The sequence below is a fragment of the Hemibagrus wyckioides genome, linkage group LG27 (assembly GCF_019097595.1).
Source record: "Hemibagrus wyckioides isolate EC202008001 linkage group LG27, SWU_Hwy_1.0, whole genome shotgun sequence".
In the NCBI taxonomy this organism is placed as follows: domain Eukaryota; kingdom Metazoa; phylum Chordata; class Actinopteri; order Siluriformes; family Bagridae; genus Hemibagrus; species Hemibagrus wyckioides.
The window spans coordinates 6,090,970-6,235,148 of record NC_080736.1 but is presented as its reverse complement, the minus strand read 5'-3'; the positions used below and the strand labels follow the sequence as shown (position 1 = coordinate 6,235,148).

At 40.4% G+C, this 144,179-nt stretch overlaps 6 protein-coding genes across 13 annotated transcripts in view; 4 read left to right on the top strand and 2 right to left on the bottom strand.

Annotated features, from left to right (window-relative positions):
• The first annotated feature begins 27,917 nt into the window (after positions 1-27,917).
• On the top strand, positions 27,918-87,557 carry plekhg4 (pleckstrin homology domain containing, family G (with RhoGef domain) member 4). 2 transcript variants are annotated; one of them, XM_058381634.1, is made up of 24 exons: positions 27,918-28,078; positions 40,929-41,126; positions 44,083-46,312; positions 49,547-49,729; positions 50,434-50,557; positions 51,056-51,149; positions 54,995-55,081; positions 55,525-55,641; positions 55,808-55,906; positions 58,873-59,021; positions 62,632-62,770; positions 63,880-64,002; positions 64,745-64,936; positions 78,245-79,107; positions 80,282-80,531; positions 81,228-81,317; positions 82,139-82,363; positions 82,527-82,697; positions 83,051-83,231; positions 83,678-83,794; positions 83,940-84,176; positions 85,241-85,422; positions 86,329-86,394; positions 86,528-87,557. In XM_058381634.1, exons 1-23 carry the CDS (start codon positions 28,076-28,078, stop codon positions 86,365-86,367), a joined length of 6,093 nt encoding a protein of 2,030 aa, XP_058237617.1. In that variant the 5' UTR covers positions 27,918-28,075; the 3' UTR covers positions 86,368-86,394; positions 86,528-87,557. The 2 variants fall into 2 exon arrangements, with proteins under 2 accessions (XP_058237617.1, XP_058237618.1); XM_058381635.1 differs by lacking the exon at positions 86,329-86,394.
• LOC131347366 (BTB/POZ domain-containing protein KCTD19-like) lies at positions 87,118-97,815 on the bottom strand. The gene is made up of 18 exons (XM_058381375.1): positions 97,484-97,815; positions 96,928-97,003; positions 94,752-94,940; positions 94,113-94,235; positions 93,796-93,994; positions 93,304-93,446; positions 93,049-93,167; positions 92,693-92,835; positions 92,387-92,470; positions 92,178-92,259; positions 90,026-90,626; positions 89,815-89,946; positions 89,058-89,102; positions 88,496-88,638; positions 88,242-88,349; positions 88,001-88,123; positions 87,427-87,434; positions 87,118-87,235 (listed from the first exon to the last, which is right to left on the bottom strand). The coding sequence occupies exons 1-18, from the start codon at positions 97,754-97,756 to the stop codon at positions 87,118-87,120; spliced, it is 2,709 nt and encodes a 902-aa protein (XP_058237358.1). The 5' UTR covers positions 97,757-97,815.
• Positions 97,816-99,398: 1,583 nt separating this feature from the next.
• Positions 99,399-102,447, top strand: si:dkey-148a17.5 (uncharacterized protein LOC100535037 homolog). The gene has a single exon (XM_058381464.1). It carries the CDS (start codon positions 99,506-99,508, stop codon positions 100,490-100,492), a length of 987 nt encoding a protein of 328 aa, XP_058237447.1. The 5' UTR covers positions 99,399-99,505; the 3' UTR covers positions 100,493-102,447.
• Positions 102,448-103,320: 873 nt separating this feature from the next.
• si:dkey-148a17.6 (uncharacterized protein LOC108190685 homolog) lies at positions 103,321-104,824 on the top strand. The gene has a single exon (XM_058381444.1). The coding sequence runs from the start codon at positions 103,450-103,452 to the stop codon at positions 104,488-104,490; it is 1,041 nt and encodes a 346-aa protein (XP_058237427.1). The 5' UTR covers positions 103,321-103,449; the 3' UTR covers positions 104,491-104,824.
• A 4,516-nt stretch (positions 104,825-109,340) lies between these two features.
• esrp2 (epithelial splicing regulatory protein 2) lies at positions 109,341-130,615 on the top strand. Of its 6 annotated transcripts, none has more exons than XM_058381642.1 (17): positions 109,341-109,485; positions 109,689-109,841; positions 110,394-110,522; positions 119,097-119,210; positions 119,631-119,745; positions 119,832-119,927; positions 120,709-120,763; positions 120,972-121,082; positions 121,232-121,364; positions 121,796-121,838; positions 122,840-123,141; positions 123,252-123,485; positions 124,029-124,227; positions 125,476-125,680; positions 125,932-126,100; positions 129,066-129,167; positions 129,839-130,615. In XM_058381642.1, exons 2-16 carry the CDS (start codon positions 109,710-109,712, stop codon positions 129,150-129,152), a joined length of 2,124 nt encoding a protein of 707 aa, XP_058237625.1. In that variant the 5' UTR covers positions 109,341-109,485; positions 109,689-109,709; the 3' UTR covers positions 129,153-129,167; positions 129,839-130,615. The 6 variants fall into 6 exon arrangements, 2 of the variants coding, with proteins under 2 accessions (XP_058237625.1, XP_058237624.1); XR_009203789.1 differs by lacking the exon at positions 109,341-109,485 and adding an exon at positions 127,775-127,793 and having other exon boundaries at positions 109,492-109,841; XR_009203791.1 differs by lacking the exon at positions 109,341-109,485 and adding an exon at positions 127,772-127,793 and having other exon boundaries at positions 109,492-109,841.
• A 2,195-nt stretch (positions 130,616-132,810) lies between these two features.
• Positions 132,811-144,179, bottom strand: part of nfatc3a (nuclear factor of activated T cells 3a) — a 79,304-nt gene continuing 67,935 nt past the window's right edge. For both annotated transcript variants that reach the window (XM_058381645.1, XM_058381646.1), the window contains exon 10: positions 132,811-136,455. In XM_058381645.1, coding sequence (XP_058237628.1) covers positions 136,379-136,455 — 77 coding nt within the window. In that variant the 3' untranslated portion in view covers positions 132,811-136,378. The remainder of the gene's footprint in view (positions 136,456-144,179) is intronic.

Here is a 144,179-nt window from a genome sequence, read left to right as displayed (position 1 = left end):
ATGTTGGATGAGAATGCCTGGCTCGCAGTCTCTGTTCTAATTCATCACAAAGAGATCAGGCCAGTCATCCCCAAAGTGTTCCCACAAAGTTGGGAGCGTGAAATTATATGCTGAAGCATCAGGAGTTCCTTTCGGTGGAACAAATTGGAACTGGAACCAACACCTGAATCCAATAATTTGGAGGGGTGTCCCAAAACTTTTGGCAATATAGTGCGAGACACACCTGTGCTTCAAAGCAGTTAGAAACGATTACAGGTTTCTACTGTTTCATGGCTCATGTCACAAAGTGACCTTTTCTGATGGTTACAGTGCACCACCACTGGAGACTCCTTCCATAAATGCTATTGTAAACATCTCTGTATAGAAGACTTCACCATATCAGTGAGTAGGCATTAGGAATTCTTGTAGGTTGAATTCTCGAATCTGATTGGTCAGAAAGTGTGCTTTATTTTTGTATAACAACAAGACATCCGACTGGAACTCGAGTGACCATGAGTGTTGATGTTAATTTGCTCCTTGTTGTTTCTGTAGTAGCAGCTTATATACAGGGACTTGAATGGTGGATGCAACATATAATTAAATAATAAACCTGGAAGGATGAATGGTTTCATTATCAGTATTGCTAATGAAGCGGCATTGTGTCGTCTTTATAGTTTCAAAAGTGCGAAAGAACTAAGAATCTGATAGCGACAGGCATTTCTGCAGGGTTAAGTGCTCAGAGTCATCAGGACGCCGGTAACCTTTGGTACCAAATTCCGGTACCTGGTCTGAGTGACTCCAGTTGAATGTTGTAAGCCTGAAGTAAGTCAGCTCTTGATAGCATTCCTCTGTTATCTTGACTGACTGATGAGCTTTCCTGAAGGCTAATGCATGTTATGACTCTGTTAAAGTGTGTGTCATTCTACACATTTGCCCTCGGGTGCATCCGTTATGTAACCGAATGAACAGAATTTCTGTGGGCATGTTTTTGAGTACCGTTTTGGAAGTGCTTTTGGAGGCTCTGTTTGTGTGTAGAAAGAATGCATGAACCTGTTATCGAAGCAATATATATAGACATCAAGTGTATAACATATTTTAAACTATATGTACCATAGCACTTCTCAAATCTGATTGGTGTGTGTGTGTGTGTGTGTGTTGATAAATTTCCCATAAAATTAGTATCAGAGAGTGTTGATTAACAGCTGCTCTGACAGTACTTTCTAATATGTTATCGTTTCTATAGTAACAGCTCATTCACAGGGATGTGTGATGGATGCTCCACATAATCTAAGACTGTTATAACGTGTTATTGTTTAGGATTTATAGACCGAGTCTCCAGTGTCTTGGAAAGGGCTCTGCACTTTCTTGGTAACATGACAAGCTGTTTTTTTCTCTTTAAGTAAAAATAATTTACTTACTTGTTAACTTACAGAGAAAGAAAGAAGGCTTGTGATGAGGGTCCAGCTGGTTGGAGCTGCTATAACGTAAGTAAATGCCACAACATTACATTTAACTATAAAAGGTTAAAAGTATGATTTGTCATTCATTAATAAAAATAAATTGCAGTAATTGGTGCATGTCTGTGGTATAAGTGGAATAAAACGTAGCAGGACATACACCAACCAGGCATTATGACCACCTGCCTGATATTGTGTTGGTCCCGCTTTTGCTGCCAAAACAGCCCTGACCTGTCATGCACTGTGTATTCTGACAGCTTTCTATCAGAACCAGCATTGAACAATTTAGTAGCTCGTCTGTTGGATTGGACCACACGGGCCAGCCTTCATTCCCCACGTGCATCAATGAGCCTTGGATGTCCATGACCCTGTCGCCGGTTCACCACTGTTCCTTCTTCGGACCACTTTTGATAGACACTGACCACTGCAGACTGGGAACACCCCACAAGAGCTGCAGTTTTGGAGATGCTCTGATCCAGTCGTCTATCCATTAATTCGTCACACTCGCTCAAATCCTTACACTTGTCCATTTTTCCTGCTTCTAACTCATCCACTTTGAGGACAAAATGTTCACCTTCTGCCTCATATATCCCATTTATCACTTCTCCTCTCACTGCTCATAATGTTATGCCTGGTTTTTACACACTTCCTGACGCAACCCTCCCATTTTATCTGGGATTAGGATGCACTGATGGTTAACCCCTATATGTCTGGGTTGGTTGCCTGCCCGGAAATCAGACCCGGCCCATATATTATACATATGTGCTGGTAAATGGGGGAAAAAATCCATGTTTGGGTGTTTACAATAACTGTGCTTCATGGCTGTTGCTGTATCATGCTAAAACGTGGATTGTTTTTCTATAACGGCATATTCTGTTAGGGTTTATTCCTTCCTATATTGAACTCTAAAACCACTTCTTTTTTTGGAAAATGCTTGTATGGAAATTGCTGACTGTTCAGTATGACCTCCAGCTGTGCAGGGTTTGCTCCGTAGGTCATTTTACTCTTTTCCTGGTGCTCTGCTTCACCTTTGCACTGCAGTGCTAATTAACCACATACTGAATATAACTTTACAGCCAAGCACTTCATCTGGGAGCAGTCTAAATCAGTACAGCCAGTAATCAGTACAGTGCACTGGCCTTGGTCTCAGGAAGCGTCCGTGTGCTATATCCGGCGACTGCATTGTAGCTGGTCAGAAAACAGCTACGACCGACCTGAACGAAGGTAAAAACATGGTGAGATTTAAATCACAGAAATGACCAAGCTAGTTGTACTGCATTATAGATTATAGCCTTACTGTGAGTTTGTTTCTATTTGTTTGTGATCGTAGCAAAAGCTTTATGTTTCAGTTTTTCTCAATAATCTTTTTAATCTTATCAGTATCCAGGGACTGATCAGTCATACACTGTAGCTACAGATTCCATCCATGGTCATGTTGATTTTTTATATCATTACATATCACATAACATTGATTTTTAATAAATCCTGTATATACATCTATTAATAAGACTGCCACTACAGTTCAGTTTCCATCACTGGCATTCATCTACTCTACTTTTTAAAAAATGTTTATTCATGAAGAAATAAGCTTTTGTTCAAGTTAAATGCGTATTAAATGAAGGACAGGTTCTCTCACGTGTATTGATTGACATGTAGCTTGACAGACTGATGGATTTACTGGTCTGTAGTTTATAATTCAGTATATCCTCACTTCAGTCCACTCAGCAACGAATGTAACGTAATCTCAGACAAGATCTTGTCAAAATGGTATAGAGTGTAGTTTGCTGTAGCATTTTATGTTCCCTTCAGTGGAATTAAGAAACTTAAACCTGTTCCAGCTTGACATTACCCCTGTGCACAAAGCTATGAAAAAAGCTAAGATCTATCAAGACATGGTTTATAAAGTTTGGAGCTGAAGAACTCGAGTGTCCAGCACAGAGCCCACTGAACCCTTTTAAGATGAACTGGAACACCGACTGGACCCCAGACCTCCTCACCCAACATCATAGCCTGATCTCACTAATGCTCTTATGGATGAATGAGCTCAAATCCCCACAGCCACGCTCCAACATCTAGTGGAAAGCCTTGTGGAGGTTATTATAACAGAAATTGGGACTGAATCTGATATTACATGCTCAACATGTGTATGATGGGCAGGTTTTCACATACAGTTGGCTGTATAATGTTCTTCAGGTTGCAAAATATGAACAGTCAGGGCCTGTCATCCCTGATATTCTCCAATCCTCCATGAATGAGCCCATTCTTTAGAGTATAATTGTAGACCAACCCCCCCTCTTCACATTCTCCCCTTCCATATTGGTTTGATGGAAAAGCTGTCCACATTCTTACTGGATAGTTTGTATTGTCAGTGCTCAGTGAGTTGGGAGATCTGTGCCTGTTCTCCTGCAGACTGACAAACAGGAATATTTCCATTTCACACCAGTGTGGCAGTAATGGCATTATAATGAAGATTAGAAATAGAGAGCTTCATCTGGTCTGGATGCAGATCCAGCAAAGTATATCAGGAGGTTATACAGACGGGATAATTACTAATGATTAGCCATTATCGCTAAGTTAGAACATATTCATATGTTTGTAAGCATGAACTTTTTATGAAGCTGGATCTTCAAACCTAGAGCACCCCCAGTTTAGACTGGTGTATACTTTTTATTTTTATTATTATTGTACCCCATATTTCTTTGCCGGTGAGCTGTAAAGCATCTCTTATTGTAATCCCTTCTGTTTGCGCTCACCCCTAATCGAGTTGAGACTTCATGTCTCTGTGGATTAACGTGGGTGGTGTCAGCCATGTCTTGGTGAGAACATTGTTTTGATGACTGTGGGAAATAAAAATATTTGCGAAGGAAAACACCCTGCTATTACACTTGTCAGTAGTATGTGTGTTATAAAAATGCTGCCCCTATGTTCTAGGCTCCTCCGTTTAGATAATTACCAGTTCAGATTTTCACCTGGGAACATTGTATGTGCGTGTGTCTGCATGCTGGAGGCAAGGCATTACTCGATATTGCGCAACATCACCAAGAATTTCGAAAATGGTAAAGAAGTGCACAATCCACATAATGTAGGAGAAACCCTGTTGTTTTTGTTAGGATTTTTTTAGATTAAAATCTAATCTAAATTTAATCGATTAAAATTATGCTTGAGCCCACCACTGATCTCATATAATGACGAGTGCTAGCTTGTGTATCCCAATACAGATGATTTCAGTAAGGGAACATAGTTTTAAGTGCACATCTAGTCATGGTATGCACCATTGCAGTGGGATGGAGCTAGCCCAGGGGATGTTCAGATTATGAGCATGAACTTACTTACTATAACATGTTGTGTTTTTAAATTGCTGAGGGTCTGTGTGCTCCCAGTCTGGTGTAAAAGACCATTTTGATTAAAATAAGAGCATGGTGGTGTTGCAGATATGCAAATAAGAGTTTGTGGAAATCTGACCATCACACCCAAATACGGGTCTTCCCCGATCACACTATTTTATGGAATGTCTTTGTGATCTGAAGCATTACAGTTCCCCTTCACTGGAGACCTAGACCAAACCTGTTCGAGAAGGACCGTTCACAATGCAAATGAAGGTTGGAGTGGAAGAACTCAAGTGTCCTGCACAGAATGCTGACCTCAACCCCTCTGCACACCTTTTGGATGAGCTGGAATGCTGACTCTACCCCACCTGACCTTACTAATGCTCTTGTGGCTGAATGAACACAAACCCTGTGCTCAGCCTTGCTCCAAAATCTACTGGCCTAGACTAAAGCCTTCTCACACTTATTATAACAACAAAAAGGGAATAAATGCGTAATGGGATGTTCACCCAGCACATATACGGGTGTGATGGTCAGGTGTGTGCATACTTTTGGCCATATAGTGTCCAACCCCATCCACATTGCCTACCGGTGGTCAAATGGATAATAGGAGAGGTCAAGGGGTTATTAATTCAGTTCTTTGAAACACACACCCACACACAAGGGACTATACTTTCTTATATTAATGTGCATCTGAAAGAGGCTACCATGACAATGCTGTGGGGTTTTAACATTTCACTTAAAACAGCTTTTTAGATGCTCCCTGGTCGGGTGCTCACATGTGGTCTTGGGTTTTGGTAGACTGGAGATTTTAAATGCGGTCTTGACTGATGTCAACGTCCAAGCCAAAAGAAAAGACTTAAAAGAATTAAAATTTTCCACATTTTGAACAGTTAGTAGATCTCCCTCAAGGTTATCGTGCCTGTGGTTACGTTCCTCTGCCAGCTTTTACAATCCATTTACAAAACCGTCATGCAAACTTGGAAATGTCTGTGAAGGTGATTAATATTCTTGATAATCTTGGAATAAGATGTGTCTTTAAAGGGCAGGCTGCTTTTATCCCATCACTCAGTTTGTGTTGAATTTGGAATAATATACCAGTTGCACCTCTGTTTTGTGAAATCTTTTGTCGAGCCAAGTTCATTAATCATTTAATACCGAATTCAACACAGCAGTGAAGGGATTTAATGGCAGTAGAGTTGTTCCAGCCATGAGGAAAATCTGGTTGCCAAAACTAATTTTATTGTCATGGTATTTGTTTTCTTTTCCTTCTTTGCTCTAGTGTCTATACCGATCCTTCAGACAGTTTGGTTTGCCTTAAAATTGTTATTACTGTGTCTTCTCTAGGTGTTTACACTCTGTTTATCTTCTTGTATTTTTTCAGATAAATGAGGGAACTGGTTAGGAGCATTCACTGACATGCTGCTTCCTATATTAGGTGAGTAAACTCAAAATCATGAACAGATAGATGATCAAAATAGATACAGCACTTACTGTGTAAAGACTGTACAGCATTCCGGAACCATTCAGTCTAGAACCGAATTAATTTTTTATTCAGCACTAAATAATGGACACGGACTTTTAAAAAAAGCTGTAATATTCATCTACATTTAATGATCCAGTAGTGTTTTTTTCCCTCTGGCTGTCACTGATTGGCTGTCCCTAAGGGGACACCTCATTGTGTATGTTGTCAAGGCCAGTGTTGTGAGGTTAAAGGGTCTCCACGCTCCAGGGGCTGGCTGGTTCTGACTGTAACAGAAGTCGGGTTGGTGCTGGCATCTGTGTGTGTTAATTAGCTTAGGTTTGTTGAACGACAAGTGCTAGTTAGACATGACGAGTGACAGTTTGGGCAAAACCTGTATTAGAATAGCAGTATGGCTACGGCTTGTCCAGATCAGTTATTATAATCCGCATTGTCAAGTATTATAATTAACATGAGATTACAAGATGAGGAACACAGTTACAGTTTCATGCAATGGTTTTACAGCTGTAGACAATCAAGGATATAAAGATATACACTATATATACATATATATTAATCTTATCAGTTTTGAGAATGATGATTTTTGCTCATATTTGTGAGTAATCTGAACTTACACACAGTTAAAGCTGTTTATTGTGTTGTGTCTAATCACAGAGTTCTCAAAACATAAAAAGTTCCTGACTCTGCATATCATTGTTGAAGTTTTTCTGAGAGGTTTTTGATTGTAATTCCCATTAAACATTTCTGTAAAGATTATATTTTGTGTCCACATTTATAGGAAGGTATATTTTCAATAATATTTTAATCAGAAGGTGCTCACTAAGGTGTGAAATTAATTGAAATTAAATGTACCTGACAGGAAAAAATATTTACTTAAATAAATCATAAACATATCTCATTTTAGACAGAAATATTAACTGTTCCAGATTCTGCACCAATCATTTTTTGGAGCTATGTTACTAGTAAATAAATCAATAAATTATTCCAATAAATAATTTCACATGACTGTATTTTTATCAGAACTTGGGGTTCACAGTCCAGTGACTTCTGTGCCAGTCCCAAGCCCAGATAAATAGAGAGGGCTGCATCAGGAAGGGCATCCGGTGTAAAACATGGCCACATTTAATCATGCGAATCGTCAGTACTGTGTGATAGAAAAATATCGGCGAGAATCAAGGGGAGGGTGTACAGGACAGTGGTGAGACCGGTCATGCTGTATGGTTTAGAGACAGTGTCACTGAGGAAGAGACAGGAGTCAGAGCTGGAGGTAGCAGAGCTGAAGATGTTGAGGTTCTCTTTAGGATTAGGAACGAGTACATCAGAGGGACAGCTCATGTTGGACGTTTGGGGGACAAAGTTAGGGAGACCAGATGGTTTGGACATGTTCAGAGGAGGGAGAGTGAGTATATTGGTAGGAGAATGTTGGACATGGAGCTGCCAGGCAGGAGGCAAAGAGGAAGGCCAAAGAGGAGGTATATGGATGTAATAAATGAGGATATGATGCTAGTGGGTGCAAGTATTGAGGATGCAGAAGATAGGAATAGGTGGAGAGAGATGATTCGCTGTGGTGACCCCTGATGGGAAAATCCGAAAGAAGAAGAAGACTGTATTTTATCAAAAAACTATTTCCATAAAGAACTTCTTTTCTAAAGAAGAGAAGAATCAGCTTGATTTGTATTAAAATTAAGTCAGTTCTCTGCTATCACTACACACATGAGTTCAGACTCTCCTAATAAGTCAGTCAGATGGGATGGAGGTGTGTTTTGCCATCCCGTGTTGAAAAATTAAAAATGTTTTTTTAGCACATTTTCCATACATTAGATTTAAATTCCTACTACAACTACAATTAATCCGTATCATGCTATTGATATTTTATTATTGTCCAAACTTGACCTGAGCCATATCATTTTAGATTTATTCTCCTTTCAGCTCTTCATTGCTTTAACATTGGCACAGTGACCGTTTTAATGGATGTCATAAGAGCCCCTGGACTTGTAACTAATACTGTATGTAGTGTTTGCTCTACTCCTGAGAGTCTATAGAGACCCAGACAGGAAGCCTTACTCTGTCAGCTCTAAATCTTCACATTTCACCTAATGAGAATAGCAGCGTACTGACTGAGTAATTATGTCAGAGCTAATATAAGGAGAAAAGCAGGCCTCGAGCGTGCTGTGTCGGACCCCCCGTATCCATTCATACAGGCCAACTGTCAACACCGCAGCCCAGCAGCTGCCGAGTACCTCAAACCTACACGCTTTTTAGAGGATTAAACAGGAGGAGCCGACAGGATATATTTACTGTGTTGACTTAACACGCGCTCTTGATTGAATACATGTAGGAGGGCTGTTGCACCAGGATTTGATGCCGCAGTTTAAAAGAATTACTTCGCTACTATAATTCATATTAAGTGCTTATTAATATGAAGTGGAATAATATATCTATTGCTCAAAGTCTCTATTTAAACTCATCACTTATTCACCATCAGCACCTGATTTATTATGTTTAAGGATGTGGTGGATCCAATCCAGGGCTTACATACACCCATCTTCACAATCATTCACACCCAAGGGCAATTAAGTGTTGCCTGTGCACACAATACTACGGTGACTTGCGAGGAAATCAGAGAAACCCACTCAAAGAACATGAAAGTCAGATAAAAAACTGTGGATTCCTGAGCTGTGAGCTGGCAACCTGACCCGTCTCTTTCACTAAAGTATGGAATTAAGATGAATTAATGCCAGTGAGGTCAATATTGAAACATCAGAGCTAGTGTCATAGCTCTTCTTTGTCTTTCTCTTTTTCTTATTATTCATAGTAATGTGACTTTAAGCTACTATAAGACTTAAGCCAGTTTTGCATCACTCTTTTAAGATTATTACCTGTCACACTATGCGCGATGATCTCAGCCAAATGTCCATCAAGCTAGATAATAGACTCTGGGATAACGTGTTCTCCAAGTCAGATTATGTGATGAAGATCCTCTAACAATAGACCTGGGATTAAAGATAATATCTACTAATGGGCTCGCTTAAACAGAAACATTCTTCAAAATGAGCTTGGTAATAAGGATAGTTTTAGTTCATTATGCTGGAGAACTAACTTGGCAGACAGATCTCATCTCATCTCAGGACCATAAAATAGGATCCATCTCAGGATCATAATTCTATTATGATGAGTGCTATTTTCTTTTCTTTTTGTGCTTATTTGCACTTCTATAAGAGATCTTTGTCATCCAATTGGTTTACTTTCTAACCACATGACCACCAGGGAAGACCGATTTAATCTTCATTCGTTTTATAGCTGTAAATATTCGGTAGATTTTGTCTAAATATGCATCGCTAGTTATCAGCTTTTGCTCTACAGCCCAGTATTTATTAGTTGTAAAGTCTACCAGCTATGAGGCAGCAGCCGTAACAGGAGTCTGAACAATTCTTTGGCCAAAATACACCGGTTGATTCTAGTGTCTTTTCTGATGGGACATGGGTGTTTGTGTGTGTGAAAGAGAGGGTCTGATCTGAGTGCGGTGCTCACATGCTCCAGCAGGCCAGTGGGAGGAGAGCAGGGGCGATTCTGCCCTCGCAGGAGGAGAGCGAGAGAGATTTGGCAGGGTAGTTGGTTAGAGAGAAGTGGGAGGAGCTTGTTCAGGATGACCTAACAGACTTGCTGACATTCCCAGTGTGAAGTTAGAAGTGTGTGTGTGTGTGTGTGTGTGTAGATCCTCTTGGTACAGCCTCTCACACACTGTGTTGCTGACTGTGGAGGAAAGTGTGGGCATTTACTGCGAGTGCTGCTCTGCTCCTGGGATTTGTTCATGGTTTAGGAGTGAAGAGTTTATTGAAAGTGGTAGACTTTTGTGGCTGCTGAGGGATCTACTGAGGGTAAGTGTGTGTGTATGTGTCTCTCTCTCTCTCTCTCTCTCTCTCTGTTTCTTTCTCACTCTCTCCACCTGTTTTTGGAATTCACTCCGTCCTCTTATAGCTCTTAATCATATCTCTCCATGCTTGAGCAAAACACTCTGTCAGCAGTCAGAAGTGTAACTAACTCACTCTCTCTCTCTCTCTCTCTCTATGCACCTTTTTCCACAAAATGTACTCTGAGGTTTTAGGTAAAGTGAGACGTGCTGGCAGTGTATGTTCAATTATTCTTTTCCCTGTTTATTCTTTTGCCTCACAGTTTATGAAGTTAGCATAAATCCCTGTCGGTTTCCCCCCCCTGCATAATAATGTTTCAGTGCCACATTGTTATTGTATGAAGCTCTTAAAGTGCTTTTCATGCACTTGTAATGTTTTATGTAGGAATGCTTTAGAGATGAATTTTGTAAAGACATACCTAGCTGATGTCTTCTTGACAGAAAACAGTGCCATTCTATATTCTCTCCCGTGCTGTAGTGACTAAAATATCAACATGTTTTAAACAGTCAGAGGCCAGTGAGAAGTCAGACAGAGGAGAAGAGCAGAGTGAATCGGTTGTAAAAAATAATGGGTTGAAATGAACGCCTACTGAGCTTTTGTCCTTGACAGTGGAAAAAAATAAATCTTGTCATTGCTTTCAACTGACTGCCACCCTTGATTTCACACCTCCCTCCCTGTTATTTTGTCTTTGTTTCCCTCCGTCTCCTTCTCTGTCTGTCTGTCTGATTGAGACCTTTTCTGGACCGTCCATTCCCACTTGGCAGGGTGAAAAAGTCAAACACGGGCATTTAAAAATCCTGTGTTATAATTTGATATTAAAGTTTTCTGCTGGATGCAAGGTCGCCCTCTTTGGTAGAAAGATGCAATTGCAAGCTGCTTGCAGGAGAACAGTTTGTAACATGGGTTGTGCTGCACCACCCTTTTAAATTATTTAATTAACTTAAATGTACAGAATTTACGGCTGTGTCGCAAACAGCTTTCTGCTTCAGGCTCCTTTGTTTTCATGTCTTATAAGTTAAAAAACTCGATGCACATCAAGAGCAGATCTTATTGGTTGGTTGTGCTTTACAATGATCTTTGCCGAGCTAAGGTATAAGGTACAGAGCTGACCGGGTCAGCCTGAGCTGCTCTCTGTCCCGTCCCTCCTGTTCACTCAACATGCACACTACATAGAAAAATATGAATTTATTCAGTTTCCATTTCCTGCCTCAAGTGATAAGGGTCAATTAGTCAAAAAGTTTATGACGAATAACTAAAATTAACACACGAGGTCAAGAAGACAACAGTTATGAGGGAAGTTGTCTGTGGTGCTAGTAAGTGTAGATCCACCATATCTCTGTTTTCGTGTGTGTGAGGAGATGTAAGGTAGAGCTTTTGGCCCTGGTGATTTATCAAGGTCTACAGCTGGATTTGAAGATACGGCCTCTGATCCAGACCACACGAGGCGCTGAGAGTGTGGGAATGTGAACATTGCCTTTTTCACTCACTCTTTCTCTCTCTCAGAGTCAGTCAGTTTTTCCCACTCACTCCCTGATTAACTCTTGAGAAAGGAGAGGAATGGGATAAAAGCCCAGGCCCACTGCAGAGCGAGAGAAAAAGAGAGGAAGGAGGGAGAGACTAGGGCTTTACAGGATATTACTGCTCATCCATACAGAATGATGGAGTGATGGAGTGTTAGTGCCGCTCGCTGACTTTCACTTCCCATGCAGGAACTCCTGTCCGTTCCTTCCTCCTGCTCCTCTTTCCTCTGCTGCGTCTTTACTCGATGTGGGAAATGTTCCAGTGTTGACACCACTGCTCTCAAGCAGATGTTGCCTCACGGGGAAAATATCCTAACTTGAGGTTAAAACCCTCATTTTTCATGGAATGTGTCTCTTTTTTATTTTTTTTTTATTGCTCACTCTGTCTCGCTCTTTCTGCTCAGAGCTGTTGGATTCTGCCGTGTTTTCACATTTTGATCTAATCTAGATCTGTTTATGTAACAGGCTGTAGACAATCCTTCTTGTCAGCACTGAACCCAAACCTGTTCAGATTATTCAGCAGTCAGATTCTGATCCAATACCAGTAACAAGATCAGTCCTGGGTCCTTTGTGGACCTACTCAGGGCTGGATAAAATCATAAATTTATTAGCTGGTGATATCACAGAAAAACGAGATAATGTATCATAATATTTGTGTCCTGTGAAAGAAAACTGGAACCTCAGAAATTCCTTAGTGACAAAACGTGTTAAATAAAAAAATCCAGGTTAAGTTTATAAAAATCCAGGTGAAGAGTCTTATCAGGCTCAAGCCACTTCTACTACAGATACACTGTATGGCTAAAAGTTTGTGGACGCCTGACCACAGCGCTCGTATGTGCTAGTTGAACATTCTGTTCCAGATTTATTTCCCCCTTTTTCTGTTATAATAACCTCCTTCTAGACATTTAACTAGAAATTAAAATGTTGCTGTGGTGATTTGTGTTCATTCAGCATTTGTGAGGTCAGTGTGTTAGGTGAGGAGGTCTGGGGTGCACTCTGTGTTCCAGTTCATTCCAAAGGTGTTCAGTGAGGTTGAGGTCAGGGCTCTGTGCAGGACACTCGAATTCTTTCACTGCAGACATAGAATACCATGTCTTCATGGAGCTTGCTTTTCACACACTGGTTTGGCAAACCTCTTGCTTCCAGTGAAGGAAATTGTAATGCTCCGTCTAAAAGGACGTTGTACATCACGTTTCTGGCATTCGCTCTTATCCAAAGCCACCTATGCAACTGGACAATTGAGGGTTAAGGGCCCAGCAGTTGACCTGGGATTTGAACTGATAACCTTCCGATTAGTACACCAACAGCTTATCCGCTAATCTACCATATCCCCACATCAGATGTAGGCTAAAGGTAAAAATCTGACATTTCCTTTGATCTATAGCAGGGGTGTCCAATGTTATCCAGAAAGGGCCGGTGTGGGTGCAGGTTTTCAGAAACAGAAACAGCCTTTATTTGTCACATATACATTACAGCACAGTGAAATTCTTTCTTCGCATATCCCATCCTTGGAGGTTGGGGTCAGAGCGCAGGGTCAGCCATGATACGGCGCCCCTGGAGCAGAGAGGGTTAAGGGCCTTGCTCAAGGGCCCAACAGTGGCAACTTGAACCCCTGATCTTCTGGTCAACGACCCAGAGCCTTAATCACCTGAGCCACCACTGCCCCGCAATCAACCAAGCAGAAGCTACACTTGATTCCAACGGGCTAATCAACTGATCTTGGCTTTCAGTAGACTCAGGTGTGGCTTCTGCTTGGTTGGAGTGAAAACCTGCACCCACACCAACCCTTTGTGGATAAGATTGGACACCCCTGATCTATAGTAATAACGAATCTGGATATTTCCAGGATGCAGAATCTCAGACAGAATTCATGCATGTTTTTACTCCAGTTAGAGCTGGTGAAAGAGTGTTAAACCTGAAACATATTGCTCTGGGGCAAAGAGTACAAGACAAAAATGTTATCTGTTTGAATTTCTTTGAATTTATGAGGAATGCCTGGATTTATTGACTCACTGTTATTGTAAGTAAATGACAAGCAGGCATAGAAGTGGAAATAGTCGAAGTAGTAGAAGTGGACAGTTTCTGAAAGTATTTTACACTCGGTCAAGGATGAATTTGTTTTTTTCCACTGACTTTGCAACACCGACTTTATCTCTCTTCTTCCTTGATTTCTCTCAGACCGTCACAGGCTCTCTCTTCTCTTCCTGTAGCTTGTCTCTAACCTCATCTCTTCACTCGTTTCATTCTCCGACGTATGTTTTGCGAGTGCATTGTACCATAGCAAGTTCACAGTCACATGTTTGTCTTGCAGTACAATCAGAAGTGTGGTTCGAGTTTTCCTCGCGTGAGTCAGGCAGTCATTTTAGCATTAGCGTTCAGTCAGATCATGCTGATTGGAACAAAATAGATGTTAACAGTATCCCTGGCTCTGTTTTGATTTGGTTTGTCATCTGTCAGTTTATATTTGACTAGATTACATGCACTTCTATTTAGCCGTTCCTTTCAGAGCCTAGCTACACAATGAAACCAAATATTTACAAATGGTACAAGTGATCATAAATAAAGAGCTTTATTCAGATTTTAAGTTGACCTCATGAGGTCACAGTGTTGGCCCAGTCTTGCCAACTCCTTTGGCAGTGCAAGTTCAGAAAGTGGGTGGAAATTGCCAGGTGGCTCCATAGACTAGTTTGCATCTTAATCAGGATTATTTGCCTATCAAAATGTGTTACATGAAGAAGGACCTTTTTTTGGAAACACTTGGAATAGGAATAGAATATGTGCTTTAAGTATTCAAAAAAAATATTGTGATTGCCTGTTTGAGAACAATGGGAACTATTACTGGTTACTGTGAAACAATAGTGATCAACACTTTGTCACTGAGAAAATGGTAAACAGTGATTGGCCTTTTGGAACAATGATGATCAGTAATTGGTTGTTGGGCATCACTGTGATTAGTGATTGGTTGTTGGGCATCATTGGTCAGTGATTGGTTGTTAGGCATCACTGTGATCAGTGATTGGTTGTTGGGCATCACTGGTCAGTGATTAATCATTGGGTATCACTGGTAAGTTATTGGTTGTTGGGTATCACTGGTAAGTGATTGGTTGTTGGGCATTACTGTGATCAGTGATTGGTTGTTGGCCATCACTGGTCAGTGATTGGTTGTTGGACATCACTGTGATCAGTGACTGGTTGTTGCGAAACAATGGTGAATAGTATTTGGGAACATCAGTGATTAGTTATTGGGAAATTCAGCAATCACTGCCTGGTTGTTGGAAACAATGTTGTGTAGTACCTGGTTGTTGAAAACAATGGTGAACACTGCATAATCATTGGGAACATTGGTGATCAGTACCTGGTTGTTGTGAACAATGGTTATCCGTGATTATTTTTTAGAGACTATAGAGATCAGTGATTAGTCATTGGAAACAGTGGAGATCAGTGATTGGGATTAGGGGAACAGTGGAGATCAGTGATTGTGCTTTGGGAACAGTGGAGATCAGTGATTGTGCTTTGGGAACAGTGGAGATCAGTGATTGTGCTTTGGGAACAGTGGAGATCAGTGATTGTGCTTTGGGAACAGTGGAGATCAGTGATTGTGCTTTGGGAACAGTGGAGATCAGTGATTGGGATTAGGGGAACAGTGGAGATCAGTGATTGTGCTTTGGGAACAGTGGAGATCAGTGATTATGCTTTGGGAACAGTGGAGATCAGTGATTGTGCTTTGGGAACAGTGGAGATCAGTGATTATGCTTTGGGAACAGTGGAGATCAGTGATTGTGCTTTGGGAACATTGGAGATCAGTGATTGTGCTTTGGGAACAGTGGAGATCAGTGATTGTGCTTTGGGACCAATTTTGGTCAGTTTTTAGTTAGGAACAATGGAGATCACTGGTTATGAAACAATAGTAATCACTGATTGGTTATTGTGAAACAATGGTGGTCAGTATTAGTTGTTGGTAATGTGGTCGTGTAAGCACAACCCAGTCAGCTTTTACACACTGCTGATAGGTCAGGGAATCTTGCCCTCTCTCCTCTTGGATATCCAGTGCTGCGACGTGACCTGGAGAGCTGTACTGAGTGCAGGACTGTCACTTACGTCTTCACACAAGTTGTGTCCCAGACAATATCACTAACAAAATCAAAAAGGGTTTGGTCAGTCCTAAATTAAGCTGTAGATTTCACTGTAAAGAAACAAAATACAGTATCTGTGTCAGTATGAAAATAATAATATTCTATTCCAGTCAGTCGGATTAAAATGATTGGCAGTCCCATTTAGTCTCCATGTAAAACCGAGGCAGTAACAACGCCCTTGCCTTGCAGCATTCCCTCAAGCTTGAATACACATTGTGTTCTGTTAATCTTCCCTCTCATGCAACTCACCAGTGTAGGTAGGTGAGTCTATTTATATCTCTAACTCTGTCTCTCCTAAGCATGACCTCTGACAGGAGTTCACAGTTCTTGCACGTTATCAGTAAACCACAGATCTATTGTTTAGTATCAGAATTGGCATGTATAGTGGAGCTTTAAACTTTATTAAAACATTAAACTTGCATTAAACTTGAGTGGTTTCTGTGTGGCTTCACTTTTTATAAGGTCTTCTGATGCACTCTGTTTGAAATAAAGATTACATTACAATCCCACTAAAACCACCAGACACGTATACGCACTCATGTCGGAAGGCAGTCGAGGTTTTTCATTAGATATTTATGAAAGACAAAGAGTGAGGTTCTTTGTAAAGCCTGAGACTCATTTCTCAAATGTTTGTCAGTTTGGAAATAGAGATCAGAGGTTAACGATTGTGTATTTTTAATCCTCAATGCTAGCACCTCATTTGTCCTCTATGCGCAGAGGGAAAATAAAGCCTCATGCAGTGTGTGTGTGTTAGACGCATTAGCTGCATGATGGGTTTCGCTGTGCTGCATGCTGCGACACATCTATCAGAGTTCGGCATGCGGCTGTTTCCAGCCCTGTGCCCTGAAATCCAATGAAGCTGATTCTAAAGATATCTAACACAAAACAAACAGAAATAATGCTGTTTTATTATTTGGTAGTTGATGTTGTGTCTATCATTGTATAATGTAACGCATTGTGTAGTGACAATATTAATTTGCAGTTTTTCGTTTTTTTGCCTTTTCATACTTGCTTGTTAATGTCATGGTAATTAAATAAGGTATATAGTATGCTATATATAATATGGTAGTTGAATAATCGCAGCTAGTATCCTGTCTATGGTTTATTGAACCTGTCTGTTAATTACTATAATCAGCATGTAGAATATTGTTATCAATGTTTTTTTTTTTGTTTGTTTGTTTTGCTCGCTCAGATTTTATTGTGGCACGTCGTATACTTTATTTGATAGCCGAAAGCCAAATTAAATTAAAATCTAAACACTGTTTTCCAACACATTTACAGAATACAGAGCACCACTATTCCTGCTTAGTCACTGTGAACAATGAATACAGACATACACAATGATTCTAGATGCACCTGAGGCTCAGGAAACAAAAAGAGAGAAACAACAGTACAAAAAAAAATGTTTTTAGAGAGAAGGAACCAATGTATCCTAAATATAGGTTTAGAAACAAATGACAACTCCATAGATGGATGAATAAATGAATGAATTACGGCTTTACGTGCTGTATTTCTTAAAACTTTAAAATTGTTTATCAATTTTTATTCACTCTCACTTATGGTCATGAGCTTTGGGTCATGACCAAAAGGACAAGATCCCGGATACAGGCGGCCGAAATGAGTTTCCTTTGTAAGGTGGCGGGGCGTTCTCTTAGAGATAGGTTAAGGAGCTCTGTCACCCGGGAGGAGCTCGGAGTAGAGCCGCTGCTCCTCCACATCGAAAGGGGCCAGTTGAGGTGGCTTGGGCATCTGTTTCGGATGCCTCCTGGATGTCTCCCAGGGGAGGTGTTCTGGGCATGCCCCACCGGGAAGAGACCCCGGGGAAGACCCAGGACACGCTGGAGGGACTATATCTCTCGGCTGACCTGGGAACACCTTGGAATTCCCCTGGAAGAGTTGGAGGAAGCGGCTAGGGAGAGGGATGTCTGGGCATCTCTGCATAGACTGCTGCCCCCATGACCCAGCTACGGATAAGCGGGAGACAATGACATTCACTGTGTCAAACTTTCTGTCTAATAATTTCACCAGGCTAGAAGGAAGCAGTTGAAATTCAGTACACAATGGATGGGTGGCAGCAGAAAGGACTAACTAGCCCTTATTTTTGTAAATTTGTGTAACAGTCCTTAATTCAGACCCCACTATCTTGCTGCACATCTTAACTATATTGTTCAACTTACCCCTATTCCTTATATTCAGGTTTCCATACCAACAAATAATGGAAAAAACTTCAATCTTCATAAAAGAAGCATCCATATGAAAAGTTTGAAGTTTCCTCATACATTGACGAGCCTTTTATAATATCAGTGTTTGTCTCAAATTTTAATTTATCATCAAATACAGTTCCTAAACATTTGTACTCCTTGACCAGTTCCTACCTGATTTCCCTTAATGACAGCATCCAAAACATTAATGTTTAAAAATGAAGCATCACACCAATAAATAAAATTATAGCCTACATATTGCTTCCTACAAAACAGGAAGAAGAATTAGAAGAAGAAAGCCAAAAAAACAAACATGACTAAATTTGACTATTTCATCAAGAATCACACAGCACAACCTCAAGCCATCAAATGTATGGTGCACATGATTATACATAGTGAAATCCTCCATCAGTAGCTCCATTTAAATGTTTTCGGTCATGCTCTGTAAACAGTCTCTCCTCATGTGGCTCCGGCTAATGAAAGAGCATGTGCTGAAGAACATCTGCGTTTATTCACCAAACAAAAAAACACTATTTACTCTGGTGTGTATGATTTATAACGAAACCACAAGCAAGCGAACATATTTAATCGTTCCATTTACCTTTTTAATAACGCACATCTGCCTGACTACTGACTATCCTTGAGGACTTTATTTTAACTGTGCCATGTGTTTTTAGGTTACAGGTGTGTATACACAGTGACAAACTTTAATGAAAGAGTTTAGTTTTTTCCTGCTTTACAGTTTGTGTGTCATAGTTTTAATTATCCAGTCATGCTTTCTAAAAGATATGTTATGTTAAAATGCATCTTCTGTCTGCTACCCTGAGATAGGGACTGGCATGTACCCTTTCGGTATGGCAACTGTTAAAGAACTCTGATCCGAGTCTGACGCTCGCCGGATGAGGAAATTGCACTTCTTTTATCGCAATGTTCAAACCGTCTCTTTATCCAAAGTAATCTTCGTTGAAAGATTGAAAAGACAAGATTTGAAAGGAAATAAGAAATATTTCCAGGTCATTGTGGTGAATAACGTTGAAGGTTTCTTCAATCTAAAGGGATTATATAATGTGAAAGGCAGTAAAACACAACTTCGGCCTTTATTTTGACTTTCAGCCACAGCGACATCTGATGGCTTTCCAGGCCACCACTTGTTTATTAATTATAACACAATGGAAAGTCTTCACCTGTCATTAGTTTGACACATCAAACTTTCCTCATTCATCTTCACTAAAGCCCTGCGTGTGAGGTAGAAATACTCCATGCTTGGATCTCCAGGCCATTACAAGGCACTATCCATGGACGGTTCATCTCCTGACGGGTTTTTAAAGAGGTGGAGGAAACCAGAATGCCCAGAGAAACTCCACACAAACAGTAACCAAAGCTTAGATTTGAACCAGGGACCCTGCTGAACTTAACTGTGCTGCCCCAAAATGAATACAGTGTACTGTATGAAATATTCCAAACTTCAAAAACCCAGGAACACACTGAGGAGCAGAATATAATTGTTTTCTGTTAATGGATTTCTAATGTAAACAGAAACGTAAAACCCCCCCAATTATTTACAGAATTTATAGCAATTGTCAGCTCAACATGTTCGCCCTTCTCACTCGTCCTTGCTGGGTTCTTCACTGGGCTCTTCTTCGAAGGTTTGTTGAAAGCATCTTTCTGATTAGAAAACATTCAGATCGTTTAAGGAGTGCCTCAGAGAGCCATCAAAAGAACTACTTCAGGTTCTACACTGTATTTTTTTTTTCTTTTTGAAGAGCGTGTGCTTTTCTTACAGAAGCGTTATAAAGAACACTCGAGCAAGCCTTTTCCTCGTACTGTTTTAATTCTACTGTCTCACCCGTGATGCTGTACAGAGCAGGTTAATTGTCCTTAATAACCCTCTGTGACCCTTACGCTGTAACTCACTCTTCATGTGACAGTGGAGTAGTACTTTTTTAATCTGTGTTTAGTGGAGATCAGGGAGCGAGGGTAGGCAGACATCATCAGTAATTGTTTGAACTATAGTCAATAGTCCCGGCTGCTTTGACTAACTGCCTTACGGCACTAACGATTTTATCAGTGGGAATTCCTTCGGTATAGTAGGATCTGTGAGCTTCCCTTAAGCTTTTATATAGCGCTATTGGAAATATTTGTCAACTTCTATGATAGAGGATGATCCAGAATCGGAGTTAATACAGCATTTAAATGCCTTGTAAATGAGATATGCGTTTTGCTCATTTGCAAAAGATTGGATTAATGATAGGAAAGGATCTTTCCCACCCACTGTTTGATCTCCTTCCCTCGGGTTTTAAAGCTGATGTGGTAATACGTCGATTTAACATCCCGTCTATGTAGCTTAGCCAAATCAATAACTTTCTGAATCATAGAAGCCTACAGTACTTGTCCCCAGTCTCACAAGAAACATTGTCATGGAAATACCTTTTATTTCCAAGAACAAAGACCGGATTTCATTTGCATAATAACCTACATGGAATTTCATGGCATAATCGGTGTATTATATAGCCCCTGTATGACTGTCAGGTTTTAGGCGTAACACATCCCGTGTCGTAAATTTGTTTTGTAAATCACATCCTGTCACTTGCTGATTTTCTGTACATGCTTGAGCATGTGGCCAATTTTCCCCTCTTTGTCCTTCAATCTGTAGTTCTGTCTCAGGCCTGTGTTTTCGTCTGAACGTCAGGCATCAGATATGAGACACTGTCCATCACAAAGCTCCATCACTGCGTGTATAAGAAAGGGATTTGTGTAGGTATGAAACAGTGACAGATCTTCATCATCAAAAGCTTGAAAAAAGTAAAACAGCCCCCATGCTCATCATTCCCTCATCATGTCGGTGCAGGTCTCAGATGTGTGTGGATCAGGACCTGGTTCAAGGCTTACATAAGGCTACCATTGTACATCTCCTCAATCACCATAGACATAGTTATTTTTGTAACATAACATCATTTGTAATAACAGCAAAAATAGCTTTTCTATCACATTTGTGTGTGTGTGTGTTTACTTAATGAATTCCTTTTTAGCCCAGGGTTATATGTTATATAAATTACAGATAGCACTGCCATATACTGGTTTAAACAGAGCCTCAGGTTGCTAATAACAGCTGTGTGCATCAGACACAAGCATGAATAAGCACAATTATTACAGGAACATATGGTAGTGTTTACACTAGAGCATGCCTGGATAAACCACTCTCTCTTTGTGTCTGAGCAGAGGTCAGCCCAGTTTGTTTTGAAGCTTTTTCTCTCTCCATATTACATTAAAAGACGGTCCTGTCATGCTTTTGATTAGCTGTTGCCCCCTCATGACCCTTTTAAGCAGCTTGTGTAACAAGATTTGATTTTGACCCCAATTCAGGCTCTCTGATGTAGAGCTGAGGCTTGACATTTACATAGACACACACACACACACACTGTGCTCTAACACAGGTTGTCCCAAAAGTCACTAGGGACATTGTATGCCAGCACAACGTCTGCTGTGCCTTCTCGGTTTGTCTGCAGCACTTTCACTCATTTAGTTAATAAGTTTGTTGCGTGTGATGTGTCTGTCATGTTTTATTTTAAAGTCCTTCACGGGCCAAGCCTGAGAATGATTTCAGTACATTTTTCTTTTGTCAACGGCACTCCTTTGTCAACGACACTCAATCAGCCTTCTTTTGTCAAAGGCTGGGAAAATGTATATACATTCAATTCACTTTATTATTATTATTATTATTATTATTATCATTATCATTATTGTACGCTGCTTTTAATAGTTGAGCCCTATTCTATTAGACCATCTTGGTTAACGGTGGTCTAGTAGTAGAAACTAAAAATAAAAAAAGGGTGTTCTTGAAAAAGTTCCATCCAAACCTACACTAGTTTTTTAACTGAAGGTACCCTAAGCCACAGCTCACTTTTTTGCCCTAAGGAAGTAGCAATACTACAATCTGTAAGAAGCATCTTGTCCTGGACCTTGGATTTTTTATTTTTATTTATTTATTTTTTCTCTCGATTTTTACTTGTTGCTTATCACATTTTTAAACAAACCCTTGACCATTTCACTTACTATCTAGATCCAGTATTTTCTCTGTCGTTCTAATAACAATAGAATTACAAAACAGTTGTTGTTTGTCGGCTGTTGCACTAGTTACAGTATTTCGGATGTCTTGTGCACTGTTATGATGCTCAGTCTGGGATATACTCTAGGCAGAAGCAGCATACTATTCCTGTAGACTATAGAGTGCGCTGTGGGATCTTCACCATCCATGTGATTGTAGTGTTAAGCAGGAATATGTTCAACGTATTTTGGGGAGAGAGAGGGAGAGGGACAGTTTGTCATAGTGCCTCAAGCAATAAGTGTGTCTCTCTGCTCACTATCTTACTGTTCACATGTCTGAGCACAGCCAGAGGTCAGTGCTTGAAGCCTGGACCTGTTACTGTATTATTTATAAACAGAAACACACGCTGATTACGATCTCTGTCTGAGTATGTGCTCCATGATCATCATCTTCTGCCCCTCTGGTTTCTAAAGGCAAAAAATAGGCCCATGTCTGGAAACTCTTTAGATGATAATCTAGCCCTCTTTATGTCCATTAGGAGGGACGCTTTATCACCCTATACTCGTCCTGAAACAACTTTAAGTCACATGCTGTTAGTGTGGCACGCTTCTCTGATGAAACATAATTATCACTCAAGCTCTTGATTCTCACTCAAAGCAATACGGACATATGCGTAGAAGCCACGCTGTGGTACAGATGTTTGCGAGCGACCACACGTCTGCATACTGATAATACCGTACTTTTGTAGTGTCATAGCCAAAATCCTCAACAACAATAACTGCTATTTAGTATAAACCTTTAATCATGGTAGTGAGTCACCTACTTATAGGTTGCTCATAAGCTCGTAAGTGCCTGTTTTAAACAGTTGCACTTTTTCACTACACAGTTATAGAAGGGAAATGATTTATCGTCACACTATCCGGTATCCCCCAGATGAAGATGGCTTCCCTTTTGAGTCTGGTTCCTCTGGTGCCACCTTCGAGATATAGAAATTTATATCTATATATGTCTAGTATGTAACTCTGCGGTATTCTACCTCAAGAGCACGGGCAGATCCAGGGTGAGACTGTGTGACCGCTTTTTGTTTTGGCCTTGTGGCTTAACATAGCAGTCATTCATTCATGTAACACTAAACTCTTTTTTTTCCCAAAACAAATAATGTTGCAGCTTTACAATTCACAGTCTACTTTCTGTTTGGGTTTTTCTTTTCGGTTTACACACACACACACACACACACACACAAAGATGCGACAGAAAGCAAACAGGGCTCAGGTGTGTCACTGTCATTACTTCTTTAGCGTCTCCCCAAACACCATTTTTCCCCAGTTCAGATCTATGCTAAACCACAGCCTCTCCTGCAGAAATGAATCATGATTGCTAATTAAATATACATTTTTTTGTGCAGTCCTACATGCTGTCTAGGGTAACAATGTCCATTCCAGCTTGAGAATGATCTGGCATGAATAACTCAGCTGTTTCTTTTCTTCAGACTCTTTGATATGGGCCTGTATGGCCCTGTAGACGAGTGTCGACAGTGTATACACACACACACACGCTAACGTGCGCAGGGCTTCTTCTTTCCTCCTGTTGGCAGTTAAACTGAAATACTGGATAATATAACATGTCATCTATTGAGCCAAGAGAACAATGGCAGCGCCGCGAGTTGCCTCATGGCAAATCTTTCCACTTTTCTGTCACAATAGCTAGAGACGCAAATGAATTCACTGAGTTTCCTGCCCCGGTCATGGCTGTTTTCCCTGCAACAATGTGCGTTTACAGATGGAAGAGCTCGGTAGCTTTCAGTAGCGTAAATCACAGTGCACAGCTAGCAAGTGCCAGATAAGGTTACAGTTCAGAGACCTAAGAAATTAAGAAACACTTCAGACATGAGTTTTTTAGCATTCATCTTTTGTTTTTATCTTGAATGTGTAATCACTCTTCGGCACTTCTGCTACTATATATGCATTTCTAGGATGCCTATAAGGCTCCAGGAGTCAACAGAGGTTTGCCAAACTTCTCTACAGACTTTAGTATTGCAGCCAGTTGTGCTTAGTTAGAGTTAGCTAGCTACCATCGTAAATATTTTGGCACTGATTATGTGCAACATAACGGCAATGCGATGCAGTGATCATTGTGGAGTGTACTAATAGCAGACGGCACTGACAGGAGTGTGTCTAAACAAAACGCAAAACAGACAGGCCATCTTGGAATTGCTCCAGGCCCAGGGTACTCATCTGCCCCCCTGCTCTGATAACCAGGCTTCTAGCAGTTTCTAGAAAGTCTGGTATGTTTTGCCTATAAACATCACCAAGAACTGCTACTTTCACAGAATGAGGGAATGTGACAGACAGCAGACGTCCAGCAGACATTCGTCTGTAGCCCAGTGACGAGCACAAAAGGGCATCTCATTTATGCAGAACAAACAAGCAAAACAAATCTCTGCACTGTGGCCGAACCTGTTTTAAATAACCTCGGACCGCAGTGAATAATACTGAATATCAGGTCCTATTAAGCAGAACTTTTATGTACAGCTAATGAAGTACTATTTCCTATTAAAAGTCATAAAATCGAAAATCATACACCCATTTTCACACTATTTGAGAGAATATTTTGCTAATTTTAAGACTTACTTTCTAGAAATAATCTAGAAAAAATGATCTGCTGATAGAATAAAAGAATGTGAAGCTTCAGAATAATAGAATATGCCTAGCTTTCTAGCCTTCACTTGCCAAGATGTCATTTTTTGCAGAGCCAGACATTTGAAACGAATGAATTTTTCATTTTTTTTGGATTACCTCCTCAACTCACTGTCCCAAACCTCACTCTTTTTAATAACTTTTAAAGACACGAGTTCCATGACCTGTCGGCCGTCCAGTGATTATTATCTTGTTCTGAAATGCTTGTGTGTGTTTATGGAAGTGTAGTGAGCCAATCAGATTTCAGCCTTCAAGATCCTGAGGCTTGATGCCAGAAAAGTGTACATGCTTTAACAAACACCTCCCAAACCTCTCCTATTTTAGATATTTTAGATATTTATTTGTTGTCTGTATTCAAAAGAGATTGACTAAGCTGTTTTGGTGAAAGTCGGGTATCTTTATTTTTTATTATTATTATTATTATTTTATGCATATGGCATAGATAGGGATCAATGAATCGTGCTTCATGTGATCGTGATTCCGAAGCTGACAAAAACTATTAAAGCCTTCCGGCTTGTTTCAGTCGGGTTTGACATCGTGAGATTATACTGTTTGTTTATTCACCCTTCGGCTGTAAACAGTTGCCAAACGATCTGGCTCCTGTCCTGAGGCTTTCAGCCACGTTGCACACGGAAAATGCAGCCCTGCTTGAGATTACCCATCATGCTTCGCTCTTAAATCAAGTCATATCAGATTAAATTTGAGAGTAATGAACCCGTTAGAACAGCGATGTCAAGGATAAAGCCGAACTGAAGGGTGATTGACCCTCACTCAGGTGATGTTGATTGTTGTTCTTTAAGTGGAGCTGCTACTCTAATGTCCTCGTCCGTACCATAGTCCATAAACTCCTCCAAGCGATTATGGATTCATTTATTGTAAAATTAGTTATAAATATAGGTTATAGTCACTCTTCACTTCTCACCAATGCAGTTTGGGTTATATCGATGTTCAGATATCTTTCATTGATGGCCGTGTTTGAGTGGGATTACTTTAACATGGGGAGCTGGGGTAATGTAATAATTACCAGTGTAGTTTAGTCCAGTCTGGATTCGCCTTGCTGCTAATTGTTTAAACTAAACCAAAACACTATCAACATGACTGCCTTTAAAACAGCATCGGTTTCCTCACATACACTGCTGTAATGTTTTGCAAGGAAAAGGGTTTGTAGGCTTTTCCCAAGTGTCTCTGGAAAACCGGCCACAAATCTGTGGCTGAACACACTCAGGAAAGTGCTGTCTGCCCTCTTCCTCATACATAAACTTACAGAAGACCATGATTAACATAGCGGCTATTCCTCGCACCTCAGGCCAGGGATGAGTATGATGTCATCGGGGTATGAATGATAGTGAGCGTTTTTCTGTTGCAGCTGCTTACATGCCTCTGTTTCCATTTATAGATGATGTTTTTAACACAGAAGTAGTTCTCTATTGCCTAATGTTACACTGTATAACTACATACAAATTACATGCCTTTCTTTCTTTCTTTTTGGGGGGAGTGAATGTTTGGAAACTATATAATGTAGCCCTTTATTTACGAGTGTAATAAAATGAGCTTTTGAGGGATTTTTATGGATTTTAGTACAGCAAAATTATTATATATTGTTTTGAAGACAGGAAGATTCATGATTCTTGTACCCCTGAACATATAATTTAAACCATTAAATTTATGGCAGAAAAACGTAGGTTGATAAATTCATTTAATATGCTATTTTAAATGCTGTATGAATATATGATTTTAATAGCCAGTTAACTATCTGCTAGTAAATTAGCCTGCCTTAAACATGAAGAGGATTTCAGTATCTGACTTGAGGTGCTTCATGGCTGTGAAGTGAGCACTACTGCTGTCGTTTGTGAGAAAGGGTTGTTGATAAAACATAGAAACCACAGCACACCATTTAATACTGTATATATTATAAATATTTATTAAATATTTATGAAATTTAAAAAATTGCTTATGTGGCATGCCAGCAGCACAAGCTAATCATACTAGCTCCATACACTCATATACCCACCACCATATACACCAGCCAGGCATAACATTATGATCACCTGCCTAATATTGTGTTGGTCCCCCTTTTGCTGCCACAACAGCCCTGACCCATGCACTGTGTATCCTGACACCTTTCTATCAGAACCAGCATTAACTTCTTCAGCAATTTGAGCAACGGGCCAGCCTTCGCTCCCCACGTGCATCAATGAGCCTTGACCGCCCATGACCCTGTCACCGGTTCACCACTGTTCCTTCCTTGGACCACTTTTGATAGCTACTGACCACTGCAGACCGGGAACACCCCACAAGAGCTGCAGTTTTGGAGATGCTCTGATCCAGTCGTCTACCCATCACAATTTGGCCCTTCGTCAAACTCGCTCAAATCCTTACGCTTGCCCATTTTTCCTGCTTCTAACACATCAACTCTGAGGACAAAATGTTCACTTGCTGCCTAATATATCCCACCCACTAACAGGTGCCATGATGAGGAGATAATCACTTCAGCCACTTCACCTGTCAGTGCTCATAATGTTATGCCTGATCGTTTTTTTTCTTCTTCTTACTAATTAATCTAAATTAAATGGTGCACAATTCCATGTGAAAACTGGTTGTTTGAACTATATTTTACCTGCCTGCAAGTGTTCTCATTAGCTATTAGCAGCACAAGCTAACAGTACTAGCAGGGTCTCGCATGTAAGAGAGTGGAAGATTTAACCCATTAAAACATACCATATAATCAAAACTATTTTGTTCTGTACCATGTCGTCCTCTAGTCATGAATGTGATTTATATGAAGTTGTGGAGGTTATATTGTTGCTACTAGGAAACTAGCTTGGACTTGGTTAAGAGAGGATTTGAAAGAAATCTTGTAGATGTAAAAGGAGCGGATGTTCCTTCTGTCATCACTTTAAGTTTTTGTTTATTCTTCTGAAATCCTATCATTTTATATCTGAAGGCTGTTTTCATAACCCTTTATTTAAACACCTCCCTTCTCATTTACAGTAGTTTCTAGTTTAATTTGACCCTCTCAGGTTTCCCGGCACATAAGCACCACACATGCAGGTTTTCCCCCTCGTGGGCGGTCTGTAGAGAGTGACTGACAGACAGAGACAAGTGGGAGGGCCGGGTTTAAGAGTGGGCGGTCCCCACCTCGTGAAAGTTGCTGCAGTGTGTGGAGTGTGTCAGTGTGTCGGAGACCTGCCGTGTAGAGAGCTGGTGTGTGTGCACATACATACATACACACATACACACATGCAGAAAAGTATTGGAACTACAGGACTAGCAGGACAATGAAGCAAGAGAGCCGAAGTTTAGGAAGGACACATTTCTTACAGCATGGTGAGTCGGGGGTTTAACACTGCTGTGATTTGGGGGGTTGAGCTGAGCTGTGCTGAGCTGTTAATGACTTTACCTTATGGGTAAAGGGGGTTTAAGGGGGAGGTGTGTGTGTGTGTGTGTGTGTGTACTGTTACTGAAAAACTGAAAAGTTGACCTTAGCTGAGCTTGTGTTATTCATTAAGAATGAGGCCAAGAATACCTGCTGAGATGTTTGTTAGGTGTGTGTGTACATGTGTGTATGTGTGTGTGTGCGTGTGTGTATGAGAGAGATAGAGAGTGTTTATTAAAGTAAGAGCCGGTGTTGTATTAATTGTAACTGTGTGTGCAGAAGGCAAAAGCTTCATCTTTGCTTGCTAATTAAAGTGTGTGTGTGTGAGAGAGAGAGAGAGAGAGAGAGAGAGAGAGAGAGAGATAGAGAGTGTTTATTAAAGTAAGAGCCGGTGTTGTTTTAATTGTAACTGTGTGTGCAGAAGGCAAAAGCTTTGCTTGCTAATTAAAGTGTGTGTGTGTGTGTGTGAGAGAGAGAGAGAGAGAGAGAGAGAGAGAGAGAGAGAGAGAAAGGTAGATAGACTGAATCAGTGTGAGGCCATGTGTTCACATTGGCTTCTATGTCCTTGGTGCAGGTAGCAGCAAAAATCTCGTGGCTAAACTGAAGACTCGGCATAGAGGTGTGTGTGTGTGTGTGTGTGTTACTGCAGCTGTTCTCTGCTGTTCTGGTGTGCCTTTCTCTTTTCTCTAGACACTGGCATGTCAGCAGAGGAGTCACTCATGCAGAGGAACATGTGTGTGTAAGTGTGTGTGTGTGTGTAATGTACCATGTTACAGTGATCATTTCAGCTTCTCCTCTCTGGCTCCCCACTTGCCCTCTAATCATTTCCTAGGTCTGTTCAGGACAAGTGTGAAGAAGAAAAGACAGAGAGGAGTTTAAGATCTTCCTCACCTGACAGCACAGTAGCCTACTGTATTGTGCAACGACAAATATTTTATCTTCATTTCCATCACTAAGTGACCCAAAGAGTAGCTGAGGTGCTTTAACCTGGCAGCTAAATTTGATCGACCGGTGCCGAACATGGACATGTGGGTGGGGCTAACTGTAGTGCAGAACAACGATTGATCAATCAGTTCATTTATACTGGACAATACAGTGCAGCATATCGTCTTCAATATTATCGTCTGTGTACATTCACCTGAAGTACACTCCAAGATCAGCTTCATATCATAGACTGTAAAGCTCATCTAGTGATAAGTGACAGGAAGTGATGACATCACCGTACAACCTCCACAAGCTCCTCCCACTTCCAAGTCTAGTACCTGAAAAATAGTGTATCTGCTTTTCTCTCTATCAGTTTCTGTTGTGAAAGAAAGCGTGTGGATTTCATTTAGTCTCCTCTGTTTTCGAGAACGATGTTAGTGGACGTTGAACTAGAGCCCGGAAAAAAGCCTGTATGTACTCGTGGTGGTATTAATGCAATGATGAGTGCATTAATCAGTGTAACTCAGGGTAATAGACCCGTAAGCCCGCAGAGAGCCAGAGGAAACGCTGCAGTCTTGGCTCTCTATACCACTCTTCTTGTCGGCGGAAAAGGAACTAAACAGAAACAAATGCTTCTATAAAGTCACGTCTGAGCTTCATTCAGGCCCGAGCTGTTTCTCATGAAGTCACTGCCTTTAAATAGGCTTCTTTTGTTCGGCGCTGCTTTTGATTTGTGCTCTTTTTTTAGACGGATTTTGTACGTGATTTTGGCGCAGTCTCCGACTCATAACCCAGTCCAAATTGCATTCGGTCGAGGTGGTCCAGGGGCCAATGGGTTATCGAGTGACTGTTTGAAGAGTTGGTGTTTTGAGCACTGTGTGTGTGCGTGTGTGTGTTTGCTCAGAGGACAGAGATAAGCGGCCTGACTCTGATCTCAACATGGAGGTCGTGTGCTCAGTGTTACTGGTTAACTCATCACAGAAAACTCTATGAATGGGAATATTTTTACTTCAGTGATGAAGAAATTGCTAGTTGGAAACGAACTCACAATCAGAAGGAAAAAATGATGTGATGGCAAGCACCGTATCAGCGCTGTTCAGAGCACAGGCATGTTTTTGTCAGCACAGGCCTGAGTGATTGAGTGTATATATATGTGTGTGTATGTTTGTGTGTGGGAGTATAGCAGAAACCTAACAGAGCAGGTTTCGTGAGTTTTGGAATTTGTGAAACGTGTGTGTGTGTGTGTGTAGCAGTATAGTCGTGTGATGGGCTGCTGTTTATTTTGCTGTACAAGAGGAATGTTCTCGATCAGGGCTGCTCAGTACAGCGTGTAAAGTGTGATTATGTTTCCCTCTCGGTTTCCTCTCAAACATCTACCATTCATAGTGAACTGGAGAGGTGAAGGGGTGAACAGATACGGTCACACAAGCAGCCATTCATTTTGACGCAGAACCTCGGATTAGTTGTAAGTTACATGTGCTCAGTCATTCTTTCATAGCTTTAGTTTACATTATTATGTTATTTTGATGTCATGTACAACCTCTCACTAATTGTAGAGACTTTTTTGGGGCAGTGGTGGCTCAGTGGTTAAGGCTCTGGGTTATTGAGCAGAAGGTCAAGCCCCAACACTGCCAATCTGCCACACTCGGGCCCTTGAGCAAGGCCCTTAACCCTTGCTATATCACAGCTGACCCTGTGCTCTGACCCTTGCCTTCTAACAAGCTGGGATATGTGAAGACTTTGGGATATGTGAAGAACAGAATTGCACTGAGCGGTAATGTACAAAATGTGACAAGAATTTATCAATAAATGGATAGCAATGATGATTCTTTGAGTGTATTACAGTTAGCTTTCTGAAAAAGATGCTCATACGAAGCCTAGCACATAACATTTTAATCACACTTTTAAAGAAAAGTAGTTTGTATAACGGAGCTTAGGCTGTACATTTGTTATGATACACATTGACATGTGATTACAGCACCTTGTGACACAGCGCTCTATGTTGACCACTGCAATGCAGATGACCTTTAACATTGTACTATATTAAAACAAGGCATACTACAGATACAGTATAGGATAGGCGCTATTTTTGAATATATCCTGTAATTCCTGATCTGTGTGTAATCCTGGAGCATGATGTACATGCCTGGTGGAGGAAGAGACGATGTGGTAACATTGATGGAAATGTCAAGAAGTTATGCAGCGAATAAAACCAAAGAAAGCTCCCTGTCCACTCAGAAACCATACCTATCAGTCTTTTCAGGATGGTCTTCTCTTCTCGACCCTGAGTTCAACCTGTCACTGAAAATAAATGGCTGCTGAAAGCATGAACTATAAATAAAGTAGCTCTATTTAGCTTTAAATGAGTTATCATCTATATTTTTGTTGTAGATCAGTCAATATATAGACACACATTGTTAAATCTATAATAATTAAATTAATTAAATTTAATTAAATCTTTTGTCCCCACTTTGTCGAAAATGATATAATTTAAAGTTCTGATTTCTCATTTCACAAATAAATCACATGCAGTATTAATTTCTGACTAAAAAGCAGCAGCTCTGAGGATATCGTGACGCTGCACACCTTCACACTCACTGCAGTGACAGGACAAGGTCTAAGGTGGACAGTGATAATGAGTGTGACTCATTGAAAAATTATTTATTAAACTCACTAACACTGATATCCAACACATACAAGCACACACACACTTGTGTAGGCGAAAGAGTCTTGTTACTCGCTAGTCTAGCTACTTTCTATTTAAATTTACATTTATTCACACCGTTTTATCACACGTCAGTACATCCAGCAATATAATATAACTGCCCCTGGTGTCACACTAACACTAACTTGTTCATTTCACCCTACTTTGTTTAAGAAACTTCCTTCTACCATGCAAAGGTTGTTGTTTTTATTTCCAAAGGCAAATTTGTTTGTCCGTTCAGAGCGTGTCAGATTGCATGGCGATACCGAATTTAATATCGTACGTCACGTGTTGTATGTAACTCCTCGGCAAGGTGATTGGTTAAATCTGGGCCCTTCAGAGAGGGGAGAAAATCTTTGCGGAACTGTGACCTTGCTTTAAAGAACAGATAAAAGTTTATGAGCTCTGCAACAGGGATGGAACGAACTGAAGCAACTGAAGAGCTTGGAGTAAAGATCCCGCTCCAGCTGGTACGACACATAATGGACGTCTTCTGGGTTCGGTTTTTGCTTGATCAGTAATACGTAATCAATTGGTGATAGCTATTACATATACAGTGATGAAGACCAAACCACTGAGGACACAAATGCAGATACAATAAGTTTTACTATTGGAGTCTCCACGATGGCAAAGAGAAGTTGTGCATAAATTTATATAGCGGGAAACCGAGCCACATAAAATATTTAGCTGATTAACAGAGTCTCTGGGTTCTCAGGAATCCCAAACACTAGGGTTGATGCGCTCATTCATATATGATGTTGTTTCTGTGGTAGCATCTGATGCAGGTCTTTGATGCATGCTTGACTCTTGGCATAATACAACTTTAATCATTTTTACTTAAATAAGATGTGTAGATATTTACTTACAAGTTTAGAAGGAGTCTCCAGTCTGTGTTTCTGTGGGCTTTAGGCTGTTTGTGGGGAAGAAGCTAGCGAGAGAATGTTTATAGTGTTTTGATGGTTATGATTTGGGTTCAGATCCATAAAGAGTCACTTGTATTCCTTCAGGCAAGATGCTGAACCTTTGACCGCTTGTACTGGAGTGTTCTTGCTCATAGTCGCTTTGTAAATTAACCAAAAAAAGGAGAGGTTTTTGGTCCTGTTTATATTTCAATGATCACAACTCATGCCTAGCTGAAGCTCCTAATGCTTACTGCGGTGTTGTGCCACCCGACATGCTAAACCACACAGGTCAGCTTTCTGGCAGCTCTTTACAACAGCAGAGCCAGACTTTATCCATCTCCGGCACCCAGCCAAAAATTTTTTTTTGTGTTGCTTCCTCTTGCTGTGTGAATAGGCTTTAATGCGAACAGGCTAGTTCTGATCTTCTGTTGTGTTCTTAGGAGCAAGCATTCAGACTAGAAGGTTTATTATCCTCTGGTTAATTTAGACTAGAGGTTTCAGTTTCAGAGAGAGACCGATTAAAATTAGCCGAGATTATTTTGAAAAGGCATTCAAAGCAGTGGAGACTAGTAGTAGAGTCTGTGCGTCTGGTATTCAGCCAGGTCATTTCTTAATGCCATCTTCATTTTCTGCGTTTCGTGCCATTTATATATAGAATTACGGAAATCTCGAGCGATCGGATCACAAGACCGGTATCTGTTCACACCCAGCTCTCGCATGTGTCTCGAGTGCATCTTCACTGACCACGCATGATCACGTTTCATGACTAGAGGATGCCAGATGTTCCAAAAGTAACACGAAAACAGCTTCAGCATTCACACAAACTCAGAAGACGTGTATAATTAGTCACTGGACAGGAAAAAGGGTTATGCACTGTAGTGTCAGTAGGAGACTGCAGCGTTTGCTCAGCTGAACACGTCTCATGTGCTTTTCATCAGTCAGGCAAAACGGAAAGGAGCTCTTAAGTGAACGCCGGCAGTGTTTGGGCATTTCCTCACACACACACACACATACAGTTCCCACATTTACAGCACTATTGTAACTGCCCACAGTTCACAAAGCTATAAACTCAAGAGTTCACACTTGACTTTCTACACTATTTTTAAAGTCTGATATCAGGATCTTTATTGGAAAGGGACAGAGATCATACATCTGATGATTGTCAAACATCTCTGGAGAAATATGTTAAATAATGTCCAACACACACTGGAGTCATTAAAGCTTTCCAGAGCTCTTCCATGTGCTTCTGATCAATTGCTGAAGAATATCAACAAAGTCATGTGCTCCAGCCTGATATCCTCAGCCAACATGCTTAAACTAAAGCAGGCTTCTCAAGAGCTGAATCATCAAACCTCTCTTTCCTCCCCCTCCAGCTGATCAATAACTTACCGAGGACGGGTTAAACTCACGGGAACGCTTGAGAAGCCGATAAATCGACCCCTTGCTACGTATTAAAGTCTTCTTATCGCTTTTCATTTCTTTCCGTCGTTCTTTTCACACCTGATTCACACCAGGAATGCAACACGTCCGTTTCACACCTTTTCAACCATTTCCTCTGGAAAAGTATCTGGTTTATGTAATGTTATCCGCCCGTAAGTGCCGAACTGGTTCTGAAAGTGTTTTGCTAGTTTGCTGCATATATACACGGTTTCTTTGTGGGTTAGTAAAGGCAGAGATTTGCTTATATATCATCATTTATAAGAAAAGTTAAAAAGTTTAGATATTACAGTCATTGAGAATCAAACATACTTACCACTGAACGCACCATTCTTAGGAAATGCACATTAAACAACATCATTATACAGAGTATGTTTATCTTAAAGCCTAAAGTTTTAGCCTGAGACATTTCCTATGTAGACACTTTCCCAGTCATCCCAGAGATTCATCAGTTCTTTGAATGGTAGAAACATGAGCAGGAGAGAGAGACAGTAAGGGAGAAAAGAGAAAACAGAAAGAGAGAGAGAGAGAGAAGCAACCAAACCAGTGGAACAGCAGGAAAGCCAAAAACAGATGGAGGTTTGTGCTTTCAGTGCAGCACATGTCTCCTTGAACCAGCTGAAACTGAAAATCTGTGTTTAATAGAAATGTCCGAGACCTGAGGAGGAGTTACCCTCTATGATCAACACACAATTTGTCTAATTTTCACTTGATTGATTTGACTGATGGCCAAGCTAGTGTAGTGTATTGATGTACTGAGCTTATATTTCTTGATTTTTTTGTCTACTAGAGACTGACTTTTGTGTGCTTATTGTAGTCAAAGTAAATGGAGATGTGGTTGCTGAGTGGTGAAGATGTTGGTCTCATAGGTTAGGGTTAACCCTAATCCTAGGGACTTAATGTACTTAAATACCCCCCCCCTTTTTTTAACAACAAATGTGCATAAACAAGGACACGTTTTGCCAAATAATCCATTTTTGGGTACATATTTCCTGTGGTTTTTCTTCTCCTGGACTAGATACTATTTATGAGCTGGAGTGGTGCCTGTGGTAGCAGGAAGGGCAAGTGTGTGTGAGCGAGGGAAGGACATTAGGAAGTAAGCCAGCTGTTTGATGTTTTGATGAGTGTTTCAGGGAGGTAAGTGTCCATTTCACCTGAACAGGAAGTAGGGCAGATCCAACGTGGCTGACAGAGGATGACCTTTCCACTTATCAGGAGCTGTTGAGTTTTGGACCAGAGGTTGTGTGGTTGTGTTTTACCAACCCAACATTCAATTTGTTTTTCTCTCAACTAACACAAGAAGACCAGGTCTCTCTCTCTCTCTCTCTCTCTGACAGACAGCTGGTTCATTCTGTCACTTGGGTTGGGGTGAAAGGTTGGATCCCTTGTGATCTCCCCCCACATTATGTCTCTTGCTGTGTGTGTGTTTGTCCTTGTGCATGTGCTCATGTGCCTGTCAGGCAGAACCCGTGTGCGAGTGTGTTGAGATTATTTGCATGCTTCTGAAAATTTTGCGAAAGATTCCTGCCAGTTTTGCAGTACAGTTCACACAGGATTTGCATCTTAGGGTGTTTTCACATATGAAACATTTAGTCCATTTGGGGAAAAAAACAAAAAACACCCTGGTGGGGGGGGTATTTATTTTATTTTATTTTATTTTTTGTGCTGGATACAGTTTGTTTGGGGCAAACATGGCAATCACACCCAATCAAGTCAAAAGTCAATTTCTATTGCTGTAAGAAAGCAATTCTGCCATGGACTGACCCAGCGTTCCATGTGTATTGGGTTTTCTGTGACTTTTTCAGGTGTTTTTGAGTTGCAAGGCAGAAACTGAACCAAAGGACAGAGCTGTGAGGTGCTTTTTAATATTTGGGAAGGTATTCTCTGTGGGAAGTGTTCTCTGTTCCCAGGTTGTTGCTGCTCAAAGACTGAGAGTGTTATGAGACCTTTGTAGTCTATTTAGCATGTGTCCCAGCAAACAAACCAGATTTAGTATTGGATTTGGACTAACAGGTGCTAGATCTTGTTTAGTCTAAATATCAATATAGTAATATTCATTATTTTATATCCCTCCCTCCGTGATCAATTAAAGCCTTTGGTCATTAGCCTTTTGGCTAAAAATTATTCGTATGTCTCTCCTGTGTGAAGTGTTTTGGGGGTTAACACAGTTAGTAAGCAGAATCACTGCACCCTTGGGAGCAGATGCTGTGATTGATTATTCATTGGCCTGAGTATGGCCTATGGAGACAGGATTAGTTAAGTAATCTAATATGGTGCTGTAGTAGGCCAGTCTGTCGGTCCATTAGACACCAGATGCTTGATTACATGCCGTGAACTCGGCTGGCCTGAGGATCATTACCGAAATGGTCCGGTGCCACGTACAGCTCAAGAAGAAAAAAAAAGAAAAACACAATCAGCTTTTAACTCCTGGCGTCAAAAGCCGAGACAGGCACTCGCGCATGTGTTTATTGTGGAACAGTTGGGTTTACTTTCATGCTGAGGTTAGTGATCTCAGTCTCATGGTGCATGAACGTTCTGTGAAAATGTAGACCAAATGGAACCACAAATCCTCAGAGAAGCATTCACATCAGAGATGCACTGACAGCAAATACACGAGCACACACACAAAGAGTCTACTTTTCTCATTTGCTTATGATGTAGCGTGTTTATTCGGTCGGCATAGCTACAGGACTTCATAAAATGATGACCCAAACCTCTCCAATCTGACATGCCAATGCCTCCGAGATTAAAGAAACGGACCAGAGGTATAAAGACGAAGAAGGAATATCTGTGGGAGATTTCAGATCAGGAGAATATCCCGTATTCACCGTAAGCCAGCTCTCCATCTGACTCTCATCTACAACTAGACTGTTTTATTGAGAGCAGGGATTAGCTTGCTGTTATTTTCACTCCATCCTTCTTAATAGAACATGAAAGCGTGCAAATGTGTAATGGGAAACTACAGTCAGGAAGAATGTTGTATATTTAGCCTTTTACCTAAAAATGCTAAAAATCTATCTATCTATCTATCTATCTAGCTATCTATCTATCTAGCTATCTATCTATCTATCTATGACATTTTTTGAAGAAGTCTCTGGTGTCATAGAAGTGCAGTTTCTCATTAAAACTAAGAATCAACTTGCCAAGCTTCATTTCCTGTCCAAGTCTAAGAGGAAGTGAGCGAACTGTTAATAGCTGTTGTGTACAATGTGGCGGTTCTGCACCATTAAATGTAACTATAAATGGATAAAAATGATGGTGTGTCGTTATTTAGCAAATAAAGAATGTTAGCTTTGGTGAATTGCTTTTATTAGATACTAATCAACTTGTGGGTTTTTGACAGTAACTCTACTTCATGTTCATGCATCATACCAGCCCTTCACTGATTACTTTCAGGCCCTGATGTCTTTTATTACTTACTAATGAGCGAAGGATTCTTTTAGGAATCTTTTAGCCAATGTGAACGCAGTGCTTTCCCTTTTTTTTGTTTATAGCTAATGTGTTTTCTTTCAAAGAAATGTTGACTGGATATCTGGATATTTGATGAGGTACAGCTAGTGTTACAGAAGTGTCCATTACTCACATCAAAGCTAAACGAGATCATCATTTAGTTTCGTAGATTGTGAAGGCATTAGATGGAAAAGGTTCATATCCTCTAGTTTCAAATGGCTTTAATTCATCAATGTCACACCATATGTGGTGGTGGGGTGGGGATGGGGGGGGAGAGAGAGAGAGAGAGAGAGAGAGAGAGGATGGCCTGAATGAAAGTGTCTTAATGATGGTCTGAGATAGATAGGGATCAGTGAAGTGTATGGGAAAAGGATGTGCACAGTAATGTAGACGGAGATCTAAAGCTAATGAAAGTTTGCTGAAATGCAGAAAGAGAGAGAGAGAGACAGAGAGAGAGAGAGAGAGGGCGGCCCCTCTCATGTTTGGAAGGACGAAGCCTGTATAGTGTTTCCTTTCTGTCTGTGCATCTAGAGCTCTGTATATAATCTACCTAGTTATTTGTCTTATCTTGTGTGTGTGTGTGTGTGTGAGACAGCAGACAGGTAGATGTGCATGCTGTATTGTCTTGCAGCTTACTTACAGTATGTTTGAGTCTTCTTTTGTGACCTATACAAAGCTAAACCACATTAAAACTCACATACTGTGCTCACACACACACACACTCTGACACACAGACACTAGGGCAATTCATTTAGAAACCAGGACTGGCCAAGCTTTTAAACGACTTCCTCCCATTAATCTAGCTAAAGCAAACCTCTCAAAAATGACCTCATGTTTGTCTTAATCCATTAACCATTAACGTGTCAGCTGTGTCAGCCGGTGTTAATTGATAACATACTTTTGTCAATGAATACCTGATGTCTGAGATTTATCCTAGTGGAACAACTTGTCAGTGTGTCTTGTATAAAATGGGCTGTATGCACAGAATGCATGGCGATGGTGTGTGTTATCTTCCAGTGTTGCGTCTGCGTGTGTCTTTCTCCGTCACCTAGTACTGTAGAGACATGGAATCTCTTGTACTGTGCTAAATGTATTACAGTCTCTACAGTAACCATCTCTCTGTAATCCATAGTCGATGATGTCGACCCCCATGTCCTGTAAAACAAGCTTTAGTTGTTAGCTAAACACTTATGTTATGCCAGATAACGTATTCACTAGAGCACTCTACAGTGTGACCCTATTCTTCCGGCGATAGTCGAGGAACAAGGATCAGCTTTGTGGAAACTTCCTGTGTTTCTGGAATATTGTGTGCAGTGAAAAATATGCCTTGTATCAGTTCAGTATTATCCTGTAGATCAGATGGTCTGCTTCCACTTGAGCCAACCTCTGAGCGCAGATCTGTTTCATCCTCCTCCAGCCTACATCACTAAGTGCTCAGTCATTTAGGAAAGAAAGTGAGCAAATGCTCTAAGAATAAACAATGGCGCTGGTGGCAGTCAGAGTAGAACGGATCATTTGGGGGTAATTAGCCTGCAGATGCCTGGCTTATGAGGTAGTAGAGTGAGCAGGTTTATAGCAGTGTTTTGCAAGTATATTGGTGCGTCCTACATATTGTTCCTTACACTGGATGCAGAAAAGGTTCAGAGAGAGAGAGAGAGATGTACTCTAAGTACTGAGCCTGTTATTAGTCCTTCTAGACAAACCCATGGGAGCCCTATACCACAAGAACTAATTGTAATATGCAGTCTCTCTTCTATCTGGCAGATGGCTTGACATAAAGACAGAGAGAGAGAGAATAAAAGCATTGTGGTTTAAGATTGAACAAAGGAGATGTCCTCTAGAGAACAAGTTACCTGGTTTGCACCTTACCGTGAATTGTGTGCTGTATTATCCTACGTTTGTTTATGGTGATCGGTGAAATTCTCTTGCTTATCTGATCTCGTGGTTTTTCTGTTTTTCTGCATAACAATGCCCGTCACAGCCCATTTCATTTTTATTGTGTTTATTTATATCTCTCCAGACACTTTGAGGGCAAGGCCTCATTTACTATAGTGTTGTCTTTATATAGAATGAGAGACAGCAAAATATTAGGTGAAGCATTTGTAGTCCATTTGCTAGGTTTTATGCAGGATATTCCAGGTGTTTGAAGCAATCGTGCACATCAGGTGTCTGATCTTCACAATGAGGCTTGTCTGAAAAATGCTGGAGAATCATGGGATTGCTATTCGGATAAAAAGAATTGTTCTTATTTGTCAGGACAAATAGAAATGTTGGGGAAAAACCATGGTGGTATTAACAGTCGGTCTGCACACGTCTAATTCCTTTCTAGCTATGTGTGTGATTTACTGACAAAGTTTATGTCACATTTTTTGGATAGATATGGGCTGGATTAATGAGCTTAATCAGTTCACTTTGTAATCAGGGACTGGTTGTTAAAATGTCTGAATTGTTCTAATGTAAATCCAGTTGTCTCACCTTTGAGGTTGGTCCTATTCTTGAAGCTGATATACATGCAAAAAAAGGGGGGAAAACATATATTTAAATTGAAGAAAGTATGTCGTTCTGATTCCAGGTACTCCGGTTTCCTCCCACAGTCCAAAAACATGTACATTAGGTTGATTGGTAATTCTAAATTGCCCATAGGAGTAAGTGTGAGTATGTGTGGTTGTCTGTCTAAATGTGGCCCTGTGATGGACTAGTGACCTGTCCAGGGTGTACTTTCGCCCAATGTGTGCTGGGATAGGCTCCAGCAGACCCTCGTGACCCTAATTAGGAATAAAGCGGGTATAGACAATAGGTGGATGGATGGATTTCGTTTCTGGAACGTTATGTAACATTAGAACATGTCAGAAATTCAACAGCAACAGATATTTGATTCCACAGACCATTGTTTTTATCAATAGGTTTAATCTTAGTAAAGCCTCTTTTAAACATAAATGTCACATGGTTGAGTTGCTTTTATGGCTGTTAAAGGGCAAAGAATTTTGGTGCGCAGCCGAACTGATGCTTTCGATTTTTCCAGAGCAGCTTGTATGAGGAACAGGATTATTGGAGATTTTGCTTTAATTGATAGTTTGGATTCTGAAAGCTTCAGCTGCAGTGGGAAATACGCTGCTCAAACTTGTGTGTGTGTGTGTGTGTGTGTTGTACATCCTCCAGATAAATAGATATGTATGTACATGTTTTTACAGATGTGCCCTTTTGCTAGGCCATTCACTGAGGTGTTTTGGTTGTCACAGGGACTGTTCTGATTTTTCTTCTTCTTACTGATACTGCTTGTTGATGCATAAAATTGCTGATGCGTGTCTAGCAGGTGTGGTTATGATGTGTGTGTGTGTGTGTGTTTGTGTGTGTGTGTGTGTGTGTGTGTGTGTGTTTTCCCAGGACTCTGAATCTCTGGACAGCTGCATCCAGAGCACACTTGCGGCGCTCTACCCGCCGTTCGAGGCCACCGGTGGCACTGTGCTGTGCCAGGTGCTGGATGTGGTCGAGTCGTTGTACCGCGGAGACGGCCTGCGCTACCTCATCGACTTCCTCGTCCCCACCAAGCACATTCTCCAGAGCATCCAACAGGACGCATGTGTGAGTGATGCCCTGCCTTTGATTACTTTTTTAGGGTCCTCTGAATTCCTTTGTAGTTACTCAGTGTCCCTTTTTCTTTTGTCTCCTGTTATTTGCTTTGCCTTCTCAGAGGCAGAGCAGTCACTCTCTCACACACACAAACACACTCAGTCTGGCTGTTCATTCATGTAGCGTCATGCCCTTGATAGCATTGTAGCGTGCCCTGTTTGGTTAGGTGAGCTGCTTTCTCTCTACTCGCAATTAGTCATAATGTGGGCGCAGTCAGAACAAACACAATCGCACACCTCAGACAAAAGACCGGAGAATCCACCAGGCTCACATTTTTTTGGTAGTGGCTTCATGTTTTGGTAATTTGAGAACCTGCCCACAAAAGACCCATCAACACTTCAGAGATGAGGGGGATTTTCCCCATTTGCCCGTTCTCACTTTCTCACACATGCACACACAAGCTTCAGACTCGGTTTCATTTGACGTTGTTGCCTCAGTGTTGCCAACAGTGCAGGCTGCACACTATATATACACCACACACTTGACCTAGAGGTATTATTTAACACTTGTTTTGAGCACAGGAGTGTCCTTGGGAGTGTATCTCTGAAGGCTGTATTTACTGGGTTGTTTTCTGTGTCTGGTTGTTTGCACCATGAAACACCCTTTTGCCAGGAGCATCACACTTAATTCTACATAAAGGAAGGACAAAATCTTTCATTGCACCCTTGAGGCTATTCTTAAATTTCATCAAACATCATTTCACAGCAAAACTTGCAGCACTCGATCAGTTGTACATGATGTTGAGCACCATGTAATTTTCTACAGATCTTTACTGGGTTCTAGGTATAGTTACTTTCCCATTAAACTGACTGGCTGAATGACAAGCATCATGGAAGTAGTGCTTGGTTTAATATTCATAATATTCCGATTAGCCATTGGGTTAAATCGTTCATATTAGCTCCAGCAATTCCACACAAAAAGTTTTTCAAGTTTTTTTGAAAACGGTTTTTCAGTTCGTTAATCATGAGATAAGATCTGATTTTACTTTCAGTAGTCTGTTGGCTTTTGTACACACAGAGTCATTTCTTTGGCATTAATTTAACAGGAGTACATATTTAATAAGATGTAGATATGGCAGATTTGGTCCACTTATCTTATTCAAAATTGAACCTCGCATATTCAGTTTTCTTCTGTTTAAATGTAAGATCTGAATACATTATCACCCTGAGATATTTAAACATTTTGGGAACAAGAAAGCATACCGTTGGTTTATTTCTCAACAATAAGATGTATTTGATCAACCAATCTAAAAACATTTTTATCTGAAAACGACATGCTCGTAGGTAACCGTGTCCCCTGCCTACATTTGATAAACTCCACCAGGAGGACACGGTCCATTTCTCCGGGCCAAGACAAAAGACTTCTCCCAGCTCAATTTAGAGATCACCTTTGCTTTCAACCACAAAAAAGGTCAATAACAAGAGCAGGAAAACTTTGAAAATAAATTCGAGACGTCTTTAGTACCTCTCTCAGGTTCTTTGGCCTGTGAAGCAGAGAAGGAATGACCCTTTGACTTCTGTCTGCTCTGTTGACTGCACTGACCATGGCAGTGTTTCTTTTTATTACTGCCCCAGACACACACACACACACCTGTGAATGAAGAGTGGGAACAGACCAATGAACTGTCTTTTTGTGTGTGGCCATGTGACCTTTAAAAGGAAACGGTCCGACACTGGTTTGTTTATAGTCTGTCTTTTAAGTGTGGGAATTTCTGTGTGTGTGTGTGTGTGTGCATGAGTGCACGTACAAGAAGTCTGCTTCTGTTAAGTATCATTTGTTCCCGGCAAGTGAAATGTTTTTTACTTTAGCTTTATTTATTAGGACTGGGTTTTGTGTGAGTAAAGGTCATCTGCATAATTATGTATGTGTGTGTGTGTTAATGGTTTTATGTTTTTATTTTTCTAAGCCTGTATTCTCACCGCTGGATACTCTGTGGGAAAAATCTTATTCTTGCTGCACCTGCGGTTAGGAAAATGCCTCCCAGTCTGTCCTTCATGCCGACTCGGTGTTTAGGGGCCCATATGAAGGTGTATAAGGATATCATAATGGGAACAAGCAGCCAGAGCACAGTGACTGCTCTGCACATAAAAAGCTCTTTCACCCTTATCAGTCCACCCTCACCCCCCTATCCTGTCATCCAGCACTTGGTGACACACTAGCCCACATCCTCTGAAGACTCCTCCACCCTTTGCTTTGAAAGGAATCCACCGGTCATTTTTGGCTGCCCAAGAGTCATATTCTGGCAGGATATTTATTTCATCAGTGGTCCTCCGCATTGCACTACAGTGACACTGTTCAAGTCTGCTGGAATATCTGAGACATACTTCAGGTCTCTGGACAGTGGTTCATTTATATAAATGGAACCAGACAGAGGGAAATGATTTCTTAATCCATTTTTCCTCTCTACACTATTCTATGATTCTTATAAAGATGAAACGTATTAGTTCTCCATAAACCTCTGGATTTCGGTTAATAAGTTGTTTACAGAAGTTTACAGAAATAAAATTCCAGATGAGGCATTTAGCATTCCTGTTCCTAATTTTTTATTTTTTATTTTTTTGTCATTGAGTCTGCTCTGATGGAATATGTACCACCAGGCAGTATTGTGTCCGTTGAGTTTGTGTGTGTGTTTGTGTGTGTGTGGGGAGTAATATGAGGATGGGTGTTATGTAAACACATTAGCCTCGTTAGTAAAAAGGAAACAACATGCTATGCCACTTTAACAGCAACACACACATTCTCAGCAGATCTGCCTCTCATGGATATATATATATATTTGAGAAATAACATTCAACCCTCTCACTATCTGAAAAACAACATGCAGCTTTCTGCACACAGGAAATAACCTCTAATTTGTAAAACAGTGAAACATCACTTATTTAATACACACCTCTGTTTCTCTCTACAGTTTCCATATTGCGGTTTCCTTTTCCGCCACGAGGGCTGGCCACTGTGTGTCCACGAGAAGATTATAGTCCAGTTGTCCTCTTTGGACAGGCGTGTCCTGCAGCCTGGTGACTTCTATCTGCAGGTAGCAGCATCAACCAAAAGCCCGCCACGCATCACCCTCAAGTGCCTATCGGTGAGCGGGCAGCATGTGGAGGAGCTGGAGATCCCTGAGTTAGCCTACACCTCACTTTTCAGCATGGCCTGGCTGGACTCCATCAACCAGGAGAGGAGCGTAAATGGCCGAGTCACCCTGGAGCACTGCCTTTTGTCTGCTGATAATGACATTTTCAGGGTGCCTTGGGAAGATGTGGTACATCCTGAGTTCATTAGCAGACCCTCAAAAGTGAGTCAGTTGGTCATGGAGAATGGGAGTGTTGAGGATACTGAGATAAAAAAGGGGCAGGAAGACCGTGCTTCTGAGTCTGGGCATGGAATTTTGATTGACACGTCAATGGCAGAGTCAGCAGAGAGTCGGGACCTGTGTAAGACAGTTAAGCTTCTCCCTGCTCTGGAACAGGACAGCAGTGGGAGGAGCAGTGCTGCTGATGATTCAGAAGGTGAATATGTAGAACTTGCAGATATCACACTGCCTCGCTTTTCCCCACAGAAAGGCTCTTTGACTCAGTCTATAAGCATGAACTACAGAAACTTGCATAAACCACGGACTACAGGGCCTGAACGGCCCGGTGCTAATGCCTTGGAGAGCTCTGTGAAAAGTGACAGGTGTCCCCAGAGCATGATGTGTGCCATGATGATTGAGGAGAATCTTACAGAGCAGTTTCAGCATCAGATGCCAACAAGTCTGCACAGCCAGAGGCAGGAGGAGAACGAGTGCAAACCGACCTCTTCTAAAGGTACAGCCCCATCTGACCGTGTGTTTGAGCATGAGCCTGTGACAGAGTGTGTGCCTGAACACTTGGACTGCATCAATTCAGCACTTTGTGACTTGAAAACGAACAATGTTATGCATAGAGACTCTGAATCTTTAAATCACTGTCTTGCCCCAGAGCCAGACTCTGACCAGCCTACACTTAGTACCTGTACCACTGACTTAGAAGCAAGTGCCATGTATAAGCAAATAATCGTAAGTAGGGTTGAAATGGACAGTAACCTAAGTGACTACGCTACTCAACAGGACACTAGCACACCAAACGCAGAGCTTGTAGCAGCTTCCGCCTCTGTCGAGACTCCAAAAGAAGTGCAGATAGAGGTAGAGGCTAGCAAGGAAGTACAGAGTGAGCCTAAACAGGAAGATCCTATAGACCAGCCAGCTAGCCAGCCTGTAGAATCTGAGACTAGGGCCTGTAGTAGTCAGTGTAGTAGTGACAGCAACCTCGGTTCCTGTGACACAGAGGAGGGCAGGCCAGGGTCAGCAAGCCCCCAGAGGCAGCAGGTAGACTGGGCCATTGTCTCCGCACAGCCTGCAGAGGGTCACGTTACAGCCATTCTTCCAGGTCACGAGAGGACAGAGCCATGTGAGAAGAAAGAAAGTGAGAACAGAAATAAGGGATATGTATATGCAGAGATGGAGCTGCCAAGGGATGAAGCTGAGGGAGAACAAGTAAACAAGAGGCAATATGTGGATGAAGGTGAAGGAGGTACAAGAGAAAAGGAATCAGGGAGTGGGACAGAGATTGAGGCAAACACAGAGGGAGTGGTAGTTGATATGGTAGAAAAAGCAAAGACTTCACAAACAGGTTTGTTTAATTCCACACCCACATCTGGCACAAATGTAACTCCAGGTCAAGAGACAGACAGCCCTTTAGGTCCAGAGGAAAGAAAAGAAATGCAAGAGATGCCAAAGAAAGAGGTTGAGGAGTTAGAAGAGGGTGAAAGTATGCAGACTGTCTCCAAGGGAACTGAGGACGTTGGAACTATGGGATGTCCTTTGATTCAGAATGAATTAACTGTGGGAATTAAAACAGGGTCTCAAGTCTTTCAAAACCATGCGGTTATGTCAGATCTGCCAGTTGCACATGACAACACACCCACAGACCAAATGAGTATACACACATCGGATGCACTGTCGGAGGGAGCGAACACGGTTGAAGTGGAGGAGGTGAACAACAGACAGGAAGAAAGGATAGAGGAGCAGAGGCCACAGGATGAGCCTGTATCTTCCGTTAATAGTATGCAACTGGAAGCAGGCGAGGAGTCTCAGCATCATCAGCAGCAGCAGCAGGAGAAAGGTAGACTTCATTTTCTCCTCCCAAACCTCACCTATTGCTGCCTTTTTTCACCCTCCTACACTTTTTGTTTCTAACTTAAGTCTCCATGTCTTCAAGACCCCCTTGATACGTCCATGTCACTTCCTACTTCTGTCCTCCCCTCAGCCCATATTTATCCAGCCTCTGCTGCCCGTTGTTGTGTTTTTTTTGTGACTTTATTTTGTTTTACTTATGTATCACTTGTCCGTATACTTTTCAGGTACTTTTCTGCCTTATTCTGTTGGGTGTAATATTTTACGTCCCCCCCACCAAGTGTACCTAGTTCTGTTTACTTTAGAAACACAAGCATAAAGTGACAGTTCCTCTACAGAGATCCTTTCCCTATGGGGGACCTCAGGCAGCAGCCTACTGACAGACTACAAATGGCTCTCAAATGGCCCACGTTGAAGCCGGAAAGCCTTTCTCTTCAGTCTCTATTAGCGAAAAAAAGCTGAAAGAAAGGAGCGACACAGGCTGCTTCTGCTTCTGCTGGGTAGTTTACGAGGACAGCCTTTATCGCAGGTCATATTCCGGTCTCTAGACAGTGTGTTTCCAGTTTTTTTGCCATGAGTGGTGACTCTTTTGAACAACAGCCAAGGCTTTAGAGGCCATGATGAAAAAGAGAGTGCTGGAGGAAAGACAGGGTCCTGGGCAGCACTCACAAACACACTGGTCTGTGTGTTTTTGGTAATTTAATATCTTGCCTTTTGGATTGAATTGTATTTGTGGACACTTATTGCCCCGGGCTGATGTAGACGGTAGACCATGTTTTGACTGGACGGCGGTAGTGCGTCTGCTTTAGAGCAGTTGTTGACCATGTTTTTGTCCGCTGTAAAGAGTCAATGGAGCATTAAGCTTACACTATGCTATGCATTTGCAATGTAAAGCTTATAGCCTCTTTATAACAGTGTATCAGCTAAGTATAAATATGGTATCACTTGTGTATGCAGGTGAGCTTGTTTCCTGATCCCACTGTTGTTCAGGTGTGAACAGTAATGTGCAGGTGGGTGGGCTGTGGGCAGATGGGGGATGGTGTGTGTGTGTGTGTGTGTGTGTAGGGGTGGGTTGCACTGTTTTGTAAGCCATAGTGACAGTGTCTTTGTTTGTTGTGAGCTGGGGAACTGTGATGGATGCCACTCCAGGTGGGTGGTTTATACATTTGACAGTGTTTGGGTTTCTCTACTTCAAGTAGGATCACTGCTATAATTACATCCATACTCTCACCCATTACTCAACTCTTTATTTTAATCACTTTACTCGTCCATCACTGTCAGTTACCATGTCTACCTATATTCACCACCACCTGCATTTACCCAAGGACTGCCACAGACAGATTTCAGGTGGTGTTTATAGATTGTTTTATTAAAAATTTCAGAGACCACTGTTATGAAGCTCATCTTATGTTGTGTATGACTTAGGAAAGGGAGTTTCCAAGGGAAAGGGAGTTACTTCATTTTTAACCTCATGGATTCGAACAAACTCCACGGTTAGTTGTAATAAGTGTACATTTATCTCCTCAGTGAACATATAGTCAAAGTAAGTTTTAACAAGCTAATTATTGATTGAAGACATTAACTCATGATAAATATCTGAATCTGTTTTTTTTTTTGTTTGCACAAGCCTGGATCAAAACGATTGACAACATTAGTTTAAAACAGTAAATGTTAAGCTACCTTTAGAGGATCTTTCCTCTAAAGATAATTCAGCCACAATTTTATTGGATTCAGTGTGTCACTATGAGGGATCAGTGTGACAGTAATCTACAAAGACCTCTGAAATCTCATAAAAAGATCATTAAACCTGGCTTAGCACTGAATGTTCATCTATGCTTAGACCCGGAAATTTCTAGGAAAAATGGCTTTCTTGTAATTATATTTAATACAGTCTTAGGGAATTTCTGTCTAGAAGCAAGAATAAGCAGGAAGTCTCAGACCTGGGGCTTTGAATTAGCATTTAGATACTAAATTTTAAAAGTCTAAATTATCCTTCTTTCTATACAAATGACTATACAACCTGTGAAGGAAAGCTAAGCTAATGAGCGAAACAGATGGGATTGTGAGTACTGGGTTAAACACATATGCACATGGATGGATAGGGAGTGAAGAGTGAGAAAGTATATGATCAATCTGTCTGTGTGAGCCATATAACAGACACAAACAAACACATGCACACTTCTCAGGCCTTTAAACAAATTCATCAGGCAGCTGTTCAAATAAGCGACCAACCCGCTGTGTCTGAGAATAAATGAAGGCAAAGTAAGAGATGGAGGGACGAGAGAGCGGGAAAAAAAGGTAGACCAGGGCAATGGCCCATGGGTTTTGCCAGACTTGCCCTCCAGACGGAGGGGGCAGAAATGTGAAACTCCATCCTGTTCCACTCTGCAGCACTTAACGTCTCCGAGTTCCCATCTGAATCTGGGAGCTGTTGGTTTGATTTATTTTAACAGTAAAAAGAATGAGCCAAGGAGAGAACGGGTGAAAGATTTGTTAAATTCCCTGCTGTCTTATCTGTAACATTCCATTACGCCGTGGAATCCGCTCTTCAGAACCTCACCTTTTGCTGTAACACCTTTTAATTCTGCTTTGAAATACAGCAATCCCTGCCAGATTACATCTCAAATAGATTTATGCTTGTTTTCCCTGTCCTTGTGGTTTATGAGCTTGAGGCTGTGTTTGGAAGCATCCCTGGCCATATTTCATGTGGGTTTTTTTTTGTTCTGGAATTGCATTGTTTTGTTTTACAGTTCTCAGAATCTTCAATCTTTGGGACACTGTTAAAGATCTTGGGTCCGATAAGTAAACAGAAACACAGCGCATGTGAAGATGTGTGGTGTTGGTTGGTAATTTGACCATGCAGTCGAGATCACTTTCCGTTTGGTTAGGAGGTTGGCGTTTTAGTAGCTTTGCATGTTTCAATCCAGGATTATGGGATGTTCATTTAAAAATGTTAAGATTTGAAGGTATCTGAGCTAAAAAGGTACCATGTGACCATGTGATAGCCCAATTTATAATAGAAATTAATGTTTGAATGTTTTACCACTCATAGTTTTGATCGGTTTCCCGCTATGTGTGTGCGCTGATGCTGGAGTGCATGTTTATTAGCTACACCTATAAAAGACACACTTTTCAGCTGTGTTTATGCATGTAAGGGGTTTGTTTTTGAACGCTGTAGCTCAGGCTCTCGGGTAACACTACTGACCCAGATTCCATCTTGCAGACTCCATTTGTGCGGAGGACCCGTCAGTGTGTCCCGTTTCAGTGGGTAAAATTCACACGGAGGACTCTCCAATGACGCCTCCTCCTGTGTTATCCAGTCAGGCTGTTAGGAATCAGCCTCTTCTCACTGAAGCTCATCACATCAACTCTGACATCCTGTGCTCTGGAGTGCTCTGCCTGCCTGGTACTGTGCATATGTTGTGAAATAAACACATGCATCTAACACAACACGAGCAATGCTGTTCAATTCAGAGCCATTTATCCATACACTGATAGGATGTCCCAACACTAAGATTGGTTATTCGTGGGCAAATCTATAGACAGAAGTGTAATATGTAAGGCTTTTTCAGATATTTCCATTTATTAACACAACAGGCATGAGACCATACACTAAAAACCACGATACAATACATATTCCTTCGCATGCTTCACAAGACGATTTTGACACAAAATTTAGAATTTTAATACATTTCTTTTTTAATGACAGCAACTGCAGTATTAATACTTTGTATTGTAATTAAGGTATATCAGGATTTTTCAAATATTCTGCAAGTTTCCCCTGTATTTTTATGGTTATGTTCAGTGGCATAAGTGTATTTCTAGACAGTTATTAATATAGAAAGATTGTTTGGTTTGAATTGTAGATTGTTCTTTAAAGGATAAGGCTAATAAAACAAATGAATTTAATCTTCGCTCCAATTGCATCATGGTTCCTTCTCCATAAGTTCTCCACTACTTCTGGTTCTGCCACCTGGTGTGTAATGAACATTATATAGATATACCGAATTATTGGCAATATTCAAGACAACGTTAATCTGTCTTATGCTTAGCATTAATAGGTAAATAAAAAATAGATGGTAAATCTTTGTATTGCTGATTTGTCTCTAGGGACACGAGACAAGTCAGGCCATGCACTTGTAACCGTGACAACAAGAAACACCGCTTGGCTGAACCCACACTGCAACAGCAGTGAGCTGGTGCGCATCATGGTCTACTTCTACACCATTCTCAGGTATTACCTCTGACAAAGCTGTTCAGGTTCTGAACATGCATCTTGCCACTGTACCATGTCAAGGTCAATGCTTGAACTCATACATTTGTGTTTATAACTAATATTGGAGAATTGCTGGTGATTAGTATGAATAAGAAATCAATACTCGCTATGGATAGAACTCTTAATCTACTTGTATGGAAGTAATTATTTTTTCTACGCTTGTGCTGTTTTCATAGTTAAACACATTATATTATATATGCTATAGATGCAAATATTCATATCTTTTAAGCTCAGCATTGAGTGAAGCTCATTCATTTCATGTTTCACATTCATGTTTTTCAACATTTCTGTCCAGCCATTAGCAGAGCAGAAGTTGTACCTAGTTGTATTTTTTGTTGTTGTTGTTGACACTTGATCAATACTTCTTCATGCCTATTAACATGTTTCCATATATGTGTAATGACGTATGCATGCTTAAAATTATTTAACCCTCTATTTTGTGTGTGTGTGTTGTAGGAAGGAAGTGCAGGCGTTGGGTTTGACTGTTTTAGTGGACGCCCGCAGGTGCTCACCTGTTCCTGCCCTCTTCAAAGCCTTCGCTGTTCTACAGGTAAGAATGCTGGCCTGTAACTATCCTCCAGGAGGAAATGCCTCACCGTGAGTCTGTCTGAATGTGTTTGGCTCATAAATCCTTGCTATTTGGGCATTTGCAATAAAGCACTGAAGTACTGATGTTACGAAACAAACAGCTTGTTATTTAAGCTCCTTTTCTCAGCATTGAAAATTAAAGACTGAGGCACAGTTAGAGCCAGTCATGTAGATGAAAAGTTCTAAATGTTAAATTATGTGCTATGAGATGACCATGTAGCCAGGGCATTAATTATGAATTATAAACCTTGCTGAATTGCCACAGAAAAGCACAATGCCATGAAAATATGCACTATGCAATATGCAAAAAAGATGGCATAAAAATTATTATTTCTAGGGGTTGTTTAATGATGTGTCTTGTTAAAGCATGTGTCAGTGAATTCTCCTCGACTTTAGCCTGGCCCTGTTTGTGGTCTCTAAACTGTCATGTTTATGGTGGTAACAATTCTGTGAACATGTCACACTTTATAAACTACCTCTGATTGGCTAGCTCTACATTACACATAACCTCAACAACAACAACAAAATTGTGTGGTTTAAAGTAGTAATAATGATTTGTTTCTGTGTAGTTTCAGTGGTAGATTTATAAGCAATGGTAGCTGTAATAAATGTGAAAAGATCTGTAAACTGCGAGTCATGTTTTCTCATGACTGAGCCTGAGCATTATTGCTAAAGCTCTACTTGTGTATAAAGCTGCCCAATGCCCAAGTCAGTCCTAACTAGAAATCATAAATAATGGGTGTGTAAGCTTGTCAGATCACACTGCTCATATAGGCAATATTATTCAATGCAATAACTAGCTGCTATTTATTTATATCCCAATTGACGAGTCCCATCTCATTATGTGTACTCTATCTATCTATCTATCTATCTATCTATCTATCTATCTATCTATCTATCTATCTATCTATCTATCTATCTATCTATCTATCTATCTATCTATCTATCTATCTATCTATCATATTTCACAATTAATGCTAGCAGACAAAGCAAAACAGACTACAAAGAGACCGTGCTCTATTAAAATCTCAGCATGAGCTAGCAGAGCATGGAAGCAACCAATATAAACATAACTAATTAAATGCTCCACGGTGCTTTATACGTAAGTAAGTCCTTATTAAGCATAAGTACACCGGTAGCATGTGTGTCTGATTCTAATGAAATGCTACAACAGCAAACCAGTGACTGGTTCAGTGGAGGAAACTCCGAGGCTTCACCCCAATATCAGTGTTATGCACTTTCCACTTTTAAAGCCACTTTGAGCCGACTCTGCAAGTGATTGATTCTGTAGGGTTTGAACTGTGGCCAGGTGAGCAATGGAACGTCTGTGTCACACAGTGTGATTACGGTGGACGGAGGCTCGTTGTCTTGTTTATACAGGCCTATGTCTTGTTTATACAGGCCTATGCATCTGGCCGTCTTTATGTTTGATAAGGTGGGAACGCTTAGATACACGAGAGGCATTTAAGAATAGGCATTTCAAGACTTTAGATTGTGGTACATTTGTTGCCAGGTACTCATGACTCTCGCAGGAATATCATATGTCAAAGCTGTTATTATAATTGCTTGCAGATTTCCACCTGTGGGAAATAAGCAGGTGTGAAAATGAGGTATTAATGGGATATATCAGTCATGTTACAGTTCAGGCTTAGTTAATTCTGCTGTAAGTTTATTCATAGAGCTTATTGAAAGGGTTTTAGTGGATCAAATTCACAAGTGTGTTCCAAGATTTGTTGAGTAAGTAGCAGCTGTGGATTATGTAGAAATTAGTCATGCTTTCTTCCATTGATGACTTGACCAGCTCCGACAAGTCTAAGCTAGAAATGTCAGGTACTATCCATGTCACCCTACTTTTGTGCGGTTGGTAGTAAGCGTGTGGGTATGTGTTTATTGATTCACACTTATAAATTGGTAGCGGTTGCTTGGTACAGTGGAGGTGTGATGTAATACAGTATCTAACATTTGATAACATCTTCAGACATCTCCAAAATAGTCAAACATGTAGCTTTACTTTCTGTAATCAACAGATCTTATGTGTTTTATGTGTGTATAGCATTAAGTGTGAACTAAGTATAGTTTTGTAGCCATAGTAACCACAAGAGAATTTTGGCTCTGATTGAAGGACACTGTTGTATTCCTCAAGTTCCTGTTTGAGCTCTTGTTCAAGTCAAGCCAAGTCTACTGAAGAGGAAGCAGGAACCCTGGTGTCATTCAGCTGTCCATCAAGCCGAGCCAAAACCCAGCAGAAGGGATCCAGATCCCTGATATCACTGAACTGTTCAAGCTGAGCTCAGTCCAATAGAACAGAATCTGAAACTCTGGTATCTTTAAACCGTTGTTCAAACCAGACCCAGCGTAGTGGAAAAGAACCTTTGGTTTCATTGAGCTGTTCTTCAAACTAACCCCAGCCCAGAGTATAGGAAGCAGGAACCCTGGAATCGTTGAAGTGTTGAGCCCAACCCAGCGAACAACACCAACACCAAGTTCAATACCGGGCTAGCCTGACAGATGTTTGATGCATCACTGCTTTAAGCCAGAACTAGCTGACTGCTCAGACAGGTTCTTGTTTGCATAGGTGTGTTAGTGTTTCAACCGGATCCTAACATTCTGTTTGCTCTGACCAAACCCCAGATTTATGGTTCTGGCCATGTGTCAGAAGGCACAGGTCCCTAGATGGCAGGAAGCACATGCCTAACGATAGAATCTGATGGTTAATGAGAAAAATTCATACATTTTAAAAATGACGCACAAAAAATGGATGGTAGGTTGTCATATAGTTTAGAAACAACTCACCAGCACCTCCAGGAACATACAGGAACATTCCAGGCTTCTTTTTTTTTTCTTTTAATGAGAATGAGAGTTGTATACATTTACAGTAAATTGCCAGTTTACTTTATAGCCCTATGACCAGCAGTATAGTTTGTGCCGTGAGGCATTTCTGCTTGAAAATAACACAAGTACACTTTTACATAATGAGGTCCAGGTGGAACGTAGGTGGCCTAATTAGGTCACTTTTTTAAAAAGTTCACTTGGATCGCTGCAAAGAAAAGATTTATTTTTTAATAGTCAGACTCCTGTGCATTCCATGTCATGAGGAGGAAATGAGAAGGGCACTGGCACATTTCAGGCAGGAATGTCATTGTTGCTAGACAGTCTGGAGTAAGAACACCACTGGATCCTGACTGAATAATGGCAGGACAGTAGGGCTAAGATCCTGAGTGACTATGGAGCACCTCAAATATGTTGAAATGAGATCTAAGAGCTTCATGTTCTGTCTGGGGAATGTGATATCTTGTAGATGAACATTTGGTGGCTTGTGGACTACATACAACTCACACATCGACATATTCAAAACCGCTATTCATTTCCTGTTGTTTATGTGTAGTTTAGGTTTTCTTCTTCTTTTCGTTTTTTGAGATTGGGCTGGTCCTTATTTCTTAGGTCTGTTTGTGCCCAATGTTCTTGTAATTTCTTGGAAAGTACACATCCCCATGTCTTTCCCTTAAACGGCATGGAAAAGAACAAGAAAACAAGTGAGGAGTACTTTACTACACAAAACCCCTCAGCATTTGATTTTTATAAAGTGTTGGTTTATTTTTCTTTTACAGTCTGTGGCCTTTTCTAGACAATAAAATTCAGAACTTTATTGATTGTTTCTAAGACTCTTGAAGGCTTTTATGGCTGTTATGCAATCTCTAAGTAAATCCGCCTGTGGAAAAATATTTTCAGATTGATTTTGAAAGAGCTGAGCATTAGTTTGTGATGTGTGTACCTCTGCATTAGCTTGGTTTTATTCTGTGTACTCAGGAGGCCATGCCTGGTTGTATCCACACTGTCCTCGTGTTGGCTGACCGAGATCTGGCCTTACGCGTGGAGAAGCCTACTGCAGTTCAGGCAAGTGACTCACATTCAAGATGTTTATTTATCATTCAGCTATTAGACTAAATCACAGTTAATGCATTATTATGAATGAAAATAGTAAAGAAAAAAAATGCCAAGTCTTCAAAAAGCCACTTCAGTATAATTTGTTCCTTAAGTAATATGTATGTAGATATACACCAAAAACTGATGGCCATTTTAATCTGCATGCATAAAATGCATCACAGTCCAAAATAAAAAGTAGTCACCTGTCTTGGTTGTTTATAAATGCACTGTATTAGTCTGGAGCCTTGGCCTTGGCTCTCTTGTACTTTGCCCTTGCTCTAAGAATTTTGTTGGTCAGAAAGCAGACTGCCAAGTACACAGTCAGCTGACCTGCTCGCAAATATTTACAATATTCTCACAACCATAAAGATTCAAAGCAGTGTTCAAACTTCTTGACTTTTTTTGTTCTGCAGGTGGAGTTGCTCACATCTCTGAAGTCTCTCCATAAGCACATAGAGGTTTCTCAACTCCCCACTGAGTTTGACGGCACTTTTCCTTTCACCCACAACAGCTGGATCTGTTTCAGGACTGTAAGATCAAATCGTTTCATTTTCGATTTTTCACTTTTAATGTGACTGTGTGTGTATTGGCAAAATATTTAAAAGAAAGATAGTGAAGTAATAAGGCAGCACCACTGGTTTGTTTTAATCAGTCACTCAGTAATGGTCGTGGTACCTCTTTCTTTCTTTCTTTCAGAGGGTTGAGCAGTTGACCAGTCATTGTGAGGACGCAATAAATCTTCTGCAAAACACCATCAGCAGCCTGGAGTCTACAGTCCTGCCTCCTACTGCCGAGGTACTGTACTTACTGAAAAGTGCTATTTTACTTGTCTAGGCTTGTTTGCATCAAATTCTTTCTTCATGGTGGTAGATTGACAGTTTTTAACACCCTGTTAGCATACATTTGTTCTCTACAGTGTTTCCTCTGCCATTAAATAGGCTCTGCAGCTCATCCGGCCAAGCTTACAAACCTCCTGGCCTTGATGAGGGGGAAAAACATTTCATCAGTGTTGCTTCCAGGTTTTTTGCTTTGGCAGATGGATAGATAGCTGTTGAATTAACCGCTCTGTGCTTTTTAAGTGGAGCTGATTGTTTTCCTTAATCACCACGTTTAATTCTTTTTATAATACAGCAGTTTGTCAAAGATCGCAGTGACTTGATTGTCAACGATTTTATCTGTTCAGTTACATTTAATGTTGTGGAACTTCCCGGAGACAAGTTAGTTCTTGTTATCACTTGTGTCATAGCAGCTGTAAACACTCAGTCTCTCATCAGCCTCTCTTTTTTTTCCCTGTCTCTCGAAGCTGATGTCATGTAACTGAGATACTGGAAAGCGTAAACTCCTCTGTTTGGTGGAAAACCTGACACTGGAGACTTCTGTCATAAATGTTATATGAATATCTCCTTACAGAAAGCTTTACTAAATCGAAAACAAGGTGTTTTTTCTTGTCAAAACACATTTTTATAGTCCATTTATTATTAGACTTAGCGTATATGAGGCATCCACCTTACAAGTCTCTGTGAACGAGTTGTTATTATAGAAACATTACAGCTAATGACAGAGCTGCTGTTAATCCAGGACTTTTCACCAGATTTGAGTATTCAGCAGCACTGTAGTTAAATCAGCAGTACTAAAGCATGCAACCTTTTCCTGGTCAGAGTTAAATGTTGTGGGGTTATATTGAATTTCCAGAGCAGACATGTTTGGTCGCTTGTTTCGGTTCCTGTGTATGCAACATGAGCTGTTTTTTTTTTCCTTTTCTTTTTCTTTTCATATCAGCAAAATAACATCCTGGTAAACAACTAATGCTGACGAGCAATGCTAATGTTTCTAGGGTAAACACTGCCATATTCTGCCATAGTATTGATATTGCTTTTCTTTAAACTGCACACTGAGACGAATCTTTAACTGCTAATGTTATGTGTGTGTGCAGTTTAGAAGAGCGGGGTTAATGTGCCAGGCAACTCAGTTGACCCCTGGCTGTCAGGTTAGGTCAGTGAAGGACGTGCCTTGTCCATGGGGAGATGGAAATGAGGAGAGGATATAAAACCCTGGAGAGTTGTGTATCATGGGTCATCTTTGAAATCACTAAAACAGGCTTTATTTAGTGGGGTATATGGATTGAAAGTGCCTGGATGATGAGGAGATGGATTTCTTTTTGGCGTTATGCTAAATGTTTAAAGAGGCACCTCTCCTGCTTCTACTTTTTCAGATAATGGCTTTTAGAAAGGATTGAGTCTCAGTCTTTTCTTTCTTGATCTTTTTGTGCCTATTATTCATAGTTCCATTTATTTACCTTCCCATTCTTTATTATAAATATTCAGCCTTTCTTTCTTTCTTTCTTTCTTTCTATTATTTTATTTTAGTTTTTATTTTCCCTATTTATTTATTTATTTATATTATTTTATTTTTATTTATTTATATTATTTTATTTTAGTTTATTTATTTTATTTTAAACTTGTATTATTTATGTAATTAGATAAATATTTTTCTTTCGGCTTTTCTCATCAGGGGTCACCACAGCGAATCATCTCTCTCCACTTATCCCGATCTTCTGCATCCTCAACACTTACACCCACTAGCTTCATATCCTCATTTATTACATCCATATACCTCCTCTTTGGCCTTCCTCTTTGCCTCCTGCCTGGCAGCTCCATGTCCAACATTCTCCTACCAATATACTCACTCTCCCTCCTCTGAACATGTCCAAACCATCTTAATCTGGCCTCCCTAACTCTGTCCCCCAAACGTCCAACATGAGCCGTCCCTCTGATGTACTCATTCCTAATCCTGTCCAACCGTGTCACTCCCAAAGAGAACCTAATTATTATTATTATATTAGATAAATATATTATTATTTTTTTACTTACTTATTTATATTTTATTTACTTACTCAACAACATAGTCTCTGAATTTTTTTGGCCCCATGTTTACTTTTGCACATCTCTGTCAAGAACGCTGATTCAGCACACATGCGTGCAATGAAGCAATTAAAGCAAGCCTGGAACACACTATGTTCACTGCTCATCTTTAGCATTCCTTCCCTGCCACACACTCGCTTACTGGAACATTAGTAATTATAGGCAGCACAAACAAGGCTCCATTAGGCGTCTTTACAACCTGCTAAAATGTTGACGTAGTTACATGTGTGTTACATCGTAATCATGTACATTCTATATACATTCTTTTCTTTTTGTGAACCATGTCAAGAGGTAATAATCATCCATTCTGAGGTTTCTCTGAAGGAGATCTGTCATGTGGACCAGAGAATGAAAGAAGCATAGCGAGTCTAATATGAAAAGACGCATTCTTGTATGACAAATGAACATAAAAATAGTAACAGTGAGGAGTTGGAGTAGAGGTGCGGTAAAGCATAATTACTGGGTTGTACAGTGTGAAAGTATTACTGCCTGAAAAGCCTTTCTTTGTCAATACAAAAAACACAGTCCCACCTGTGTGAAAGAGTACATGCATATCTCAATCCGAGGACTGCTGGAGTTATTACCCAAATTGTGCAATATTATCCACTTCCCATGTGCCCAATCATCTCCTCCAGGTTGGAAAAGGCAGAACGGGTCAATTAAAAATCAAATTAAGTTGTCAGTGTTCGTAATGACAAAATAAAGCTTAATTGTCGCCTATTGGAGAAAGAACAGGCATGTCGAGGTCCAGAAGGACTCCTCTTGTTCTAAACTGTTTTTCTAATACAAGTGCTGCCTCTGAGAATGTAATGTACAAGTGTGTGTATGTGTATGCTATAGGAGGCACAGGTACTCCTGAACAAGTATAAAGAGCTGATGAGGAGCGTTCTGGAGGACAGTCGGCTGGTGCGTCTGCAGCTGGAGGGAGGAGCCGCTCTGTCCCGTCTCCGCAAAGAGGACACCAGCGTCAGCCTCACTGAGGACTACAGGTGACAGAGAGCATTCTGCACGTTACCACAAATCTCACCCACGCACAACCCGTGTTAAATATGTAGCTTAGATGCCTCACTAAGAGTTTAAAGATTAGTTTAACTGCCTAAGAAGCATGCTTTTCTGTACTTTAAACAGCTACCTGTGTGAATGCACGCAAGCATTACACTGCTGGTTGCTAATAAACTTGTCTATGAATAGGCTCTCCACAGCAGATGATGATAATGGTGTAACTGACCAAATGAAGAAAGTCTAGTTTTAGAATGTCTCACTGGAGTTTTGGTACTGTTTGATAAAGACAGTGGTTCAAATTGTGGAGGTGAAAAATATCAAACAGAAAACAAATGCTCAAATACTCCGTAGGAGTGTTAAGTATGTATTTGCACTACATGTCATTTTAATAGCACATTTAATACAGAGTGCAAGGATGATGATCTAAGCAAAATATACAGTGAGCATGGTCATTAAAAGAAAAAAAAAAGGTTGGTTAAGGGCGACAGATCATAAGAGTGACATCATCCCTCGTATCCTCACCCCAAAGTCTCAAATATCAGCAGTGTAGACCCTGGTGAGCAAAAGGAAATGAAGCATGCATGTCTCAGTGCTTTCTGTCCGCACAGATCACTGCATCTTACATGACTTTATCCTACAGTGTTCTCTTCATCATAGCCACAGAGTTTCTCAGAAAGGAGAGTCTATCCTGATGCGTTATAAAATACATCAAATAGTTTCTCTGCTCAATATGCTTTGCAGGCTTTTTCTTCTATTTTGTTTGTTAGTCTTTCCATTAGTTTGTTTGTTTTGAAACAGTTGATCAGGTTGACTTGCAGGAGCAGCCCTTAACAGTCCCTCGATGAAGCACATCAGAGCACAAATTCTGTTAGGATGGGCTTAAAGGAGCAGAGCTCAACCTGTCCGAACAGCTTTCACAAATAGACAGATGGAGAGACAATACAGCGGCTGTTATAGAGAGAGAACGAGTGTGTGTAATGGGGGGTGCATGAGCATGTGCAGTAGTGTGTGGTGGCGTATGAGGTTTTTCCAGTACCTGAGCCAAGAAAATTACCTTATCTCTTTAAGGTTTCTGCATGAGTCCTGACCGAGAGTATAAACACTGCATCATTATATCACGCACTCAAACACATTCTCTCTCACTGCATGGATGTATGTGGATACAGCCACTGTAAAAAACTCTCTATTGTTGACAATGAGTTTGTGGTGTGCTTGATTGCACAAGTGTGATGTCAAAAATAAAGTTACACATTTTGGCATTGCTCATGTTCTGCATGTTGCGCTAGCAGAAAAGTGACCTGTCATCCATGCACGCTAATGAATTCAGCTAGGAAAAATTGTTCTGCGAGCAATTAGCTCATGCCTTGGTTAGTGCAGCAGATGATGGGATTCAGTACAAGAAGTGTGCTCTATCGTTACAGCATCAGTGTGCGTCACAACTTTTGCAAAAGTCAGCGAGGTTTTATTTCTGTGGTTGTTAAACTTGCATGCCTGGTGGGGAAACATCAAAATATAACTAATACTTTAAACAGAAATTCTCATCCTTTTATGGGAAATGTGGCAAGCAACACTTCTTCCTGCGTGTCTGAAAAAGTTTCTGTGGTCTTTATTCTTCTGAAGTCTTAATCATCATTGCTGGCAGACATACTGTATTAGCAGGGTTTTAGTCGGAATTCTGTGTTGATGATGTTTGTGTGTGGGTCAAGGGTCATTTCTGAGAGGGGTCACTGCTTTAAAGCTTGTGTCAGGGCCATAATTCTTGTCCCTTTTTCACTTTTTGTTTCCTTTTGTCTCATTTGCCTTTGCTCTCGGGTTATATTGAGTCTTTCATGCTCATGGTCAAACTTGTTTTTCTGTGTTTTAGTTAAAGTAGGAGTGTGTGTGTGTGTGTGTGTGTGTGTGTTGCAGCCTGTAGAACAGAGGTGGTTTCATCACAGATCCTGGGTGTGAACTTTAACTATGTTGAAGGAGATGTTTAATCAGGGCATGTGGAGTCAGGGTCTGGGTGTAAATAACATCCTGTTTTGGAAAAGCCAAATCTGCTTCTCCTTCTCCTTATGTGTGTGTGTGTGTGTATGTCCGTGTATGTGTGCCGGCGGTGTGTGTGTGTACATCAGTTCCTTATCAGTCTGCTCAGAGTACCATGCCGAACCTTTCTTTCGTTTCTGTCTTTTCTTCCCTCAGGAATGTCTTTGATATCCGAGGCCTGTTTAGAAAAATTATTGTGTTGACTCGGCGTGGGTGTGTGCATGCATGTTGCGAATAATTTCTCAGTAACATGAAGGCTGAAGCTTGATAAAAGTTGTAATTTTTATCTCACATTCTTATGCAAACACTAATCTGGATCAGAGAAGTTGGATACGGCGACACAGTGGCGTCCTGTTATGTTTGAGAGAAACATATTCAGAAATATTCCAAAGTCTCTCTCTGTGTATTTCATATAGCATTAAAAGGCCACATTCATCTCCATGATAATCACTGAGGAAACGAGATTTATTCATCACTGCTGTCAGGTGTCCCTTGATCAGTGTGTTTTCTGTTCTATGAAGAATTCAATGCCGCCTCTATAGGATATTTTGAGAGATAGGATGTATTTTGTGTCATTTAACTTATCTGTGAAGGGGCACGTCTCAAATTACCATTTGCAAAATTTAGTTTTAAATACACTTTTACTTTATTAAATGTAGTTGACACTTAATAAATAATCACGGTCATTATTTTACTCCATCAATCAGCACTTCAACAAGCAACATAAAGGTCATTACAAGGATCATTTCAGTCAGTTTATTTGAGGCTGCTGGCTGTGGCATTAGAGTATTTGAACAGGATCAGCCTGAGGTTCGGCTCTATAAACCAATACCAGAGGAAGGCAGCATGCTCCCACTCCGGTACGTATGAGCCTGGGGTAGTGCCAATCTGAACATTCCCACTGAACGACTGGGTGTGTCACAGGGTGTGTGTTTTAGTTGTGGCTTTGATGATTGACTGTAGATTGAATAGATATGACATTGTTAAACTGTTTGTGTGTATGACTAAGATTCCGAAAAACGGAAAAAGATCTGGAAAACATTGTGAGGATGTTGAATCGGAGCACAATCTGGCATTGTGTAAGCCAGCTACAGCACAAATGAAATCATACATTAGTCATCAGGCTCTGCCACAACAAACAATGTGCTCAGTCACTGCATTTACAACTCTACACTAACGCTTCTTTGCTCAGAGAAGGCCAAGGATACTCACACACACACACACACACAGACGCAAACATGGGCATGCTGGGGTTTACACTGGCTGATGAGTTTGGCACAGCTGGCTCTTAGATGGTCTCATCACAACCTCTGGACAGCGATTGAATGAACTCCATGTCAGTCAAATAACATCGACTGAACCGTGGGACGTCCTTAAACCAACAACCAATAAGCACATAGCTAAGAACAAACTTTGAAAACTCATGCATTGGGACTCTATTCGTGGCACTTTCTGCTTGATCCCATGGCAAACTTTAACAGTAAGGCTTTATGGGGTAAAAATGAACAAACATCCTGGTTCTTTCTAACATGCCATTCCATGTGTGTGTGTTTTTTTGCTACACTCCAGGGATGCCATCGAGGATGTGAGCAGTCTGTATAATCAGGTGGATGAGCTGGTCCATAAGCTGGTGATGCTGTCCAACAAGTGCACACAGGAGCTGGAGTTTATTATGGAGTTCAAGAGCCTGGAGGAGGGATTTAGGGAGGTGAGAATGTCTTTATGCCTCAGATGTTCAAACCTACAAGCAATTTTCATTAATTATGAATATCTCTACATCTTTACCCTAAGAAAAAAGCCCCAAATCACTAAATATACATGAAAGCACGGTTGCTCTTCTGAGATCTCAAATAGCAAGAAACCTTGTAAATTGCTAGTAAACTAGCTTGCATTTGTCACAATTTTGGAATCAAAGTCTCAGTTATTTGTTGTATTCACCATGACCGTGAATCACATGTTACTAGTTTTAACTGAACTAACACTCTCGCAGACTTAGCATGAAAGTTCTGTGGCTAAAAGTTCCTGTTCGAATAAATCTGTAACGTCACATCTGTCAGAAATGATGACTTTTAGACCAGTGAGCTTAAAGGTAGTGTACATCTTAATTTAAAGGGTTGTAAGAGCTAAGTAAATAATAAAACATAACGCAACAGGTTGAGCTTTTGTCGGAAAATAATTAACAACAGGATGGACATTGTTACCATGCTGAAGTTGATGATTATTTATCTGTAACATCACAACAATTATTTCATTACACAGAAACTTGCCAACAATTCTAAGTTTTATTTATTAAAGAATGACACTTTTATTCCTCCGTTATTACTTTTAATGTTGTAGAACCTCAGTGAATGAAGTTCCTGTTATCCTGACCAGCCTCTCTTTTTTTCACTCTGAAGTTAATAATAGAAAATGCAGTGTTTTTATGTCAAGGCTGTCACTTTCTGACCAATCAGAGATCATTAGGATTTAACATAGCTTATGACCTAAACACTGCTTAATGTAATGAGCTGTCCTACATAGCGCGCATATCAAATCTAGGAATGTGGAAAAACATCAGGAGCTCGTCTTCCATCAAGAAAGTCAACAAGAACACGATGAACATCTCAGATTTATAATCTGCATTGCTACATTCTTGAGCCAATGTTGATGGTGTGTGTTATCTTTCCTGTGTTTGATTTTTTTTTCATCTGATTCAGTGTTCCTAGGAATAGATAAGATAAGAGTGGCGCATGTATACAAGGCTGGTACTTAACCTGGTGCTTAATTGTGTTGCAGCTCTGAATTCAGTTAGACGTGTGTGGTTTCTTCTTGTCTTAGGTCAGTCAGTGGATAAACGAGGTCGGAGAGAATAGGCTGCAGACGCTGGGCGAGCTGGAAGATTCTCTGGAGCAGCTACGGCGCAAGCAGACGCTTTTCAGAGACTTCTACTCAGCTGCTTACGTACGTCCACATCGTTGTTGTTCAAGATCACTAGATATTCTATAACGCATTATGGTTGCTAAAATGTTCTACCTTGCACCTTGAGGTGAAGTGAATTACACTGATGATCTCCTCTTCATGGCACCTGTTAGTGGGTGGGATATATTAGGCAGCAAGTGAACATTTTGTCCTCAGAGTTGATGTGTTAGAAGCAGGAAATATGGGCAAGCATAAGATTTGAGCGAGTTTGACAAGGGCCAAATTGTGATGGCTAGACGACTGGATCAGAGCATCTCCAAAACTGCAGCTCTTGTGGGGTGTTCCCGGTCTGCAGTGGTCAGTATCTATCAAAAGTATCCTTTAAGTCCTGTAAGTTGCAAGGTAGGGCCCATAGAGGCTCCACCTTGCAACTTAAAAGACTTATGGGATCTGCTACAGGATCTTAGGTGGTGCCAGATTTCACAGCACACCTTCAGGGATCCAGTGGAGTCCATGCATCAACAGGTTTTGGCAGCAAAAGGGGCACCAACACAATATTAGGCAGGAGGTCATAATGTTATGCCTGATCAGTGTAATCCTGTACCCTTGAACATCGAAATTATATAAACAGTCTGATCGAGATCGGATTACTTTATGACTGATACCCGTACAGGTATCAGGATATCTACATTACGCAGGGAATTGTTTTTTAATCTGAATTTATTACAAAAATAGACAACTGTGTATGTGTGTGTGAGTAAATGCATGTGTGTTCTTTCTTCAGGCTCACTGTAAGAGTGGAGAAGCCCTTCTGAAGCGGTTAGAGCGATGGGAGGACATCTCGTCGGCCGAGCTGCAAGTGTATGAAGTTAAAGTGCGTTCCTTCTGGGTCCACTTGCACGAATTCTCCCAGAGAGTAGAGGACACTAAGGAGAAAATCGACAAGACCGTGCGCCTCTACGAGTTCTTCGACAAGGTGAGATGTCGGTGTTCTCTGATTCTCGCTGGCCTCCACACGGAAGCATTTAAATCATCAAACATTGAAAACGCTTCTGTTGTCATTAGAATTTGTCTGCCTGAGAAATGTCACATGAATCTGAACATGTAGCTACAGCCAAATACAGATTGAGGATTGCACCATGAAAGAAAGTAATTAGCTGTAAGAATGGCTAAGCCGCTCACAATGCATCCAGTTTCAAGTTTCGCAATAGCGGGTTAAAGCGATATTGTGGTCTGCAAAGGAGGTGAATTACCTTAAACGTTTATGGAGAAATAAAGACATTCATTTTCAAGCAAAATCATAGAAGCACAATATTTCTCAAAACAAATTACCCTTCTGTGTAAAATTCCGACAGAGCTCGTCTGAGTAAACAACATAACCTATGATTGACGCCTTCTCCCTGCATATGAACTTGAAAATTGTGAAGATGTAGTAACATGCATGGAATGAGCTGGAGGCAAGCACATACATCAAAGCCTCTAAGGCTAAAGAAGGTCAAACCTGGCTATAAACTCAGACTAAACTCAGAGCTCCACTGCAGTACCCCTTCATTCAGGGAGGTATGTTGAGAGTCTCAGTGAGTTGTTTGTCTACAGTAGGTTTTGTTAAAGCCGGACGTTTTGTTTAAGAAATGTCACTGCAGGTCGTAACGCTTCAACCTTCAGTTAAGCATCCGGGCTTTAGCAAAATACCTTCTCTCTGCGAGGTGCTATGTTTCTCTTTTGAAGAGTGGTTTAATAGCCTTTGCTCATTGGAAACAATGGTGGTGCTTGTGGCTTTGGTTCCTGCCCTCTCCCTCCCTCCCTTCATCTCTGAATGGATGAGAGAGAGAGAAGCTGTCTGTCTTTCAGTCATCTGGAAATACTGTAACAACGAATGGTCTTGAATTAGAAAGCCATTCTCTGGTTCTGATTGTAAATTTGACGACAGATTCCATAAATAAGTGTGGACGGAATAGTTGTGAAGGAAATGTGGGAAATACTGGAATCCTTGAAATGCTGACAGTGTCTGTGTGAGGAGGGACACACAACTGGTACACACAAGCATGCGCGCGCACTTTTATTTTTTATATTTCTATTTTTTGTTTTTAAAAAAAGGCTTAACCTTCCAAAATCTCTAAATCTCTAACATCACATGCAGAATTAATCATGGAGAGCTGTATTGTTTGTGCTCTCATGGTGCTTTGCTCAGATTAGCATATAGACATGTGAGCTGCATGTGGTTTCAATCACCGGTTTTAGCTTTAATACCATATGTATTTGTTTAACAAGTTTTTGTGCAGACAGCATGAAATGACAGCCCCTCGCTTTAGTGTTAGTTATAGAGTTTATTTTATAAGCAAGGTAACTTTTAGCTTGATTTAAAAATATCATCTCAGTCATTTTATAACAGCCTCCAGTGCCCCTGGTTCGAGCTTGAGCTTCTGCACTGAGCTTGTGTGGGTTTCCTCTGTGTTGTCTGGTGTCCTTCCAAAAACATGCCACTTAGGTGGACTGGCTACGCAGATGTCCCCTAAAATGTGCATGAGTGTGCATGATACCTCCATCCAGGATACAAATCCCACCACGGTTATGTCTTGTGTCTTTGAGTGCTTCTGCTTTTGTGGTGCCTTGTAAGGGGTTGTAATGTCACCTCAGCATGTTCATGGACGCCTTGATAACTGATTGTTGATTACCTTCTCAAAACAGCAGTTAGTGTGATCAATGTTATAGATTTAACCAAGTACTGTTTCTGTATATTCACAGCTCTAAAGCCAATGCTGATATAAACTAATTTTAAAGAAAGCAGTGTTACGTTATACTGTTCATGCTGCAAGCAGCCATGTTGATCACTCCGTAAACAGGGAAAGAACTGGTAGTTGAGAAGATTTAAAGTTCACGTGTTGAAATTGCAGGTTGAGGTGGTGTGTTCAGTCGGCAGGGAATTACAAGCTGCAATCACGACCTCAAACGCAGCGTTAGACTTTGTTGTTAGCATAAAGCCACCTGCCCCCAAACCCTCTCTTCTCTGGCTCACTCAGACTCCTGTCCTTGTTGATATGAGGAGATCATCCAGCCCTGTCTTGCCATCTGTTGAGATATTGACCTGCAGATGCTCACCTCTGTTTAATTCTATTGTGATATTCAGTGAAGACAGCAGATGCTTGTTTAACACTTGCTTCATACTGGCTTTAACCTGATCTGTTTAAACCTAGATGTATTTTCAGTGCCGCAGAATTTACAGGTCTGAAACCGGCAGGAACGTCACATTAAAGCGCTAATTCTATGAGGATTTACCCAGCATGCTTCTCTTTGTTTCACTGCTGACTTTAGAGAGCCTCTAACACACATGCCCTAATCATACTCATGGAAGGAAATACCTTTTGAGTGTGTGTAGGGTCAGCGGGTGGGACTGTCAGCATTGGCATCTGTGACTACGTAGTGTATGTGACACTGAGACGCAGTATAGCGTGTGTCACTTCGTCCACAATCCCAGGTCTTATTTTGTCTCTGACATGTGGACCCATCCCAGCATCAGAATGCGACTGTTTGCATCGACTTCCTAGCAACCAGGCCAGACTGAGCAGATGAAACGGTGATGTGGATCACGGTCACCATAAACAATGAGAGAGGGAACAGCTGAGCCGCTCCAGTTTAACACTTCGGGTCACGCACAGTTCCTGCTCCTTACACTTTATTTCAGAACAGCATGAAATTTTTTTATTTAGTAAATAGGTTTCAATACATACCTATTTAAAATTGTCGCTTTTGTGTTGGAGTCTATGATGCGAAAGTAGCAGTAGCTAAAATTGCAGAATGCCACAAGTCAGTGCGAGTAATAATAAAGAGCCGTGGCTTCTGCATGCCAAGAAATCCAGGGCTAAAAGCTGTCATGTTCTATAAATCAGCGCAGTGTGGCCTCAGTGGGCCTTGCAGAAACCCACTGACACATTTTAGGTGACGAATGCAGTACTGACATGCTGCCCTGTGGATCTTACTGCAGAAATCAAAGGGGAAAGTGACAGCCAAGGGGAAGCTACACAAAAAGCCCTCTTAGTGATTTTCAGATTTTGGTCTGATAACGCTGGAGGCAGTGGAGTGTGTGTGTGTGTGTGTTGAAGGGGGGGGTGGTCCAGATGGTAGGTGCATGGGTACAAGGCGAGGAGCATCGTCACAATTTGGTTGTTTTGATAGAAGAACAAAAAAAGAGTGACAGGTGGGCCAGGCTTAGATATTATAACAAAGAGAAAGCAGATCTAAAATTAACTACATATAGTAAAGGTAAGAGGAGGAACAATGCTAACAAAGAAAGGAAGCAAAACATTTACAGTAGCTCTTAAGATGTGATGCTCACAATGGACCTCATTTATCAAACTGGATACAAATGCATGTATTTGTCAACCGTTCACAGGAAAAATCAATCATTTCATATCAATACAATCCTAAACAAATCCAGAAATAAAGACAAAGAAGATTAGCCATACAGTTTGAACAAAAGAAATAGTTGGCAACAGGCTGCAGTGGCTGAGATGCGGTACTGCAAGATTCGTCACCCCTAGGAGGTGCTCTTTTTCCCTCTTTAGACATCATTTAGTAAATATTTTGTTTTAATTTATGGTTTTGTTGCAGTCTCTAAACGTAAATCAATTGAAGACACTTTCCCTGTTATAAGCGATTGTCATTTATCAACATTCACACATTAGTACAAAATAAATCAATGTTAATTAATTGCAGATTTTCCCATTGTGGGGCTGAATATCTTATCTTAAACCTTAGCGTTTGTCCGCATATTTATTTAACACACAAATTCCATGTTTAATAATGTTCCGTTTAGCATAAATGGTACATTTTAAAGCCTTTTTTTGCAAGAAATAAAGAAGTAGAAGTTATATCATTTAGGATTTTTGCTTTTCAAATCACTTTTGGCTCTTATTAACATGCCAGAAAGAGTTTATATATAGCCTAAAACACACACACTGATAAACTGAGGAAACAGCACGTCTTTATTGTCCATTTACTAATCCCATAAATAACGAATGGTCGACAGTTGAGACATTCACTCAATCACTTGTGTTTACTTTCTGTTTATTAGTAACTAGCTTTTTGAAAGGGTGGACTGCATCCCAGGAAGAAGAAAAAAAACCGAGCAGAGAATATGGTTTTAGTCATAATTACAATTCACTCATTTACAACATAAAGAAGTCCAGTCGTTAGAGGGGTTACGACATATGTGGTGCATTTCTGCTCGTGGCATATGGTGATTGCGGATAGGTTCGTGTGCTGATAGCGATACAAGCGGCATACAATGCTTGCATGTGTGTGGAGCATCACACTGCGAGCGGTGGAGTATCGATCAGGTTATTGATACACAACGTCTCTGAGGAGTACACACTCACTCCACCAGCCTTCTGTCTCATGCTCCGCGGCCCACTTCCTCCGCTCCTCCCCACTATCACACTGGATTAGCATCTCAAAGCCTGAGCAGGCTCCCTACTGACAAATCAACATTAGGAAAAGCAGGCGAAAAGTGTGGCCAGGCATGCCTTTCACACTGTCTATTCAACACACACACACACATTTACTCATAACACACTCAGATGCACACAGTCACTCAGTATTCAGTGTAGTGTAGTAAGCCCCTGACCCCCTCCACCTCTTTCCACAGTACACACTTAAGCTTTTTTCTGTTTAACACTCATTACTCTTAGCAGATTTTTTTCTGCATATCCAATTTAATAAGGAAAATCTTTTGCACACTTACAAACTCTCCTCCTCAGTGGTGTTTTTGACATCAGAAACTTTCCACAGTGAAAAGAATCACTAAGGCAGGGCAGGGAAGACTAGTACCTGATCCCGGAGTGACAAAGAACCACCTTTTTTTTGTTTTAAAGCTCTTTTGTCTGCATGGGCTTATTTTATTTACATGCTGTTTGTGCTTTCCAGTCTGAGACAGATTCTCCCTTCCATCTCATCTTTGTGGAAAACAAGCTTTCAGAGTAATGCTTAGTTAAATGTACAGTTTTAGAGCTATATGAGCTTTACCAGAAGGCTATGAGAAAATGCCCCTGGAAAATAAAGGACTTCCATAATTTATCTGTAAAGTATTTGATCTCTGTCCGTACCGGCAGATAAATAACATGCTCTTCCTGCTGTTGACCCTGTCACTGATTATGTTAAGGTGTTCAGCAGCCAGGGTCACACATGGTGTTTGACCACTGGGGCCTGCAACAAGAAAAAGGCTGCTGGAGTTGTGCTTTAACTTTCACTTGGACTGCACGTACAAACAAGCAAATCCAATACAATAAACACAATTCATATGGGAAGGTCCTGCTTGTTGATGGTGTGAGACGTAGTGAGGGGAAAAACTGTTTAGATAAAAATAAAATTCAACTTCTATTGGTCATCTCAATAGTCGTGTTATACATGGTATGACATGCAGTGAAATGCTTTTTATGACTGTCTGTATTATTAAAAAATATATAATTAAATCAAATAAGTGGCATTAAAAAAATAAATGTAGAGCAATAAAGTGAAATAAAAATAATAAAAGATAAAGTAAAATCAGGTAGGATGAAAATTATATGTGTAGCAAATGCCATTAGCTGTACAATTGACCAGTGGGGAAAAAATAAATAGACAAAATCTTTTAAAAAAAGGCAGCATATGAAACTACAGTTACTGATGAAATACGGTGGTAAGGATTTAGTATGAACGTGGTTCTGGTTCTGACAGAGCACTGCAGTTTACATCAGGAGGGTTTCTGAAGCTGATAGTACCCTGGGTGTGTGTCGGACATGGTGATCTATTCTCACTTCTTGCAGCTCTTGAAATGAGAGCTGATGATCAGCGGGCAGCCTTTCTGCGGTACGCACACAACACATCAGGTTGAGTCGTATCATTACACTAGACTTGTGGCTACTTGTTTGTTAGTGTAGATATTTGTTGGGGTATATTGCCTCGCCTCGCTGCTTTCCACAACACAGTTCACGGAGTTCAGGTAGCATCTTCATGACAAGTTTTACTCTCCTTCTACATTACCCCCCTCCCTCCCTCCCTCTCTGTCTTTCTCTCTCCTTTCCTATCTCATAGTTTTTCTGGTATGAGAGGCTTTGTAGTACCGGCAACCTCTGTCCCCTATCTTCCCCTCCCCTCCCTTCTCTCTCTCTCTCTCTGTCTCTCTCTCTCTTTCTCTGTTGCTGAGGCAGGCCCATCTGGTATTTAGACTAGTATTTGCCTGTGAATAGCGTGGAGGTGGGGAGAGGAGGGGAGTGGGCGCCAGTGGCCCGCTCTCTCAGCAAGCCCGTCACTCAGAGCAAGAGAGAGAGAAAGAAAAACGGAGGGAGAAAAGGATGACTGCCGCTGCTCCCTGCTCTATACAAGGATCTAGCAGCGTTTTGCTTGGGCAGGAGAACGGATATGCTCATGCAGAGGTAGGAAATGTGCCAAGTGTGGAAAGTAATACTTGATGTAGTAGTATTTATCTATATATACATATCTATATCTATCTATCTATCTATCTATCTATCTATCTATCTATCTATCTATCTATATATATATAAAGTTGAGTATCATGGTCATCTGAGCATTTGCAGTAGTTTTAGGTGGTTCCCCTCGCACATGGCAAGAGCACATTGATTTTGTACGTGTGCGTTTGGATGAGATTGCTCGACTATAGCCACTCAGTGGCTAATTGAAATCTTGGCAGAACAGTTCTGAATGGATCTCAATAGGTTTCCATGGATAGTTAACCAACTCTGTTTGCACTAATCCTCTTTCGGGCCTCCCTCCCTCTTTTTCTCTGTTTGCCTTTCTCTCTTTTCTTGCTCTCTGAGAAATGTCTGTTGCTGAAAGACTTTTGTACAAGCAGTAAGATTTGTGTCAATATAAAGTGCAGTGTTAGTTTAAAGGTGTGTATTATTCCGATGACAAAGTCAGTGCCGCGGTTCCTCATGCACATGTTGCTCGGGTTTTTTTTTTTTTTTTACACCAGCATGTTACATAGCTGTGGGGATGAAAAAGAACATCTCACGTGTCCTATTATTTCACCGGAGCTCCTCACAGTGCTGGTCAGATCACTATCCAGAAGGTTACTTTACACTCTGGGATTCAAATAGAGTCAAAAGAAAGGATAATGTGAGATTCTGAGTGTTTTGTTTAAATGAGCCATCGTTTTATTGTGTTCCTTTTTCAAGGACGCTCATTTGTTGCCTTTGAAACCTGAAGTCAGTGACCGATTTAGAGCTGATATTTGGTGTGTTGAGTGGGAGAACACTGGGTGTTAGCCAGGAGTTTACCATGGTTTTTGAATAAAAGAGAAACACACTTTACGTTGACATGTTTACTCAACTAGTGTACCTCTTTAGGTGTAAAATTCTACTTTTAAACAAAATTCTAAATCAGGAAACTTGGGAAAAGTCGTTCGTTCAGAGATGGAGAGAATTTGTAGGCATTATAGCTCAAAGGAGGTGTAGAAGTAATGCAGTGTCTGGTTTATAGAAAGCCAAAATAACTAGAAATTATGTTTAGCACTATATGCTTCTGAATGTTGTATAAAACTCAGACATTTGCTTGGTAAGTTCAATGATTGTAGTAAAGTTGAACATAACGTTAATGAGAATACAGCAATTTGATTAGTATACATTCTTTATCCATTGTTGGAAAATCTATATCGTTTTTTGTAATTCCTGTCTATTAGAGATGTGCTGATGTAGATAGAGATTAGGTTAATGAGCTCAACACTTGATGAGCTCAAAGAAGCTACAGGAAAGCAACCAGCAGTGAGCCGACAAGCCACATGATTTTTGATGTTGACATTGCTTGGGGTTTGTAGGTGGTGTGAAATCTGGGCAATTATGAATCACTGATGTCGTATTTGTAAATAGATGTTAGGTATCTGGCGCTCTGTGGGGAGCGTGAGGTAGATAAGGCTTAGCTTGTCCTTGCTGCCGGGTAAGGAGACTTCAGAAAGGGCTGATCATTTTTTGGTTCCTTCAAACCTCCCGTAGTGGTCATGCCCTCTAGTCTTATTGCTTGACTGGTCCTGAGGCATGTCGACCCCCTTCAGGGGCACTGTCTGATTGCAGAGACCCCCCTAGAACAAAGTCACTCCATCAAATACCCAGCCAGCACTACTCCAATATCCCCCGTGTACCTTTACTCCACCCCCCAAACATCACCAGCAGGAGACTGGCCTCTAGATCACAAAAACAAGCTCATGCGCTTTTAATTAGGCCTGCCAGTCTATTGTAGTTACTGACTGTGGTGTCCCCAAGTGTGTGTGTGGAGTAGCAGGGCCTGGGGTGGACACCTGTGGGTACAAAACACGGACCTCCACTACCATTAAATGACAAGATCCAGAGAAGGATACACAAACGTGTGAGTCGGGAGATCCCGAGCCCTCAGCCGGGCCGCTCTGGGAGGGCGAGTGAGTGAGAAAAGGTTGGCAGGTTTTGTTGCATGGCTTGTTAATGACATGTTGACTGATCACTGGAGCGTGCTGCTTCACCTCTTGCTAATGAGCCAGCATGTGCAGGATTTATGACCCTCACAAACTCGGACAAAACTCTTTTGTGCTGGTAGGAAATGCAGGTGGCATTTTAGAGAAAGAGATTTGCAAATTTTCCATGCGTCACGTCGTTTTATATCAATAAAGCTTCCTGGGGCAATAGACAAAGGGGAGAAAATTGCTCCATCAGATCTGGGGGCACCTTATCCATCACAATCAGAATTATTTGTCCCCCCAAGGATAAATCAATATAATCATGTTCCTATGTGTGTCTTTGTGTGGGTGAGTTTTTGATGTATCTAATGTACCCTTATTGGTCTGGACTTTACCCTCCCAGCCCCCTCCTGGGCCCAACCCAATCAAATTATACTTACACACACACTTAAACACACACCCCTCCCTCTGACTCAATGCCTGAGGGTCACACACTGCTCTGGCAAATAACACACTTTAAAAATGGCCTACACACACACTTATTGTTCAGCATATTTACACAAACACACTCCCACCTTGTGATCTTTAAGACTATCTAGTTTAGGTAAGGATGATGTAATTGGCACTAATTTACTTTGTTTAAATTGTTTATGAGCTCTTCTCTAACTTCCATATGTGAAGCCATAAACAGTGAGAAGATGGTTGTGTGTATTAACTCTTACTTCCTGTAAGAAGCTTTATGAGCCTAGAATTTGTGGTATACTGTCATAACTGGATATAGAATGTGGTATTGAAGCTTCTTGGTTAAAGTAAAGATCCTGTCTCATTTCCCGTTTGTCATCATTGTGCTAAACAGTGACAAAAGTCAAAGGCCAGCTCAGGTCCAGTTCACTGATAAGTGAAGTCTTAACCTGGCGCAGAGAACATAACCCTGCTGTAATCATCTTACTGATATAATGAGTCTGTTCATAATACAAGTATGTTTAGCATCTGTTCCTTATGTATTTGATCACAGGAAATGAACAATGCAAAAATAGGTAGTTGCTGTTTGTTCCTGTTTTCCTCTCTCAAAATTCTGGAAAGGTTCTCATGGCAAGCAACACATGTATAAAATACAAAGGGCATGCTTATATCCCAGAGCCTCAGCAGAGCGTGAGGAGAGCAGAGAAGTGGAGTGTGACGGTGCCTAGAGGTCATACAGGGTTCACCGTTTCTGGGTTGTCTTGCTGGAGCAGCTGTGGTTTGTGCTGGACCCTCAAGTCCATACATCTCTCTGTACGCAATATGATTGCACTCACACACTCCAAAACAGACAAAATGGTTGTGTGTGTGTGTGTGTGTGTGTGTGTGTGAGAGAGAGAGAGAGAGAGAGAGAGAGAGAGAGAGAACGTGTGTGGCAATGTTGAACTTTTCTGTTTACATTCCTGATGGAGCAGCTATGATAATCATCAAAGCACAGAACCCTTCTAAAATATCCACCGTGTGACCGTCGGTCAGTAACCACACCGAAATACACCGTCCACACAATTATACACCTCTAGTTGACGGATCGGTCATAAGTCAAACATGGTGCTATATGAAAGCAACTTGATGGAGATCAACGTCTGCAGAAGCTATTTATCATACAGGTGCAGATCTATTGGCACCCTCAGCTCTGTAGTAAGTCCTATTAGCATGCCTTTAGTCAGAATGATCACATGACAGATGGTGGACGCTTAACAAGTGAAGGAATGAAGATTCTTAATCAAGCATTTAGTGTTTGACACTGCCATTTAAGGGCTTAAGTATCCAGACACCGGTATGTTATAGAAAAGATGTGACTTTTAACTGACGAACTGATCAAAAATGGTTGAAGAAAATGCTTTTTATTATGTAGAGTGTGCTAAAATATTCATTGGAGACATTTCAGAGCTACAAAATTTCTCTCACAGGTTTTCATGTAAATCCAACAACATATGTGCTTTTATTTGTGTTCGAGTGAATTAGCAGTTGTAGTTTATAACTGATTACACCGCCCTCTAGTGGAGTGTAGGGTTTGGTTCTTAAATTAGAGAACACTTGGAATGTTGCGTGCTGTGTCCACGCATACCGAAGTCTAGTGTGAGTAGACATGGGCCTAAGACAGGCTATTTATAGAAAGATCTTTGAAGTCACTCCAATACTTAATTACTGCAGGTTGAAACACTGCACAGGGCTTATAACTCATCACTTCCTTCAGGCATGATTAGGCCAAACAGGTCAAACATTTTGGCAGATGCTTTTATCCTACGCTTTACAGCTTAGCAATCTTAGAATTGAACTCGCAACCTTCTGAGTAGTAGTCCAGAGCCACAACCACTGAGCTAACCCTGCCATGAGTAGCATCTACTCCTGCTTGAGCTGCAGACGCATCCATGCCTTACGCCAATGATTTACATTTTGATTATAGTCACGCTGCGATTTATTTATTTTTTGGACTGATGTCATGAAGAAATCAAGGCACAAATGAGTCAAGGAGCAATAACTCCCGGAGAAATTCCAAGTTCTGTGCACGTACAGTCCAGTTTAAAAGACGTACACACTTCAAGGAAAAAAACACATTCCTGGCATGACTTTAACCTGAGATCAGAGATTGGCTGCCACCCGAAAAGCTTTTCTCTGCCTTTCCTCTGTTTTGTCTTTTCTTTTATTTTTTAGGAAATAATAATGGAGATTTCTTTCAAGTGTTAAAATGTCCCCTCGACCTTCTTACGCTGCAGGAGTGTCATTTATGCATGCATACAAAAGCTCAGAGCTGTTCTCCTATTCCCCCTCTGTCTGTGTGTGACTGTGTGTGTGTGTGTGTGTGTGTGTGGGTCTCTCTCTCTCTCTCTCTGTGTCTTTTGTGTGAGTTTGAATAGTGCTTTTCTCAGAGGTACCTCCTTCAAGCTTTCTAATTCAGCTCTCACCAATCAAACCCTCCCACCACACACACACATGCATACACACACTATTCACACTTCAAAGGGCCTTAAACCCTCTCAACCATGATGTCATCTTCAGCCTGTCTGTGGCATTATAGCATCAAAATGGCCCGATCAGAGCCGGTGAATTGCTGCATTGATATAAAGTGTTTAATTTGAGTTCTATGTGTTGGATCAGGGAAGCAGTGAAAAACAGTTTGCCTGTAGGCTGTGACCTCTTTATGCTCCTACAGAGCCTTTTGGTGGCTTTGTCACTGTGAGCAGTTGGAGCGTTTTGTTTTGTTTTTGTTTTTATTGCGGGAGTAAATGAAATAAATGAAAGTAAGTGAAAATGTATAGCATGAAAAAAAAAAATGACACACACATTGCTTTCACACTTTATTATTATTATTATTATTATTTTAGAATGATTAATTTTAATCTCAGAGCCAGAGATATTACAGTTTATGTTTAAATGACTATATTTATGAAAACCAGTGTGTATAAATAATGAGTGATGAATCATGGTCATTAAATTGTCTCAAGTTCATAAGGAATATCAGGTTATACTCCTAGCTTAAATAAATTCCTTCCATTTAGTGTTTGAATTGCAGTGATCTATTATACCCCCTCATCCGTCTCTCTCTCTCTCTCTCTCTCTCTCACACACACACACACACACACACACACACACACACACAGTGTCAGCCTTTTGCAATCAGTATTGTTAGTTTGAACTGACCTCTGGTCTGCCTGATGACTTTAGTATCTGGGTTCCAAGCACCTCCAAACATTGGTATGTGGCTCTTACTTCACCAAAGACACACACACACACACAAGGTTGACATGTAGATTTACTTCACCCTGTCTGTGGACACCCAGTCCAAAGGGTACAATGTACAACAGAAAAGAGAAAGCAGCACAGTGCTAGAATAATATGGAGGAATATCTCAGGTTCCCAGTGTCAGCTCAGATGGACTAATTTCTTCTGAAAAGGGAGGCCGTGGAGGAAAACAATTCCAAAGAGAGCAAGAACGTTTATATGACATCACCTAGCAGCCCTGCACAGGAGAAAGAGGGTTTTGTGAGTACATGTATAGACGGATAAAAAAGGGGTGAAGGATTCTTTTCCCTCCGCTTTAGGGAATCTGTCAGAGCTTTGCCATGTCAAAGGGTCAGGGCCTTGAGCGAGTGTTTGATCGTTGTGAATCCTCCCTTAAACCTCAGCACAAGCAGAGTGTTGTGCCTGTTTAAAACAGTACTGAGGGAGTGTGGAAGAGCCGGGCGTTAGAAAAGTAATTAAGGGAGACTGTGTCTTAAATACCAGAGTGCTGTTTCACAGTGCTAAACCCATTAGCTCTCCTGCTGTTGTGCTAAAGCAGTACTGTCCAGACCTCCCAGCTCCTCCATAAATACCTCCTTAGTTTACATGAAAATGGTGCAGAGATTCTTTTATTTCGGTTTCACACATTCACATCCAAATGCTAGAAAAAGTTTTCACTCAGATGGTCTCTTCTGTGCTTGTAGGCTTCCTTACAGATTCTGTGCTTTTGCTTCCAAAGAAGCTTTTGCTTCGGACTCTGATAACTGATAAAATTAAACTGTGCCAAGTGCAAATATCTTTTTGGTATTTGCATGACCATTCCAAGCACTCCTGGAGAAACAGTTATAGAAAGGGTTAAAGTGACTGTTATCAAGTTGTATAAATGGATAATATCAAAACCAAGTGTGCTCAGCAGTATTATTTTATATCGTACAAAGTTCGCTGCTTCTGTTGCACCATTTGACACGTCAACACCGATGCCTTGACTTCTGACCATGAAAATAGTGACAGACAGCAAGCAGGAAGAATTATCTGACTGATGAAAAAAATGCTACAAATGTGTCTGCATGTGAATAGAGCTTTTATTCCATAACGACTGATGTTTCTCTGTGTCTCTGCCAGGCATACGGATGGGCACTGGAAGGCATGAGGCACTTGGCCTGTGTGAGCATGGAGGATTGTAGCGCACCTGAGAAGTCCCAGGGAGTGATGGCTTGCCTGGAGAACTACCGCAGGCAGCATGTGCCAATCCCTGATGCACACTTCCAGGAGATGAAGGATCTCGCTGTGGAGTTAAAGAGCGACCAGGGCCTCAAACAGTGGAAATTTGCCTGGTCAAAGTGCCAGGAAACCAAACAGATGTTTGAGAAAAAGCTGGAGGCGGTGCTGCGTGCCCGCAACTCCGGCTCAGGTGCCAGCAACCCCCGTGGGCCCCAGGAGCGGAGCAGCAGCCTTTCGTTCTCCTGCAGGAAAGCCTTCGACAGTGTTCGGGCTCGTGACAGACTCTCCTCCACCCCCTGCAGCCCAGTAGGTGCTCGGTCGGATGCCCATGATTCACTGAGGACTTCTACAGGAAGTCCCTGTCACACAGAGAACCGGATTCCACACAGCACTCCCTGTAACTCACACAGACTCACTCGCAGCACATCTACAGAAGAGTCTCCTTACGCAGCATACTCTTCATCTTGTACTGCCAGTCCTGCACTATCCTCTGTAGGAGACACAAAGCGAAGGGTTCTGAGGAAAACTCAGAGTTTCGATGCAGCCGGAAGCGAGGTGGGGACTCGGTATGGCACGTGCCAGCGGACTCTAAGTGAGCCGGCACGCAGGGGCCACATGGGCGTGTTTATAAAAGGTCTGGAGGTGAGCAGCACAGAGGGGACCGATCGGTCCTACAACTCACGGCTAGCATCAGCACACAACTGGGCATCACATGAGGCGCATCATACAGGAAGCCCTGTTTCAGAGCCACGTGCCAAGAGCAGGTAAGAACAAACGAATACTCAGGGCAGGGACGGAAAATCGAGTGAACTGGCTGGAGAATGTAGTTTTACAGTAGTCTACACCCAAATAATGTGAAATGGACTAATCTCTGCACTATAGGCCATTTTCATTTTACACATTAGCCTTTCCTTGGTATAGATTGTTTCTGTTGTTTTCTTTCAAATGGCTTCAGGACACTTAAAGGAATATTTTTCCAATCTAGTGATCGACAGAAATAGGTCTGAAAGAAGCTGCAAAAGCACGTGGAAATATCATTATTGACCATATACTATAATATTAGCAAAAGTTAATATTTTTTTTAAATTATCCTTTCTCATATGAAGTAAAAATAAACCTATATGGAAAAAAAACAAACACTAATAACCATATAGCGTATTTATAGTAATATGCGAATACCAGTCATTTCTGACTGAACACAATTTGAGAAATGAACACAATTTGCTAGCTCTGTAATATTCCTTCAATTCTAATTATTTACCAGATTTTACGCCACCTCCCATGTCATACTGTGATCCCGCTGCTCCGAGTCTGGTGGGACCCACACAGTTAATATCATGGCCCTTGTTTTCCAGCTTTAGTCATGTGTGTAAGTGCTTTAGTCGTGTAAGGAACTCTGTGTGTAGCTGTGTAAAAACTTTCTTCTCGGACTCATAAACCTCCCCCATTATTCAAAGATGTCTTTTCCACATTGGGGCCCCCTGCTTCCCCGTTAATCCTCATGAGATAAAAAGCCCCAAGCACCTGATGACTCTCCCAGATGAGAGCAGCGCAGGGGGACTTTGAAGTGCAGTAAATTGCGTTCGTCTTCCGCTGCTTCACACACCGCAGTCATTTATTAGCACAGAGGAGGGAGAGGAATGAGGTTGTGTGTGTGGCTATCAGGGGGAGCTCGTTCCCACGTTATATGCTATTAACCTTGAAACTTCTTTGTATTTTGCTGATATCAGTGCTGTTTTCTGGGTTTTCACTTTGTTTTGTCTTGATGTTGTGTTTTAATTCTCACCTATACCAGGACATAGTGTAACTTCAGAATAAGGCCATAGTGAAATCTTTCTCATGTTGTGAGTTTGGCTCATTCTGTTAAAAGCAAATTCTTTTCTGAAATGAATAATGAATCATCAATCCATCTGACCTTCTCCTCTTCTCTCTCTTCAGTAAACTACGGCACATTGTGGATGAAATGGTGACAACAGAGCGTGAATATGTGCGCTCCTTGCGTTACATCATTGATCACTACTTCCCTGAGATGGAGCGTCCTGACCTGCCCCAGGACCTGCGGGGAAAGCGCAGCGTCATCTTCGGCAACCTGGAGAAGCTGGTGGACTTCCACAGTCAGTACTTCCTTAAAGAGCTGGAGAGCTGCTGTAACCATCCACTCCGTGTCAGCCACTGTTTCCTGCGCCACGTAAGAGCATCTCCCCACCACACACACACACACACACACACGTCCATGATAAATAGCATGTCTGAACACAATTGCTTCCCTCAGTCTGTTTAATTGTCTGTCTGGATGTGAAAGATGAATATTGTTCTAGATCAGTTACACGCTTCCTCTGAAATAGATCAGACATGAAAAACCAATTAACTCAAATATTTAGTAAATTAGGCTGTTAATGAGGATTCACTTTAAAAATCTGTCAAAAAAGAGTCCGTATTCGGTTACTCCATTTAATTTGTAAATCCAGGCTGGTCTTAGGATGTTGCATGGATACTTTTACCATTCTTTACCACAGTACAACTGTAAAAACATCCTTTTTTTAAAAAAAAAAAACTTGTGATTGGAAAATGAAAGAAAAAGTGGAAAAAGCAGAATAAGGAGGCAGCCTACAGCAGTCTAAAATTACATGACACATTCCTGGCACAGGGAAACCGACGATGCTCTGGGTGTATAAAATGAATATAAAACAAAATATAAGTCCATTTATCCCATACCACCAAAAAGTGCTTCCAGATAAAACTGAATTTAAATGCCTGTTCCAATCTGTTCGACATTTCCTGACCAACAAAATGTAGCATGTACTTATGCATGTAGAAGCTCTGGCTTAGTGAACTGCAGTACTGATTTTTTTTTTTTCCCCCCTCTTTCGGGTTCAATATGCAGCAAGACCAGTTTGGATTGTACGCTCTGTACAGCAAGAATAAGCCCAAGTCAGATTCACTGCTGGCCAGCCATGGAAACAGCTTCTTCAGGGTGAGTGACCCAAACTCCTGCACAAGAAGATGCATGATGGAGTCTGTTCATTTCTGACTCATTTCACTGTACTGAGAAGAGTGTGATGATGGTCTAACTGCCGTTGTTTGAGCAGAATTCATTGCCAACTATTTTAATTTAAAAAATACTTGTTAAAGGAATTTATAATCTCAGAGAAAGGATCTCTGTTGTAGTTATAGAGGTTCCTGAGTGATGATTGCAAACTCGCAGATCCGATTGAGCAAAATTGGCCGTTCTCTCGGGGTGAAATGGAAAACATATTCTTTCCTCTGTCATTCACAGCAACCCTAGCCAATAATTGCAAGAGTCTGTGAACTCCATGTAACTGGAAGACTCAAAGCTGTGACGATGCTCCAGCAGCAGTTTGATAAGATGCAGTTATTTGGCTTTACGTCTCTGAGATGGCGTTTGTTAGCCTCGACCCTTTCCAATTGGGAGCTGTCTTATGGTATGGAATAGAATTGACTATGGGTGGGTGAGAATTGACAGGAGCCCAGATTAGAAAGGATTGGGGGGAGATTTCTAGAAAGAATTTGTAGCAGTAAGTTACAATACTTACTTACAGTCCTTTACTTTACACCAAGAACAATTTTAGTAAAGTATTCACTCATATCTATCTCAAAGACCTTTTGTTGTTGCAATTCAAGATTAAGTGGAACGTGTATTCTTTTAAAACGACCAAAAATAACCCTAAGATGATGCTACTCAGTCTTTGATGCATGGTGCATATGCAGTGTCAGATACCCCCCCCCCCCCCCACATGTCCTTGTTTCACCCTCACAATCTATTTCTTTTTCCAGCATAAACAGCTGGAGCTGGAGGATAAAATGGACTTGGCCTCATACCTGCTGAAGCCCATCCAGCGAATGAGTAAATACGCTCTTCTGCTCAAGGATCTGATTAAGGAGGTGAGCGAGGCTCAGGAGCAGGAGCTCTCCTATCTACGTGCCGCTGCTGAAATGGTGAAGTTCCAGCTGCGCCACGGCAATGACCTGCTGGCCATGGATGCCATTCGCGACTGCGATGTGAGTAAACCCCCCCCTGTCACTACTCTCAAAATTTTATCTACACAAAGAACACACTGCTATGATAAAATCATCTTGCATGACAGTTTTATTATGAGCTTATAAAGATTATGAAGTGAACATGTTATTCTGAGGTTTAGGCATACCTGCTTTTGTGTCTCAGGTGAACCTGAAGGAGCAGGGCCAGCTGGTTCGGCAGGATGAGTTTACCATCTGGTACGGGAGGAAGAAGTGCCAGAGACATGTGTTCCTGTTTGAGGACCTGGTGCTGTTCAGCAAACCCAAACGGATCGAGGGAGGCCTGGATGTCTACATATACAAGCACTCCTTTAAGGTAAATCACGTCAAAGTGATGTGTTTAAAACTGGCATCGGACGAGTACCTGTATGATTCCTTTTCCAGATTTAGTGTATAGAGTATCTTACTGTGCTCCTGAACAAGTATCTGGATCTGCACATTGTTTTTGAATGCCAAAGGAGATACTAAAATAGTGTACGAACATCTCCATAGTTTTAACTTCATTTAAATGAAAGGAAGAATCTGTAAACATATTATTTAGGTATAGCCCTTTATCTTTCTGCTATCTTAAATAGTTAGCTAGATAGTTAATAGCTAGTAAACTAAACCTTATTCGTTCCAGATAAATATTAGCTGAGTTTCAGTGTCTCAGTCTTCTTGATTTTATAGACTGCTGATGTGGGGATGACAGAGACGTCAGGGGAGAATGGGCTACGCTTTGAGATCTGGTTTCGCAGAAGAACATCAAAGAACCAGACCTACATCCTCCAGGCTGCTACTGCTGACATTAAACAAGCATGGACCTCAGACATCGCCCGCATACTGTGGCAACAGGCCACACGGAACAAAGGTGTGTGTGTGTGTGTGTGTGTGTGTGTGTGTGGCACTTCCATGTAATGTTTTGTCAAGACATCAAATGAATATTTTGGATGATGGTCTGTTAGTCTTTTTTCTTCAGCACCTCAGCAAGTTTGGAATTAATAAATTCTGTATTTGTATCTGTACTCGCCCCAGGCTTACAGAAACAGGCTTTTCAAAAGACTCATTTGAATCCGTCTTGTATTGTTTTACGAAACTCTGACATGGCATCACTGAGTGAGAAGAAAATGCAAATCAATCAGGTCTTTGAAAGTAGCTCAGGTTTTCAGACTCTGGCAAAGCTCTGTATATTTTTTTACCATAAATTACAGAGTTATAAAAGGCAGTGTGGTGAACTGGTATTTATCAAATTTGCTGTCCAAGTGTTTGAATCTCTGGTAGAGTGATCTGATTTGGTGTGCGTGTCTGTGTGTGTAGAAATCCGTATGCAGGAGATGGTGTCTATGGGAGTGGGCAATAAGCCGTTTTTGGATATCAAACCCAGTGATGCTGCTATCAATGATCGTGCCATCGATTACATCATGAAGGGCAGAGGTAAGACCAGACCTCAGCAACTTATTTAGTTCAGTAGCATTAGATGCTTAATCATAACGTTTTGCCCTTTAACTGTGAGTGTTGCATTTTATTCAATAAAACCCCATATTGATGTGTGCACTCACTCTCTGTTCTTTTGCTACAGGAGCCAGGACAAGGGCGTCCATCGCCGTCTCTCTATTTGACCACTCTAATCCATTTAAGAGAGCTGCTGTGAGTGCACCAGTTAACGGAACTCCAGGGCCAGGTGGACCCCCGTCTTCCACACTGCTGGGGCCCCTCAACCTCCACATGTACAGCAGTCAGACTCTGCTACCAGGGGAGAGACCCCTGATTGAGGAGGATGAGCTTGAGCATGAAACCAGCAGCCAGCCTTCAATGAGTATGTTCTTTTAAATCAGGGGACCTCAAACGTTTTGTAACCCATTTCCAGGGTAGCAATATAATCACAGCACAGATTAAATTTAAGAACATGGCAAATACGTCCCACCGCATTAATTTAATCAGATCAATAAAGCTTTACGTTCCCTAACTTTCCACTTGTCCAGATATAGCTTTGAAACAATGAGTAATATGTAACAATGTCCTCACTGATCATGAGGGCCTGACCTCACTATTGCTTTTGTGGCTGAAAGGGCGCAAATCCACCAACACGCCAAAATCTAGCGGAAAACCTGCACAGAAGACTGGGGACTATTATAACAGCAACAAGGGAAAAAAATCTGGAATGTGATGTTTAACAAGGACATATGGGTGTGATGGATAGTGTTGACCCCACTTTGAGAACATGACTTTATTTGTTATTATACTCTAATGGTCAAAAACACTCCATTTGGTCCAGCAAACTCAGACTCATAGTGTCTTGGCAAAATTTCAGCAGCATCCAACTTTATGCAAATAAAAATTGTGTGAGCTTTCTTCTCACAAAGCTTCTCGTCGCATTAAATCTATCAAATCTATCATCGTTCACTTCCCAGAACGACATGTTTTGATATTGTCTATTTGATTCCCATAACAACGTCCCGTTACCAAAATAATAAAAACAGCATAGAAACACCCATCAGCTGTAAGCAGAGAGAGCCGATACAGGCAGGTAGATGAATAGATTAGCCTTAACAGTGTATTTATGTAATCTCAGTACTGTGTTCCTGTGGTGCTCAACCTTCAATGTCTTCACAAGTGCTATAAATATACTAGATATATTCATTTATAAGAAATGGCATAAGCAGGCTTCTAAGCCTTTCATCTTTTTTTGACAAAGTAAGCAGAGCTCTAGGTCTTGTCTATTATGTTTATAAATAACAATATGAGGATGGGTTCTGTTTTGAATTTGGTTCCTCTTAAAATTTCATCACCTCGGTCTTCTTTATTGGGGATCTAAAATCTATTTTAGAGAAAATCAATTGGTTACTGTTAAACAGATAAAACTGAGTTGTTTGTGTCTAGCTACAGAGAGTTCGGGATCGTCCTCGCACTGTCTATCGGGCAGCGGCTCGAGTGGTTCAGACAGCGGCTGTGTGTCCAGTCACCTCCCCGAGGCTCTGTCTGAGGAGCCCAGCTCTCCATGCGACTCGTCCTGCTTCACCTCTGAGCACAAATCCAGCTTCAACAGCCAGTACATTTCAGCGGTCAGTGTGTGTGTGTGTGTTCATCACATATTCCTTTTAAGACTTGGCATGAAGTCCAGTCATTCCAGGCTCTCTAGAAAACCATGAGAAATATGTATTTCTGTTTCTCAGAACATTGTTAAAGTGTGTGTATGTGTTAGGTTGATCCACGAAAGCATTTTGATATCAAAAGTAATCTAGTCTTCCCATGCTTCTTCACAGTGGAAGTACACTTTCCCATTGTTCTGGATGAATGTTTTTCTGCGTATAATAAGTCCCTGCAGCAGTGGTTGGTTTGAAGTGGCACCTCTGTACCTCCCCTTTTAAAACACCCCAGTAAACACAGACAAGAAAACACTAAATAATGATGGCTGCTATCAGGCCATCTCTCTAATTGCACAGAACTGTTTAATGTTGTATACGCTGTGCATAAATATATAAAATTTGATACTCCTGTAAGCAGTCTCAGCGACTCTACAGCACAGCCAGGTACGATCAGGACAATAATGCTGTGGGCTTCTGGATGAAAGATATTCAAGTGATATCATGGATCAATACCTAATCCATTAAACTGGCATTTTCCTTCTTGTTTGTTTATAACCAGCCACTGTAACCCGCTGCCTGTGCACCCAGAACATAATCAACACCTCGATGCAAATTTCCTCCTGATTAATTAATACAATTAGACTGACTGCATTCAGTGAGGCAGAATCTATTTTAGTGTCAGATGTACAGCTTTAGCACTAAAATATTCTTTAAAAATGCTGTCTTACTTGTAACTGGCGTGAACATTGGTTTTGGACTAATATTTATGACCTGGCATAAATAAATGATAACACTAATAAGCATTATTGTATCCAATGAGCATAACGACTAGCCTCTAACCCTGTACTAATAACCCGTCCATGTCTTCTTCCCCCCCCACAGAAAGGTGATCAGGTTCTAGGCCCCTCTACTATAGTGTGAGCGCTCTGTGTAACCACAGCTGCTACTGTAAGTCCTGCTTCTGCTCTCATGACTCTCCAACCACAACAGACGCATACATAACTACCACCTACATCAGCTACAGCCATATGGAACGGTTTACTTTAGACACACTGTATAATTCTAACATGTTGTCTCATAGGTTTAACGTCAGGCTGCTCTTCTAGAAGACGACAGCGTCACCCCACACCGAAGTGGACACAGGCGTGTATTTATTGTCCCACTCAACCTCCGCCAAATCTCATCTCATCATACGGACTTCTGATAGTTCTGGAAAATAGCACTGTTTTTTAAAATAAAAATGCCACTTGAGAGCTTATATATACCTTTTTAAAAAAAAAAAAAAAAAAAGAATGTTGATTTAGATGTTGTATTTATCTTTTTGTTTTTTTAGGTGCTGGTACAGTAGTTTCTGTACTCTTATCAGTAACTGTAAATAATTCTTTTAGTTTAACACAGTTGTGAACTGTTTCTACATTTTTTTTTTCCTCATCTGTCCATTGACCACTTTGCTGTAGACTGCAAAAGAACTGGCTCTGAAATAGCTCAGTACCAAAAAGATAGAGCTACACCTTATCATAAGGTTACAACGATACTCCTCTGATAGTCCAAAAGCAGTGCCTTCTTCTCTTTTACACCTGATGACTGTACTGTTCAGTTTTTATTTACTTATCTTTGTTGGGATTCTCTGGGCTGACCTGTGGACAGTTATTTGGATTTTGATGCTACTGGCTAGCTTGTTTCCAGCTGCTCCAGCTTTATGATGGTCAGACCTGTTCCAGGATCGGTGTGTTCATGCAGAGCGGTCAGCATGTCGAGGAACTCAATGGCCACTGGTCGCTGCTTGACCCTGTTTGAGGAAGGAGTTCATTTCACTTGTCTTGTATCTGCTTTATATATAACTGCAAAACCAGACAAATAAAACTGTACATTGCCTGTAAATATTAGCACCTGTGTCAAGTACATAGTATGTAAGACTGATAACTTTGTACATTTCCATCCAGGGAATCACTAAAGTGCCATTCATATCAACTATGAAACCATTTACACTTCAGAAAAGAAAAAAGAGAATAGGTGTTCAATTTCCGCAGCTGGAGAATAAAAGTCCTTCTAGTGGGACTAAGTGTCATGTTTTAGTTTCATGAATATTTAATAAAACAGCATTGGTTTTGCATTGTTTCACAATGAACGTGAGTTTCATTTCAGATCTGTTTCAGCTGAAAGGCCATTATATTGCATGATAGAGGTCATTTTGCTGAGAAATACATTTCAGGTATGCACTGTGGAACAAATATACATTATTTGTACCCTGGATTTATGGTGCATTTTGGGAAAATCATCTAGTGAACTAGTCAGGGGCTATGGTTTGTCCACTGTTAACTGGACAATGCTATTATACTAAAAATATAAAGCCAAACAGATAAAATCGAATTCTTGTTAACCCTGATAGAAGACACAATACTACATTCTTCAGGCTTTGAAATATAATAGGACCCTGTTGGGTTTAATTACACTGCAGTTGACGTGATTAGCAGGTCATAACGAGCCACTGGGAGCTGTGGGGAAGTCTCCGTCTTGTGAGTAGGAAATGGAAGATGCAGTTTTTTATACATACCTTTTGTGTTGATATTGTGACTTCCAGCATGTCTGGAGAAACCCGGCTGACTGTGTGGAGGGAAGTCTTCCTCAGTAACTCTCGTACACACTCTGTGTATGTCTTTGCCAGTGGTAGAGTGAACTTGACATGAGAAATGAAGAGTTATTTACAACTATCAACCGCATCTGAAATGTTATTACCTGACCACACTGCTGGAAAACCCTTAACATTTAGACCTGCTGAAGACACAGGTAGTTACCTTGACCCACTGCAACAGCTTCTCCTGCTTTTCCAGTTTTTTATGTGGCCTGACTCTGATTGCGGTCAAAAGCTCTTGCACAAAGCTGTCCACTCCCATGTGACCTGTCTGCAGCAGACACTAAGGGTCAGATTTCAGCAGTGCTACATGTACTTTTATTACCGTTTGGATAGTGTTTTTTAACCTTGATGATCATACAAAAACATGAAGCACAAACACCGCCGAGTCAAACGTCCAGTTATTTTTGACTTTACCCAGAGATGATGGACCAGCTTGACTATGCAGTCCTTTGGCTCGAGTCTTCTAGAGTCTAAGATCGTGCCGGTGAGAAAGGCATGACACTCACGAGCGTATACCATCTCTTCATAAGACATACTGAAGTATGCGAATGCAACATCTGGTGAAGAAGACGCTGTATTAGTTCAAACGAATAGCACAAGACAATTTATCCTTTTTTAAATATCCTTTTAGCAGAAAAGTATTCACAAAAATACGACCCAGAGTAAGCTTTAACTAGCTTGCCATGAAAACAGCAGAGCGTTACGTGCTCCGGAGCCAGACTGTAAACACAAACGTCTGCGTTGCTGCTACAGTTTGTTATTCCTCTCACTAGAAATGTTTGGCCTTCGTCGGTCTTAATGACGTGACAGGCAAACGTGAACATGACAGAGTTTTGAGGTTTTATGAAAAAAAGGAGTCCTAGTGCCCCCGTGTGTTTGTTGTGCTGGAAGGAAACCATGCCGAATGACACCTGGAGAACAAATAAACCTGAACAGAATCACGCTTGATTTTAAATAAGATAAGTAAAGATCATACCATCGCCTTCTTTCTTGGCAGACTGCATCAACTGAGGCTGTTCGTCTGTTGGAGGAAAGCTAAGTCAGTCATTCAACCCGAATCTCCTTAGAACTCCAGCATATTGTTTTAATGTAGATGTGGCATTGTGTTAAACAAATTGACCAAAATGTTGGAGACTCAAACCAGTTGGAAAACAAAACACAAGTCTGATGTGACCAGAATGTAAATTTTTTGGCTGTTGCACAAAGCACTCAACACATCACTCATCCTCTTGGTTCCTTCTCTGTCTAATTCCCTCCTTACCTAATCACTGACATTTGATGTACAAACTCCTCTAGGCCTAAACATGCAACAGTCATTAATAATTGATATAATGATGCTTTATGGGATGTTAGGAAATCTTTCATAATCAAACTCTTCCACAATGTTGTCCTGGATATAACTATCTAATTATAACCAGTTAACTAATTATGTGACTTGTAATAGCAACTGATTGTACAAGAACTAAGTTGGATCAAAGTTCACGATCTTTATATTAACTATATTGATTTTTCTCTTCTTCTGAGGCTATTTTGAATTGCATTTCCCGTTTATAAATGTATGCAGGTCACCATCGTTAAAATCTATAAGCCACCCAGGGTATCAGGTTACCGTTTAAAGACTCCAGTAGTACCTTAATGCAGTTATTATTAATGTGCCTGAATTATTTTCTGCTGCTCAGTTCAGACTGGATCCTGTTGAGGAAATACACTGAAGTATAAACTGTATGCTTGACCTGTGTAGATGACACTGTGGGTGAAGTATCCCGCTGCCTCTCCTCTCCCCAGCACTGCTGGATGTTCCACCGTTAACACACAACCATACACAGGCATGGGAAACACACTCCCTCTTATAGATACCCTCTGATCTGCAGTAACACACAGTGCAAACCAACACAGTAAGTGTGTTTATAATTTAATTAATACTTAAACACAACTGTTTCTTACCTCTACTTGGATTTTTGTGCATGTGTGTGTTGTGTTCCAGTCTCTCCTCAATGTGTGTGTGTTTCTTCTGGGCGCTGCCCGTGTCACTGCTTTGCTGTTGTTCCTTGCAGCTCTGCCGGTTGTTAGAGAAGGCTTTGACCAGTGTTGCTGTGAGGGCAGATGTTTCTCTATCGGACAGTTCTGATAACAGCTGTACGAGCTCGGTTCTTGAAACCGTTGAGGACTCCAATAGTATAGCCAACCGTTCCAGCTGAGGACTGTCCTCCTCCTGCCTGCTCTCACGCAGTATGTGCAATAAGACAGCCATTTCTCTGTTCCAGCAATCCCCCGAGATGCCCTTGCTGCCGCTGTATGCTGTGCTCACTGGTAGAAGCTTGCTCCTATTTTTAATCAGCGGCTCCTCATTAGCACAAGAGCTGCTGGAGACTGCAGTGGCTGTTTTCTCTGCTGTTTCCGTCTTCTCAGTAGCAGCATGTTGCACTTCTGTTATTCCGGATGCACCAGCAGAAGCCTCATTCTCAGAGTGTGTACTTGATGTTTCACTGGAAAGTAGAATGTATTCTGGGCTTTCTCTTTGAGGCTCGTATTCCTCTGGTGATTCCTGTGGAGAGTTATTAATACAGTCTTTATTATTAAATGACAAAATAGTATTCAAATGCAAATTGGAAACGGTTCAAAGGCAAAAAAGGGTTTCACATATTAACGTCTGTCTACGGGTTCTCCTCATCACTCCTATTACTTTAACATGTGACTACAGAATGAATTCACTGATAATAAATATAAAATTAGAACAACTAAACATGTATAACAGAAATTCTACTGCAATAACAAGAAAATATCTCATTCATAATCTATGATTCAGGATTATATGCTGTTGATCTTCAACACACAGGTGATGGTATTTATTTTGTTAGCATGGTTTAGGTGTCACTCCTTTATACAAGCACTAAATATTTCCTTTACAAAACCGAAGCAGTCTTTTAAGAATGACATCATCTCCATCCACAGGGCACATAGGCTGACTGATTTGATGAGGATGAAAATGATGTAAATCATAGACTATGGCCTTCACAGTCACCGTTTCTCACATAATGTTCAGTTCTTTTTAATAACGCTAACTCTAACTTTTTGTCTTTGATCCATTATGCATAAAGTGGTTGAACTTTTATTGCTGGGGTGTCCAATCCCAACCACTCCTGATACTCGATTGAAGACCCAAGACTGTTGGAATGGGAGTCTCTTTTTGGGTAAGACAGACGTAAACCAGCTGATTACTAATTAACAGCCCTTCCTAAAGTTGAAGTGGGTGTGTTAAAGCAAAAAAGTCATGGGGTACTACATTAAGGAACCTGTGCTCTAGTGGAGCATTTGGACACTAAGTTATTGCATTGTATTGTGAGATTTCATTAACACACTGGATGTTGGTCTTGTTCTTCTTTTGACTGCTCCCTGTTTTGGGATCGTCATAGCAGATCATTTGGTCCGCATGTTTTGATTTGGCACAGGTTTTACACTGGATGCCCTTCCTGACGCAACCCTCCAATTTAATCCGGGCTTGGGACTGCCACTGTGATTTAACTCTTCGGTGGCTGGGCTAGCACCCTGCCGGGGAATCAAACCCCAACCACAGCGATGAGAGCCGCTGGACCACCAGGAGGCTTCGTTTACACACTGGATATTCTCCACTATTCTACAAATGTTAACATGTTATAAAATACGGCACTATATAGAGATCAGGATTTGTTTTTGGACATACTGTACCCCAAATTTACTTCTTTATCCCAACGATCACTATATCAACAGACTGCAAAGTCACAAGAGAATTCTCTTGTCGGTTATGATGTGCTTTGGAAATGTTAGCTTCATTCAAATACACTGAATATGATCCCTCAACTAAAACACTCCACGGGATCCAGGGTGAAAGAGGTTGGTGATCTGACCGCAGCTTCAAATTAAATTCCTGAAGCCTGGTGCTACAGAATGTTCCCCTGCAGAAGAGCCCGAAAATCTCAATCTACCTTGTGGTTTTTCTTATATTGTTTTAAGCATATCAGATAATGCTTAGCTAGTACTTCTTCAGCTGATAATCAATGCAGATTATTCTGACAGAATGGTGCTAAATAAGACTTTGCCCAGGCATGCAAGTACAAACCTCACTGGTGAGACTTAAGATGTCTTCATCTTTGCATGACGTGAAAAGATTCCTCGGTTGGGTCCTAGCTTTACACCAGACCCTGACATACACCACAACCAGGGGACAGAAATTAATCAGAATATGTTACGTGCTCTGTACTTTATCTATTCAGATAAAATCAATCCAATCCAAAATTTGGCCTAACTGATTAATGCTAGCTCTGTTACCTGTAGTCTGGGGAGTTCTGCAGTGCACTAGACAGAGCAGGGATCTGGAAAGCCTCAATCTCCTGACACAGCAATGTCCATTCCCTGCAAATACATTGGTCATTTAAAGCTGCACTTTAGTCTGTCATACAAAAAGCTTTTTATTGTCTGTTGCATTTACACTGTACAGACAGAGCAGTGAATCACTCTCAGACATACAGGTGGATTTCACAGATACAGACCAAAACACAAGACTAAATATCAGCCATTCTTCCTTTTATAGCCATAAACTAGGTTTCATTTCCATCCAGAAAGCCTTCCCCCCACCTGAAGTCCAGGGGCAGCAGCAAACGGCCACATCTCAGGAAGTTAAGAATGTGCCGGAACATTTGGCCGTCTCCCTTAACCAGTAGGCTCTCCCCAAAGACAATCCATTTACTCTTATTGGTATTGGCGAGGAGCTCGGGATGCTGGAGAAGAGGATTTCAGATTCTTTACACAGTGCTACAGTGCTGAGGATGACTAATCTAACATCTTTAGGGAGGAAGGACTCATAAATGTATATTTTATGTTCTTTATTGCATTTGGGTAGATCTTGGCTTAGAATGTCAGTACGACCAAAATTTATTTTGGCTGATCAAAAAAGTGGATAACTTGTGGAGTGAAGGGAACACGTCACATACCTTTATAAGGGTTTTGAAGTATGTAGCATACCAACGAGTTCCAGCATAAACCTTCACAACTTTATAAAGGGTGAATGTGGACACTGAGACGGACCAAGACATAGCACTCATGTAGCCTGCTAAAGAGAGATGAGAGGAAACACTCGCTGAAAAATTCATATCTGTCTTTCTAAACCTTAAAAAACCCATGATAAGATCTTTTTTTTCTATAAACAAAAACCTGCTGTGACTACAAGTGCTTGTTTTCACTCTTACTGGTTTCCTTCCTGTGGAAGAGTTCTCGCATAGCCTCTCTGATGGCCAGGTACACTCCATCTTGACTGTCCAGATAAGCACATAGGCTAGGCAACTCTTCTGCAGTCCTCGTCAGAGGTAGACGTGATGTTCCCAACCAGTTCCTGCAATCACATCACAAACATCTCACTCCCTCTAACCCCAAAATCTTCCAACAGCCCACTCAAACAATAACTCCAACTCTGGTGAAGTTCCAAATTTTCAACATCACCCCCACACTATGACCCATATTTCAGGCATCCTACCCTAGAGAAGACTTAAACTTCTAATCAAGTCTCAGACTCCAAACCTCCATGCCTCACAAGTACCCAAACTCTCAATATCCCATTCCTGCAATTACCCATAACCCATTTCCACAATGACTCAAATCTCACTACAGAAATAAACCAAACTCTCCATAGTAATATAGTAATACTGCCCCAACTCGTATCACTAGTTACCCCCTTGACTCACTCGACATGTTGGAAGAGCACCCCAGTTCCTATGATGTACAGTCTGTTGCCTTCAAGGTTGCTGTCCACACACAGCTGACCAAGAGAGGAGTCGGGATACTTGACCAACAGACTCAAGCTCAGAACATAGAGCGGCTCCACCGCACAGCACCTCTGACCTTCTGAATCCGAGTCACTCGAGGTGCTCCCGTCTTTCCAATCTGAGGGGAAATAAAGCACCACAAAAACAGCGACATATTCTCTTTTCCTTTGGCATTGCAGTGATTCAGAGTCCAAACCTTTTAGGTTTATAAATGTAAAGTTCACTGTACTACACACCACTCGGTTCCTGCAGCATCTCTATAAACTCAGTCATGCCCACCATTCTGGCTTCGTCATACAATTCTTCATGTTCTCTGAACAGCTCTGGAAGTAGGACTTTCCCAGACTGCAGGAAATTAGCTTTAATGCAGGAAAACAAATGGAGGTCATCTTTCATAATCAGCCTCTTCTTTCAACAGCTGTTGCTACTGTTGTCTTAAACGTTTCAAACCATTGTATAGTGTAAAAAATTGTAAATTTAGAAAAATAGAAAAACATTTTTTTCTAAGAAGGTGACTGGCCGGTTACTGGACAACGTCAGAAATCATCTCCATTGCCCAGGTCTTTCTCTTTATTGCATCTTTTAGCTGCTCCTACTTTGTGGTTTTCTTTTCATTTTTTTTTTTAGATTTTTATATATATATTTTTTAAATATATATTTATGAACAATTTTAATATTTTAAGTTGCCTATTTAGTTTTGTAAATACAAACTCACTCTAAATACAGTCTTCGTACTAACAACCTGGCACCTAATCAAACCCATTTAAAGAAAGAGGAAAGTGTAAGAACGCCAGTTGCCTAAAGTAAATAGAAAATTATTGGGTGTATGAGTGGAAGCAAAATCTAAATGATGATTATGCAGAGAGAGTGCTTGCCTATGAACCTGAAGAGGTGACTGCTACATTCTATAACAGCTACATCCTCACAAAGCCATAGCAGATTGTCATGGGTGATCAGGCCTGGATGCAGGCGCACATGCTCCAGAAGAACAAAGCAGTAATGCACTTCTTCCTTACTGGCCACTAGAGGTGCAGACACCAACCCCTGTGGCATGACCTTATGGACTGAAATACACAGCAGATAACTACATAAAAATGCAGTGTGGAATTAGTTAAAATAGAGATGAATTACTGTTATCATGGTGGAAACATTTTAGAAGATTAATGCTTTTCAGAAAGCATATTCTATAAATCTGACTTAATAAACTAAAGCCTTATCTAATTAAAGTAGCTCATTTTTTATCTTTATTAACCACATTATCCTTGTCAGGGTCAACGTGGATCCGGAGGATCTTGGGAACAGTGAGTGTGAGCCAGGAAAACACTCTAAATGAGACACCAGTCCATCTGCCAGCATGTTTTTTGGAAGGTGGCATTGTTCAATATGGGGCTTTGCCCAAAAAGGCTTCTGTCTAAACTTGAAGCTTTGTCTAACATGGGGCTTTAGCCAACCTGGGGATTCTGACCAACATGGAATTCTTTCTGTCACCCAACCAAGAAATTTAACCCAAAGGGCTTTGACCATTGTGGGCCTTGGCACAATCAGTGGACCATTCTGCCATATACATGGCAAGAGCTTTAGGCACCCAGCTTTAAGGCTTTATCTATCCCATAAAGTGCAGAAAAATATTAAACACTATTTCCTGGGTGATGTGTCTCAGGCCTCACTGCACTATACACCGATCAGGCATTACATTATGACCACCTGCCTAATATTGTGTTGGTCCCCCTTTTGTTGCCAAAACTGCCCTGACCCATCGAGGCATGGAGTCTACTAGAAGGTGTACTGTGGAATCTGGCACCAAGAATATTAGCAGCAGATCCTTCAAGTCATGTAAGTTGCGAGGTGGGGGCTCCATGGATCAGACTTGATTGTCCAGCACATCCCACAGATACTTGATTGGATTGAGATCTGGGGAATTTGGAGGCAAAGTCAACACCTTAAACTCGTTGTTGAGCACATCAAACCATTCCTGAACCATTGCTGCTTTGTGGCACAGCGCATTATCCTGCTGAAAGAGGCCACAGCCATCAGGGAATACAGTTTCCATGAAAGGGTGTACATGGTCTGCAACAATGCTTAGGTAGGTGGTACGTGTCAAAGTAACATCCACATGGATGACAGGACCCAAGGTTTCCCAGCAGAACATTGCCCAGAGCATGACACTGCCTTCTTCCCATAGTGCATCCTGGTGCCATGTGTTCCCCTGGTCAGCAACAAACACACACTCAGCCATCCATGTGATATAAAAGAAAACATAAATCATAGAACCAGGCCACCTTCTTCCATTGGTCCGTGGTCCAGTTCTGATGCTCGTGCCCATTGTTTTGACGATTGTTTTGACGATTGCTTTTGACGATTCACGGGGATCAGCATGGGCACCCTGCGGCTATGCATCCCCATACGCAACAAACTGCGATACTCTGTGTATCCTGACACCTTTCTATCAGAACCAGCATTAACTTCTTCAGCAATCTGAGCAACAGTAGCTCGTCTGTTAGATCGGATCACACGGCCCAGCCCTCGCGCCCCACGTGCATCAATGAGCCTTGGCCGCCCATGACCCTGTCTCCGGTTCACCACTGTTCCTTCCTTGGACCACTTTTGATAGATACTGACCACTGCAGACCGGGAACACCCCACAAGAGCTGCAGTTTTGGAGATGCTCTGATCCAGTGGTCTAGCCATCACAATTTAGCCCTTGTCAAACTCGCTCAAATCCTTACGCTTGTCCATTTTTCCTGCTTCTAACATCAACTTTGAGGACAAAATGTTGACTTGCTGCCTAATATATCCCACCCACTAACAGGTGCCATGATGAGGAGATCATCAGTGTTATTCACTTCACCTGTCAGTGCTCATAATGTTACACCTGATCGTTGTATCTCACTCAAACAACAGATGCATGGGAAAGGCAGGTTAGTACAAGTTCAATAATAATAACAATAATAAAAAAACCTACTATTAAATCAATAAGAAATGTAGCTCATGCTTTAAAATGTAAACCTCTGTATTATCATATCCCACCAGCAGATGGAGACGTTCACTCACCGAAGGTCTCAGCCTCAGTTGTGAAGTTAGAGACACAGATCTTCGAGCAGTCAGTCACCTGTAGATTTTCTAAACCCTGTCAAACACACAGCATACACATGCATGCTCTTTATGAAGATGGAAGGCTCGTATAGAGGAGTTACAACAGGAGGAGCATATAATAGTTCTCCATTAAAATTACACATATGCTGTATCTGCATCACTGCAGAAAGGACATTGTTCATATCACACACTTGTGGTGTTTAGAATAATCTATAATCACACTCTCCGGTGTGAGGATGGGGTTCCCTTTTGAGTCTGGTTCCTCTCAAGGTTTCTTCCTCATACCATCTAAGGGAGTTTTTTCCTTGCCACAGTCGCCTCAGGCTTGCTCACTAGGGATGAACATCTAGGACATGTTTTTTTTTTATGTTTCCTATGTTCTGTAAAGCTGCTTTGAGACGATGTTCATTGTTAAAAGCGCTATACAAATAAAATTGAATTGAAATAATAGGAAATGCAAGCTTCAGTAAGGAAAAAAAGCTCTCTCTCGCATCCAAAATATTTAGGAACCCACCTGCTGCAGAGCTGTTAGATGAAGACCTGTTGCAAGTTCATGCAATATGTTCACTTCTAATACAGCTTCTGAAGTCAGTTTTCCTGTATTTATGCAGTAATAAACATGTCTAAACGCGCATGCATCTCGATCAATAAACAGTGTGGAATTGCCCCCATGTCCCCTGGCTGATTTCAGCAGTAAGGAGTCCTGGAAGTAGTCCAGTCTGTTCAGAGGAATGGAGAAAACGCATCCTCCTACATTGAAGCTGTAACCCTCTCCTCTTTCTTCCATAATCAGCTCATAAACTATTTAGACAACATGCTATTGCACCAATAAGGGGTTAAAAAACAGTGAAAATGCCACCGCGCGCGTGAGCACGATTAGCAACGCTAGCTAAAGTGCAGTTACCAACTGCGCCGTTTTTCTGTAGCAACACAGTAAAAAGTGTGTTTCCGAGACTTTCTAATTTACTTTCTCCCCTTTTCCACCCCAATAATAGTTATTGTAACTAAATGATTTTTTTTTTAAAACGTTTTAAGGTATCTTTAACAAAGCACAGGAGTTCAAAACGAGCTCGAGCTTGGGTTTTATTATTAACGTTCAGTGTGCCGCGGTGCACGCGCACATAATTTTAACAAGCTCTCTCTCTCTCTCTCTCTCTCTCACACACACACACACACACACACACATTTATTCTATAATTTGTATAGATTTAATTGTAGAGAAACTGAAACTTAAATATATCATGGTGTTGGTCTACACTGCACCAGAATTGCTCGTTTTTAATATGTTAAAAATTAACGTTATAAGATAAATAATGAGAATAATAAATATAAATATAATAAACAACTCTTTTTAAATGAGTTATTATTATTATTATTATTATTATCATCATCATCATCATCATCATCATTATTATTATTATTATATTAATTTTATTAGATTTATTACTTACTTTCAAACACCACCCATGTGGTGTAATCTAGTAATCTCTATGTAACATCTATGTTGCAATGGTGTGTATTTTAGACACAAGAAAATTATAGCTAGTAGGCTATTCCTATTTCCATTAAATGATAAATAAATCACATAAGTGTTATACCAGGCTCTGGTACATCTGAGAAAGGGTAAATGAAACCATTTACAAATTTTGAGGCAGACTCCTTTCACCTTGCCTTAAAATTTTTTTTTTACTAGTGGTCCTAAATTTTCAAAAATCAATATCTTTTCATCTAACACTACATTGTGTGTAGATTCAATGGCAAAGTAGATTAAATATTAAGAATGACCACAATTAATGTTTGAAATAGTTCATAACTTAACATAGACTGTCCTTTTTGAGCTTTCCCTGCTTCCTGCTTCAAATAATTAACTAGTTCCCGATTTGAATTAGGGTGCGTGTTTATCACTGACCTATAGAAATAATTTATTAAACTTAATAATAATAATTATAATAAACACTCCAGGACCAGGGTTGAGAACATGTGTCTTAGAATAGACCCTCTATTGATTGTGTTTGTTTGTCACCTAGGAGCAAGCATTTGAATGTTGGATTTAAACTTATTAAAAATATTGCATTGATTCATTGATATTCTTAATTCAGTCATCTTCACTAAGCACTTTATCCGATTCAGAGGGCGCCTTTCCCAGGAACACTGGACACATGACTGAAATACAACCTGGTTGGGATGCTAGCGCACCATGCACATGCTCATTCACATCCGGTCCATTTACCAACATGTTTTTGCCACCATTTCAGCAAGGTCATCCTCTGTGATTATCTGTGAATTATCATGTTTATTAAAAAAATTCAGTTATGAAAGATTGCATAAATTCAAAACATTGCAACACATTATAGCGAGTCATTGGACCTCCAAGTGTGACTTCTTCTTACCACTTTCGTTTTTTGCTCTTCATGTGATTGTAATTTGGAGAAGTAAAGAGAGAGAAGCTTTCTTGCCACACATTAATAGAAAACTTCAGCTGTAGTAGGCTAGAGGTTCAAGACTTACTAACAACAGTTACTGGCCAGATGCAAACATGAACAACTCATCTTACTCCAGCTCTAACGGGACAGTCTTCGGGGATACCACAGGGGGAGCTATGGCATACGTCATCCTGTCTGTGTGCTTTGTAGTGGGGACTCCAGGGAACCTGCTGGTTGTGTGGACCATCATGAGGCATGTGAAGAACCGCTCTCATACTCTGCTGCTCATCATGCACCTGGCTGTTGCTGATTTGCTGGTACTTGTGACCCTGCCTCTGTGGATCTACTCGCTGGCTCGGTCCTGGGTTTTTGGTGAGGTTGCGTGCAAGGCCATGGCGTACGTCATCTATGCCTGCATGTACGCCAGTGTTTTTCTGATCACTATTATGAGTGTGGAGCGCTATTTGGCTGTTAAGTACCCTTTTAAGATGCTGCACTGGAAAAACAGCAAAGCTATGAGACTAATCCTGGCTGGGGGGTGGACCCTGGCCCTCCTGCTAGGACTGCCAGCTATTTGGACCCGATCTCTTGAAAGCACAGATGGTGTTTTTCACTGCATATTTTCAGAGATTGGTTCAGTCGCTCTGGAGGTCTTTTGTGCATGTTTGGAGACATTGATCGGCTTTGTCATCCCATTTCTCACCCTGGCGGTGTGCTATGTCAAGGTGGCGTCTCAACTTCGTCACATGCACAGAAGGAATAAACACAAATCTGCTTTCCTCATCACTGCGGTGGTGGTGGCCTTTGCTCTCTGCTGGCTGCCCCATCATATTATGAATGTCATTAACATAGCACATCTGCTTGGAGCAGACTCACTGGAAGAAGTCTCAGAAGCAGCAGGATACATCTCTGGAGCGCTGGCATTCGTTAGCAGCTCAGTGAATCCATTGCTTTATGCTTTTGCTGCCAGAAGCTTCCAGGGAAGTCTGAGAAAGTCAGCAATGGCCAGACTCTTTCAGGAAATTGCTACACATACTGTCCAATCAAGAGGGACTGAGCTCCAGACTTTTGACTCTTTGGAACCTGCAGCAGATGTCTAAGGTGTGCTGGGTGAATTCTGACTTGAACTGTGTTTCAAGACTTGGATTGCATCACATACTGAGAACTGTTCTTATAATTAGTGTCAATGCATGGAAGGATGTTAGTTAATTCTTATTCATTCAACGTTTTAAATAGGTTGTATTTTTAAATTCCTTTATGAAACTTGTTTTCACATGTGAATTTACTGGGAAATTGGGACTCAGCACTCAAGCCAAAAAAACAGGAACTTCTCAATTTTCATGTGAACAACATGTAGTAAACATCATGTGTTCAGACTAGACACACATTGTGGTTAGGGAGATTTTACATTAATTCACCCTGGATATTCTCACGCCTTACAAGTAAACAAATAAAAACATTGCACATTTTCTCATTCAGTTAGATCACAAATTTTTTGTCCTCTTGGGACCTGAACTATAATGTTGTGTGCTTTGCCATTGCTCCTAACTATTCTTTATGTTCTTTATGTCAATAGATTGATTGTACTTTTTAGTGTTGTCTTATGTAGCCCTGTGTCTTTATGTAGCCTTGTGTCTTTATGTAGCACCAGGGGGTTTCATTTCACTCAAACCCAAGTACCTGATCAGCTATATATGGTTGAAATAACAATAAAGGCCTCTTGACTTGTTTATAAGAACTTGATAGCTATGCAAATTGATTAATTGCTTCACAGAGGAATAAGGGCAAGTACAGAAATACCAGAGTGTCCTCATATCAGTTACCAGGAGAAACCTCATACAGTATGTCTCAAAAGATGAATGTTAACTTTTTACAGTTGCACAAAGTCAGGGATTTTGTAAGATCAGAGTCAGGTGTATGATTAACCAGTCATACCAAGCAGGTGCTAATGATCATCAATTTCATATGTAGGTTAAAACACATTCATTCACGTCATTAACTGAAACAGAAACAGCTGTGAAGGAGGCTTAAAACTGGGTGAGGAGCTGTGTAGGGGCTTACAACTGGGTGCAACAGACAAAGACAGTTTCATGTCACGGGTCCTACAAGACTGAACACAGCAACAAGACACAAGGTACATACTACATCAGCAAGGTCTCTCCCAGGCAAAGATTTCAAAGTAGACTGGGGTTTCAGGATGTGTAGTTCAAGTTGTTTTGAAGAAGCACAAAGAAACAGGCGATGTTGAGGACCATAGACACAGTAGTCAGCCAAGGAAACTTAATACAGCAGATGAAAGACATCATGCTTACTTCCTTACGACACTGGAAGATGTCCAGCAGTGCCATCAGTAAAGAACTGTCAGAAACCAGTGGGTCCACCTACTGTCTGGCCAGAAGTGAAAGAATTGCCTTCAGAAAGCCATACAAAGCCAAAGCGACTCAACTATGAACAAAAGCATAGGAAGTGGGGCGCAGAAAAATGAGTAACTGATGAGTCAAAAAATTGAAATGTTTGTCTGTAGCAGGCGGAGGTTTGTTTGGCTGCATTTCTACAAATGGAGTTAGAGATTTGGTCTGGTTTAATGGTGCTGAGAAATAGGCAGATACTTCTGCATCATGCAATACCATCAGGATGTGTGAGACAGTGTCATGCTCTGGGCAATGTTCTGCTGGGAAACCTTGGGTCCTGTCATCCATGTGGATGTTACTTTGACACGTACCTACCTAAGTATTGTTGAAGATCATGTACCCCCTTTCATGGAAACGGTATTCCCTGATGGCTGTGGCCTCTTTCAGCAGGATAATGCGCTGTGCCACAAAGCAGCAGTGGTTCAGGAATGGTTTGATGTGCTCAACAACGAGTTTAAGGTGTTGACTCGTCCTCCAAATTCCACAGATCTCAATCCAATCAAGCATCTGTGGGATGTGCTGGACAAACAAGTTCGATCCATGGAGCCCCCACCTCGCAACTTAAAGGATCTGTTGCTAAAATCTTGGTGCCAGATAACACAGCACCTCTTCAGGGATCTAGTGGAGTCCATGCCTCGACAGGTTAGGGCAGTATTAGACATAAGTATTAGGTCATAATGTTATGCCTGATATATATATATATATATATATATATATATATATATATATATATATATATATATATATATATATATATATATATAAATTTTTTGTCCTCTTCAGACTTGAACTATAATGTTGTGTGCTTTGCCATTTCTCCTAACTATTCTTTATGTTCTTTATGTCAATAGATTGATTGTACTTTTTAGTGTTGTCTTATGTAGCCCTGTGTCTTTATGTAGCCCTGTGTCTTTATGTAGCCTTGTGTCTTTATGTAGCACCAGGGGGTTTCATTTCACTCAAACCCAAGTACCTGATTAGCTATATATGGTTGAAATAACAATAAAAGCCTCTTGACTTGTTTATAAGAACTTGATAGCTATGCAAATTGATTAATTGCTTCACAGAGGAAGAAGGGCAAGTACAGAAATACCAGAGTGTCCTCATATCAGTTACTAGTGGAGTCCATGCCTCAACAGGTTAGGGCAGTATTAGACATAAGTATTAGGTCATAATGTTATGCCTGATATATATATATATATATATATATATAGAAGAAGGGACAGTTTTACTGAAAGGCTGGCACTTCTTGGACAATTAGCCACAGTTTTCTGAAGACTCTGACTGGTGCCCCAGCAAAACCCAGCATGATTTTTGTCTGAATACTGTCTGTTGTGTAATATGTTCTGATTTACTGACAAAAACATTTCTTATTTTTATATATATATATTTTAGACTTTCAATGTTGCATGTTTCCACTGGTTTTTTGCCAGTGCGCTCATTCTCTCTCTCTCTCTCTCTCTCTCTCTCTCTCTCTATCACACTTTCTCTCTACATTTCCTGAAAAAGTATGAAGAAAGGAAGTGGTATGTGTTTTAGCAGCCTCCCCTCAGTGCTCTCCGTTCAAAGGTTTTGTGCACATTGAAGTGTTTGCAGGAAGCAACGTTACTGGTGTAAGCGTTCTTTAACTGACCAAGGAGATAGAGATGGAGCCAAGTATTGTGGGAGCCTGTGTCATCCTGTCTGTGTGCTTTATGGTGGGGACTCCGGGGAACCTGCTGGTTGTGTGGACCATCATGAGGCACGTGAAGCAGCGCTCTCACACTGTGTTGCTCATCATGCACCTGGCTGTTGCTGACCTGCTGGTGGTCGTCACCCTACCTTTGTGGATCTACTCATTGGTTTGGTCCTGGGTGTTTACTGAGGTTGTGTGCAAGGCCATGGTGTATGTCATCTATGCCTGCATGTATGCTAGCATCTTTTTCATCACCATCATGAGTGTGGAGCGCTTCCTTGCTGTCAGGTACCCCTTTGCCTCAACTGCCTGGAGAAAGAAGCAGATGTTGAATAAGATCTTGCTGGGCGTGTGGGTGGTGTCCTTTCTTCTCAGCATTCCGGTACTAATCACTCAGGTCTTGGACGATACTGATGGACAAAAAGAGTGCTTGAATAGGGAATATAGTTCCAATACAGAGGAGGCTGCTCTTCTGCTCTTGGAGTCTCTGGTGGGTTTCGTGATCCCCTTCTCCATCCTGGTGATCTGCTATGGCTGCCTCTATAGTCGAATCACACAGATGAGCTTCAGGTCCAAGCGTAAGTCTACACTGCTGATTGTTGGTGTTGTGGTGGTGTTTGCTCTGTGCTGGATCCCACATCACATCATGAACCTTTTGTCTTTGGTGTACTTTGCGTACGATGACTCCCCAGTGGGAGACAAAATCCTAGATGTTTTGAATGCCCTGCATATGGTCTCTAGCTCACTGGTCTTTGTCAGCAGCACTATCAATCCGGTGCTGTACGTTTTTGCAGCACGGAGCTTTCGCACCTCACTGAGGGACACAGGTATCCACAAGCTGTTCCGTCACCTGTCCAGTGCAGCGACGGGAGAAGGCAACCGAGAACTGTCATATGTGTCGAAAAGACAAAGCTCTCAGACCAATACTTCTCAGTGCTGCGTGGAGTCCAAAACACAAATAGACCTACTTGTGGACATATGCAACAATGCTGCTAGTGATGAGAACATGTGAAGGTACAAAGTTTGGCTACTGAGTATTTGTTGTGTGAAAAATGTTTATGTATATATAATGCTACTATGTAGAATGCTTAACCCAGTACTTGAATGCTTAACCCAATACATCCAACTATTTATAGGATTTTCACTAAAGATTTTGCTGATAAATTTGCATTCAATTAGAAATGAATAGAAACATTTTTACTAATTGTCTCAGACTTTTAAACTCCACTATATATGTACATCAAGTGTCCTTATATTATTAACATTTGTTTAAAATAATTCTTTACTCATGTATCGTGTATTTATGTGTGTATGTATGTTTTTGCCTATAATTTTTTACTTCTAAATTTTTTCTTGTTTATTGTTATATATTTTATATACTTATTTCTTCTTATATGTTGATTCATTCTTTTTTTTTTTCCTGTAGTTTTCTTTTTACATTTTGTATATTTATATGCACAGTCTAACAAGGACTAGTCCAGGTTTTTATTTCATTGTTGTATACTGTATATAAATGTTTACATGACAAATAAAATCATAAAATCTTGAATAAATATTGTCTTTATCATCTTATTAAATATATCTTAATTATTTCTTCTTGAATAAATATAGAATAAATATTGTCTATCATCTTATTAAATATATCTTAATTATTTCTTCTTCGGAAAGATATCCTTACTATTATTTCAATCCAGAACGAGTCCAGAACAGAAGATTTAATACATCGAACCATTTAATTGAAAGACTATTGATTCTTGTGTCCAAAAAAAAAAAGGCAAAATTCCTGGATAAGCTCTTTTTTTGTCTTTATGATTCATGTTTTTCCTCTTAATGTAGATGATCATAAAGTGCTTCACCAGCAATTTTCAAGTCAGACTGCTTGTGTGCCATGTCTACTAGGAGAACTTCTCTTTTGTGTTGCAACATATGTGCATGTGTGTGAGAAAAGAGGAAATGGTGACTGATTTGTCACACATTTGTGTTGCTGCTGCTATAGAAACTGAATTTTTTGGGGGCAAGAGAAATCTTTTGTCGTTGTGGTCTTTGTGGAGATTTATTTTGTGTTCAACCATTCTGCTTTCTAGCTAAGCCACCATTATTAGCCAAAGAAGCAATAAGAGGTGAAGCATATTAGTCCCCTCTCATGTACTCTCGGGCTGATGATTTTGTTTTCATTTTCAGGATGATAATGATGATGATGATAAGGTTTAGGACTTCACGTTTGTGAAGGTTTCATGATGAATATTGTGTTGGTGTTAAATTTAAAGTAAGTTCCTCCGGCTATACGATTCACAGACCCCAGTATAAAAGCCACTGGATAAGAGCATGTTGTTAACTGAATGGAATGGATGGAATGATTGATGGTTACAACTCAGGAACAGCCACTGTACTGTTTTTATATGCTATGAAAAATGTGATAGTCATCAGGTTTCTTATTAGTTACGGTTATTTTTAATAATTTACACTTAATTATTTACTTAATTGCATTTAACAGAATTTACCCCAGTCTTTTACACACGATTATTTTCTTACGTCGTTATTTTTCACACACACCCCTCTCTCTCTCTCTCTCTCTCTCTCTCTATCTCACTTGTCTAATATCTGCACTAAAAGAAGAAATAAATCAAAAATGAAGACTGAAGTACGATTTGAAGAAGAAGAAGATCTGATTACTGAGAAGCAGGGTATTCCCTGGGTTATGATGCACTTTCCAGACAACGAGAGCGCTTATTAAGAAGACTGTTGAGAAACCAGTAGAGCAACCTGTGTGTGAGACTGATAGAGCCTCTATATACAGTATCATACAGCGACATGAAGAAAAATTCTCTGGCAACAGAGTTTGAAACAATCACAAAGAATAAAATTGTAGCTAAGCGATTCTAATGGCTGTGATTAAGAGATGTTTACATCTGGGTCTGTTGTTCCCTGTCCCACTCTCCCTCGTGTACTCGCTCTCTTAACCGTTAGCCATTTTCTGTGGATAAAAAATTATAATCGAATGACTAAAAGGCATTTTCTTTTTTTTTTTATGAAAGAACTGATCGCATTACTAAAGTGTAGCTGATTAGAGAGTTATAACCAGTATGTATATGTATATACACATCTGTATATACCTTATTCTAGTTATAGCTCATAAAACAAATCTAAATTACATAATGCCACGAATACAATTATTAGCATGCTCACACATGATGGCTGCAGGAAAGTTGTAGTTAAAAATGTCACCTTGATTTTAATAGGAGATTCTAACATTTCATACTGAAATATGATTAGATCCTTATACTACTTTATATTACCTACCACTAATTATCAGGCTATAACTAATGGGCAAAAAGGAAAATGAACTACAAGCTTAGTTACTGTTTGCGTGTAGTGTTTGCTCAGTAGTAATTATCATCAGCATGGGAGTAATTGTCTTCTATCATGGGAGAATGAGTAAGTGAACAGAGGATTAGGGCAGGGGCGCCCAATCATATCCGCAAAGGGCCGGCGTAGGTGCAGGTTTTTATTCCAACCGAGAAGAAGCCACACCTGAGTCTATTGAAAGCCAAGGTGAGTTGATTAAGCAGGTGGAATCAGGTGTGTCTTCTGCTTGATTGGAATGAAAATCTGCACCCACACGGACATCCCTGGATTAGGGTAAATGATCCCAACCCTGTTTCAATGAAAATGAATCAGCTAATTAACATCCCTTCACTGGTTGTGTTAGAGGAGTGAAGACAATAAAATGTACAGGATTAGAGAAAAATGAACATTGTACAACTTTTTAAAAATATGTTAATATCAAATATCTTCATTTGAGAGAATTTCAAGGTGTAAAATGCAATGTATGTTTCCACTATTACTATTTATTTGTCTGTAATAATAATAATCAAACTCACATATTCCTCATGAACAGGGTATGTGTAGTCAGAGCCTGCCTCAAACTTGCATGCCACTCCGCTATGCAAAATATTTCATTTTCATTACATTTTCGTTGTCATTTTCATGCCAATCTTTATGAAGTGTCTATTCAGAAACCCATGCTGCTCAGTTCCTGAAATCCTGTTCTCATCCTGATGTCCAATTATGACTCCATTTTCCTTCACTTTTGAATTATTCTATTTCCTGGCATACGTATGAAATATAAAAAAGAGAACAGAAACCGTTTATTTCAATATCATTTTTCGGGTCTACCTATCTAAAATGATTTTTAACAAGTAATCAAGCCTATGAGAGCTTCTCATTTTGAACCTGCCTTAAAGCATAGACATATTTAGCCATTTAAAAAAAAAAAAAATCCAACCTTAACACACAATTCCAGTACGAATGGCACCTAAGTATGTTGCAGTTCTTTTAAATTGATTTGCATGTCTTTCATTTCCTTCTCATGTTCTTTCATTCTGTGTTCAGTTATGTAAAGCACTTTGAATTGTACATGAAATGTGCTATATGAATAAGCTTAAACATGATTTAACAGATACAAATAAACAAATTTTCGACTTAAAAAAGGCAATAATAATGTGGTAATATTTACACCACGTGGTAACAGGTTTTTCCAGCGGAAACCGGAATTGAATCAATATGGAATTGTGTTTTGTATGTAAACTCTGAAGTAAAGGTACGTTTGTCATGTCACTCAGAATCCAACCCAACTGTATATCTTTGTCACCAGCTATCAAGAGCTATGTTCCTTTTACACCATTTTTTCCACATGAGCATGGACATACGTATATATGGACACACACACACACACACATATATACACTGATCAGGCATAACATTATGAGCACTGACAAGTGAATTGAATAGGACTGATGATCTCCTCATCATGGCACCTGTTAGTGGGTGGGATATATTAGGCAGCAAGTGAACATTTTGTCCTGAAAGTTGATGTGTTAGAAGCAGGAAAAATGAGCAAGCGTAAGGATTTGAGCGAGTTTAACAAGGGCTAAATTGTGATGGCTAGACCAGTGGATCAGAGCATATCCAAAACTGCAGCTCTTGTGGGGTGTTCCCAGTCTGCAATGGTCAGTATCTATCAAAAGTGGTCCAAGGAAGGAACAGTGGTGAACCGGCGACAGGGTCATGGACGGCCAAGGCTCACTGATGCACAGGGGAGTGAAGGCTGGCCCGTGTGATCCGATCTAACAGACGAGCTACTGTTGCTCAGTTTGCCGAAGAAGTTAATGCTGGTTCTGATAGAAAGGTGTCAGGATACACACACACACACACACACACACACAGATATATATATATATATATATATATATATATAGAGAGAGAGAGAGAGAGAGAGAGAGAGAGAGAGAGAGCGAGAGAGAGAGAGAGAGAGAATGATAGATAGATAGATAGATAGATAGATAGATAGATAGATAGATAGATAGATAGATAGATAGATAGATGTGTGTGTGTGTGTGTCTTAAAACCATCACTGCCATAGTTCTGTATATGTATATATATATATATATATATATATATATATATATATATATATATATATATATATATATATATATATATATAAATTCATATTTAACTTCTCTCCCGAGAGAGAAAGAGAGAGGTGGGAACGTTTCCTGATTGAATCCCAATTATCCTCCATGTTTGATAAGTAGTGCACTAGATAGTGTGCAGAAAGTCAATAATTCACCCGGACATAGCTCACTGACATAGTGACTACAAAGACATGCAGGACTCGGCCACTATAAAGGTGAGCTGACGCCGGAAAAGGCTTCTTATCTGCAACCACTTCCTCTTTTCATAACAGACCAATCATATTGGGTTACATAAGGTGTTATGCCTTTTGGCTCCTCCCTCACCTTTCGGAATCAGCCAATCACCGATCTCTCCTGGGAGATTGACTTCGAGTTAGGAGGCCGAGCCAAAGGCAGGTAAGTAAAAAAACAGGTATAGTGAGAAAAGGCTGGAGGGCTTGTTATGGGGTTAGCGTGAGAGAAACTAAAAATTTTGTCCACCCTTCTTTACCAGTCAAACCAGTAACTCTGGATAGAGCACACTCGAGCAGGTAGAGTCCTCGGCCGCATTTTCTGCCGCGTCCTTCTCTAAAATAGTCTTAATCTTCTTTCCCCACTTCGTCTGTACCATTATTGAATTTCCAGCTCTTTTGTTTGCTTCTCTTTATCACTCGGAGAAAGGTGAACTGTCGTGTTACCCTTTTTTTTGTTTTGTTTTGTTTTGTTTTTATTTGGTCTTTGCTCTTAATTGTAGTTTTTACCCTTGTGGTCCCTGATGGCTTCGCACAGTGATACTCTGGTGGTATTCTTTGGGGCAACAGCTGGTGCAAATGGGGGTAAACTGGGGTCGGATGAGAGGGAAATAATTCTGTTGGTGTGGCAAATTGTGGATCTACATGAGAAAAAGGTACGGACCTTTTCACTCGTTCTAAGGCTCTCTTTCCCCCCTAACTTTACCCACCCAGGCTGTACTGTACATGCTTACTGTTTTAGTTTAAAAGCCATTCCACCTTGACAGCTGACATTCGTCAACGAGGTACGCTTTCTACGGTTATACCTCTTATGTATTGGCGTCAGTCTCTTAACACGTGCACATTAGGCAATAATGGGCCTATGTAGGATATATTCCCTGGAATAAAATTTAAAAGCGAAACAGGAGAAAGCGTGCCTTTTGTGGTAGCATGTCAGCGCCATGAGGTCAGTCACCCTGCGGGTCAGATAGCGCTTAACTGCTTTGCAGCTCTACTACACACACACACACACACACACACACACACCTTTACAAAATTACTGTTTTCAGTCGAGAGCCTTATTCCTTAACCTGAATAATGTCAGTGTGGATGGTGTAGGCCATTTTATGGTCACATTAATGCTGTCTGAGGTAGACTAGCTTGCTTGACCTCATCTTCGTAATGCAATGCTGTGAAAAAGCTCTTTCTGTTTTTTGTCTCTTGAACAGGTGGGGAAACTTCAGCAGCGCCTGATAAAACCAGACACTTTGGAATTAACAGATCAGTGTAAAGAGGAGACAGGATTGAGTGTGGACGAACTTTGTAAAGCCGAGCCTCTGGACACGGTTCTTCAGCAGGTGAACAGCATTTCCACATAATTGATTACCTGTGTTTTTCAGCACCACTCTGCGCATGCGCTTTTCCCAACCTTTCTGGTTCAGAAATTAATCTCACTTTCCGACCTCACTCATCTCCAACCACGACCAGTCCTTTTACGAGATGCTACATTATCGGTCCGATTCCAGAAAACTGAATTTTATATGTGAACTTATAAGGCAGACATATGAAACAAATGACCCAAGATTTCCTGTCGGTGAATGTGTGCGCATGCGCACGGCAATAAATTCAAGTCTCTTCATACACTTTCATGCTGGAGGAAATTTCTTCCAAGCCTATTTATTATACGCTTCCTGTTTTCCTTTAATGCTTGAATTATTTTCTGGTATGGTCAAAGTAACTAAATAGAAAAACTAGGACGCAGTGCATGCAGTATTTCTTTATTAAAAAACCTATAAGGATGGATTGATGAAGTGAAAGAAATCATCCGAGCACCAGCTTCAGGACCAGGCCAAACGGTCAGCCTAAATTCCAGGAAGGGGATTTCAGATGACATTTTAAGAAGTACACTTGAGAAACAAATCTGAGGCTTTAAAAATGGCAAGACACTGAAACACTGTTGTTGTCCTAAGAGTGTCTGCTGTGTGAATTTTAGGATTTGTCTTCTGCATTGTGGAGGTGTAATGACGAGACTACACTATTCTTATTTACGACTGCTCTTTCTTTAGAGACAGCAGCTAGAACTGACTAGGATATAACTTTCAGTTCATGTCTAGGTCTGTTGATTGTTATTGTAATATTTGCCTATGTAGTGTGGTTGCAATATTTAAATGAGCCTTATGTAATTAAACTTGGTCAAGATAGTCCTTGTCAACGTCATGTTTTAACCATTAAGTTAAGTTCTTGTTTTTCTATAAACTCATCTCAATATGCAAAGTGTTGCCTGGCTTGTGTATTACAAACAAAGCTGACATTTTTACACACCCCTGTCAAATTCTACTGGTTAATCTAAGTACATCTTGCTTCATTTGGAAATATAATAAGGAATTAAAAATGTGTTCGAATGATATCGTGTTTCGAGTCATAATGGACCTTACTGATGTTTTGTAAGTGAAAATCTTGCCACCATTTTGCTTATTTGTTTTGGTTGTTTTAGATTAGGACAGATTAACGCGTCTTGCAAACACGTGGCAGATTTGGTGACTCATAACAGTGCACTTCAGTCCAAAATGAACTGTATTGTGTTTTGTAGTTGATGCATTCACATAGTCTGCAGTTTTATCTGAATTGAATGTATGTGGGTAAACTTTGGGAGCTGGGCAGGGAGGCTCTTGGCTGCAGTGGAAATCTGCAGGCCTGGTCATGTTTTATCCCAATGAGCTCTGCTGACACCTGTAAGACGGAATGTTTACTTGGGAACGCTCCTCCCTGGCTGCAGTAAATGTCATTGGCTTGGGGGGATGTTCTGGGGATGCACTAACGGGTCAGAGAAAGGGAGACGTGTACAGGGTTATTGTCTCCAGCTATATCCACGGCATACGTGTTTTAAAAATCCACGATATGTACAGTTTCTAGTTTGTTATGGCGTGCATGGGAATGTTTTGACAAAAGCCATATGTTGCCAAACGTGTTTCTCAACCTGCCTTCCCGAAGAATTTGTTTGCAGTCAGTTGATCTGTCCCCACCCCCTCCTATTTCATAACTGAAACCAGTCATTACTAGTCCTGCAAACAGAACTGTAGTGCTATCTGGATTGGATTCTAGGTGGTGTTGGTAACTGGAGTGGAAGACCGTTGGTATTAAATCCACTGATTAAAATAATTGGGACATTTAGAGCTCCATTGTTCCTCGTTTAGTTTTACTCGGACTGAGCCTCTTGAACAAATCAAGTCTTTCTTGCGTCCTCAGCTTTTCTTTCTTTTCTTTGTAAAAAAACACGAATGCAAAAATAATTTTGGTTGCTTTTTGTTATGCTGTGTGTATTTCACTTATTCACCTTTTTCATTCTCTCAAGTATCTTGTCTAGCCTCAGCAATATAAATGCTTATACCATGCTTATACCCAGACTTGCGATCTGTTTCGAAATCCCTTTTTTCCTCTTTATTTTGTATCAGCTTTCGTTCCGCCAGACCTTTTAATATCTGACTTCCAATGCAGTTTTGTCACCAGAAGGCCCTGTAAAGATTAACCAGTAAAATCAATTTCTCCTTGCATACCTCATCGGGAAATAGTCGTACAAATGCACTGCTAGGTTACGTCTCTCCAAATAATACAACCTTTGCCTGAGACTCCTCGGGATTTAGGCCGTTGTCTCGGGTGAACTATTGATCCGAGAGCTTTTTAGTGACCGTTTACTACTCCACTTTACACACCTCATTGGTATCAGACCTTTATGTTAGGGGTGAGTGACTTCTGAGTGCAGTTATCTATTAAGAATGTTAAATATAATGAATTCTTACCTAAACTCTCTTTAAATACAACTATTACAATAAATAAGTGTTAAATTATTTATCGACAATAGCAACGCTACGATTACAAAGACGCTTAGATAACGAGGGTGAATATAATGGTGATTATTCCAACATGTTTAAAAAAGGCCTGGCTGATGGTAGACAGCTGTCTTTTCTTTTTTTTTCTAACTACAGCAGTTTAAGTATTTCCCTAAAGTAGCTATGTCCTTCAGCCACCTTTAGCTAACTTTACAAGCCTCTTAAATACTCAGGTGTATATTAGTAACCTGCTGCGGTAGGTCAGAATCAGCACATTTTTTTTTAATATGCAGATCTTCTCCAGCTCCAGGTTTGGATTCAGTACAGAGGTAGTGAGTGTTATGCCCGGAGGCGCTTTTGTGCTCGACTAGCTCTGCACCTGCCTTTTGACACTGTCTCTATTGGTTTGAGCTGATGCTGTGTGTGTGTGTGTGTGTGTGTGTGTGTGTGTGTGTGTGTGTGTGCACGCACGTGTTGGTGCAAGTGCAGGAAAAAAAGAAAAAGAGAGACAGGTTTTTCAGGGAGCAAGGAGAACATAGTGGGTGAGGAAGAGGTGAGTTGTTGGGCTTGGGTCTGGGCTGGTAACAGCATGTCTGCTCCTGTAATAGGGCAAGGCACCACTCCCATGGCCTCATTAGTGCCACCCTAATTTATTATCATGGCTTGGAAAAAATACATCACCAAATCAAAATATTTCTTTCTTTTTTAATAAAAGACAAGAAGCTGAAGCGTAATAAGGATTGTCTTGGTTAATTCCAGTTCATTTAGACTGCTGAATCATATCTGCTTAAATTGTGTTATAAAAGCCGGCTTTTCTAAAAGGAAAGGTGGAGCCACTATTAAATCAAACATGTAAATAGTGTAAAGATTAAATGGGCTTTAATGTGTTTGAATTAGAAATGAATATAGCGATAAGGTAGGTGTTTGTATGGGATCGTGTCGCTTTAAACTCTTCATCTCTGTTAGACCCTCCCATTGCTTTATCTTCCTTTCCTGAGCGACATGTATGCACACATCAAATGTTAAATAAGGCCTCAGGGGAAGGGCTAAAGATCACTTCAAGTTCCTTAGTCTCACTGATGGCATGGCTGCTTCAGAAATTGTGAAAGCATCATCTTATCCACGTCCTTTTAGTCGCACAGGTTCTTTTCACCACCCAAATAAAGAGGGAACAAAAGGCTGACCTGTGTGGAACGAGTGCTGTACTTTGATGTGTGTAGAGTGGAGTTGAAATGTGTGCCATTGAGGAGTCGTGTGATGGTTTAACATCGCTGCATGTGGCCCTCTGTTGCTCAGCTTCAGCTGTGTTTTTGTCTGTCTCTGGCTTGTTTTGGCTCTGAGGTAAGACCAGGGAGTGGCACTTATTTCTGTCAAACCTTTTTGCAGGGCAGGAGTTAATCCGGCTAGTGATTTATGCAAGGTGGGGCCTGATGGCTGTGACTGTGGCAGTAAGCAAACACGGCGTTGTGTTTTTTTTCCGTCATTATGATGGAAGCTCTTTCCTGGAAGACCTTACTTAAGAGCTCTACGACATCTGAGTATTGTAGTGCTGTCAGTCAGCCGGGAAGAATCGTTTTAAGTGGAAGGATAACTGGTTTTGGTTAAAAAAAAAATGTTTTTGTCTTCTGATAATTGTCTAAAATTTGGATGCGATATGTTTGGAACGTGAATGTCAGTTTTGGCTGATGTTAATGGGTTGTGTCAACCAAACCAGCCCGTACAGTATCTTGTCTGAACTCGTCGATCATGCTTTTAAAAATCGTCGCAATCAGATTTGATTGTTTCAGCCTGCTGCTTAAGCACACCCTTAGGCATGGACATGTTACGAAATGCCACTGTTTGTCAGATTAGCACTCCACCCCTGAAGGATCTCTCCACCTTGTCTACGTCGTCATGCTTTCAAGCGCTCAGACACTCCAAACAATCGGTAAAATGATGATTGCCTGGAGCAGGGACAGCACTCGCAATGTTACTAAATTCAGTCTTGGGTTAAAATTGCTCCAAACTGACGAGTCGACGCTTAAAAAGCTTAAGCTTCTGCAACAACACACTTGTTAGTCATTGTGATGTTTTTAACAATGTTCACGAGTCTGACTCATGTCCAGCACTGTCATCTCAGCACTCTGTACTGTTTCGGCAGAAAGGGTTGATTAGAGGTTCAGGTCAGGGTTTTGGTAAATGTTTTTAAGTAGGATAATGGAGTTTGCCTGTAAGCAGAAATCTAGTAAAACTTCATAGTTCCTTTGGGTGGATCAGACTTCAAACATGTCGCTTGTTAATTGTCAGGAACTCCGGTGCAGAACTCCTATAGCATATAGCTTATTTCATTAAGCCACTATTGCTAACACCACATTATGGAATGAATTACCAAATTTAAAACGTATCCCTCGAAAAGTCATGATCCTTAGTATTATAAAGTTCTGTCTGGAGAAAATGATATGCCGCAAAGGTTTGACATTCAACAAAAATCTGCAGACTGCATTTCCAGCTCAACACTGCCTACGCTTTAAGGTTATTTCACATTTATATGATCAGCATTCTGATACATTTTTCATCACTAGCCAAATATTGAATGTTTTTGTGCTTGTAGCATCAAATACTGTTTGATTTTAAAAGATAACCTCTTAATCAGACTAGAAAGCTAGAGCTTAAGACATTTTGAGCTTCTTAGAACAATGTTAGAATCATACGCTACGCAATGTGTACTCGAGTAAGTTCACTGTATTTTTTTACTGTTCGAAATCCAAGACGTTTTTTCCTTGATCTTTCATTATTCATGCAAATATTAAACGAGAACATATATAATATCTGTATCTGCAAACACCTCAATTATAGTCAGTTAAGTCTGCTGACCTTCCATCCTTTTAGTTTATTAAAAACATTGCATGTGGTTAGATAAGGTCAGTAATATTTATCGTGAACATTGTTTCACGGCAACAATACTAGCCTCCTGCTGTGCTGTAGACTTTTGGATATTTCGATATAAAAATGTGTAGATGTTTCTAACCCAGACCACATGTAGAACATTTTACCGCTCTTTTCTTCAGCTTACTGAGGCATCAGGTCTCCATAGATTGTGGCTATTGACTGGCCAATTGGATCAATCCTGTGCTTATTCTAGATGGCGATTTGGCCGGCATATAGAACCTAATAACAACCATGTTCTATCTGGGTTTGGAGAAAAACACTACAGCAAGATGTACAACGTTTATACAGCTTAATTTTTATGAAGAGACCAAAAAGAGATCTTCATTAAACATCAGGGTTTGCATTTTAATAGTGTCTGTCTGATCAGATGATGAAATATGGATAGTTTCGATGCCTATGTCTCTTTTTTGGTTTGTAACAGTCCTCTGGCAGTTGATCGTGTGTGTGTGTGTGTGAAACGCGCTTCAACATGTGTTCACACAATTTTTCCTCACAAAGCCTTCTCTTAGATGTGAATATTGGCCATGCATGACACACAGTCCTTATAGCTGTGTGTGGATGTATATATTTGCAGTGAACCATGTTATTTGCTGGTTTTGTGTGTTCACTAAACGGCCGATTTAAAATCACCAAACACGGTTGCAGATGACATGATGAAGAAACATGTAGAGCTTTGTCACCATTGCTAAGCTGGTTTCATGTCTTTTGTTTTGGCTTTCTGTCAAACGTACACACAATCCACTAAAAGTCATGTCAGCAACGGGTTTGTGTGTGTGTGTGAGATCGTGTGTATCTTGAAGCAGTTAACCTTTTTGGTACCTTGTGACACATTAATGCTTACTGAAAACACATGAACCACCACGGAGGGTGCAAGGAGTTATGAAGACGTAGGACATGTTTTGCTTCTCAGCCCATAGTGTTAAATGGTAGGCGGTTAAAAGACCGGGTATTAACATCCTGCTTGTGTGATGTGATCATAAGTACAAGGTCAAATATTTTGTGAGGCATGATGTGAATTATATACAAGTGTCTAGTTTAATGTAATGCACATCACATTCGGCATATTTTTTGTTTTGTTTTTTTTGTTTAGAGATCCAAGCTTGCATTTCAGCTCAGTTTACACAGGTCAGAATAAAAATACTGTTTTGTTCTCACCCCAAAATACCACGATTGAGCTTCTCTAGATTTCGCACAGAATCAGATGGAGATCCTTTGCACAGATGCTCTCAGACTGGTTTGACTTAGTGGATGGTGGTCCATGTGTTCTGCCTGAACAAACCACACCAAGGGTGGAAACTAACGAGGCTTCGAGTCAACCGCTTATGTGAAAACACTCTTGAAGAGTTGACTACGTAACACTTAGCAGTGTTTCTAAGAAAGAAACCAAGAAACACCGAAACCACAACTTCACAGATATTATAACGTTTCTCGGACATTGGGGCTTTTCATTAGCTAGGGGAATAAAAAATAGAGTAGCTTGATGATGATGATTTTATTTTAGCTACAATTTATTTGCATGAGTTTTTGATTGTACTTGGCTGTATTAACGAGTCTAAGTAGGTGGGGTTGTTGTTGTTGTTGTTGTTGTTGTTATTATGATTTATTTATTTTTACTATTTGAGCCAACCGGTTCACGTTCAAGAAGCTCCACCCCTAGGATAAAGTGCGTCTACAAAATGAGTGACAGGAGGCCTGTCTAAACACTTTCTCACCTGTTAATACACTTGAGCTGAGACAATTATTTTTCATCATGTTCAAACTTTCCAGTTTATCTGGACAAATAGGTTAATTAACAAATTAATTATTTAAAGATTCAATAAACAATTTGTTTGTTTGTTTTACAGCTATGGATATTGTAAACGCTGGCACTGGTGATCCGTTATGATATATTTTGTGTTTGTGTTTTATACTATGATGGTGTCACCCAAATGAGGATGGGTTCCCTTCTGAGCCTGGTTCCTCTCAAGGTTTCTTCCTCATATCATCCCAGGGAGTTTTTCCTTGCCACCTTCGCCACAGGCTTGCTCATTAGGAATAAAATAAATCAAGGATTGAATAATTGAATTCAATAATTTAATTTAATAATTTATTTTTCTAGTTATTTAGTTATTTTTTATTTTCATTTTTTTCTCTCCCCTTTCTCAGTTTCTTTTCTTTTGTAAAGCTGCTTTTAGGCAATGTTCATTGTAAAAGGCGCTATACAAAATGAATTGAATTGAATATTTTCTGTAATGCAACAGATCACGAGGAGGCTCCATCAAGTCTTTAATGTTCCCTCACTGACTGATCCCCACTTCCTCCTGTAGCAGGAACTTTTTGATAATTCTGAATCTCAAATGGCTTAGTATCAGATTAGTATCAGTTATTTCTCCTCCCCACATCATGCAATCTCACTCTCAAATTTGCATAATGCAGTATTTGGGACTTGGCTACAGAGGCCAGGAGAGTGGAAAAGAAGCAGGAAAAATTGTAATGATGAACATTTTGTTTTAGCATTTTACTTTTATTTGAGCAAAACAAAAACAGTATTGCATTAAACCTTAGAAATTTGTTATTGCCATTAAACACCAAAGAAACTCCAGAGATGCATTTTATTATTTCATTCATGAAATCTCGTCTCGTTCCAATTCTTCATAATCTACAATTATTTTTAATAACCTAATTGGATGACTAGGGCAGGTGTCCTCAATAACAGGAGCGGTAATTATGAAGTACTGTTTTAATGTCAGTAAGCATCAACCACTCCCTACTGAACCATGCAGTCTGATTTCATGTGGTCAGGTCTGTTCAGTTCACCTGTTGCGTAAAAGAATCAGGTGTGTGTGTGATAAAGATGGATGGTCACATGATCAAGAGGCAGGTGGCTGTGGTGCAGTTTAGATTAAGTTCATTTCATTTTTGTTCCCACCCTCTGCCTGTTAAAAAGCTCTTTGGGTCACAGCTTTAACTATAAATAATAATAGAATAAATAGAAGATAAAAATGTTGGTAGCATCATCTTGGTAGATTCTTGTTGTTTTTGCATCGAATGGTTCTTACCAGCTTTATCACTACCTTGTACTTACCCTTGAGTGCTAACTGTATTGCATACTGTATGTACACAAGATAAGTGAATAAATGAATAAATAAACACTTTCTTTCCTGTCTGCTGCTGTTCTTGTGCTTTACTGGTGTGCAGTACCAGCAGGCCGTATCAGCAGAACTTAAAGCTCTGGGCAGAAGCTCCTACACGCTGTGTGTGGACGGACCCCTCCTCATCCGACAGGCCCTTCACCCTGAGGCATCCAAAAAGGTGAGTGACGATCGTTTATAACGTGCAATGGAAACTAAGAGGATAAACATGGCCATATACAGAGAGGAGAGCTTTATTTTACAGAAAAGAAGGTGTATCAGACAGGAAAACAACACGGTATATGAGTAATACAGAACGGTAGTATTAAAAAAAAAAAAGAGAGAAAAAAACAGTTCTCAAACAAAATGTGGTATTTGTGGGTATTTAGATGGAAATTATTTGCAGATGTGTGAGTTTGCTTACTCATTTCCTGGCCATATCCTGACTTAATGTCATGTTCAGTTTTAAAAATGAACCTGCAAGTTATGTTCTGTAACCTTCTCAGCAGCAGCATGATTTACTGAAAACGTTTTTGTGCTTTCTTGCACCATCAAGTGTGTTCTTGTTCAGAGTGACTAATGAATGCGTTTTCCCCTATAGAATTTGGTCCTGCCAGATTGCTTTTACTCATTTGTGGATTTAAAAAGAGAGTTTCACAAATGCTGTCCCAACGCCGGTCCAGTGAAAGAGCTCACCCTTCCCTCGATGCTCGAATGTATCCTTACTGCAAAGTTGCTTATTGCTGTCTGAAGATACGGTTCCTGACCTCCGTGCCGTTCGTTCCTTAACCCGTGCCGTCAGATTTGTGCCTTCCAGCGGTAAGCGAGCAGAGGGCTGGAGTGAGGGAGCTGAAGAGCATGGTGATGATCATCCAGCACATCCTGGCTGAGCCATACAGTCAGTCCAGTGTTTGCTATTAGTCCTCTTCTATTGTCTATACAGTCTCACTGCAATTAACCTCTATAGTGTTAAATGTTGACGCCAGACATGGCAAACATTTTGGCCTGCTGCTTTTTTGCGTCAGTATTCAGTTTGATACACTCTAATAGAAAGGCACCACCGAGAGCAGTTAATTGTATCTACACCAATAATGTTATTAATACACTTTTGTTCAACATCTGCTCTCAGCGAAAATGTGCGGCATAAGAAGAGGATGTATGGTTAAAAACAGTTTTGCTTTTTAAAATGTCGCCGTGGCAACAAGATCATCATAGGTCAAGTGATTGTACGTAGTTGAAATTAGCCTATGACCTTAGAGATGATCTCTGTCCTAGTCTGTAAAGAAGAACATTTATTGCTTTTTTTGCTACTGATGCGAGCAATAATCTAGCCTGTGTATGTCCCTTTGTGCAAACACAGCAGAATAAATGCATAATTGCAAAAAAAAGTGATACCTTTTGCATTATATCATATTTTCCATAACTTTTAAGGGAGCCTTTGTTCTTTATGCTCTTTTTCTTTTGTAAAAGGGTATCATCTTTAAGTAGGGCTGTTTCCTCTCTCTCTCTCTCTCTCTCTCACACACACACACACACACACACACACACACACACCTGTTTTATATGGCCCATGGTCTGTTGCATGGAGTTTTGATTCAATTTATTAAGCATTTTAACTTGTATTTAGCTCAGTCGTGACCTCTCGTCGTTTCTTAATCACCTCCTCTCACGTTATCCAGGTCACGAATTTTCCTCGTTTGAGACGGTGAAGCACAAGCTTGAATCTGGAGCTTGGTGAGTACAGTATGTTGCTAAAGTAGCATTTCCTCACCCTGGCCCTGGAGGATTAACTCACTCTGGGCTTGTTTGTGAGCTGATGAGGTAGCGTTAGAAGTGTTGAGAAGAGATGAGAAAACATTCAAGTGCCCGGATAAAATAAAAGCATCATAACAGGAATGATCTGAAGCCGTATAGAAAACCGTCTTCACTTTCTGTCCCGCAGCAGTAAGACAGAAGCCGTGGACAGCGAGACCGTGATCAGAGCCCGGGGGTTGCCATGGCAATCTTCAGACCAGGACATCGCTCGCTTCTTTAAGGGCCTTAACATTGCCAAGTAAGAGCATGATTTTAAAGTTGTAGGGTTTAACTCCAATCACTTCTAGATTCAGTGAGAGCTACAGTGTCCGTGTGTGTGTGTGTGTGTGTGTGTGTGTGTGTGTGTGTGTGTGTGTGTGTGTGTGTGTGTGTGTGTGTGTGTGTCAGAGGTGGCGTAGCACTGTGTTTGAATGCTCAGGGTCGCAGGAATGGAGAGGCCCTGGTGCGCTTTATAAACTCCGAACACAGAGACATGGCGCTGGAGCGACACAAACACCACATGGGCAGTAGATACATTGAGGTGAGCTGCTTCCCTCTCCAGTCTCCCACTGCATCAGATCTCCTGCTACAACAAAATCGATCAAAGATATTCAAAACCTGTGTATGTGGTATATGTTACTTCTGTCAAGTAATAATGGCTACACTTTGTGTTAGAGTTATAATACGAACGGCTACTTAAAAATGGTTTCTTTATTTCGTTTTTCCTTGCCCTGCATGGAACAAAAACTTCACTATGAGGTCATGAATATAAGCGTTGTTATAAGTCACTAATAATACACTAGTGTTTCTAGTCACTTTACTTGTAAATATTTGTGGTCATTTTTGTGGTTGCAAAGTGCATGTAATTACATCCTTACGCAGCTTAACTGTGTGTTCTTCACACCCTCACCCAGCTCTATACACACTCTTGCCCACAGGTTGATATATTTTTTTTTTCCTTTTCTGTTTCAGGTGTATAAAGCAACTGGAGAGGAGTTTCTAAAGATTGCTGGAGGTAAGTTGCTTTTATCGAGTGGCTGGTAATGTGTTTTGGAAGTCTTCAATTACGGATGAGACGCGCACACACCCAAACGATAGACACGCTCGCATTTACAGAAAGAACTTCCCTCTGATGCAGCCTCTCTTTCCTGTTTGGGATGAATGAAAGGCTCTTTTGTGAGCCATGTGCCCGTGCTGACTCACGCCATGCAGTTTCAGGAGGAAACTCTACTCTCGTGTCCTAGCCGCCCCCACCTGTGCCTTAGAGAGTGCGGCTTCCCCTGAGACGGAGCACGAGCAGCGGTCACTGAAAAGACCGACTCTGCCCTCTCACACGCAGGGTGTAAAGAGCCAGTGGCAGGCCGAGATATTGGTGTGTGTGTGTGTGTGTGTGTGTGTGTGTGTGTGTGTGTGAGAGAGGAGAAAGTAGATCCCTAGCACATGCACACTTTTCTTTTTTAAGTGCAGCCTCTCAATGGATCTATACTTGTTCTGTCACACATACACACTGTACTTGTACTTTTAGGAAACTATCCAGCTTGTATCGTATTTGTTTTTAGTAAAATTCCAGGTCTTGGATGTAGAGTTCAATTCAAAGGTTTGCAAAAGAAGTCTGATGGCAAAAAGACATTTTGTTCATTAGCATTCACAGGAGCAATTGGTGATTTTATATCACTTCAAAAGTGCGCCAATTCTTCTTTCTGGCAGTGATATGAACATATGCACTTCAATTCCATCGTCTTTTATGTCCTCTTGCCAGGTTTTAGATCCTCCAAGGAATGTATGTGTAATATTCAGTTTGTTTGGTCAGTTTTTGCCCATTTTTTTCCTGATCTCATAATCTTGTTGTATCCAAAATGCTAGAAGTGCTGCACAGACGTCAAATCAAACCTGGAGACCAAAAGGGTCAATGCCTTGATCCTCTCAGTTTCATACTTTGTTTTTTGGATTGGTCAGTTTGGTGCATCTTCCAGCAATGACTAAACTCCTGCTTTCCTTCTTTTCCTTCTTGCTCAGGCACATCGAACGAGGTGGCACAGTTCCTGTCTAAGGAGAATCAGGTGATCATCCGCATGCGGGGTCTGCCTTTTACTGCCACACAACAGGATGTGCTGGGCTTCCTGGGCCCCGAGAGCCCTGTGACAGATGGCACAGAGGGGCTGCTCTTCGTTAAGTATCCTGATGGAAGGCCCACGGGGGATGCCTTTGTGCTGTTTGCCTGTGAGGAATATGCCCAGAACGCTCTGAAAAAGCATAAACAGATTCTAGGGAAGCGGTACATCGAGCTGTTCCGCAGTACAGCTGCAGAGGTCCAGCAGGTCAGCGCAGCAAGAATTCATCTAGAGCTCTCGTGCTTTTTTTTTTTTTTTCTCTTTTCTGACAATTACTGGTTATTCATTTTGGTTATAACATGTTTTTTGTGTCTCAGGTGCTGAACCGTTACATGTCCACTCCACTGATATCGACACTTCCTCCTCCTCCTTCCATGCTTCCTGTTCCTGTGCTGGCTGCTCCTCCCTTCATCACCACCGGCAGCACGAGGGACTGTGTGCGGCTGCGTGGTTTGCCGTACACTGCCACCATCGAGGACATCCTGGAGTTTATGGGAGAGCACACCATAGACATTAAACCCCACGGTGTTCATATGGTGCTCAATCAGCAGGTGAGAGGAAATGATGATGCTTGATCTTGTATAACTAATGCAAATTTTTACAGAAATTTTGAACAATAGAGATGACATCTCAGGTTTTTACCTTTCAGGATATTTTCTGATTACTTGTAATGCTTTTAAATATTCAAAACCACATTTTTGTGGCTGTACCTGTCTTGAATCTAATGTACAGAGTATTTCAGATTTGTTTCCCAAAAATGGCAAATATAGGTAATATTGTTTTCACTATATATCCCTTCTTTATATATATTTTTTTGTTAATTATACTGTCTTATAATTTTGACTTGTATTAATTATTATTTTAATATTATCCTTTCCTTTTTATTTATTTATTTATTGAAGATTTGGTACCTAAACTGCATATTCTATGGTTTTAAAGCTCAATTTAAGCCTAGTGGATTTATTCATTACTTCTATCTCCTGACTGAGAAGGAAACTGTCATTCTTGTGAACTTTCAATGTTAAACTCCAGTCAGGAATTCAATGTTACAGCTAAGCGCTTTTTAACCCGTCACCTTTCCGTTCGTTTCGAAGGGTCGTCCATCCGGTGATGCTTTCATTCAGATGAAAGCATCTGATCGTGCCTTTATGGTGGCACAGAAGTGTCACAAGAAGATGATGAAGGATCGTTATGTAGAGGTGTTCCAGTGCTCCACTGAAGAGATGAGCTTTGTGCTGATGGGAGGGACTCTGAACCGTAGTGGCTTGTCCCCTCCTCCATGCAAACTGCCCTGTAAGTACATTGCCTGTGCTTTTGATTAACTAATCAATTAACCGTGAATGTCCATTTATTTAAAACACAGAACAAGGGAGATTTGTTTGGGGCTTTGGAATGATGATTAGTGAAGCTGGTTTGGGAAGTGTCCTAGTGTTCAACTTCGGGTTTTAGTTTCAGCATCAGTAGATGAACTTGTAATAGTTTGAGTAAACATGGTAGCAATCCCCTCTTCCCCTAGATTGTGTAGTGGTTAGAAAATGTTTGCATGAACCATAATAATCTGATCATTGTCTGAATATGGGCAGTTACCAGAGTACTAGTGGTGTATTTGATGAGAGAGCTGTTTCCAGGATTTGGAGAAATTTATACTGATACCAAATTATCATAACAGAATATCTGATGAACAGCTGAATAGCAAGTTCATAAAGTATACGTGTATTCAGTGTGCTCCTCCTTGGCAGTATGGTGGTTGGGATTTAAAAATAAAACAAGTTCGTGCGTTTGCTGCTGTTCCCTTCATTGTCACTAGGCTCTCGGGTATTGTCTTCTTGCAAAGAAAGCTATGGTGTATAATAATGGGACGTCCTGTACGACTTCTCGAGTTAGCCTTTGATCGCAGCACTCTGTCCCGATGTACACTTTTGTCTGAGCAACACACACAGCCTGTTCGGCAGGTCCCAGTGTTAGATTGTCCTTAACGCCTATCAGCACGGACTTTAAAGATTAGATTTCAGTTTATCTTGTAGCTAGCAATGTGAGCACGTATGGTCCTGCTGAAAGGTGCAAGATTTAAAGTCCTGGGCTTAAAGCAATAGTAGAAGCTCCCTGCTTTGTTCAGAGTTGATTCCTAATTAACGTCATCAGAGAGACAGACCGAGTTGGCCTTTATATTCACAAGCTGCATGACAGGAGGGACTGGTTATGGTTCCTGGGTTGGAAGAGGGAACGGTGTAATGTACATGACCTTCACTTGTTCTGTAAGTGTGTGTACACACCCCATAGGTGGTGAGCAGGCCCTTCCTGCATGCCACCGTTGGCTGTTTGCATATAAATATGTGTTGAGTATCTTTTTGACCTACTGAAGGACACACTTTTAACTATAGCACAGGTGTCTCACTTACCAACCTGCTTTGTTTTCCCCCCTCATGGGCTAGGTTTTGGTGTCATGCTTCATTTACTTGCTACATTCTGCGTTGCCGTAATGAGCTCTGTGACAGTTTTACCATCACTCACAAACACTCTGTTTCCTCCCCGTCCCCTCAGGCCTCTCACCACCGACCTACGCCGCATTTCCAGCTCCAGCTGCTATGCTTTCCACCGAGGCAGCCCTGTATCAGCCCCCCCTGCTGGCCACTCCGAGAACTCCACAGGCCCCTACACACAGCCCTGCTCCAGCACTTGCATACTATTCCCCTCAGCCCCAGCTGTATATGAACATGAACATGAACTACACTGCGTATTACCCCAGGTATCAGCTCATACTACTTTTCCCATGACACAGAAGAATGGGAAATGCCATGACTTGTACGATGGAGTCTGAAAAGATTAGCTTAATACTGAGTATCAGTATAAATCCGTTATTTATTCAGTTTAGAAACAGATTTATTTATAAGCCAATATTCAGTCGTGTGTATAGATCTTTCACTATATTGATATTTCAGTGAAACCTGTTTGTCGTTACCTATAAATTTTTACCCTCTCGCGTTCTTTTGCTCTCAGTCCTCCAGTGTCCCCATCCACAATGAGTTACTTTGCGGCACCTCCAGGCTCGATAGCAGCTCAGCTTGCTCCTGCGACTCTGCCTCAGCACGGTGCTCTGGTGCGCATGCAGGGACTGCCTTATAACGCTGGGGTTAAAGACATCCTCAGCTTCTTCCAGGGTTACCAGGTAAGAGGCTTTTAGCATAGCATGATCGCAAAATAATGGTCACACACTGACATATACAGAGTTAAGCTGTGCAGCTTGTTTGTCCTCTCAATGATGCTGCCTTTCTTATACACGCATGCACTTATAGAAAAGATGTACAGATATAATGCTTGTATATTCACTGAATTTTACAGTGGAACCTCGGCATATGAATGCCCTCCCTTATGAATTTTTTGCTTTAATAATTACAATTTTGCAAGAAATTTGCATCGGCATACGAAGCATTTTTGCCATATGAATGAACCGAACCGAATGCTGGCTAAGTTGTGCATACGTCCGAGCAAACTTGGTGTCAGTGGAAAGCCAAGTGAATCCAATCCAAAGCAAGTTTACGGATTTCATGAATTTTGTTTTTAGTCGGTGAAAGCTGGCTCAAAAGAGTCAACCCACGATACCAATGTTGCCTTCGGCATGTGTTCAAAAGCTAGGTGATTTTTCGGGTGTTTTATTGTTGAGAGATCGGTGGTGTGGGTGGTCTGTTTTATTTTTAGCCCAAGCTTGGTGGCACGACTTCCTGTGAGGACCCTTGACATGGAATGCTTGGTTTGGTTCAGTTCTTTGTAAGCAGCCATACAGCTTCGTATTGGGAATATTGCTAATATTTTTGGGTGGCTGGAACGGATTATTTGCATTCACGTTATTTCTTATGGGAAAATTAGATTCGTAATACAAATTTTCGCCTTAAGAACTCGTCTCCAGAACGGATTACATTCATATACCGAGGTTCCGCTGTACTTTTTATTTAGCAAAAGTGTTAATTCTATATTTTCCAGTTTATTACATACACCTAACTGTAACAGATACAGTGTAGGCAGTGTATATGGTTCCCAATTAAGCTCACTGGACAAAAAATAGCCGCATTTCTGCCCTAATACTTGATTAAAGTCGTTCTTAATCCTCGTGTTTGTGATCATTTTTAGTCATTGTGTAGAGATTTAATAACAAACATTTTTCACAAGAAGATTTATAAAGATCTACCAGCCAGAGGAAAGGGAAAAAATTTGAGACGACGTTAGAAAGAAACATAGAGTGGAACCCACTTCGAAAAGGGAACCCGTGGTCCTCAGCGTGAAGCTGAATAGAGAGATTATAAATCATTACTCTATTCTATATCAGTACTGTAGAGTCAGAACAGTGGGAATCTGAGATGAAAACAGGATGTGATCTTTGTGATTAAAGCATCAGTTCTCTAATCATCACATCCACTCGGCTAGTTTATAGCCTGTGTCTCTCCTCACCCACTGTTAAACAATCCCACAGTAAATCAAATGAATGAAATAAATCATGAACAACTGCGTAATCGTTCTGCTTAGCTGTTGTGCTTCATGTCAAGAAAATCTGCTTTTATGCCGCATTATATTTATCCAGATGCTCAACCTGTTGGAGGTTACAAGTAGTTTTTGTCCAGTGAGCATTATTTATTTATTTATTTATTTATTTATTTATTTATTTATTTATCATCTCTATTCAACTTTGTGGCATTAATTTGTAGCCAGATATCTGAAATACAGAGCGAGGTGAGCATATTTTGTATGCATAAAATCTCTTCTACATACGGGTCATATTAATTAACGCTCCATTGCCGTGTCCATTTTTTGCTTCTTTCCTTCTTCTTATTGGCTGACATCGAAGTAGGCGGAGTCTTCAACTGATGGTATGAACTTCAGCCGTAAGGAGCAGGGTGGACAAGGGGGTTGATTTTGAGGGGGAAATAACTGGCTGGTGCTTTTATGTTGGGATTGTGGTGTTTGTGTGCTTTTTCATCCTGGTAACGTAGCAGGGTGAAAGTAAATGGAACTGATGTGCCACATTAGTTTCATTCCCAAGACCTAAGCTAAAAGGTGAGGGTGTGTTCAGAGCTAGCGCACGCTGTGGAACAAACTGCTCTCTGCTCGGGTCTCGGCTATCCAAGAGCCAGAGATCACAATTGGGGGGGAAAAAGTGAATACAGCTTTTGACACCTGGCTGAACCACTGAAATGAAACGCTGCCCGCTCACCCTCCAAATATGTGCTTTTAGCTGCTCAGATGGAGCTTGTGTGTGTGTGTGTGTGTGTGTGTGTCTTTGGGAAGAATGTTTCCTTTGGGTGGGATTTTTTTTTTGTTCCTTTTTTCTCTCCATACTTATGTACGTGTGGCTCAGTTGGAAGCGGAAATTGAGTTTTGTGTGTGCATGTGTGTTTAGATTTAGTTTTGCTGTGCTTCTGTGGAAAAGATTTGATTTTTCAGGATCTATTTCAGGAAGTGTGACTTTTTTTTTTTTTGTCTGTGATTTATTATTATTTTTTTCCTCCCAGGCAGAATCGCAAGCTGACGACCAAAAAAAAAAATTACACCACCAATTACTTGAACAGAGATTAAACTGATCTGTGTAGTTTTCCTTCACAGTTAGGAAGCTAATTCACTAGCATGTGGTGTTTCTAATGCTAGAACGGATCATCGCTCATTTCTATAGGAGAAGGAAGAATGTGCACAGTCATAATAAGCATCTTCCTCCTCAGAAAGATAAGATGATGCTCACTTATTCTGTTCCGAATACCATAAACTGCCGAAATCATCTGATTCAGATTTATCAAGATGAATTTGGTGCGAAAAGAAATGATCGACAACCAGATGTTCGTCAGTATTTTTTTTCCTATTCATATTAATTATCTTGTCCTAAGGTAAAGTTTGTGTTTGAAGCTAGTTCTAGACAAATTACCAGTTTAAATGTTGATATTTATCTTTGTGTGGTTCTTTTTATTTTTTAAACAGTGTTTATTTTTGATATTGGGGTTTTGGACAAACTAAGTTCACTAGTAAATGTGTGTAGTAGGGGGCGGATTCAGGATTAAAAGTACTGCACAATTGTATTAACTGATTGGCCATGATGTAGTGGGGTGTGTGTGATGAGGCTGTGCCACTGACTATGGGCTGTTGTGCTGTAGTACGCTCCTGAGGACTACAGCAGTGTGATGGGAATGAGCGATCAGGCCCGTGCTCTGGTCCAGCCCAAAGAGTGGCTCTGCCTGTAGGGGGCGCTCCTCCAGGTAAGGCCTCCCATAGCTCCAGATGTGCATGGACTAAATCAGGGCTTACTTAACTCCAGTCATCCGGACCTCCAGCCCTGCACAGCTTGAAGATTTCCCTCGTCCCATCCCAACACGTGCATTTACAGGCTTAAACATTCGCCGGTCATTTCAGATGAGGTGTTTGAACAGCAGTGAAAGCTTCAAGCTGTGCAGAGCTACCGGTTATGACTGGAGTTCAGAAGCCGTGGATTTTCCTGATTTTACAGGTTTTCCAGCCGTCTTCATACTTTCCTTTCTTGACTTTCTCCTGATGTCTAACCCCGAGTACGACTAATTCCTCTGTACACTCTGATATCTGATCGACAGCCCTGCTCTCGGGTTCGGACGCTTTGTAGAGGCAGTGACATCAGCCTTTCTTTCTGTTCTGGGATTTTTAACTGGATCTTTGCCATCCTCACTAACCCAAACTGCTTTATCATTCTCTCCATAGGATAGAGCTTTGTTTTGAAAATGTTCCGAACAGCAAATCTAACTTCCTGTGGGTCGCTTTATGCTCGTATTTTTCTTTCTTTCTATGACCAGGGTTGCAGTTTCTGAACCGAAATCAAGCTTTTGTGGTTTAAATCTCTAACCTACACAATATAAGCTCAGTGTGACCGGATATATTTGTGCGTTTAATTCTTTCCTAGCTCCAGGCGGACTCCGTGCTCGTCTTGTATAACCTGAGTGGCCAGCGGAGCGGGGAGGCGCTAGTCACCTTCCCCAGCGAGGAGGCAGCGAGGCGCGCTGTGGCCGAGCGCTCCAACCTTCCCCTCTCTGGCCACCCTGTCCGCCTGATGTGCTGCGAATGAGGTAAACACTCACCACTTGAAGCCGACTCCAGGAACGAGCGAGGTCTGCACTTCACCAGGATAACCTCTGCCTCCTCCCGATACTGGTCTTATCCAGGCACACTGGGAGCCTTTCCTCAATTTCTAACATGCTACTGCTGGTGGAGGTGCTAGCATGGTGGAAATACCTGAACTCTATGTACATATGTATTTATACATCAAATACAATGCCTTGTGTATAAATCAGTGTGGAGAATTGATGATAGATAGATATATATGTTCTTAGTTGTGGTGTTCATGCAGAATAGCCTAAATGTTAAATCCCTTTTGCTTTTCCTGTGGGAGAAATCCCACACTGAGGATTCACTGTGTTTTTACTCAAAGACAGTGCAATATACAAAGGCTAAGCCATACAGCCTGCATGTGTGACGCAAGAAAGGAATTAAAAAAAAAAACTACTGACACTTGTTTAATGCCACTACTGAATGTTTCTAAAACGCCAATCTAAGCCTCATCTTAGTGACTGCTGCATGGAAGATTATTTTTGTCATTGTAATTCATATTAATTATTGTGTAACAGACAAGACCGGGACCGTGTGTCCCTTCATCTGCTCGAACTTCTTAGTTTAACCCGAATCCAGAACAGAGCCGTTTTATTTAATGTGAGAAACAAGCCGTTGTGCTTTTGTCTGATCTGTGCGCTTTCCTTTTCGCAGCCTTTATTACTAAGAAAAGATGTATATTTTTTGCTTTCCTAATCTATCTAATGTGACTAGAGAGGCCTTCAGTCATCATAGTGCCTTAATAACTATTTGTGCCATTATTACATGAGCCAGAGTTCAATACCTACTGTAAAACGCTCAGCAAGCTTCTCTGGCACTTGGGCATTTAGGATTATTATTTTTTTTAAACCAAGTTTGAAGATAACCTTTATGTAACAGTTATATGTAAACAATAAAATATCATTCTGAAAAAATCTCAGACCTGATTTACTCTTTTTATACACCAAGTTGCATAAGTATTGGTTCATAGAAGGGATGAGCTTTGTTTTGTTTTTTTTAAAGGTTATACTTCAAGTGAATGTTTACAAGTGCAACTGTTTTGGGGGAAACTTTACAGAGATCTTGTATCATGAACATATATACTTTCGGCTTAAAATGATTCTTTTATGCCATATTTACTTACGAAATATTGTAAAGCAAATAGCGCTCTTCTGCCATCTTGTGTTCGAGACCTGTCATTACAACACGTTTGGGAAACGTAGTGTGTGTGTGGGGAGAGAAGACTGCTTAAATTTTAGATTACTTCAACATATTTTATATTACCTGTATTACTTATTATATACACAGACTAGGCATAACATTATGACTACCTGCCTAATATTGTGTTGGTCTCCAATTTTTGCTGCCAAAACAGCCCTTGACCCATCATGCACTGTGTATTCTGACCCCTTTCTATCAGAACCAGCATTAACATCTTCAGCAATTTGAGCAACAGTAGGTCATCTGTTAGATTTGACCACACGGGCCAGCCTTCATTCCTCACGTGCATCAATGAGCCTTGACCGCCCATGACCCTGTCGCCGGTTCACCACTGTTCCTTCCTTGGACCACTTTTGATAGCTACTGACCACTGCAGACCGGGAACACCCCACAAGAGCTGCAGTTTTGGAGATGCTCTGATCCAGTGGTCTAGCCATCACAATTTGCCCCTTCGTCAAACTCGCTCAAATCCTTACGCTTGCCCATTTTTCCTGCTTCTCAAACATCAACTTTGAGGACAAAATATTCACTTGCTGCCTAATATATCCCACCCACTAACAGGTGCCATGATGAGATAATCGGTGTTATTCACGTCACCTGTCAGTGGTCATAATGTTATGCCTGATCGGTGTATTAAGATAAAGTTAAATATATTACTTTAAATATATAAAGTATATATATATAAAATATATAAATATATTAACACAGAGTATCATCTAAAAAAGGTACATCCTTTTTAAAGTGCTGAAATATTTGCAAATAGTGTGAAATTATCAGCAGTGTCACTGCCAGTTTTGTTTTGTTTAAAAAAGCAGTAAGTTTCATTTTATTTATTTTTTTTTTTTTTACTAAATGAGCGTTTTTTATTTGGTGTCCAATTTCAATATTTTTTTTTTCATAATATAATAAAATAAATAAATGACCAATACTAACATATTTTTGCACATTACCTCATTGTCTTGTACCTTCAAATTCTTGTTTCTGCACATTACTTATTTCTTATACCTTTAAATTTCTAGTACTTAGTATTTTTTTAATAGTTTGTTTGTTATATATTTTTTGTTATATTTTGTACCCTTACATTCTAGTATTTACTATATTTTGTTATATTCCTATTTTATTATTATTTATTTATTATTATGGTTGTGGATACTGCTGGAAGTTTCCCATAGGGATCGATCGATCTATCGATCTATCTATCTGTGTTTCTTCATGAAAATTCTTGATATATAACAATAATTAAAATGAGATCTTATGCATCGTTAGTGTAGAATACACACAAGTTGTTTTTTTTTTTCCCACTGAAAGAAAAGTAACTGGTCCGCTTCTGTGTCCATCTTTTTATTGATACACTACATCAGAAGAGCCTACAATGCAAGTTTATTCCCTTTGGATAATTTCAAAAAAAGCACTGCAGTCTTAAAAATTACAAAAAAAAAAAGAAAAAAAAATGTTTAAAATACAAAATTTACATGAAATGACAATACAAGGCTCTGTAAACAGCAGCAAAACCTGTATTTCCCTTTTATTTTACAAAACGTTGTTATTTATATATATATATATATATAATTTCCCCCCAACTTTCGGAATGACATCCATCTTTTATTTTTTTCTCAAAAGTATCAAAAATAGTTTTAGAGTCTATGTTTGTCATCTGTCTGTATAACAGGAACACATTGTTCGGTCTTTGGTTTGAAGAACAGGGCAAAAGTAGATGCTTGTTTTTTTCCGCTTTTGTCCTCCTTCTACAGATTTAGTTTTAAAAGCTATTCCTAAATCAAAAATCTGTGAATCAAATACAAGTAGTTTAAGGCGTTCCTACTGATAGTTTAGATCTGATAGTTTAAATTAAATAGTCAAAAGTGGCATTGATGTCACCGGGTAAACACACACACACACACACACACACACATGTATATACAAGAGCTGGCTAACAAACATCTGAATTTTTTATTTTTTTGGATTTCTTGAGCTGACGTGTTGCTGTCTGTCTTTGCATAGCCTAAATGCATCCATCCGTGTGCCTTCTCACTGCTGATACTGGAAAGGAAAAGAAAGAAAGAAACAAAACAGTTCTCTACAAATGTTAAGATGCTTACAGAGACACTTTAGCCTTCTACAAAGCAGGCACACACACACACACACAGCTCTGACATGGAGAAAAAGATATCTGGCATTATACTGTTCTACACTTAATCTGCTCTACAGCATCTACATCTAGAGGCATCAAGGTTTTCGTTTTTTTTCTCTCAATAGTTTATTTTGTCAAAAGGCAACAGGCAGGTTTTTAGTGCATAGCAAATTTTCTTTCCAATTTTTTTTTTTTTTTTTTTTTTTTTTTTTAAAAGTTTTCAATTTTTAACAAACCGTCATGAATACAGCCGTCTCATCCACTCAGACATGAAAAACTAAATAGCTGTACCAGTTTCTGGAAAATAGAAAAAATATACACACAAGTTATTACTGTCTGTCTTTTTTTTTTTTTTTTTTTTTAAGGCAGGGATATCCAATACAAATTCTTCACAGATTTCATTCTTTCAAACCCTCAATCTACACAGTTACACTAAAAACGCATTTCTTTACAGAAAGATAGCACCCAATTCTCACCATCAACCGATTCCTGGAGAAAAAAAAGAAGAAGCTTTCAAGCATTATCCGACATTCTTGTCCTGCTTCTGTAAGTAACCTCAAACACTGATTTCATTTGGTTCCCATGGAAAAATAAAAAAAAAAGGATCCATCATCTTGATCTAGAATGCTTTGTACACAATCTAGCTTTTTTTTGGGGATGGGTTGGTGGTGAAATTGATTTATTAATGAATTTATTTGTTAATTGAAAAAAGTTTTGTATAACTTTACATCCTGCGACATTGAGCTGCTGATTGTCACAATGCAGTTTGGCTGCTTTCACACTCCGGGTTTTTTTTTTTTTTTTTTTTTTTCCTTCAGCACGTTTTGAGATCTATGTAGAAGAAAATGTGACTGCTTCATAGACAACTAAACATTTTAATGTCCCTTTCAGAGACATGGAGAGCTGGTAGCCTTGTGAAATGTAAGGAGACATCTCAACACAAGGAGATATCGAGCTGATTCCGTGGGGATGTGCTCCGAGACTCGAGCAGCCACGGAAATGGCCGAGCACTCGCGGAAATGGCCGAGCACTCAAGGAAAAATCGCCAGATATGCGCCATTAATTTAATTTTTGAAATTCGGAAGCCTCTCTGATTGGTAGATCACGCGGATCTAGATAAAAGTGATCAAATCGTTGTAGTAATGTCAATTAGTCTTAAATGAGCAGGTTCGTAACTAAAACGAAACCTTCAGTTGCCGCAAGCCTCTCTTCAATTAGCTGCCATTTCTTTAATTGAACAGTCATTAAGCATCGACAACTGCAGCAGCAGTGAAGCCGGGAGGCAGAACTCTGGAACAGAGCGAGAAAACCGGGAACAAACATTTCCCTGATTGGGAACTGGGTCACAAAATACCTTGGGTCGGCAAAAAAGGGCGCCTATGAATCCCACCATTTCTCAAGAGTATCAGGAAGACCTGCTTGTGGCACCTGGGCGATGGAATGAACTTCCCTTAGGATGGCCGAAAAGCAGAGTCACTTCTACAGACCCAAAATCTTCCTGAAATGCTTAACTATTCTTCCTGTATTTCATCCCAACAATTTTTTTTTTTAGACTTATGGCATTCCGAGTACATGATCTAGTGAACCGGTATTCATTATATTCATTGATAAAAAGTACTTCTGAGAGTCGCTACAGATAAAGATACCTGCTAAATGGCGTACATTTGTGCAAAGGTAATGGAGAAAATAGGACCACGCTTGCTGAGTTGTTCTGAGCCAATCGTTTCGATTTGTTGCCTTATGACGTCACAACCGATTTGCATAGAATTGATAAAATTGTGACGTCATTATGTCGGTTGCCATTGGCGCTGAAACTGTAGCTCCATGTTGCAGACGTACATAGAAAATGTCTGCTAGGATAAACTTATGGTTATAGTTTTGCTGTAGCAAAAAAAAAAAAAAAAAAAATCCCGTACAGTCTGAAAGCAGCATTTTTTTAACCACGACAACATGGCCACCATATTGAACATATGTGCATGGTTTCTCCTATATCTGAGCGTGATTGTCACTTGAAAGGCACACGGGAGTATCAGCTAACACACCGACAATACGACAACTTCGATTGGACTTTCTACAGTGGTATGGATTTTTCTGTATGGAGTACAGATACTACTCGATGGGTGTATTGCGTTTGAAAATGTTACACGCTTTTGCTGCACACTAGAACTTGAAATGCAAAACACGCAAACTTGAACTGTGTCCTCGGCACAGAATTCAGCTTTATGAAGAAGAAAATATAGAAAAAAAAAAACAACAACAGAACAATATAACGTCTCTATTAAAAGCTTTTTTTTTTTTTTTTCAGTCAATCCAAGCTGCTAGGCTTATAAGGCATTTGTTCAACCTGAAGAGGAAAAAGGGCGATCGTTCATGAAAATAAAAAGACTCTAGAAAAGTGTGGAATGTTGCATATCATTAACACATCAGCAGCTTGTCCTCCAGAGGGCGCTGCTGAGATAACGCTGATTTCAAGAGGCAGCATCAACGATGATCCAAAGACCTCTTGAATTCCATTTTCCATCCAATCGGACCCAAACTCCAGAGCAAAGCATCTACATATATTATGCTACATTTGGTCTGTGTGATTTTCTTTTGTATTGCATATTCATACTGGGCTGCATAGATTGCTCTTTTCATTAGATGGCTGATCCAAAACAAAACAAAAAGCGCCTGAGAACTACTGCGAGAGAAGAAGCTGAGGGAGAGAGAAAGAGATGAACTGTTCACTGTGTTTATTATCTGTAGCCACATTATCCAGCGTGTTTTGGTTTGATCGTTTCGTCTTCCGCCGAATATCTTCTTTATAACTTGGTTTGTGAATGCTGTGATGCTTGGCTGGTTGTACGAATGTCAGCATCAGTAGATCTTCTCTGTCTGGCTGGGTCTGGTCTCGTTTGAAAGGATGCGAGTGGATGGAAGCGCTGTGTCTGTCTGCGTCTCTCGAGTCCAGAGCTCGCCGGGACCCGCAGACATGCTGCCGTACAGTTGAGAGCAGCGGGCACGGGGCTACGAGTGACCCAGCGTGCTTGAGGGTCCATGAACCCCTGGAGCCTGAGACATGTCTCTGCCGATGATCTCGTTTACTGCAACAGAAGGGAAAAACCACAGTGTGAACACAGTATAATTAGAGAGTAGAAACTGCTTGACTTCAGGACTGCTAGATGTTGGATGGGGTTGATATCAGATTATCATATTAAATTTTATATTAAAAGACCCATGACTTAACATCTGACATCATTATATTAGTGACACACTCAGAGGAAAGGGCATTCTGCCCTCTTGCACCTACATGACCTCACAAACACCTCTGACTGGCTCGGGTCATTGTGATGGACAGTGCAAATTCTTTCTGTCTCTGGAGCCCTTTTCTACACGCCTTCTTCATGCAAGATTTTTAGTTTGTTTGCCTCCATCGTGTTCACTACCAAATATATTCCTATTCATGAACTCTACTTTTCAGTCTTAACCTTAGTATAGTAAATATGTTTAAAAACAAGGACAAATTTAAGATTTCACTGAATTCAGATTAAATGTGTTCGAGCTTCAGAATGGGAAAACATAAGGATGCTTCCATGAAAGTGTGTGTTTTGTTACCAGTATATTTAAAGAAGTGTACTAAAAGAATTTTACTAACTAATATGTCTGTGTGGGTTAAAGTAAAAAATATAAGTGATATTTAATGATAAAATGTAGTGAAGTGAAATTTTATTTACTCTGGGTTGATGACACATTCCCAAATTTCCACCATCAAGGGGTGTCAGAAGTCTGATTTTATAATTACGTAAAGATTTCAGCCATAGTTAGGAATAGAAGACCAATCAAACGATCAGAGACCAAATGATTAGACTCACTAAAAAGCAGGCACTTCCATCTACAGTGAGTGCAGTGTAATGCCTTCACCAGCAGAGATCAGTGTTGAGCCACGCTGTTACGTGTGCCAGTGACGCGTGGTAGACCAATACCACACTCTTAAAAGCAGACGGAAAGACAGAGAGGTAGAAAAGAAAAGCCTAAACAAACCCGAGGCTTCTGTATATGACGCACTCGCTGCAAATGGAAAGTCAGGCAGAACTATTCCATTCAGCGGTTCCATTCTATGCAGCAGCATAGCCACAAGCTGTCCGGCTGTAATGTGTACATTTTTGTGTGAGAGTGTCAAGGATGGCAAATTTGATCACATCACGTAGTCATATATAAGCGTCATGCTTTTAACAGGCTTGGTGTGTGCACGACTCATTTCCTACCATCTCGCCATTTTGAATATCATAAAAGAAAGATATATGTATATATATATATATATATATATAAATCATAAAACATATGTTCCCGAGCAGCATTGGAGTGAGTGGAGTAATTACCTTGGCAGACTGGATGACAGATATTAAATAAATAAATCAGCATGTAGCCCAACATGGGGTCAGTTTTTTGGCAGGACTCACACCAAGGCCTCATTGTTACAGTGAAACCGAAGCCATTTTCCGCCAAATGTTCGATTGGCCGAGCCAACCTTCTCCGCATGCTATTGGCCGACCGACGTCACCACACGTCCCCACTGTCTCAGACCCAGCGGGTTGATCAGTGGGTGTCTTATCAAGACTACAGACACACAGTCAATCAGCACTTTAACTGCACAATAACCACTTCTCCATTATCACAGACAGAAGGACAGGTAGACAAGCAAGCCGGATCGAAAGGACCTGAAGAGCTCCACAGTAGACAGATTAAAAATAAGTGGCACTAACTTTTAAACTTGTTAAGACTCAAACAACCACAGCCACATGTTTTTAAACCCGCTCTGAATATGAGCTTCACAGCAAAGATAAGCTCTGTTTCAAAGAGCTCTTTTACCGGTCCCACCCTTAAAGCCACAGGTTCGATCTCTGTGACTTTGATGATATAATAAAGTCTTTAAAAAGAGGCATAATGACAACAAATGGGGAGGCTGAAGACAAAGGTCACATCAGGGTTTTTTTTTTTTTTTACTTTGGGAAATCCTCACAGAATTGGGATCATTCAGAGAAGCTCTGAGAGCGCGATGAAAATCTGGATTTTAAAAGTATTTAAAAGAAATGAACAGAAAGCTTTAGAAAGGAAAAGTTCAAGATTCTGCACCTGTTCATTATTTAAGCAAATTTGTGATTATGATCACATTAGATTTTCCTTTTCCTGAAGCGCTCTGATGGATTAATCATCAGTTTTTACACCCACGCCTTCAGTCCGTCTCTGCTCAAGCACACATCGCCATTAAAGCCAAACGGGGTTGTACTAAATACTAAGAAATTTTGCAATTCATGTAAACATTTCAACTTTTTACACAAGTAGTTGCTGAGATGATCATTTGTAATGGAGAACTCTGTATTAACGAGAACGAAGAATAGACTAGTTGTCTTCTAATTTCGGGCCCCACTGTGTGTCTTTCCCTGGTTTTGGAAAATCTATAAAATACCCAAGAGGCTATTTAAAAATAAGTAGGACGGAGGGAGGAATGCGTTCAGAGAAAAGCTTCAAGTGAATCTGTACACGTTAAACTTCACTTTACCGAACGAACGCTCGAAGCGCATCAGAAACTTGTCTTTAACCTGTGTTTCAGAAACCTTCTAAATGTCAAAGGTTGCTTAATTTAGTGGTGTTCAGATGTACAGGATGTGTTTTTATTTTAGACTTTCATCTTATTGTTGGTGGGTGTTGTTCCCCCCGTTTTTTGTAGAGGTTAACAACTTCTTAAAAAATGCCGGGCCGCTGCCTCAGATCATCCTGTTCGTGTAGGCGTGCGTCTTCCTCTGGTAACAGAGCTCACACGTACAGGCCTGCAGCAGGACGACCTGTCAAGACTTCTGCTAAATGTGTGTCTGTCTCCTAAACTCATACACACACACACACACATGCATACACCTCTCTGTACCCAAGCAAAAGGAATGGCGTGCACACAGAGGCAACTCAGCACTTTCGGAGATGTGGGAGTTGCGAGCAGGGCGTGGGAGCTGTACAAACCACACGCATGGATTTTAGGTCTAGATGAGTGGGTGCAATAACGCTGCAGTCCATGGGAGAGTACAGCATCCTTTACAAATTCATAGACAGAGTACTGAACGCAAAGAAGCAAAACAACGTTCCAACTGATATTTCACCCTAAAACTCTCCACACTAATATATACATCAGCTATGAATAACTGACACATTCATCGCATTTACTACTGAAGTTACACCGCTGTACACTGTGTAAACATTTACGGTCTTAACGGCACTTCTACGAAGCTAAGATGACATCAAAATGAAAGAAATGGCACGGATTTCTACACCTATAAAAAAAATGACTATTAAAATGACCCAAATCTACATCTAGCATCTTCTTAGAAACCAAGACGAGGCTTTTTCAGCAGCTACAATTAGAAAGACTTTCTTATTAACGTTTTTTTTTTAATAGTAAAGTAAACTTTTTCTGAAACTCGAACTGTTCGATAAAAAGAAGTTTCCTTTTATTTTTTTTTAAACAATGATAGAAAAATAAACATCTATCAGAAATTTGTATAAAATATTTTTGGTGCCTTTTCGATGTTTGCAGAGTTATATGTGATAGGATGATTTCATAGTTTTATTTAGGGTTTCATAAAATAAATGCTCAATAATGAAATAATTGAAATATTTAAAATTATTTAAAAAAAATATGTACAAAATATTAACCTTCTTTTGTGCATCAAAAATGCACAAAAAGTGTTTAAATAAAAATCTGTTAACAAAGAGGGTGGGAAATAATGACAAATACAAAAAAAAACAAAACAAACAAAACAAAACTCAAAATAAAGCTTGCATGACAAAAACATTTTGCCAATACAAACTAAATATGTTTGCATCAATGTCTATACTTATACATATTTAAGTGAATTTATTATATATATAATCATCATATTTATTCTATATAGATTATTATAAGTCATTATGAGGTTTAAAATTTTGAAAAAATAAAGTTAAAAAAGGTAAAAAATGTATACGTTTTATAAAATAAAATAAAAATGTTTTGAAAAAAAAAAGTTAATAAATAAATAAATAAAATTAAATAAAAAAGAGTAAAAAGGAGAGAGTGTGGCACAGAAATCTGTCACCCCGGAGGATCGCAGCGCAGAGGAAGAGGGTTTGAGGCTTAATTTGCATTTTTCTTCATTTTGATCACTGATAAGCTACGCTAAGATAAAAATGCTAAAATAAATATTAAAAGAGTACAATAGTGTTATAGATCATCTGTTCTACAGATCCAGGTCATCTTGGTCAATCAGGTGGAACATTAAGTAGTAAAACAGAATAGAGGGTGAAGCTGTGAAAGGTTCAGTATTTTCAAATAATCCTCTCTAAATAAACATGAAATGTAACTGAGAATGAATCCATTTATCTCTTAATCTTATGAATCTACTAGTGTGTTAAAAATGAAGTGTTTTAGAGTCACTCGCTGTGGAGCAGCTGCTGAATCAGAGACATGATTCAGACATGATTTGAAATGGGTCAGTTGGAAAGAGTAAGTCTGAAAGTCTTACTTTAATGAAAAGGAAATACTGCTCTGTGCCCAAAGACAAGCTTTCATCCTCTCACTTTTTCCTTTCTTTAAACACAAACAGCTCGCTTTCCTTCTGAGGACCTTCAATTTACATCATCATTATTATTATTATTATTATTATTATTAATGAATGCTACACTTATAACTAAAATCAAACTCTAACCATTAGTCAAACCAAACCATTTGTCTTTCACTTTCTTTCTTTCTTTCTTTCTTTCTTTCTTTCTTTCTTTCTTTCTTTCTTTCTTTCTTTCTTTCTTTCTTTCTTTCTTTCTTTTCATCTGTCTGAGTTTTTGTTTGTTTGTTTGTTTTTCTTTCTTTCTTTCTTTCTTTCTTTCTTTCTTTCTTTCTTTCTTTCTTTCTTTCTTTCTTTCTTTCTTTCTTTCTTTCTTTCTTTCTTTCCATTTGTCAGTTTTTCTTTCTTTCTTTCTCCCCCCCTTATTAATTACTTACTTGTCTGCATCTTTCTTTCTTTCTTTCTTTCTTTCTTTCTTTCTTTTTTTCTTTCTTTCTTTCTTTCTTTCTTTCTCCCCCCCCCTTATTAATTACTTACTTGTCTGCATCTTTCTCCCCCCCCCTTATTAATTACTTACTTGTTGTCCCCACAAGCTGTCAGATATTCCCACCCTTTCTTTCTTTCTTTCTTTCTTTCTTTCTTTCTTTCTTTCTTTCTTTCTTTCTTTCTTTCTTTCTTTCTTTCTTTCTTTCCTTATTTTCATTTGTCTGCATCTTTCTTTCTTTCTTTCTTTCCTTATTTTCATTTGTCTGCATCTTTCTTTTCTTTCTTTCTTTCTTTCTTTCTTTTCATTTGTCTGCATCTTTCTTTCTTTCTTTCTCCCCCCCCTTATTAATTACTTACTTGTCTGCATCCCCCCCCCTTATTAATTACTTACTTGTCTGCATCTTTCTTTCTTTCTTTCTTTCTTTCTTTCTTTCTTTCCTTATTTTCATTTGTCTGCATCTTTCTTTCTTTCTTTCTTTCTTTCTTTCTTTCTTTCTTTCTTTCTTTCTCCCTTTCTCCCCCCCCTTATGAATTACTTACTTGACTGCACCCCCCCCCCCCTTATTAATTACTTACTTGTTGTCCCCACAAGCTGTCAGATATTCCCACCCTTTCTTTCTTTCTTTCTTTCTTTCTTTCTTTCTTTCTTTCTTTCTTTCCTTATTTTCATTTGTCTGCATCTTTCTTTCTTTCTTTCTTTCTTTCTTTCTTTCCTTATTTTCATTTGTCTGCATCTTTCTTTCTTTCTTTCTCCCCCCTTATTAATTACTTACTTCTAATTAATAAACAAGCTGTCAGATATTCCCACCCTTGTGTGCTCGTTTCAGCCCTCAGTACAAACCCAGACTAAAATGGTTCAGTAGTCTGATCCTGATACCAAACCTCTACATGTTGGGAGGTGTACTGGCTCAGGGTCACCCAGTTAAAGTGCACAGTTATGATATTACACTGAGGACACACAGCCTGCACATTTGAATGACTCAGTCAAATACGGGAAGTTGGTGTTCTGCTGCAATGCTGAAGGATGTCAGAATACATCTCAGCAATTGCTTTCCCCACATGTAAGAAAGCATGATTCATCTACAGTTTCTCTCACACATACCACCCAGCTTTAAGTCACTCTCAGAAAAAGGGGATCCTCTTTGGAGGACTGCAGGGGGACACCCCTATTTTGCAAATACATACAGTAATACCGAACACACTCAATACACATGCAACCAGACTGAAACCTGTAAAGCAGGCGATAAATGACAGCCCGAGACCTGGGCCGCTCTGGATGTGAATCAGTGGACGGATGTGTGAGTGACTGCATTGGCTGCCAAGGGTGAGTGACACTTCATCTGAGCGGCACTGACCACTAAGATGGCTTCTTCGGGGGCTACAATCATGCGGCACAACCTGATGAGCGTGAGAAGGGGGAATTTATGACTAAGAGTTAACAGTAATGCTCTTGCAGGTAGAATTTGAACGAAATTCAGTACCACTTCTATCAATGAGATAACTGTGGAGATATCAGTTACAATTAAATGCTCTATAATTAATGGTTCCATTTTATGATTAATCATTTAGTTATGTTTATTTAATGGCTTAACAGCTTGACAGGCACATTATACTTTCTCTAAAAAATATATATAAATAGGATACTCAGCTGTACCTTTTCATGTCAGTAGGGTTGTACCATCATCCTCTGAACCTTTAGTGTGTATGTGTAGCTTTTACCCGGAAATGTTTATGTTGTATACTTTTAAAACATGGCTGAGTGATTAAGGGGTTAAATTATTTCACAAAATGCTTTATGAAACCATTGTAGATCTTGTAATATATTTATATAAGTTTTTAAATAATTATAAAATGACTGGAAGCAGCTGATAAAAACAGCCTTTAGTATAATAAAAAAGAAAAAAAATATTTTTCTTTTCTTTATTTATTTTTTTACATTTTTTTATTTATTAAAATTAATTACATTTATTATTATTATTATTATTATTATTATTATTATTATTATTATTATTTCTAACTGTTTTTTTCCCACTCCAATACTACAGTTTTGCTAGAGGTTACTTAGCAAAGCAACTTATTCTGCTATACGCTGTGTATTTTAGAAATATCTTCAAGATATAAATTTTTTTTTTGTCATACCACGCAACCCTATTTAAAGTACCCTAAAAGCTAATTAAAGCTACGATTACATACCATAAGTCATTTTTATTAAAAGCTACACTACATCATTATGACCAAGTAAATCATACATGCTAAAAATACACAAGATGTTCCCATGATGTCACGGCTGCAGTGACAAGGACCGGCACGTTGAGGTACTTTTATTTTTCCCCCTGAAACAGCGACATAAGAGAAGATAAGATAGTAGTGTATAATAACTGTGAGGTCACGAGCACAGTTCTCAAGAGATCATAAAACAAAAAATAGAAAAAGTGCCATCGAGAGAAATAAAAAGAGGCGAATGTTAATTCCGGGTGGAAGGAAGTGCAGGTTGATGTGTATTTAGTAGTTAGTTGAGTTCATCAGTGCATTTCCCATCTCATGGTCCAGGAAGTGATTCTGTGTAGAAGTGTAAACTGGCCTTACCTTGTACCCCAGCACCAGCACTGAGTCCCCTGCTTGGGTCACATCAGAGTCTCGAAAATTAAATATGATAATAAAGCAGCGAATGAGAACTGACTCATTCGAGGAGTCATAGTGTGAAGCGCGTTTTGATTCTTTTACACACACGGGCTGGTGCTGTATTAAGCCATCCTCCA

Excerpts from the sequence above, each read along its gene's own strand:
- plekhg4 (XM_058381634.1), top strand. Across the intron at positions 80,532-81,227 it reads GCCACTGTTTCCTGCGCCAC|CAAGACCAGTTTGGATTGTA; the intron begins GTAAGAGCATCT and ends TTCAATATGCAG. Across the intron at positions 83,232-83,677 it reads ACAGGCCACACGGAACAAAG|AAATCCGTATGCAGGAGATG; the intron begins GTGTGTGTGTGT and ends CTGTGTGTGTAG.
- LOC131347366 (XM_058381375.1), bottom strand. The coding sequence starts at position 97,756 with ATGGAAGAAAGAGGAGAGGGTTACAGCTTCAATGTAGGAGGATGCGTT. Across the intron at positions 94,941-96,927 it reads AACTGAGGCTGAGACCTTCG|TCCATAAGGTCATGCCACAG; the intron begins GTGAGTGAACGT and ends TGTGTATTTCAG. Across the intron at positions 92,471-92,692 it reads CTGCTGCCCCTGGACTTCAG|GGAATGGACATTGCTGTGTC; the intron begins GTGGGGGGAAGG and ends ATGTATTTGCAG.
- si:dkey-148a17.5 (XM_058381464.1), top strand. The coding sequence starts at position 99,506 with ATGAACAACTCATCTTACTCCAGCTCTAACGGGACAGTCTTCGGGGAT.
- si:dkey-148a17.6 (XM_058381444.1), top strand. The coding sequence starts at position 103,450 with ATGGAGCCAAGTATTGTGGGAGCCTGTGTCATCCTGTCTGTGTGCTTT.
- esrp2 (XM_058381642.1), top strand. The coding sequence starts at position 109,710 with ATGGCTTCGCACAGTGATACTCTGGTGGTATTCTTTGGGGCAACAGCT. Across the intron at positions 119,746-119,831 it reads CCTTCCCTCGATGCTCGAAT|ATTTGTGCCTTCCAGCGGTA; the intron begins GTATCCTTACTG and ends CCGTGCCGTCAG. Across the intron at positions 123,486-124,028 it reads ATATGGTGCTCAATCAGCAG|GGTCGTCCATCCGGTGATGC; the intron begins GTGAGAGGAAAT and ends TTCGTTTCGAAG.